Below are 138296 nucleotides of genomic sequence, written 5' to 3'. Positions count from 1 at the left end.
GGGTAAACCAAATTGTTTTCGACTATTTAAAATAAAAAATTTAACTTACAGTTCAAAGCTGAGATCAATGTTCTCTTCAACTAAAAAGTTGAATAAGGTAATCATCATCTTCTGGAAAGTGCTGCTCAGAATTTCCTCCAAAGTTTCAAATGAGATTTTCTGACTCTGCATCAAATTTTTAGCAAGCCAGTTAGTACACTTTGTAAGTATTTTAGTGCTGCTCGGTATCACAAGTTGTATCCTTAGGGTTTATGTGTCTTTCATCTGTTTTCAGTTTGAGTTGATATTTAGGGTGAACTGACCTCTTCCAAATAGTCGTTGTAGTGAAGGATGCAGTGCCGGTAGAATTTGAAAGCTGCCCTTGCATCCGTTTTATAGTCCCCTTTAAAGCCCTTGTACACTGCCTTTAATATCGGTTTGCCACTGATTGTGTTCTCGATGTTCATGAACTTCTGCTCTTCTTCTAGTCTCTTCCATATTGTTTTGTCCTCTGTCATACATTTTTGTCCAATCATGACGAAGGCATGATGGACAAAAAGTATTCTTTCTACTCTGGACAGCAGTACTGGGTGGTAGAACAACTGCTTGGGCTCAGTCCTGTAATTGCAGATTGAATTAATGACAGTTTTGGTTTCATGTTAGATTAGGTCTGAGAATGTGAAAAAAGAAAAAAAGAAAATCTTAGGTGGCGTTCGGTAACGTTTTCAAGCCATCTTTTTCATTTTATAAAATGAAAATGGCTTGAAAATGCGTTCGTTGGTCTGTTTTCAAAAATGCAGAAAATAATTTTTGAATTTTTATTTTATTTTTACTCATAAAACAAGAAAACGACAAATAGACGTTTTCACCTTTTCATTCTCATATTTTAGAAAACACGGAGATATATTTTCAAAAAAAAAAAAAAAAAAAAAGAACGTGCTCTCTTCTTCCATATTCTCACGTCGCTCTCTTCTTCTCAGGTCTTTCTCTCATCTCTAGTCGCTATCTTCTCTCGTTTTTGAAAATTGTTTTCGGAATAAGCTACCGGACACATTTTCGGATCTCAAAAATCCAATCTTATTTTCTCTTTTTTATTTTCAAAATTGGTTTTTGAAAAATCATTTTTAAAAACGTTACCGGACAAGCCCTTACTGATTGCTTGCCCTACTGACCAGATGCCTAAAGTGCTCGAACTCAAGCGGTTATGATAGGTCTGCTGGAAATATTGTCTCAATCAGTCTGTCAAGGGCTTCATTATACGTCTGTTTAGTTGCAGCGGAGGATTGGTCCAACTGTACGTATTTTAAAAATGCTTCAGAGTCTGCATTTATGATTATGCTGTCCAAGTTTAGCACTCCGAATTGATGTTGTTGCTTCTGCATATTGATGGAATTTTCAATCAAGTCCCTGCAAAATTTTAAACATGCTATATATGAACATCCTTATAAATATGAATGATTGACAGGTGGTAGTCAGCAATGTATGAACATCCTTATAAATATGAATGATTGACAGGTGGTAGTCAGCAATGTATGAGCATCCTTATTAATATGAATGCACAGTGCACACATTTCTGAACTCTAAACCCTCAATGAATTAATCCGAAGCTTTCTGTGCATGATTCAACTGTGGAAGTTTTTTGTGCATGATTCAACTTTGTAAGCAGGGTTTGGTGTATATGAATGTCCTTATTAATCTAAATGCACAGTACACATTTCTCATATCTGGAAATTTGAAATATTTGCAAGTCGTAGTCTATTATATATGAATATCCTAATCTGATTACTTAGCAGATACATTTCTATTTCCTAAACCCTCAATGAATGAATCACAAGTTTTTTGTTCATAATGCAACTGTGGTATGCAGAATTCGGTGTACTTCTTCTTCTAACTGTCTTTTTGGTGTTGCCAACTAAGTGATTGATTAAAATCTTACACTTTGAATTACTGATTGTTTTAAAAGTGTATTGGCTCAAGCAAGGTACCTGAGAATTGTTTGGACCCGATTTGCTGGCAATCCATTGTGGAATGGAAACCATTCTGTTGCGTGCTCTTGAATTTTCCTCCTTAATGAACTCCACTGCAAAAAATATGACTTAGATAGAAAAATTTGAAGAATTGATGGAAAGAGGGTTGTTAAAATTGATATGTTCTACCTGTGCCCGTCTGAACTCTCTCAGCTGCATCCATTTGGGGATATGGTCAGACATCTTCACTAGTTTTGATCACTGAGGGAGGTCGTCTGGGTTTTTGGATTTGACTCAGTTCGTATTGCAAAAAGCCCACTTCTTTTTGCTTTCAATACAAAAAGCCCACTTCTTTTTGTACCCTCAGGACAGTAGGACCAAAGACAACTTTTTGACCTTCAAAGCAAGTGAAAATTGGGGAATGTACTTTACCAATCATGAAACTCAGACGACCACCCACTGTACAGACATGAAAACCTAAACGGCTGCCCAGTGTTCAAATCCAAAAACCCAGACGACCTCCCTCAGTGATCAAAACTAGTGAAAATGTCTGATCATGTCCCCAAATGGATGCAGCTGAGAGAGTTCAGACGGGCACAGGTAGAACATATCAATTTTAACAACCTTCTTTCCATCAATTCTTCAAATTTTTCTATCTAAGTCATATTTTTTGCTGTAGAGTTCATTAAGGAGGGAAATTCAAGAGCACGCAACAGAATGATATCCATTCCGCAATGGATTGCTAGCAAATCGGGTCCAAACAATTCTCAGGTACCTTGCTTGAGCCAATACACTTTTAAAACAGTCGGTAATTCAAAGTGTAAGATTTTAATCAATCACTTAGTTGACAACACCAAAAAGACAGTTAAAAAAAGAAGTACACCGAATTCTGCATACCGCAGTTGCATTATGCACAAAAAACTTGTGATTCATTCATTGAGGGTTTAGGAAATAGAAATGTATCTGCTAAGTAATCAGATTAGGATATTCATATATAGCAGACTACGACTTGCAAATATTTCAAATTTCCAGATATGAGAAATGTGTACTGTGCATTTAGATTAATAAGGACATTCATATACACCAAACCCTGCTTACAAAGTTGAATCACGCACAAAAAGCTTCCACAGTTGAATCATGCACAGAAAGCTTCAGATTAATTCATTGAGGATATAGAGTTCAGAAATGCTTGAACTGTGCATTCAGATTAATAAGGACATTCTTATACACAAAACCCTGCTTATTCACATACAAAGTGAAATGCAACTCCATATTCTACAGAGTGAATTATATATTCATTCGATTACTTTTATGGGTAATGAAGCACAATAATGTTATCCTTGGGGAGCACTTCAGGAAGCACCGGCAGAACAATGTCAAGACCTGGTTAAACGAACCAGCACCAGGCTTTCTTATATTGCTTCTTCCTGTATATTGATGAATCTATTATTTGGTGAATTTAATTTGTTATTATTGTAACATCACCCGCTGAGAAAATCACAGCTCGCGGCAAAGCTGTGAAAATCTTTCCTAGGCCTACTGCTGGACCTCTCCTACCAGTTGTTCGTGACAGACATTGAAGTACGTATAACATGAAGGTCAGGGCTCTCCGTGGCTTCACTCTGGAAGAGTTGAAGGTTGGTTTCTATATCCTATTGGCAATCATGTAGCTATCTTTGACCTAATGTTGCATGTAGTTTTGGTTTTATATTGTTTCATAGCATTTTCATTGGACTGAATGAAAAGCTGCTTAATTGTGCTTGTGTTATATGTTGTCCACTTGCCTTTCTGGAGATTTTATGTTATAGAACTTACAGCTGCCAGAAATTTATGTCCTTCCTATTTCTTTCAATTTACTCTTGAAAGCGACGAGTCAGATTCTCTGTTTATTTGTGAAACATTTCCAGTTTAATTGTTGGGACAACTGCACAAAACTGCAGTCACAGACTCAATAAAAGGTTCCATTCTTTTCGTGGTTTATACTATCTTTTGTGATGGTTTTGACAAATTATTCATATATCAGGCTTGCTTTGATTCCAGGGGAACTTGCAGCAACGATCGGGATCTCGGTTGATCATCGCAGGAAGAACCATTCTCTCAAGAGGTTTCAAGCCAATGTTCTTGGCCTGAAGACGTACAAGCAGAAGTTGGTTAATTGTCTTCCCAAGGCGCAAGTTTAACGTAATCTTAAATGGTTGAAGTGGATTATTTCAATAATGAATGTTTGTGAAGTGCATCATAACTAAGTATATTTACAAGCTTTGTTTCAGGCTGGTGATTCTGCAGCAGAGGAGGTAGCAAATGCAACCCCGCTCCAACGTCCTCTCTTGGCAATTCAACAGGGGAAACGAGTCAGTCACTGAGCTTGTGAAGGTCACTGGAGATATGAAAAAAGTCAATGCATATGAGTGATATGACAAGCTTGGTATTGAGCGGGTCAGTGTCCGCCATGTTGGGGCCAGGGCAAGGAAGAAAAGAAGTAGAATGCTTGTGAACACGTGTTTTGCAAGGATTAATTGCTCATGGCTTGCCAGATCTTGCAGATTAGCTTTGACCTATTTTCTGGGACATATTCTGGATCGATCATATTTAGATTTTGTAATTTCAGGTCAGTATGCGGAGGTTAGAGATTTAATGGTTTTTTGTTTTATTGTTCAAGTTCTTATTGGTGATGAACTGCACTCCTTTGTAGTCTCAGCCTGTTATGAGTAATTTGGCTGTTTTGATTAAAATGCCAACGCAGTTTAACTCTTGCACTTAACATGAAATTGGATTACTAGAAGCATTTCCCTTAGATGAAAAGATTGCATAAAGCCTGTAAAAAAAGCTCTGAATAAGCAGTTGTGGCCTGAAAATCATTGTACATGGAACATTAAGGTGTTAAAGACGGGGGAACATGCACCAAAGTAAGGTCTAAGGATTCAAGCTAGCTAGCTTAACAGCGGACGTCCGCACTGTCGTAAAAGGAAGGAAAAAAAAAAAAAAAAACTAGCTAGCTTAACTATATTATATCATTCATGGTACAAATTAGGTCGAAGCATGCTTGCCTTTTGAGGCTCGGTTAGTTTCCTTCCAAAGCGAGGAGGAGCTGGACGCTTTGGTAGTCGTTTAACATCTACATCATGCACCACCTCAGCATTCATTTGCAATCAACCAATTAATTCAAGTCATGAAAGAAGTAACTAGCTGTGAAATGAAGCAAGCTAGGTAGTTAAGTACTTGCTAACAACAAATTAAGTAGATGTTATCAGGCTTGGCATTGATGGATCTAAGCATATCTGCTGGCCTCAATTCATCTCTGAAGAAGTTACTGGCGTAGAGCTCCTGGTCGCTGCATTCCCACCTTCTTCCACAGCCTTAAATTAACAATAATTTCGTAAACAAGTAATATTCATACTGAAAACCTGCGGTGCATGCATAAACATATTGATACATAAATGTGTAGTTAGTCGTGGACTGGCCAATCTCATTTAGTGGTATATTGAAGTTGGTGTACCGTTAGACAAAGTTAATGTATTGTTGCGTTAATGCAGGGAATGAATTCATGCATGGAATTTAAATAATGAGTGCTTGACTGCTTGCATCTTTGGCCGCATTCATATAAAGTGGAGGAACTAGTACACGTGCTGTGCCTGAACTGTATTGAGGCAAATACCAACTAATCAATCTCAATCATCATAACCCTTATCTCAAGGAACACACAATATTGCCCATTCACCACAACCCCATTGCTTTGGCTATCTGCTCTTTTATTTGATTGCCACATTATGCCTTCCTTTCCAATTTCTCCTCATCCCCACAAGAATCATCAACATCAACCATATATAGAATCAACAATAATTGAAGGAACCCTACTAGGAATCAAATCAATAATAGGAAGTATTATGATTAGGAGGCAGGGAGGGAAAGAGAGAAATTGGCTAACAGAGTAAAAGTAGTCAAGAACTGACTTGAAATCTGGAGTGTGTTTGAGTAAAAAATTAGCTCTCATATACTTCACTTTGTCCACCCAATCCTATAACGAACATCGGTTTAATTTTCATTTGGGTTATTTGGCATGCAGGCTTTTTTTCAGAGTACTTAGGACTGGAGAGTATGCTAGCAATTGTCTGCAAGACTTATGAGTTATGATGGTGTCAGAGCACTAGAATTGTATGACAATGAAGGTTGCATAAACTTAAATTCTGTTCTTCACGGGCTTGGTACTTCTATTGGGAGGAAATTGGAAGGTCGGTTTCTGGTCATTTGCCTTGAAAATTTAAGGTATGAGTATGACTCCTCTTTGCTGTCATTTGTCACTTTGTCAGGCAATCTGCAGAGGTATTGACTTAAGCACTCAGAAAGACTATTATTCTTTCTTCTGCAGACCATATGCTTGTGAGTTTGTACACAATGATAGACTATTGACTGCCTTTTTTTTTTTTTTTTTTTTTTTTCACTAAATAAACACACTGGTTCACAACAATCTGCTACTGAGATTGGAAATAGAAAATCCAAGTGTTACAAATATTGTTTCGACCCAAAAAAAAAAAAAGTGTTACAAATATTGGTAGTGATATAGCACACAGCAAACAGAAAGATGCAAGTGTTAGAAGTTCTTATAATGAGACAGAAAATGGCAGCCCAATGCAGCAAAGTTTTAATGGAAAGAAACAACTTTCTGGACAAGTTAACCCAAAAAAGGTCCACAAGACAGATTTGGAGAAACAAGTGCAGTTGTTAAGTTGGTTTGCTAAAGAAGTACTTGTTGCAAGTGCTAGCATTATAATATTATATCAAAAGATCCACAAGTTGAGGTGCATCATGTTCCTCTTGGCCATGATTGTTGGAAAGTATCGGTCTATGAAGTTTTTCATGACATAGCCTTGTATCGCCCAACAAGCGAGTTTAGTAAACTTTATGCGTCCACAGGAAGTATGATTGCATGGCCTTTCAAGTACATCAAAGTGAATAAGGCATTTTGGAGGTAATTGCTTCTATTTGCTTATGATGCATGAATTGTTGAATTAGAACTTTAGCTTCATGTGTTTTCCTTGAATGAAAATTAGATTTCATTGCTCTCTTTGTGTTTGTTTTTGTTATGTAGGTAAAAGTTGGCATCAAACATAATATGAAGATATTCAAAAGGCCACAGCATGGATCACTATAGATTTGTCTTTTGCAATTAACAAATACAATTCTAATCTAAGATGGTCTCTAATAATCTAGAATGTTTTATTTTTTAGCATGATAAACTGTTGGTTTAATTAAGTTGTTTTTATACGGTACTAGTGTTGTTGTCATATTCATTTATAGTTGGTAATGTGATAGTTGCAGTTTGTTATCTCTCTTTTTATCTCAATAAATTGTGTAGATTTATTTAGATTTTGAAATGGTATCACAAAATTTACAGGAAAAAAAATCAGTGCAAATATTACATGCGGTAAATATATCATATGACCACAATTACAGCGTACTTGCTAATCAATCATGGCATGCTTCTGATATCAATTACGGCGTGTTTTCCTATTTCAAAATTGAAATAAAAAATCTCTAAAACCCTTTTACAGCACTCATTTTTGTCTTTTACAGCGTGCTTTTGAGATCAATTACGGAGCACATATTTCATCATTTACCGCGTGCTTTTATATTTCAAAATCAAAATTAAGAAGTCTAAAACCGTTTAACGACACTCTTTTATGTCTTTCGGGGCATGCTGGGGGGGGGTGTCTTTTACAGCTTTCTGAAAAAACGCCGTAAAAGAGTTTTGCCATTCGGAATATGTGTCACGTCCCCTAGGTGAGTGGATCAAGTAGTGGTTACTTTCAAACTCCGGGTGAGTGGATCACGTCCCTTAGGTGTTCGTATCACTGGTTACAGTTACGGTTACTATCATATTTACATTGCTCTAGTGACATATGCAGTGCAACGATGCCAGTCGGCATCAAGTCACATGGTTACTTGGTTACCTTTCCTTCTCGATGCAATTGTGCATCTAGTTATGCTTTATTGTTTTTTCTTTATTATAGATGCGTTTGTGCATCTCGTTATGTTTTATTGCTTTCTTTCAATGTTTTGTGCATAGCTTCATATACTTCTCAGTTTCACTTAATATAGCTCATCGTCCTTCCTTAAAAAAAAAAAAAAATAAAAACCTCTCTAGTTCCGCCATTGATCTTGGTTTATCCATACCTAGGACGGAGGGAGGGGTTTGAATCGGTAACGCTTTGACTAGGATTATGGGCTTCGTTGAATTTTAGCTTGAGAGTGAAGGAAAGATGAGAGGATATTAGAGAACTACCAGACGCGAAGGTGACGGAAGATGGGAAAAATATATATTAGAAATAAAAAAGGACGGAAGATGGGAAAAATATATATTAGAAATAAAAAAGGAAAAGAAATATAGAAAAAGAAATAGAGGATTGTCGACGGAGTTTAAGTTATGTTAACGGTGGAATACTACAGAATAAAGGAAAAACTATAACTTAGAATTAAAAACTTCATACGTCACTTTGACTATCAGTATATGATGAATTGAGTTCAATTAAGTCAATAACTATTTTTTAGATAAAACATATTTTCTTCAGGTCTTTCTAAATGTACCCAGTAAATTTCTATGTAGACCCAGCAAATTTATTTGTTTATAAATATTTCTAATTAAACCACCTAAATTCCCATACTAACCTTTTCTTGTACCCAGCTAAAAAATTAATGATCATAATATTTATTCAATATATACAAAGTTCAGACGATAAGAAATTCTTTTAAATCACTTAAAAATCTAGTCTAATATTTCTCAGTCTTTGCACTCCCTCTCGTTGAAATTATATCAAGTCATTGTTACTGGTGGTGTCTGATTCCTTATTGAGCTTTCAATAAGCTGCAACTCGATCAATATATTTCCTAGCATAATGCTTCTTCAGTTTTCGCCTTCTATGATTTGTACCCCTGCATTTGCAAAACTCAAGTATTTCATGTAAGTTATAATCATCAGCTCCTAAATTTCATAAATAGCCCAAGTTGTGTAACAAATAAACTGTGCATTGCCGAATCATCAAGTTGAATTGGGTGTAGTAGGGATACATAATACAGGCATTTCATGCTACTTTTGCACCAGAAATAAAAATGCATAACTATACTCACCAGTACTGGTTATGCAATACAAATGCGTCAGTTGCCATTTTATTCCCGTCATCATTGCGGTTCCAGTGGTAAAGTGCATGTGTCCGGTTATGAATCTCCAGTGTCGAATGCCCATAGCTCGCTTCTCGGAATGCAGAATATTCTGGTTGTGGATCTCTAAACCTATGATAACCATGTAAACTTATTAGACAAGAATTAGAGTGCTATACGAGAACTTCATAGAGAGTGAGCAAGTAATCATGGTGACGTTTGCCTCATCTTTACTTATTAGAGCAAACATGAATTGTAATTAAAGAACTATAACTAGCTTACCTTCCAGCAAGACCTTCTTGGTTCCCTCCATCTCCAACAGTTATGTAGACAGGAGTCGACTTGTCTGGTATGGGGTACTGGTAACCACTTGTTACGTTGTAGTGTATATTTGAGATTCTATATATACTGCAAAGAATGGAAAGGAAAAAGGAACATGAATCTCATTCATTATAAAGATGAATAGATTATTTGACCCCAAAAAAGATTGTACATTGAGATGACTGGAAAATAAGGGTAAAGAAAGCATACTGATCTTTCATATGCATGGACATGGCCAGCAAACACTACATCAACTCTGTAATGAACAAACCGACTCTCACCTCATGCTTCTTCGATTGCCAAGAAATCTGATCGTAGCATGAAATAAATTAGATTAATTTGATTGACAATTTAACAATATAACAATATAGTTGAATTGGGTGTAGTTGGCCACCGCCGATGGATTCCTCAAGACTTCACTGCCAAACGTGGCCTTTGTTTCTTTGCTGGGTACAAGATAAGGGGCAGTTTGGGAAATTAGGTGGTTTAATTAAAAATATTTATAAACAAATAAATTTATTGGGTCTTCATAGAAATTTGCTGTGTACATTTAGAAAGACCATTTTCTTCTCTGACCCTCGCTAGAGGGTTTTCTCAGTGGCGGCTAGTTAGCGGCGGCCTTGTACTTGCGAGTGAGCGGAGGTTTTCACCTCTCTCTCGTCTTTTCCTCGGGGTTGACAGCAAGCTTGCTCGGTGTTTCCTCATGTTCATAAACTGTGGTCTCTTGCTTCTGGCTGTGTGCAGGGCCGGAGTTCGGGAGCCTATTTTGAAGTTGGATTGGTTCTAGATTAGTGATTCTCTAGTTGAGAGGATCGGAGAAGTTTTGATGCTTGGGGCGCCTTGGTCAAAGGCGTCTAGAGATGGTTGGCAATCTGCTATTGGTGATGGGGACTGATGGGATCTGGATCGTGCTTCTCCTTTAGACAAAAACGGTGATGACTCAGTGGACTGGTCGTGGAGTTCTCCTTGCGGAGGCTCTAACAAGGATGCTGTTGACATCGCTGTTGTTGGCCGGGACAAGGTTGGTCGCGATCTGGTGCAAGGTTTGGTCCTCGAAGGTTATAGGCCTGTAGCGGTGGTTGGACCGAGGTGGAGGCTGCCCGAGCTAGGTTTGTTCTAATTGGGTTGTGTGCGCTTTTACCAAGAATATGGCGGCTAGGGTTGCTCAAAGCTGGCTTTTTTGGGCTCATATAATTTTTGAGCTTGCATATTTTATTTTAGGCTTGGGCTCTTATCCTTTTTACGAAAAGATGATGGGCTTCTTGTTTTCTTTTTTTTTAGTGGGGAAGATTGACAAGATTTTTTTTTTTTTTTCGCTTAATAAAAAAAGGTGATTGTGCTAGGGGTGTACTAAGTAGTATGCTCGTGTGAGAGGTGTTCTAGAGTTGTGTGCTCTATTTTTTTTTTTTTTGAAGATAGAGTTGTGTGCTCTATGTAATGACTTCTTCTGACGGCCCTCTGGGCAAGTCATTATTGTGTTGCTTGCTGAAAATACTTGATGAGATTGACATTTTCACATTAGAAAAAAAAAGTGAAATACTAAATTTTTGCATTTAATACACATTTTGCTCATGTGGCGTTTTATTATCCTCTGGATATCTCATCAATAACTGATATTCAAAGTCAAGGATGACCAAGGCCAATAAATAGCCAAAAAGAGGATCCGGATCCCATTTATATATGCCCCAGGCTGTCTTTGAATATTTTACTGATTGTAGTTCAAGCTTTTGATCAGAGGATAGTAGTTCTTTTCTAGTTCCCTGGAGGCTGTTGATCAGGAGGAGGCAGCCACAAGTCAAAACAGATTTTGAAAAGGAAATGTGAAGAGTCTGTTGGTTAGAAGGAGACAGCGATAAGTCAAAAGAGATTTTGAAAATGTGAAGAGTGGACCTAGGCCCAAAAAAAAAAAAAAAAAAAACCTAGGCCATGTTAAGGCAACCAGGATAGGAATGGATTAGGATACATGATTGGATTGCATTTTAGATTAGATTAGATTTGTTTTACTCTTTTCACGTGTTTGGTATAAAACTATATATAAGAGGACAAGTACAAGAACAGGTTCGTTAATTATTTTTGTTAAGAACAAGAACAGGCCGGTTGTTCATTATCCCACTTCCTTCTTCCAGTAATTCAATCAAATGGGCCTCCTCCACAAGGTCCGCTGCGTCTCCGCCGTCGACAGCCACGACGCCATGGCCCTCTCTCAGCTCCATCGAGCTTCTGGATTCCCCGCCGCTGGTCAGCCACCAGGTGATGCTAAAACCCTAAAACTGACACACTCAACTCATTCCATTCCATTCCATGGGCTCTTTCAATTGGCTTTGGGGAGTAGCAAGAGGCTTCACCGCTCCAAAAAGCTGGACCTTCTCAGCTGCCGCTGATTGAATTAATCGGCAATGACGTGATCGATAATTTTCGCCTGAGGAAGAGGTTTGTTGGGATTGGTCGGAGATAGGAGGCTGGTTGGAGAAGGATATGGTGATTGTTTGTTAGAAGGAGACTTACACGTACAGCCACAAGTCAAAAGCAGGACATGTACGATTGTTGAAGGTGGGTTGTTCCAAGAACCACCATGGAAGATTGGAAGGTGGGTTTTTGAACCTGCGTGCAATTGAAGGTTGAAGTTTAGGTATTGGGCTGTGTGTTTGTGTGTCTATATATATAAATATGATCAGCCCTTCGTCTTCATCTATTCATTCCGGCTGCAGCTTCCGTTTCTAATCCTCTAGTCACCGCCGAACTCTGGATCCGGGAGACGATCGAGCAAATATCTCTCCGATTTCTAATCCTTACTTGAATTCGGCTAAACCTAGCTCGAATCCTTGGTGTCTTTTGTGAAATTGAGGTTGACTGATCCTCGAATACGGGTGAGAACATTTTTTACTTGGAAAGGTACGGTAGTGGAATATTTTGGATAGTATTCTTCTCGGCCGTGATTTGATCAGATTATTGGATCCTTTTCTGATTTCTTAGATAACACTGGGTAGTAATGTAATGAGCTAGCTAACACTAGGTATGTTGTTACTCATAATTTTGCTTTTCGTTAGTTTTCTTACAGTCTAATAAACAGTTTGTAGTACCCAAAGTCTCACATATAGTTGCTAAAAATGTTGGATAGAGAGGGTTACAAGTTGTTTAAGTACGGATGTGTAAAATTATCAAAATACCGCTATTGGGATCTCATATAAGTAGTGGAAAACAAATCTTGGAGACTCGATATGGATGCAGTGCAATGACAAGAATCCTCAAATGGGTCTTATTCTAAGAGGATTCTTGTCATTGCACTGCATCCATATCGAGTCTCCAAGATTTGCTTTCCACTGCTTATATGAGATCCCAGTAGCGGTATTTTGATAATTTTGCACATCCGTACTTAAACAACTTGTAATCCCTTTCTGTCCAACATTTTGCGTTCGTGATCCTCCTGCTCCATGCCTAGCAGAAAGTTCTGGAAAGTCGGTGTTATATTCCGCTGAGACGGAGGAGCTTCCAGGTATTTTTCTTTCCTTATTAGTCTTCCTAGTCCAATTTTTTGGTAAAAGTCTGTCCATTTTGCAATAATTATGTTCAACCAAGACAAAATACATAATCAATTGAAAAACACCAAGTCATTAAAATAACTCATTCCAGCAAAACATAACTATTGAAGTATTCTCTACTCAAAAAAAAAAAAAAAAAAAAAAACTATTGAAGTATTCACCCAACAAACAACCATGCAACATTTCAAAAGTCGATTTCTTCAAAAGAAAATTGCATGTTATAATGTAACAACTCCTTAGAGTAAACTAAGCACATTAAAGTGACATTTTTTTCCCAGATAAAAATAAATAAATAAATAAAGTGACATTGTGAGACTTTGGGTACTACAAACTGTGTATTAGACTGTTAGAAAACTAACGAAAAGTAAAATTATGAGTAGGCGCCTAAATAGTTGGCTTGGAGAGGGATGGGGACGGTAAATGGGTCTTATTTTAAGACCCATGCTCGAGTATCATCCGATACTGATGTCAATTGGAGAGCGAGGTTTTTTCCCAACTGACACTTTTTTGGCGCTCCAGAACTCCGGAGATTGGTCTGTAAACTACGTGCATTTTGTTGAAGGCAACCTTGGAGATAGTGACTGAGATATCCAAGAATTTAGCCGGAAAAAGTACAGGGCTTCTCTGTAAATGACAAGTTTCTTTATGTTTTAAAGAAAAATGTGCGAAAACAGGGATTTGAAGAAAACTGTGTGGGACTTCTCAATCTGTACAGGGTACTAGTGGACCATGGTTCTGATAATGCAATCAATGTGGTATGCACTTTACATTATTTTCATTGCCCTTTGAAAATCTCCTTATTAATTAAATATATCTGCTAATTTCTGTTTTGTCCTTTGCAGCCACATGTGGAAGTGGAAAGAGAAATTAGTAATAGATTTCCACAAATGTGGATTCATCTATTTTCATTTGTGTTCTTACATGGTGTTTTGGACGACAATTTGAACTACTTGCTGAATCGAAGGTAATATCCCTTAGATGGCATTATTATTAAATTTGCTTCTAGTTCTTATTGCTTGTGTAAGTCTGTATAACTACTTGTTAGATTTGTAAAATTTAATTATTTTTCCCCAGTTAAGAAAATGTGTGTAATTAATTATAATATGTATGATTGCAGACCTCCCATTTCTGAATATTGATGAAGAGATTGATGAAGAACGAGAATAATGCCTTGTGTGGGATTGTGATTGTACTACTTTTCTTTTAGTGTTAATGAAATATTTTATAAGAACAAGAATAATGATTTGTGTGGGATTGTGATTGCACTATCTTTCTTTAGGTCTTAATGAAGTATTTTATTTTGTTTTTTTGAAACTGACTTGTTAAAATTTGTTGTTGGTGTAATTATATTATTGAATGTGAACCAATTCTCACTACTACAAAATGGCTAATAGGACACCTTGTTAGTTTTCAATGTTAGTTTACTCGTACCATTTAACAAGTATTGTTATATTAATGTACCTAAGAAGCTCTAATAATGGAATGCCATCCAGAACCTCTAAACAAACCAAAATCTCAATAGAGAAAATGGATTAACTAACTTATTACTTTCGGAATAAACTTTGTGAAAGTCTTTAATTATGAGTTGGCAAAAGTATATAAGATACAGAGAATAGGAAAAGCAAATGCTGTACATGGCGTGGACATAACTCATTTGACTGGGACTTCCATAAAAAAAATATAAAAAATAAATAAACAAAACCTCATTTGATTGGGAGAGCTTTGAAAATATGACAAGAACGAGCAAATATTGACGTAACAAAACGATGAGAACCGACCAGATGAAATAACTGGATGGCCATAAAAGCTAATTTCTTCAAGGGGGGCAATCAAGTATGAGAATACTAGTGTGAAATTACAAACTGTGTGCTACTGCTCCAGCTCCCTGTAAGACCATACAAATATGTGTAAATGTGAAACAGTAATCTATATGATCAAACAATCAGTGAATTATGAATTGGACCTTGGCTCCAATTAGTTTGGTTAAAAGATTAGCACACAAGTATGTGATTCAAGTGAGTGCTTTTTTTATTTTTTATTTTTATTGAAGCGACTTGGCTCCACGATCATAATCCAAAGGGTCATCTTCTAGAGCAATGGTGAATGGGAGTAGGACATATCTAATCTTATTACCTCACTTGGTCTTGGACTTCTTAGCCATCATACCAGTTCCTGTCGTATATGTAATAAGAGAACACTGGAGAAGAACCATTTGCATAATCTGTACAGAGAGTCAGAGACAGTGGTTAAATTAAAAACGTACACAGCATGAGGATTGAGGAGGGCCACTATACATCGATCAACAGCTGGTCATAAATTAACGAAAATATTTGCTCTAAGGCGGATACTATTTCTCTCTGATCGGAGAGAGCTTCTCCGTTATGTCACGATACGATTTCAGTACTTCTGCAGTGAAACTCAAACCGAGAATGCAAAACGTCGTCGCCTACTCCAGCGCCTCAACTCGCATCGGAACCTCTGCAATATAATCATCGCAGCCTCCATCGGAATTTGTATGTGGACTCATTCATCTCCATGGTTTTGTACGATCACAGAGAGTTTGGTACTTTCTTTCCGATTGGCACCTCTCTTTGTTCTGCTCTTGAGCTATTGTCCGTCATGGAAGCTCTGTCCTCGGTTGTTGTATCCAGTTTTCATCCGTCAGTTTGAAAGTATAGTTGAATTAGTTGAATTTTGAAGAAGAAGAATTTTGCTATTTTCAAGAAGAATTAGATGCAAACATTTGAAGAAGAAGAATTGATTGAATGTTGAAAGAAGAAGTATATCATTTTTTTGAAGAAGAACTATTGGATTTTGAACGAGTAGAAGAATTGAATTTTTGAAGATGATGAATTGGTTGAATTTTGAAGAAGTATATGAATTAGTTGTATAGGTTTGAAGAAGAAGAAGAATTGAATGAAGTTGAAGAAGAAGATTTAGAGTCGTCCAGCTACAGATTTCTGCCTTTTCCAGTACATTTACCAAATCATATAAAGGAAATTAGGCATGCACTACACCCAAAAGTACTCTAGCTTCTTTGTTTCTAGTCAAAAAATAGATTTCAACCTCTTTGTTCTTGATAGAGCTGGCTGAGTTTACCCAATAACCAAGCCGACAACTTGACAAGTCTCATACAACACTCACAATTTTCATTGTTGAACAGTGACCTGATTTTGAAATTTTGAATCACAGATGAAAGATGAGATTCTTAATGATCAAATAGCGTAAGAGATAATAATAAATAAATAAATAAAGATAAAGGGCGACAGATTGGAAGGGATGGTTCTGGATATGATTTTGGTGTTGGATATGGTTTGCGGAGTTATGGAGGTAGAGCAGATGACAAGATTTTATCCACTGAGAAACAATGGAGCTACTGGAAACACTGGTGGTGAAAATGAAATTGTTACTGGCAGAAGTTTTGTTGGCCATGGCTTGAGGGAAGGCCTTGTGGACAATGTCAAGGAAGAAGATAATTCTTGGAATGTCAGAGTCAGTCGCTGGCCTTGTTTTCCTCTGTGCAATGAACTGCTGCTGTCCTTGGTGAAAAGATCTTGGCATCTCAGATATCTGAGAAATTCGTTGCATTATCAGGATTGAAGGATGACTCATTGAATTAACGAACTTTCATCTACGCATTGACGGCATTGTGCAAGGGATGTTTACAACTTACAAGGATTGCATCCTTTATTATACATGATAGATGTGTACTAATCAGAAACGGAACTGATTCAAGGGGTTATTGTTTACAAGATCAAGGCCGATATTGCACCCTGGCATGGGTGGGAGCTACACTCTACTTTGATAGAAGCTTATGAGTACAAGTAGCTCATAATCTTTCTTTTGTCATCTCATGAAAGGGATATGATCTTGGCTCTGTAATTTCTCTATTGATTAGGGTGAAGTTGATTTTCTAATTGGTTGCTGAGTCTTCAAGATTTCTTTCAAGCAAGTAGTTGCTCTGAGGCTGATGTCACTCCAAGAATAGTATTTTCTGGTCAAAAGAGGCATGCTATGTTCTGAGTATTTACTACCCTTGATTTGGGAGTTAATTACCCGTCCTTGTTCTGAAGAAGAGGCACCGGTTCCATCATTTGGTTATGGGGGTTTTACTTTTCACATTTGCTCCAACCATATGCTTGTACCCAAAGCCTGTGGTTGAGGGGGGATGTTAGGAGCATATTAGAGTATTTTGGTAATTTTGGTAGTAGAAAAGCTGATGTATAAGCCCATGTAAAACTGTAATTTGTAACCAGCTCAGTAACAATGCAATCCTCTCATTTTTCTCGATTTCTCTCTCTCCCTTAGTCCCTTTTTCTCATCTTCTTATTCCTTCGTCTCTGATTCATAGCCCAGCTTTCACTTCTTTACTTCCTCATCATTCTCAGTTTCACCTGCTGCTAAACACAAAAATGTGTTACTAGATACTAATGAGTATTTTGAAGTATTGGTAAGTTTTTCCTCAAGTATCAATGAATTTTAAGAGCAAGTGGAAACAGGATCAGGAGAAGCTACAGTTTAACTTAAGTGATAAGATGATAAATCTGTGTTATGGTTGTAGAAGTCATGCTCGCCGATTTGAATATTAGATCATACAAAAAGGTACTATAGGAGTTGGAACTTTCCAAGTTGTTTTCCAAGTGAAAAGAAAGAGAAAATATGGTACTGGTGACTCAGCTAATAGTTATAGAACACTGATATAATCTGCTGAATTAGACCAAGAGATCTTACCATATCTGCAGTTCAAATATTGCGATAGACCCGCATCTGTCACTCCAAATACAACATCGTTCATGGTTTGGTAAAATTTAAACAGCAACTAAATATGATTCTTGTCAGATGTTTGAAACAATCCCCATAAGTAGATGGATCTCTCCTCAACTACGTACTTTATAATGGCAGGACCAATTGTTATGGTTTCAGTTACTTCTGAAGTAGAAACCATGCTTAGATCAACCCCTAACGTCTTTGTTAATATCTTTTATGAGCATAGAGAGTAGAGAGTCAGCCAAACAGTGGCAGGTTATTCATTTTCACCCAAAAAAGGTCTTGACATGTACTTGCATATTTATCCATCATTATGAATTTGAACCTAGTTTGGTAGATCAATTGAATACTAAAACTATAAGGAAATATGTATGTGTGACTTCACTTGCTTGATGTGATCCAAACTAACCGTTCGATGGAAGAACCGCTTGGCAGTAAGCTCAACCCCAGGTGGACCTTTAATAGGCGTCTTGGTGTCTTTCAAAACCAGAATTGTGGCAAAAAATAGCACAAGATCAACAAGAGTGTTCCCTATCAATGTTACTGCTAACCAAATAGCCATCAACAACCACCAGAATACGCTCGAATCACTTGAAGAACTACCCTCATGTTTCCTCTTGGTTGGAACACTAGGCAATGCATCCGGGTCCAATGTTTTTGTGGTACTGCGTATCAAAAAAATAAAATGTTTTTGTGGTACAAGCTAGTAGATGTGACATGAGGGACGCGCCAGCCGCCATCAAGTAGTGAATCCGAATCACTGCAACAGCTTCTGCATCAGAGGTTTTGTTGACATTGAGGATTCCCACAGTAGCTTGGAAAGGTCAAGAGGGGTTGTAGTAAGGCGCGAAATGTAGTCTCTAACAAACTGGTCTGCATCCTCCATATCTGAATTCATGTTTGGAACAATAACATGGTCCTCCATATTTATTGAAACTTATATCCATATCTTTTTACCACATAATTTTTTATCCTTCACCGATTAAAAAAAAATATTATAAGAAAAGTCCCCCAAATTATAGATTGTACTTCAGAGTTCAGATTGGAATCTGAAAAAGTGATCTTCTGTACCTTAAAACCTACAGTCTACAGATTATACCTACAGATGTCTAATCAAGTCAAATCATTGAAATGGCATAAACTAAGATCCATGTACTGAAAGCAAATCCAGGAAAAAGAAAAAGAAACGCATTTAACCAAGCAAGAGAAAAGCAACTATTGTAGACCATTATGCTAGAGAAGCAAGGATGATCAGGAAAGTTTTGCTTCAAGCCGGCTTTAACAACTTCCAGATTGATTCTTGTCTTGCTGCCTATTGTTAAAACAATGTAACAGCTGAATTTCGGTGAACGAAACAAACTGCTGCCGAGCTTAGAATTAGGCTTTGGATCTTTATTAGAGAATAAGTATTCATCATGACATTGTCCAATTTTTTGTTTTTGATTACATGTAGGTCTCTTGTATTTTCCATCTTTTCTTCTCTTTACATCCATGGCTTCAACCATGCGATGTTTAAAATGTGGGGTTCTGATAAAGTTTGGAAATAAAAAGGCTCCTAGTAGCAGTAGTACCACCTTGCTTTCCTTGTTGGGAAAATATTAGGTTCTACCTAAGATTCTACTAAAATAATGGAAATCCAAAGCTTCATATACATATTCAATAGAGCTAGAATGGTTTATATTGACAAATCACCGCCTCCTTCAATGATTCTGAATGGCATTGCCTAATAGAAACCCGGTTCCATCTCATTTTTTTACCTAACATATATGCTATCCACGTTCACCTATTATTCTATAAACAAGATTCCATAAAGCTAAACAGCGATATTTCCCAAATTATATATTGTACTTCTTGAAATGTTAATGTCAAGGGGACAAACTAAGAACATGTATAGAACAATGAACAAAAGGTGCATTTGATCACAAAAGAAACACAAATAGAAATATGTTTACCATTTTTGCTAGAGAAGCGAGGATGCTTATACAAGATTTCCTTCAAGCCGGCGCTGATTACTTCAGGATTGATCCTGATGCTGCACCCCATTCTTATGACAATATAGCAGCTGAACTTCGGTGAGTGAAACAGACGCGCTGCCGGGCTTAGACGATCTTCCATCTCTGCCTCAAAGCTCAGTAGCAAGCTGCTTGTGTTCTCCATCTGGGTCTTTTCTTGTCTTTATATACATGGCTTTGGTCAGGTGATGGTTTCATATGTGGGGATATGGTTGGGAAATTTAGAGCGATCAGAGACTGTTAGGTTTGAACTAGGTGAAGGTGGTGATTCAACTAAAAGTTCTATAGTCCGGAGTTGGAAGGTGTTATATTAGTAGTGGGACTAGATTGGTTTCCTTATTGGGAAACTTCTTCTCTTAAAGAGCCTGATAGAACCAGACACCCTTTCTAACAACTAACAAGTGACCAAGACATCGACTTTCAGACGTGAATCGTGATAGTGATGGGTTATGAAACTAAGCCCAAGAAAGAAGACCCTAAGTTGCAATAAAACTGTAGATAATTTATTAATTAAAGTTGAGTCAGTACGGTACCATTGATTGGGGGTGTAGCTCATATGGTAGAGCGCTCGCTTCGCATGCGAGAGGCACGGGGTTCGATTCCCCGCACCTCCATTCATTTTGCGGGCTCTTTTTTTTTTTTTTTTTGCTTAAATTATTTTATCTTGCTCCACCATGCCTTCTGCCTTGGTTGTAAATTCTAACGAAAGATCGAGTACGATCGACTTTGGTTAGATCTACCTAGCTAGTTCTTTGAATTGGATCAACTTTAGTAGGTATCTGTAAAAGTACTCTAGATGGTGGTGCTCAATCGCTGGCGAGTGCAATAATAGCAGTCAAAAGTTGGCTTAGACACAAATATGTGCATCTTCCAATATTGAGGTTGTGCGTTTTCTACGAAATCTAGCTCTATATAAGAACACCCAGTTCTTGCTTGAATGATTAATTCTTGAGATGATCAAATGCCATGCCACTCTTAATTATTCTTCGATCTCCTTCTTTTCCTTCGTTCAAGAACAGATCGTGAGTAGAATACATGGCATCGTCAAGTAGGTACAGCACTTGGTAAGATTTCTTGCTCTCTCTTTCCAAGTCTTCTTGTCAATTTCTTTTGTTGGGCTTTCATGTTGATGCAAGGATGTAAAGGACATACATTTCTAGCGAGACATGAAGAAAGGGACAGCGAATGAGCATCATGCAAAATGGGCTCGAAGGCTCATAAAATGGGCCAGGTCACATTGAAAAGGGCTATGAAATAAGGCCCATACATATGTTTACCACCAACCAAGTCACCAAGAAAACCCGAAAGCAAGAGCGGAAGTGGGTAACACCATAATAGAATTACAAATGAGTGCGATTGTTTTCACTTATTCACTTTAGTAGCGTCACCCTAACTCTATAAACATGTCATAACATCTTGAATTAGAAAGGTCATGAATGTAGGTATTGTAGGGCACAAATTGGGTGGCCACTTCATGTTTCTGATGTACCTTTTATTTTAATTTTATTTTTTAACATAATTTTAAGATATTAGTACTGTACAATAGCTGATTTACAAATAAAACTAAAGGAAGAAATTACACATTAATGCATTATCAAGTGGTTAGTTTGTAGGGTTTGTATAGCTAATTAGCTATAGCTTGGATGTCACACTTTCGATGTGGTCCAAACTCCAAATTAAGTGCATGAACCTACCACTATTACGTACTATATATGAACATGGACTCTTCCCATCAATCTGTATATCTCCTTTTTCTATCTCATTGGTAATGGTTTAGCCAAACGACGATGATTTAGAGAGTGACAATCGTAACATAGTTAATTCATACATATGTGTTTGTTTTGTACCCGTATGTACATATCGGATCATTGTCGATCAATCATCAACTTAGTGTAATAGTGGACAGTTTGTCAAACTAAGTGACACGACTGCATTTGTTTCACAAAACGTCAAGTAGTTTGATGCTACGTCTCACCAAAATCCATGCTAATATAATTAGGGTTTCTAGCTAGCTTGATTTCATTAATACTTTTATGATACATTTATCTATCAATATACTGTTCTTTAGTATTGATAGACTGATTCCCATTAAAGTAAGTCTCTGATTAATTATTTGACGTTCTTTATTACTAAAATCAGTGATTTATAATTAAGAGAAACTCCAACATGACAATGAATCTATCTAAAGAAGTACGGTTAATATGTCTGGATGCATGTTGGATTAAACTCGCCGAGAATCTTCATTTTATGGTATTTTGTTTTGGTTGGAGAGCTAGATGATAAACTTTTAGATATATGGAGAGATTACCCATGATCTTTGATTAGATACATGGGGAAAGCAAATGTTGGGTGGAAGTGATTTTCGTCACTTTTCTCTTATGGGAGAGTTTATACGTGTCACGGATCTAACTAATTGATTAAAGTATATGTGGAACTGTGATTATAGTTTGAAACCGTGAATATATGGTGATGTTAATTGGTTTGCAGTTTATGGGAAAGTGATTTTTCATGAAAAGGAGTCTGTCTAGGTCCGTATTTGAGTATGAGGTCTTGAACGGAAAAACATAAAAAAAGCTGGACCAATATTTTAGACTCATTTGGCCTTCGGATAAATAATTTGATGGGGAACAAAAGCTGAAAAAGATCGTTATTCTTTCATTAAAACAAGCAAACTAGCAAATTAACGTCATGGATGTCATTTTACCAATTAACATTGCTTTTATAAAGAAAACAATACCGATCCAGGTTATTGAATATGATAATGACCTCTATCTTTTCATTTGATCGATGATATATACTAGTACTGATCGATGGTGACTACAACTGGTGGTGATCGAGTACTGTATTACAGTACTGTACTACTGTAGTGACCTCTGAGCTAGCTAGCATCCATTTCATATATGAGTCGTTATATATATAACTTTTACGGTTTGGTTGGTTCAGATTGTTATATAGACTCTAATTAAAATTGACTCTGGTGAGTTAGAGTATATTTAGGAATGCAAATCATTTTAGAGTTAAATTTCAGCCAAAATAGCTAAAACGTCATTTTGACTAATCACTTTATAAATACATCTTTTTGAGTGCTCTCTATTTTAACTAGTTTTGAATTTATATAATTTTTTAAATAAGATTAAATAGTTTAAATGTATTTATAAATTACATAAAATAACTTAAAATGAATTGTTTAAATTATAGAGAGTCTCATCTCGCTCTCTATATTTAGGAACGAGATAGCTAAAAGTTATAATGGAGAGCCACGAGTCACGAGCCACTTAGGAGTCTGATGCAGCTGTCAAAATAAATAAAATGTTAAACATCCTCTCCAAAATAGCTAGGAGCTAAAATATAAAATCTACTAAAGATGCTCTTAGTTATGGTAAATGATATATATGTGTGAGTATTTGCGCGCAGCTAGCAGATCAAAAAATCATTATAATCAAGTCAATCATTAGCGAGCACAATATGATTGGAACCCCCCCCCTGAAATTTATTGAATACTCGAGTTGTTTGTGTTTTCTTCGCGTAGATTTTCCAGAACATGCATACTCATTATTTGATTGCGATATTCGTGCATCTAACTGATAGATATACAACTGGTAATGTTGCGTTGTTTTCGTTAGAGAAGCATGTGGACAACTCCAAAAACCAAGGCCATGCACCCATGTCTCGCCACAAATGCATCGATCATGAATCTTCAGCTTGATGTCTCCCTTTAACCTCTCTGCTGGTTTGAATACTTCTCATTCTAACATCGTTGATTCGTAGTGTATATATGTATAATCAAACACTTCTATTGAAAGGCTTTTTGTTTTTGTGATGCTAAAATTAAAGCGCAAATTATTTTTCATTAAATAAGAACAAAAAAGAAGGACATAGTACTTAAACCGCGTTGAAAAGAAAGAACTTAAGATTGGACTAATACAATTGATTGAGTATAGCTGGTTTGAAGTACTTAAGGTTTCGATTTAGGTTTTAGGCCTCGTTTGGTTCACATAAAATAAGCATCAGGAAAGGAAAGTTGTTCATTTCCTGTGTTTGGGATGCAAAAGGAAAGGAAATACTTTCCTGAAGCAAAGGAAAATAGGGGGGGGATGGTTCATTCCATACTCCAAATGAATCACTTTCTCCATTCTTTCCTTCCATTTAATATTCACAACACATTATTTCATTATATTAATTACATACTTTTTAACAACTTTTCAGATAACTTTCCTTACAGTACCAAACATCGGAATTGAAAGTTCTTCGGAAATTTTATTTCTCTTTCCATGAGAAAGACAAATGAACCACTTTCCTTTATGAGAACCAAACGAGGCCTAATAGGGTATGGAGATAACATGGAATCTAGCCGTCTACAGTAGCGAATTTCTGCATAATCTGGAAAAGGGTATCAGTGTATCATTATAATGGTCGCTTAGAAAAGCAGAATATTATCTTATTGTGTGGAAATGTGTATTATGGAGATTTGCTGCAAACAATTTAACAATCATGTGTTTAGCAAGAGGGCCTCTGGCCTTATGTTCCCCACCATCTTGGAACTAGGCACATGCATGTTTATCAATTCTGCAATCAATTTTCTGTTAGCTAGTTAGCTATTTAGCTTTTCGATCAATCAATTCTTATGTACGAGATCGACCATTCTCATTTGCATTATTAATTTAAACAGTCAACTCCTCATGTTTTTTTTCCTTTAATTAATACTGTAGTCGGTAGAAATTTGCTTTTGTCACTGATTTTACCCTGGGCTTTGTGGACTAACATAGATCGTTGTTTGTATTAGTTTACAGTAATCTATAATCCTACATTTGTCATTTTTATAGTTAATTTATATTTATATTTATAGTCATTTCGAAACATATATATGTAACATGATAAAATACATGAGTTCTTATCAAATTATCACTTCAGTCGTTTCGATCTTTTTAGTCCTATGGTATATAGTACTTATATAAAAAAGTAAATTATTTTATGAGTTAAATATTGTTTACTCCATGAACTTTTAGGAAAAAAACAGTTCAATCAATTCCTTTTTAATTTCACACGTTTACTCCCCTATTTCTCAATTTTGGACTAATAGGTCCATCCGTTAACTTTCAATCCAAAAACTCTGTTAAATTGGTAACGTGGCAATCCTTCTATGTCAAAAAGTCTATTATACCCTTACTTTTTTTTAAAAGTTCTTTTTATTATATATATATATATATATATTTTTTTTTTTATCTCTTTTTCTTCTTCCTTCTTTTAGCTCTCTCTACTCCATATACCTCCCTCCATCTCCTCCGCAACCTTCCCCTTCCCCTTCAAGTCTGAGACTTGTCCAATCTCAACAACATGTCGTCCTCGTCAATTCCTACCCTCACCCTAATCTCTCTTGCTCCTCTCCGCACTTTCCCAAGCTCATGACACAATCTGCGTCGTCAGCGCTGACATCGGCGGGGCAGTCTGGTAAAGCCTGTTCCCCTCCGACACTCCCCTCGCCGCCACGACCTCCAACACTTCATGTACCCCCCTTTCTTACCTCTCTCTCTCTTTCTACCAAAACCCTATATAACTCTAGTAACTCATCCCCACAGATCTCTCCAATCTCCATCTCTGACCTCCCTCGTTCGGCCTAGGATCCGACCCCTCGACTCCATTTCAGCCAACACCGTTGCTGTCAAATCGATTTCATCAATTTCAAATTCTGGAGCTCCCAATTTTCAATTTCGATTTCATCGCTCCCCTCATTCTCTTCCTACTCATTTCCCCATCCAATTCTATACTCCTCTGTTTCTGCAATTCACTACTAAGCAACCTATCATCACTCAAACAAAATTAGCCTCACTGCCTCAAGCTCATAACAAGTTCTACAGAGAGAAAAAAAAAATAAAGAGCAACGTTCATCTTCCTCTCTCTCTCTTTTCTCCGACTAGTCAATTCACCGAGACCAATTTAATAGCTCAAAAAAGACAACCAACACTGCCTTCAAAATTCACCCGCCATGCTTAAGCTTCGAAACCCAAGATTAACAGTGGAGGGAGAAGAGGTCGGAGTACTTGAACTGGCGGAGCTGGGCAGCGAGGACGGAGTTGATGGTGTGGCAGCAGTTGGAGTAGATGGGGTGGCAAGTGTAGAGGGTGGCTTCTTCGTTGCGGTAGATGAAGAGCTTACAAGTCTTCTATGCCATAAGAGACTGAGGAAGACGATGAAGAGCACAACTCCGCCACCATCGAATTCACTGAGATGGGATCAGACCGAAAAAAAAAAAATTGGGAATTTGTTTATGGAGAGAGAGAGAAGAGAGGAAAAAGACATTTTTACCCTTGATTTAACATCAAATCTTAACGGATGCACCTATTGGTCCAAAATTGAGAGATGAAGGAGTAAACGTGTGAAATTAAAAGGGAGGGACTGAACTGTTTTTTTCCTGAAAGTTCAAGAAGTAAACATTATTCAACCCTTTTTTTATTTAGGTAATTGTAATTAAAAGAAGAAGCTTGCTAGCTCGATTCTTGTATATACAAGCTAGCTAATTGAGTAGTCGGTAGTGGATTTTCATATTCCTTTCCATTTTTATATGCATTCCCTTTCTTTCCTAAACCATATTATTCTAAATCAAGAAAGATCCCTTTCTCAAGAGAATGATCTTTTGGTTAAGTATAGAGTGAAAAATCTCTTTCGAGTCGATCGCACAATATCTCTGTAGCTGCAAGAACAAGCTAGCCTAGCCTTGTCATTCCTTTACTGAGTTTGTGTCGACAGCAAGTTTGATCGTAATCGTAGCCTTAAACCACAAAAAGAAGAAAAGGTAGTTGAATCCCTGTTTTGAGTGTTTCCAGATGGAGAAAGCTCGATGAATTACTACCATAAGCAGCTAAACCCTCTTAGTAGTAGTTACTTAATTCAGGAGAGTAGTGATTGAAGCAAAGAATGCAAAATTGCATCACCCTGACTTTAGTTTGAGTGGGTTGGTTGAGGGTGGTGTCGTTTTATTGGTACTCTGTCGTTTCTCTCATTTTTCTCTCATCTTATCATTACATGCAGAGTTTTGATTTAATTAACAGCAACATGTAATTTTATTACTAATTTGCAACAAATTCAAAGTTAAACGTAAAACCATGATTCTCCTCTCGATCATATTCTTACTGCTATGACTACTGTTCCCTCTTACACATAAAATTAGTCAAATCCATGACTCATTCACGACTTTACGCACTCCATGCCAATATTTAATTTTTCATTCTTGAGTATTCATATATATAAATAATTTTGTCGGTGAATTCTCAATGGGTGGCCATCTTTTTCTGTTTGACAAACTATGGGGACTCGTAGCGATATTAGCAATTAACAATGTTCTTTTTTGGAAAAAAGCAGTTAACAATGTTTAACCTTGATCATTCCTCATCGATCAGAATCTATTGAAATTTATATTCAATCTAATGGTCAATGATTGGCTACTAATTTAGATTATTAAACCAATGGATTACTAATTGTTTAGTACATATACAGTACTGCTCAGGACATTTTATTAATCTCGCCATGTTATCGAGATCAAATTGGTCTATCTGTAATCTTCTTTATAATCTAGACCATGTCCAAAACTCGAATACATCTTCGCTCAAGATAAAAAATTAATCTCTTTCTACTGAACTATCTGGGTCAAATTATCCGATAGTTTAATCATTCACATCCAAAGCACCCGTGGGTATATCAAATCTGATTCTCAAAGGGAACCATAAGTAGTATACTATTTTATTTTATTCAAGGGTGGACATTATTCTTAAGAATTAATCAAGATCGAATATCACTTTTTTTTTGCAAGAACTTTTTTGTTTTTTCGTCTTTTCATCTGCAAGGGTTTTTCCTTCATCACCGGGTAATCGATCACCTTTCTTGTCCCTTTATCCCTTTGTCTATAAATTGTATATATGCATCCTTTTTTCACAAGCTCTCCACGTTAAGGATTCTTTTTGTGGATTAGATTATAGAGCACTTTCATTTTTGTTGTGCTCAAAATGTAGTGCTTATACTTTAAGTTTTGGGGTTAACGTGCAATTCTTTTCCCCAAATTCTTGACCGATTTAATCCATTAATACTCCCTTTGAAAAGTTCTAAACGTGCTACTAATTCGAATCAGAACATCAATTCTTGGCATCAAATTGCTTTCAGCAAAGAGCAAGTAGAAAAGTTCTAATATATAATGGAGTTGACAACATATACATAGTCCATTCTCGTACAATCAACTGTTCATATTTAATTCTGTTTTCATAGTTACGTGAAGGGTCACTTATACAAAAGATATATATATAATATATATATATATATATATATATATATATATGGCTTCTCAAGTGCAGATATCTGTATTTTTTGCTTACGTACGGATTTCCAGTTTTTACCAACTGTTTTTTATCATACATTTACATCTTAACCGTTTAGTTTTTAGGTTCTAATGTATAGATCATCTCTGCAAAATTTCAGCCAATTTGATGATCATTAAGGCATTCAAAACTGCAATTTATAACAATGAACATGAACGGTTTCGGTTCAACAGATTAGGTTCGTTCATGTAAATTGCAATTTTGGATGCCTTAAAGATCATCAATTTGGCTGAAAATTTGTAGAGATGTTCTATATATTAAGACCTAAAAACTGAACGGTTAAGATGTAAATGTGTGATAAAAAACTGGGTAAAAACCAGAAATCTGTACCTTTTGTTTAGATACGGATATCCGCACTTGAGCAAGATATTATATATAAATATATAGTCTTTATTGGCTAAGGACGTCCTTACCTAAGATTAGGTACGGATTTCCAGTTTTTGACCACTTTTCGATCACATATCTTAACCGTTCAGTTTTTAGGTCCTAATGTATATATTATCGCTGCAAAATTTCAGCGCATTCAAAACTGCAATCTACAACAATGAACAAGAACGGTTTAGGTTCGACATATTCAGTTCGTTCGTGTGAATTGTAGTTTTGGATGCCTTAACGATCATCAATTTGGCTGAAAATTTGCATAAGTGATCTATACATTAGGACCTAAAAACTGAACAGTTAATATGTGAATATGTAATTGAAAAGTGGCCAAAAACTGACAATCCGTTCCATAAGCTTAGATAAAGATATCCTTACCCCTGAGAAAAATCCCACACACACATATACATATACGTGGTATATAATTTTTGGGTATCATTCTAATTTCATCAAATATCTGCTCAAAGTTTTCATCATAATTCATTAGTTTCAACATTATTGCATGCATTTATGATTGGAAAAAAATATATGAAGCACTTGGGTTGGGAAACAAAGCACACGTTAACCACCAAGTATATCTTGACCTAATACTTTCATGTGATTGAAGACAGGTTGAGGAATTCAAGCCGAGATAGACAAGGTTTTCTCATTGTTGTAATTATCATTATCTAAAGTTCTAAGCTCAAAAACAAAAAGTCATAAACTCAAAAGGTACGTGACAGGATCACGGATCAATCCTATATATTCAATTATTCATATTATAAACATCATGAAAAGAGAAAATATTTTAAATATCATGACATGAGTAGAAATCGATCACATCTATCTATGTCAATGCATCTATAGGACCGATGATCCTTTTTTTTTGTTAGGGAATCTCCTACCTCTTACATCTACCCCTATCACTAAAAGCCTTAATTTGATTTAGAAATTATTGTGTCTGGCTATGATGTTTGATCGAATATGATAAAACGTCAATCTAAAATTTTTGAGGTTTAGTGGTTCACCATTAAAACTAGTACTTTTAACTTTGCCAATTTATGAGTCAAAAGATTTAATTTGATTTAGGAATATGTCTAGTTATCATGTTTGGTCCAATATGTTACAGAATTGATGTAAGATTATTAGGATTTATTATCAAGAATTGGTGTTTTTAACTTCGCCAATTCACGCGTCAAAACTCTTATTTTTTGCCTACGTCTTTGGATGGTGTCTACGAGTTTAATAAGGCCTTAGTTTTAGTTCTTGTGCTCGCTGTTATCTTTTTATACTAACACGTTTACTTACTTGGAAGGAAAATGAATGATTACAGGGTAAAAACATTACTACATTTACTAACACATAAAGGAATCGGAATGATTCCGGGTAAAATAATTCCTGCGTTTACTAACACATGAAGGAATCAGAATGGATGTAGGTCTCACCTCCTTATTAGGAATCGATTCCTGAATACTCAGGAATTCGATTATGAAGGGGGGAGATAGGTTTAGGAATCATTCCTCCGGAATCAATACCGATTCTTTTCTTCTCTCATTCTACTTGTCTCCGATTCATGATTATTTTCCATTCCAAGTAAGTAAACGTGCCATAATTGTTATTGAACCTAGCTTGCATTATTTGTGTGTGTATGGTTTATAAATTATTTCCTGTTACACATTGTACAACGTCAAATGTATATGAGTTAATTAACAGGTAAACTCACTTTCACTACCAGGCCTACTACATTGTTCATATTAATAAATACATGCTACAAAATGTGGGGACCTTGACCAAACTTTGCTTGTTGCCATTGTTAATGAGCTAGACTCGCTAGTCGTCTCAATTTTATGGGGACAAATGTTGCCACACTAAACAAGTAGCTTAGCCTTATGAATAAAGTGAAACTCAATTTTTTCACAGAAAGGCTAATCCATTTGGTTGGATTAATTGATTAAAACCATTAAGCTTGATTAAATCGAATCACCAGGTAAAATGACAAAGAGAATGTGAGCAGCACTTTGACACTTAGCTTAAGAGCTAAGAGAATCAAACTCATGCATGCACCAGTGGTCCTCAACTTTAACTAATATTCAGATGTCACCCTTATTTTGCTTTATAGAATAGAACATGATCTCCCTCAAAATTTTAAGTGTTAAAAAATAAGTATAACTAACTATGATTTTGCAAATAATGGTTAAAAATATATTATCTCATAAATTTTTAAGTCTCATGAAAAACAAAAATCAATAATATATAGATTTTGAAAGTGTCATAAATTTAGGTGTCACCACATTATTCGTTTACGTTAGATTAGAGTGGATGATGATGTTCAAACATAGGTGTATTTTAGTGAGTGAGTGTAGGAAACTACTCATAGTCCAATTTCAAGTTACGTCCTATTATTTAGCAATGCTACAAGGATCCAGAGTGTTCGTAACAGTGTCTTTAAAAACAAATAAATAGATTAAGAAAACACTCAATACAGTTATACAACCAAACTTGAGACCGTAAACGTTTTCTTCTTAACGTTGTCCGGAGGAAAGTTCCATACAGACACACATTTCGTCTCTGTTTAACCTTCGAAGTAGTTTCCAAAAATCAGAAAGGAAAAAGAATAAAGTGAGATGAGAAAAACCAATTAGTTAAGGAACCAAGAAATACAAATAGAAAAGCTGAATAGGATCTCTGTGGTCTACGACTCAGTGGGACTGTGGGAGCTCATCAACTGGGAGGAAGTAGTAGCCAGCTAATATTGCTCAGGACACAGACCTTACAACAACCTCTTTTATTCTCTCACTACCGTCCCCACTCCACTCTCTTCTTTCTCTCTCAAAACCACCATCACCATACATACTTGATACTCCCACCGTATATATATTTACACTCTCTCCGTCATCTTCTCCTTCATCCACAATTATTAATACGCAGCATATATATAAATACACATCACCCCACTCTATCTTCAAAGCTCAAACCCCACCTTTCCTTCAATTCCCCTCTCTATTCTCAGCTAGCTGGCTGCAAGTAAAGCTCTCACCTAAAGCCTACTTCTAACTCTCCGGAACTTCCAATGGGATACGGCCGTCTCCAACCCTCCGACCCCGGAGGCTCCTCCCGCTCCATGGGCGACCAATCCCCGCCGCAACAATCACCGTCTCGTAAAAGCAAGAAAAAGCTCATCATACTCTCCATTCTCTCCATCACTCTCATCGCCGCAGCCGCTGTCTCCGCAGTCCTCCTCATCGCCGTCCGATCCAAGCCGGCCGCGAAGCAGTCCCTCCTCCACCGCCAGCCGACGCAAGCCATCTCTGACGCCTGCTCCAAGACTCGCTTCCCTTCTCTCTGCGTCAACTCCCTCCTCGACTTCCCGGGATCTCTGAACGCTTCGGAGACCGACCTCGTCCACATTTCCTTCAACATGACGCTGCAGCACCTCAGCAAAGCCCTCTACCTCTCCTCGGGGCTATCGTATCTCCAGATGGACCCACACGCCAAGTCCGCCTACCAGGACTGCCTCGAGCTCCTGGACGACTCTGTGGACGCGCTCACGCGCGCCCTGACTACCGTCGCGCCTGTGCCTGGACGCGACGGTAGCCTCGGGTCTAGCCAGGACGTGCTGACCTGGCTGAGCTCGGCGCTGACAAATCAGGACACGTGCGGGGAGGGCCTCGCCGACGTGAGCGGCCCGGTGAAAGAGGAGCTGGGCCAGAAGCTCAAGGACCTGTCGGAGCTGGTGAGTAACTGCCTGGCGATATTTACAGCGACTAGTAGTAACGACTTCTCGGGAGTGCCGATTCAGAACAGGAGATTGCTGATGGAGAGTGATATAATGGGAGGAGATAATGCCGATGTGTCGCGGGATTTCCCGAGATGGTTGGGTAAGAAGGAGAGGATGTTGCTGGCTTTGCCGGTGGCACAGGTACAGGCCGATATAATCGTCTCCAAGGACGGAAATGGGACCTACAAGACGATCGCCGAGGCGATCAAAAAGGCGCCGGAGTATAGTAAACGCCGGACAGTTATTTACGTCAGGGCAGGAAGGTAAATCCACTGGACCAATAAAATTGGGACTGTTTTTTTCCCTACACTTTCCTATTGCTTTGCTAATTGCTTTTTTGGCCTCCGACGGTGTTTATATTCGGTTTCTATCATTTCCCGGAAAAAAGACACTTTTTCTCACCGCTATGATCACCTCACGTGAGTAGAAATTTTCCGATACGGTTAATTGCAGTGAGGATACTCTAATTGTGCAATTAGTCCCAACGGTGTATCTAATATCAATACCGTTTGAGGCAAAAAGAGTTATCCGTGATTGCAATTAACTGTTACGAAAATAACTAGTATTAAGTTTTACGACGACACTCTTTTTCATGAACTTTAACATTTTTAATTTTGCAAAAAAAAGAAAAAAGAAAAAAAAAAAGGGTTTTGAAGTTAAAGTATGGGCGGTTGTCGGTGGATCATAGTGGGGAGGACCGTGAGCATTGACGTCGTTTTCTACCGGTTGCGTACGGTCATGTAAAGTACGTAACACATGTGCATGTGGTCAATATACTTATCTTACTGGCATGCGAATCATGGACTTGACCCGTTTTACTTTTCAGGTTTTTACTATTCCTTTTGAGGTCTAAAGAATAATTTGGATCGATTTTTCAGGTATGAAGAAGATAATCTGAAGGTAGGAAGGAAGAAATGGAACTTGATGTTCATCGGCGACGGCAAGGGTATAACCATAATCAGCGGTGGTAAAAGCGTTTCCGAAAAGCTAACCACATTCCGCACCGCATCCTTCGGTAAATTCTTCCTCCCATCTCAAAATTTCAACCCCTTTAATAAGTGGAATTTCTTTACCTTGTGATTTTTGAGTCGTAAGCAATATGTTTCGGGAAATTTCAATACCCTGAAATATGGTCTATGATGTTATAATGATGACTGAGCTATCTGTGTTTTTCTTGTGGTGGGTCATTTTGCGCATTATCATTGCACGTGGCATGTTAGTTTATCATGCAACTGGGTGATGTGTCATGTGTGTGCAACCTCACTATTTTTCTCTTCTCTTATGTTCTCTGAATTTGATTACCCTTCCCAAAATTACCAAGTGGTGGAATGTTCTCTTATTCTTCACCTAAACTCTCAATCTTTTCCAATTTGTCATTATGATTAATTAATCTCTCCTGCTAAAACTGATTTGGATATTAGATAGCAACGTAGTACTAATAATTTATAAATTATTGAAAGTGGGAAACTGTAATGGCCGATGGGTATATTAGTCAATTATTTATGTTTTTAGGTGATGGTGATTTTTATATTTTATTGGTATGTGTATGGTCCTATATATGATGGTGACAAAAGCTATGATTAATGGATTCTTTTGGGTTGGTGGTCCACAGCGGCTACCGGAGCAGGCTTCATTGCACGGGACATAACGTTTGAGAACTATGCCGGGCCGCAGAAGCACCAAGCCGTCGCCCTCCGCGTTGGGGCAGATCATGCCGTGGTCTACCGGTGCAACATAATCGGATACCAAGACACGTTTTATGTGCACTCCAACAGACAGTTCGTTCGGGAATGTGACATTTATGGTACTGTGGACTTCATATTTGGCAATGCAGCCGTGGTGTTTCAAAATTGTAGTATCTACGCCCGCAAGCCAATGCCCTCTCAGAAAAACACCATCACGGCTCAAAACAGGAAAGACCCGAATCAAAACACGGGGATGTCGATCCACGCTTGCCGGATCCTTGCAGCGTCGGATCTTGCCCCCGTAAAGGGTAGCTTTCCGACGTATTTGGGTCGCCCTTGGAAAATGTACTCTAGGGTTGTGTACATGTTATCATACATTGGGGATCATGTAGCTCCCCGAGGATGGCTCGAGTGGAATTCCAATTTTGCCCTAGATACTCTCTACTACGGTGAATACATGAACTATGGGCCGGGAGGGGCTGTAGGTCAACGTGTAAAATGGCCAGGGTATCGGGTCATTACGTCCACCGTTGAGGCCGACAAGTTCACCGTTGCACGGTTTATATATGGCTCATCATGGTTACCCTCCACCGGAGTGGCATTCTTGGGTGGTCTTTCGGTCTAAAGTCTAAACTAGTCTACTTAATCCGTCCTATATCCGTAATTAGGTGAAAGTTATATTTCCTTGATAAACTATAAGAATATAATTTTTCTACTTTGTTATATTTTTTTTGACAATATATAAGAATAAGTCGCATTGTTTTCCTTTCTTGTTCATTTTAGCTCAATGATGTTAAATGCTATACAAATTAAGAATTTACCTTTCTCCTCTAAAGTCTAAACTAATAATGCAGTGTAGTCAACTTCAAAGTTTGGCTCTGTCACTTGGATCTTGTGGTCGCCTCCGCTTTGTAGTTGTGCCCTTAAATTTGAAATGTTTGGCGTCGGTGGCCCGTGATGGTTGGAACTTGGAAGAAGTAGCTCCAGCATTAAACTGTATACAAGTAGAACAGTGACTCTCAATAGGAGAAAAAAATGGTGTACATTTTACATATTCACAACATGGATCCTTCATTTCACTACCATCAACAAAAATGATGTATAACGCTCGCAAGTCGTGAGAGAAATAGTGTATGCACAGGTTAGGTTAAGTGTAGGTTTTTTTTTAGACGTTTTAGACTCCGGCAACTTAAAACATGGCAAACCATTGTCCCAGTAGTTAGAGGTGTATCTAGCTACAATGGAGCAATGGAGGTGTAACTTGCCCCGGAAGAGCTATCGCGGCCTATGCCACACAAACTGGAATGTAATTTAGAAATTCACCTTAATTCACCTTCACTTCCTTGCTCACAAAATGAAGGACTGAGAATCAAGTCATGTTATAATCAACTCCTATTCTGATGAGCAGTTATGATTTTTTTGCCCGTGAAATATGACCTGTTGGAAAATTATAATTCCAATATTGTAAAAGTCATGGATTCGATTCTCACTAGCATATGTAAAGATGAGGTGAGCTAAGGATTAAAAAAAAAAAAAAAAAAAAACAACAACAACAACAGCTCATCTGATGAGGAAACCCACCTGTCGGAGAATACAAATCGTTGCACATAAAAGTTGGCAAAACTTTGTGAATGATATGATCAAACTTTTTGTTTTTGTCATTATGTTCTAGGGTCAAACCAAGTGCCTTGTTTGTTTGGTCTTTAGGCCTCTCCGATAAATGAAAGTTTGGGGAAAGATGAACCCCATCGAAGACCAAAGAGAATGGCCAGCTGTGGAATATCAATTCATAATGTCATGGTGTAGTCCACTCATGTTGAAAGTGATTTTGTATCATGCATCCATTTTTGTGCCTCCAAACACCAAATGCTCACATGGCTCATCCCAAGAGGATGTTCCATATCCAATTTGATCTTTTCCTGGTTCATTGAGTTTGGTTGCCAAGCATTGAATTAGATCTGCCACCCCCAACTCAAACCAGAATAGCATTTCTTTGGATTTGTCCTTGAAATGAAGTTTTAGGTTAGAGCCGTATACTCGCATCCAAAAACAAAAATCGACTTTGGAAGGTACTACCGGAGCTTAATCAGGTAACATGGAAGGCCAAACACATGCTCAGTCACAATCAGGTAGGTAATGTAGCACATCTCAGATTCACTCCGAAAAAAAATTCACTCCAAGTCCCTTCTCATTTACTGCTTTTGAAATCGTTTTCACCTGTTGCAGAAAGAGAAGCACTAAATCTGAAATTTCAAAGATCAAAAGCAGAAACCACGATTGGGAAGCTTGAGAGAGCATTAGCATAAATTAAAGAAGAGAATCAGGGACAAGTGTACAATCAAAGTATGTATTATGTATTACTGTCTGATTATTATTCCTCGATTCCAAGTACTACTACTACAGAATGAACGGGGATGTATGAAAGCTAAAAAAAGGGCAAACAAAATTAAAAGAGGAATTATTTAGGTGGTAGATACAAGATTCATCATCAGACAACAGAAATAAGAAACCTGCAAGCCATTAGAGATGGATAAAGAGCATATGGACAAAGGCATTATGCCTTGTATTCAGAATGTAGTCTTTTTAGTAAAGCTCATCAAGGTGTTGATCCATGATTGATGACACAGATTCGAGAAATGAAGCTTCACTTGTTCCTGGGAGTTGAGCTTCTTTTGCTTCTTGAATGATATGTTCAATAACAGATTCTCTCTTCAAAGTCTCCCTACACATGATGCTTCCGATGGCAAAGGGAGTGAGTCCTCTCTTTGCAGCTTTCTTTAGAAGCAAGGTGGCAATGCGGAGAGTGCGGGCACATTCAGGTGGTAGGTTCCATCCATGAAACTTCAAAAGTTCAATATCTTGTTCGGCATCTAATGATTTGATGTAGTTAAGAATGGCAGAGGAATAAGGTTGCTGAGCTTGAGGCCAATAAAGCCAATCAAATGTGCAATCTTCAAACTGCATTTACATACTGAGGTACAAGAGAGGTCATTCCTTAGCCCCAAAGTTTCAAATCTTTAAAATTCAAATGGTAAAAAAGAGGTCATGTGTACTGTGAAGTGTAATGAATGAAACAAATTTCAAACTCTAGTAAAGCATCAATAGGAGAAGAAGACTTACATTCTCAGGCAAACAATACCCATGATCAATGGGAATAAGCACAATCTCACTGTCTTTACTCTCTCTACTAATCAGTATGTTTCCGGCATGCCTGTCTGCATTTGCCAACCTCATGTCCAGCACAGAAATTTTATGTACCTCCTGCACTGGAAAAGAGCGAGGACCAATATCTTCACAACTTCCATTGTTTTTCATGTACATCTGAAGCGATCCAATCTTCATGTCCTTAGCAGCAGAATCATAACCTTCTGGATGATTAAATCCTTTGTGCAAGCACTTGACCATAACTGTGGGTGGCACCCCGGCAAAGCCCTTCTCCTCACTATAAAATGTACGAGGCCCAGTCCTTGGATGATCCAAAATGTATGCTGCAACTTCCCTCAATGCCCCTTCTCCAACCCTTGTACCCTTCTTCAAACCTTCACCATCCGCTGACAAGGGCAATCCCCGAGGGTTATTCATTGCCATCGGTTCCTCATCTATTGGCTTAAAAACAGAAACATACTTCAGACCAGAAGAGTCTTGCATGAAATAAGCTCCACCAGATCCCTCTGAAGAGCGAACTGGCTCACAGCCTCTCTCTAGCCCGTCCAAAGTAGAGTAAATCAGCTTTTTAACCCCTAATGAAAATTCAATCTTAGGATTTACAATTAGAGGTTCCAAAACGAGTTCTCTTCCAATTGCTTTCCTCCCTAAAACTTGACATCCCACAACTTCTCTGGCTAAAGCAGGCTTCTTCTCATTCGAATTTAAAGCCTCAATTGACACTACAAAATCCTTTTCTATAGGTTTAGCTCTAACCTTAGCAGATTTCCGGACCAGCAAATGAATAACAGCATCGTTACTTCTGCATATTTCATTAATGAGTCTCTGATCTTCAAGCTCTTGACCATCACATACGAGTTCCTCATCTTTGAGATCAACAGACCCTTTCCCTTTCTTAGCAATCTGCTGCTTCACATAACCAACATTTCTACTCCTCTCAACATGCAACTCAAACTCATTGCCACACACAGTCCTAACAGTAATAGCCTGGAGATCCGAAAGCCTAAGTACCAAGTGCAATAGGTTCCCATCAGTTACCCCATAGTCCCTTACCCGAGAATTGTTCCTAGCCAATTCCCTACCTTCAAAAACCAGCTTCTGTTTCTTCACAAAAAACCCTTTCGAGGCCTGGATTCTCAGTTTTACCGAGGCAATGGAATCTGACTCAGTCACACACATCGGAATCACAGACCCACCAACACTGAGGTATATCATAATGGAGTTACCCGATGACAGCCCATATCCACCGGCGAAATTGCAAGGGAAGTTCAAAGATTCTTCATATACGGGACTAAGAGCTACACTGGCAATAGACATTGTATTGGTCCTCTAAATTTAACACACTTGTAACTCAAATCCTGTCACAACTGTGAACTCTCAATCCCAAACCTACTCACACATTTAAACTCATATTCCCTCCAACTAATCAATGGGGCTAAACCAAAAAAAGCGCCAAGCCCCCACACCAATAAAAGCCGATGCTATATAACAATCTTCTTTCTCTTCTTCTTCTTCAAACTATATGTTCCTGTCAGCATTAAACGAAATAACCTCCCCAGCTACCTCGACCCTACAAATTCAAAAAATTTCCAATCAGATCGTTTCATCCCTGGATTGTTATATCTATATCCCAGAAATCCATCCCTTCTTTTTTTTTTCATTGTCTTATATATACTTTACCAAGAATAAATAAATAAACAAAATTATATCTACATATCTAACACATGCATCTAAGATCATCCTTCAGAAACCAGAGTACCAACAAAGAACCGGAGTAAACCGATAACAGTAATTTTGAAAGAAAAATTTATCCAAACAAATTAATCAGAGCCATTAAATCTGGAAATGATACAAGATGAATGAAGAAACAAGAACATGCATGGTTACCTCAAGAATCCGAAAATGTGAGCAGAGAAATTCAGACGACGCTGCGATCAAACAAGGTACCATAAATCCCATTCGTCAATCGTCATATTCCGATGGCTTTGTGTTCATACAAATTTTCAGGATGTTTTTTTTTTTTTTTTGTTTAATTTTTGAATACTGAGAGAGAATGTTGGAGAGAAACAGAGGAGTGAAAAGGAGAGCAGTGAGAGAATGTGAGGGAGTGTGAAGGGTGTATTTATATTTTATAGGGTTGGGACACGTAATCGTGTGACGGAATTTTGGGATTTGACGTGGGACGGAATTTTCGGGGTCGGGGGTGAGTAACGTGGTTGAATTTGTAACGGACGTTACGATTTGGGTGGGGATTTAGGAAATATTTTTAATTTTTAATTCAACCCCTCCCAGATTTCAATTCAACCCCTCTTGGTGTTTGGTTTGAGGGAAAAGAAAATTGGAGGAGATGGGTGAACAAGTTATGGGGAAGGTTGTGAGGGGGGTTTAAGTACACTAGTGTAAATTGAGTGATCAGATATATGGTCAGATAATGAAGTTTGGACATGAGTGTGATGTTTATGTTACTAGCTCAGTTATTAGTGTGTACTGTAAATTGAGAGGTGTGGAATTTGCTCGGAGAGTGTTTGATGAAAGTTTGGATAGGAATGTGGTGTGTTGGACTAGTCTTGTTAGTGGGTATTGTGGCAATGGGACAATGGGTTGGTTGATAGTTGATGATGCCCGTGACCTGTTCGATAAAATGCCTGAGAGAAATTATGTGTCTTACAGTGCAATGGTTTCGGGTTATGTTCGGAATGCTTGTTTCAACAAAGCTATTGATTTGTTTCTTGATTTCAAGCGTCGTCGTGCGAATGTGAGGTTGAAAGAGTCTCTTTTGGTTAGTGTTCTTAATGCCTGTGCTTCTGTGGGTGCATTCGAGGAAGGGAAGTGGATTCAGATGTATTTGGATGACCATGGTTTTGAGTATGGACTTGAGCTCGGTACGGCAGGAATAGATTTTTACGCAAAATGTGGATTCATTAAAGATGCTAAAGAGATATTTGATAAGATGCCGCGTAAAGATGTAACTACTTGGAGTGCTATGATCATGGGATATGCTACTAATGGTGAGAATGATACAGGGCCTGAACTTTTTGCTGAAATGGAAAAGAAGGGACCTAAACCAAATGCTGTGACATTTGTTGGAGTTCTCACTGCATGTAATCACAAAACTCTGGTAAATGAAGCATGGCGAGTATTGGGACGTATGAGTAAAATTTATAGCATTGCTCCAGATATTGAGCACTATGGGTGCATGGTTGATCTCTTGGCCTGTGCTGGGCGAGTGAAAGAGGCAGAGATATTGATAAGAAGTATGGCAATGGAACCAGACGGAGCTATATGGGGTCTTTACTTAACGGGTGTCTGATACATGGCCATTTTGAGTTAGCCGGTAAGGTTGGGAAGCTTCTCATTCAATTAGAGCCTCAACATAGTGGAAGGTATGTTCTTTTAGCGAACATGTATGCCAAAATGGAAAACTGGGAGGATGTGTTGAGGCTAAGGAAAATGATGAAGGATAGAGAGGTAGTTTCAATTTCTGCTTGGAGTTTCATCGAGATTGATGGTGTTGTGCATAAATTCTTAGCCAATGATAAGTCTCATTCTCATTCAAGAAGTATATACCAAACATTAAGTCAACTGAGGAAGGAACTCGAAAGTTTTTCCAATGCCAATGATTCTTTGCTATTGTAAACCAAGTGGAATCGGAAAGGTCAATCCAAAGCAAGCATGTCATCGCGGACTGCTTCTTATTCAATCACTATGTCCGTGGATTCTTCTGCTAATGGTAAACCTTTGTGTTTCTTTCTCTTCTATTTTCTTTTGTAATATCTGTACCTAGCACTAACATAGACGTTACTTTTTCCTCCTGTATAACAATCTGATTGGGGTTTGTATTCATACATGTATCTAGATCCTGGCGGAAGTAAGTTATTGCAAAGGAAACAGATAAGTGGACATCCTGTGCTATTGTGTGTCCTCGAGTCATAAGCTTCTCCAAGGGACTGAGAATTATATAAAGCTTCATCAGATTGTGGATGAAACTGTCAAGAAGCTTCAAGCTGAAGTATTTGGCTTACCTGTTAATATGCGCAGGGTTATATTTTGGCACTGTAAGGCTCGAAAAATGAATTATCCTCCTGCACACCAATTTGCATAGTCCTACCAGTGAAGATAAAAGTTTCTTGTCAAATTATCCCCCAATTTTATATGATTTTCCAATACCTATGATTCCATGAAAAGCCAATTGTATATGTGAGTCATATGTTCTCATATTTAATTCAAGGGCAATATTTACACCGTCAATCACTTTAGTTATTTTGTTAATTTTTTTCATTAAAAAAAATTATTTACCACAATATTAATAATATTTTCATCAAGCTAATCATGAAAAATTGAGAAATATCAAATATGTATTAGAATGATTGGGAGAAATGATTAAAGTAAGAAAAAATACTTCTTGGATGATTAAAGTGATTGATAGTGTAATAGTTGAGTGATTAAAATGATATATTTGAAACTTGAGTAATCAAAATGTCGAATGAGTTATAGTTGAGTGACCATTTGTAGAATTCTCTCTAATAATGTAATGTATAATATATATATATATATATATATATTTTTTTTTTTGAGAAAACTCGGATATAATAACTTGGGAACATGACAACGTGCACAACACATCAAACACGCCAATAAAACGTTGCCACGTGAAAAAGACTTTGAAGCCCCAAAAACCAGCTGAAGAAATGAGAATAAACCACTATTGTTCTAGCTAGACATCCACTGAATTCTACGAGGAAGAATAAACCCTGAGCTCTTATTATCTTTGTACAGTAACTTAAATTTGAACAACAGAAGTAAGATTTTAATTCGAACAGAAAAACGAGAGAACTGAAAGAGATGAACAAATTTCTCAAGCCACTGGTGTCCGCCAAGGCCCCAAAAAGAAGAGAAGATTACAACAACAAAGGTATAAGCACATGGTTTTCAGTTTTCACAGGTTTCTTTCTATGAATTCCCAAATTCTTTCTTCCATATAAACCCGATCACTAAGCTGCCGTGGCATGTGCCGTTCATCCGGGAAAATTAACAGTTCGTAAGTCTTCCTAGCTGCAATAAGTGCATTGACAAGCCTGGCAGTGTGTCTAAAATGCACATTTTCATCAATCATTCCGTGCACGAGTAACAATTTTCCTTTCATCTTGTGCACATGGTGCATCAATGAGCTATACTTGTAACTCTCTTCATTCTCAGAAGGAAGTCCCATATATTTCTCAGTATAGAATGTGTCATACCCATCCCACGCTGTAACGGGGGCACCGGACACTGCACATCGGAACACATCAGGATACCTGGCCAAAGTCATCGCTGAAAGATACCCACCATAGCTCCAACCATACAATCCAATGTGACCTGCTTCTGCTAGCCCTTTGTCTATAAGCCACTGGGCCCCAGTCAGTTGATCGTCAGCATCAACACGACCAGCATTGTGTTTTAAAGAGCCTTCAAACTTCAGTCCACGTCGAGCAGTTCCTCTGTTATCCAACTGTAAGCAAGGAAACAGTCAAAACATTGCCTTAAATCTATACCTAATATTCCAGAATAGTATTTCTCCAATTGGCTCCCAATGCAAATTGTTTTCCAAAATCTCCCTCTTCAAAGTTATGAGATTACACTGAAGTTCAGATAACTATTTTCATCATATTTTAAACCCCTTTCAAGCTATCAACCTGTCCTTACAACATTAGTGTACATTTCAACTTCCAAATCCTTTATAAAACATGCAAGTGCTTGGATTTTAAAAGGGGGATTTTCTTCATATGCAATTATAAGTTCTATTCTGAGACTACTAGTACATTATAAAAGTATTAGACTAAGAACTGGGAAAAACATAGAAAACCCATGGAATGTGCATGAAAGAAAACTGACCTTCCATACTAAGATGCCTTTGCTTCTTAGAAACTGTGCTCTCATGTCAACTGTACTTATCCAAGAATCAGAAATAAGCTGGACGCATGGTCCACCATACACGTAGATCATCGTTTTATAAGGTGGAGGTCCAAATTTTGCTGCATCAGGCTTGTATATAGCCCCATACAACGTTGACCCATCATTAGCCTGTAAATGAACCAACTCTGGTGGCTCAAGTTGAAGCCTTTTGAATCTTGGAATTGTGAATGGCTGCTCATATAAAGGCATAATGATGCTGCCATTGTGCAAGGAGCAGAGTAAAACCTTGGGAGGAAAATCTAGGGAGTCATGGATATCTACAAAATTCCTCATATGATGATCAAGCACGACAACATGCCTCCCCTTGTTGAGAGTCAACTTCACTGGAGCTTCCAAGGTTTGGCTTCCATCTGTGAATAGTTTAGTACAATAAAGGTGTGATTCTAAAGGCCCATCCAAAGTTCCAGTGAAATAAACAAGACCAGCAGCTTCATTTACACCAGCAATTTGCTCGACCATCCATTCTCCTTCTGTTATAGGACCTAAGCATGTCCCATTGGCATCATGCAGGTAAAGATGTTTGAATCCTGATTTCTCACTTGCCCAGATAAATCCCCCAGAAAATTTGGTTAGTCCTTTGTCTAGAGGCGTAAAACAGTCATGTAAGTTGATCCATTTGCGTTGCTCTTCTACCAATAGAACCTTTCTCTTCCCATTTTTAATGTCAAACTTAAGGATCTTTAGTCTGCTGTGCGACCTGTTCAAAACCTGAGCTATTAGAACATTTCCATGCATCCAATTTACTCTTGCCAGATATTCCTCCTCATTGTCTGGTTGATCTGTACCCCCACAGAGAAGCTCCATCCAAGTAACAGGACCTCCAGCAGAGGAAACTACTCCGAGGCGAACTTTGACATTTGAAGCTCCCACAAAGGGATAAGGGTGATCTTCTTGAGCTTCCAAACCAACAGAACTTTTACCTTGATGCATGATTCTGAAGAGAGGAATCTCAGAGGAATCAACTTCTGTGAATGCAATGAATTTGCTGTCTAGAGACCACCAGTATCCATTCTTGCGGTCCATTTCTTCCTGCAATCAGTAAAATGCTGTAAATGTAAGAATAATTTAACTGAATTCCCTGAAAAATAAATGTAGTATCATTTGATGAGTTTCTCACCTGCGCTATATATTCAGCAAGGCCATGAGTCTGCAATGCAGAAAACACCAGAGCCATATCAACAAGAGTTACAAACACGACAGAAAATCAACTATCTTAATCTACACAAGGTTGAGCTTTTAAAATCAAATGGATAGACATATTACTATTCAAAGCAGACCGCTAGCACATCTTTAGCATAAATTATTTGGTTAGGATAGATGGAACCGTTACATACAATCATGATAGAGATAAAACAATATGTTTATAGAAAGTCTAACGTGTAACGAATACTGATAATCCCAATGACTCAATTAGTACAGACCTACAGTTACTAACTATTAAAGAAGACTTACCAAAACACCTCCTCTCGCACCAGATGTAAGCTGTTTTGATTCATTGTACAACAAATTTAGAACATGCAACTCGCTGTCTTTTACATAACCAAGCATTGTACCATCTGGGGACAGATGGGGATCAATAATTGGTGAAGACGGTGTGCTTGGAATCTTGAGCTCCGGTTCTGAACAGGAAAGATCCTGGAAATAAATCTGTCCATAAAGAGAACACCATATCATTTCAAGTTCATGTATGTGCAAACAAAAAAACATTCAATCATTCTAAGGGATCGAGTTACAAACCCCAGCTGGCAATGGCACCATGATTGCTTTCCTAACCGAGCTTGTCTTCACCCACTCATACCTTGTCACTCCCAACCCGCGCTCCCTCAACCTCTCCCTCCTCAACTTCTCCTCCGCCGATATATTGCTCTCATCAAGCCCCCCATCCGGAGGACTGAAACACAGCTCTTCCACACAACTCTTGAGGTCAAATTTAAACACCTTCCTATTCAAACTCTGATCAGGACTAAACAGATACGTCACAATGCTATCATCACCGCTAAAACTAATCGATGCAGGAGCAACACATCCAGGCAGAGGCTGCTGCACAATCTCCTCAATAGGAAACACAATACAGTCATCCAGTTTCTGTGAAAAATTAGCGTCCGTGGCCGGCATTTCGCAACTTAACTTCAATTTCTTCTTCTTATTGTTCTCATCAGCTGATTGCATTACAAATAAAACTCCTATTGCTTTGAACAATTCACACTACACCAATCCAACCTAGCCGAAAACAAACAAACACTCGATTAACAACGCATATAACCGGTTCCGTGATTGCGAAAAGTTCAACAAACAACTGAATCCCTAACCTGTACTAGTAGGTCATAGAAAAAACATATGAATCCGAGTGAGTCGAAATTGAAAAGCATTACCAGGTGAGAAATCAATCCTTTTCGGATCTTTTATCAGAGTATAATCCACTGGATCGAATCAAACGTACTGCAACAAAAACCAGAACAAAAATTACATCAAATCAATCGCAATCAAGAAACGTACAAGAGAAGGAAAAAAGATGAGTGGAGTCGGTTTGGGAGGTGAACCTGGAAAAGAGGTGAAAATGATCGGCCATGAAAGCTCAGAGAGGAATCGGATTCTTCAGAATCAGTGTGAATCAAAATCTCGCTTAATTTTTGATTTTGACTATCTCTTCTTCTTCTTCTACCTGTTTTGTACTTTTGTTTGTTGGCTTCTACTAATCATCATCAATCATATACTTATTTTTTTTTTTTTATGGTTTTAATCGTAATAATTAGGAACAGATCTAATCGCGTGTGGTACACGCGCCGTGACTTTTTTTTGTTCCCTAATTTTTTTTATTTTTTAATCACGTCGAGAAAAACAATTTTGTTTTTCAATAATTAAAGTTCGAATACACGTAGTTGTATTGATATTGGCTTGATCATGATTTTAATGTTTGGTGATAGAAAGAAAGTGACGATGTGTATTCTGAAATTGTTTATCCGCATGCGTGTTGGGTACAGATTGGTTCACACTGAAAATCGTACTGTTGTTTAACTTTTATAAAGTAGATAGATAATAACGTGTGTTACCTGAATTACTAATGGTTGATTACCTTTTATCTTACTTAGAGACTAAAAGTGGATTGCACTGTTGCTTGAACCCTAAGTGGCAAATTGGTTAGAAAAGTAAGATCAAACACACAACACTTTGTGACATATACTTAGAAACATGACCATGTGGTGTCTTTTCTTCTTGGTCTAGCAACAACTACACTTTGTGACATAACCATAAGTAGTAATATGAACACTCAATCATGTGATGTCTGTTCTTTTTGGTTTAGCAACAACTAGGTATACTCGCTTGATCATGATCTTAACGTTTGTGTAATGAGGAAATAAAAAAGTAAGAGCATCTCCAACAGAATACTTATTTCAAAAAAAATTTGAAATTTAACTAGTTTTAGGCTAAGTTTGATCTACAACAGACTAGCTAAACAAAAGCTAAATTTAACTTTAGCTAAAAGACCTAACTATATTTAGCTAGAGAGGAGAGAGAATTTAACTAAAAGTTAAATTTAACTTGAGTTTTAGGTATTTGCTGGAGCATAACTCAATATTCAACTAGCTATATTTCAATTTTAGCCACTTTTAGCTATCCAGATAGCTATCACTGTTGGAGATGCTCTAACAATATGTTGAAACTATTTATTCTCATGCGTGTAAGTATGTTAGGCAAACATTATTTATCATTACAAATCATACAATTATTTAACTTTTATAAAGTACACAGATCTATGAGATATGTTGTCTCATTACTTTTTATTTTACTTAGACAATTAAAAGTGAATTGCACTATTGGTTGAAACCCAAATGACAAATTGGTTGGAAAAGTGGATCAGACACACAACGCGTTGTGATAGAGACCATATATGGTAACATGACCATTCAATCATGTGGTCTCTTTTCTTTTTGGTTATAAGTCTTATAATAACAAGCATGAAACAGATAACCTTTTACTTTTTCATCATCCCAAAAGATGAGGGGACCATGCGTCCATGCCCAATAAAAGCCCATTGAGGATCAGATAGTTGGTGTTATGGTTTGCCTTGATTTAGTTGCCCTCCCATGCTAACAGCTAACTGACCCCTTTTAAGGAGGTAACCTACCCTCTTGCTGGGCTATTCTGAAACAGTTGGAAACTCTAAGAGGTTTCTTGTGTTTTGCTCAACCATGCTTTTCTGTATGCACAGATAAGGACCTCCTGCCTTATCTCAGTTCTTATCTCAATGGTAGATGGTTTTGTCTAGGATTAATTTTAGTTTACCCCCCTGAGGTTAGGGGTCGTCATCATGTTAGTCCCTCGAGTTTCAATTTAATCAGTAACACCCTTATACTCTCCAAATTCATCAGCCGTGTCCAATTTCTACTATTCCGTCCAATTTTGACCGTTAAGTTTGACTTTTGAGGGCTAAAATGGTCATTTCAAGACAAAAAAAAATTAAAAAAAATAAAAACAAAAAAAATTTGTTTTTTTTTTTTTTTGCATTTTTTTGTCTTTTTTTTTTTTTCCATTTTTTTATTTTCTTGTTTTTATTTTCTTTTCTTAGCTTATTATTATTATTATTATTTTTTTTTTTTTTTTTTTTTTAATTTTGTCTTTAACTTATACACCACAAGTTATAATAGGTTTATAAAAACAAAAAAAAACTCTAGGTGGTCAAAAAGTCACTCGCTGGTCTACGATATTTATGATATATCTCCGATAAAGCAAAGAATTTTAGGATATATCTGTAAAATATAATAGGTTTATAAAGTGAAGAATTTTAGGATATATCCCCAATAAAGTGAAGAAATATCTATAAAATATGATTAAAAAAATAAATACATATATTTCTTCACTTTATTGGGGATATATCCTAAAATTCTTCACTTTATTGTGATATATCTCCGATAAAGCAAAAAATTTTATATTTTAAACCTATTATAGGGTTTAAACCTATTTTATATTTTAAACCTATTATATTTTAAACCTATATTTTAAACCTATTATAGGATATATTTTACACCTATTATATTTTATAGATTTATTTTACAAATATATCCTAAAATTTTTCACTTTATCGGAGATATATCACAAATATTGTAGACCAGCGAGTGACTTTTTAACCACCTAGAGTATTTTTGTTTTTGTTTTTATAAACCTATTATAGGGTTTATTTGTAACCAGCCAGCGAAAAATTTTAGGATATATTTGTAAAATATATCTATAAAATATAATAAGTCTATAAAGTGAAGAATAATAGGATATATCCCCAATAAAGTGAAGAAATATTTGTAAAATATAATTAAAAAAATAAATAAAGATATTTCTTCACTTTATTGGGGATATATCCTAAAATTCTTCGCTCGCTGGTCTACGATATTTGTGGAACATCTCCGATAAAGCGAAGAATTTTAGGATATATCCCCAATAAAATGATATCCTAAAATTCGTTGCTTTATTGGAGATATATCACAAATATCGTAGACCAGCGAGCTGCTTTTTGACCACCTAGAGTTTTTTTTTTGTTTTATAAACCTATTATAACTTGTGGTGTATAGGTTGAAGACAAAATTATTTAAAAAATAATAATAATAATAATAAGTGAAGAAAAAGAAAAAAAAATGAAAGAAAAAACAGAAAAAAATGCAAAAAAATAAAAACGAAAAAAAGAAAAAAAAATTCTTTTTTTTTTGTTTTTTTTTGGTCTTGAAATGACCATTTTAGCCCTCAAAAGTCAAACTTAACGGTCAAAATTGGACGGAATAGTAGAAATTGGACACGGGTGATGAATTTGGAGAGTACAAGGGTGTTACTGATTAAATTGAAACTCGAGGGACTAACATGATGACGACCCCTAACTTCAGGGGGGTAAACTGAAATTAATCCTTTTGTCTAATAACAAATTCAAAGGTATGGCATTGCTAGCAAACAATCTTCTAGCATTGCTTATCTTGGAAGAAGAAAACTTGGATATAGTCAAAGCAACTAGTGTCTGTGTCAAAGAATTGACTTACAGATATAAACTCAACTCTTATCACAGTACTGGTGTTACAAAACCCCATTGTATGAGGAAAAACAGAGATTGACTTGCATATATAATTTTACTCCCACTTGCACATATATGGACGCTATATATTCTTCTCTGTGCCTACAGTGGATTTCAAGAACCGGTTGGGATTTTGAAGATAGACTCAGGAACGCAAAGTTGTGGATAAGAGTGACTTTTCTTTGAGTTGTGCTTCATGGGTTCTTCATAAACTAAAGATATCATTGTTAATGTGAGTAGCTTCACTAGAATGTCGTCATTCGTTTCAATCATAATCTCGGCACATGAAACTGTTAATGACTCATCTTCATGGAATCCTCTCACATTGTTGAATCATCAACTTCAGAACTCATTACAAAGCTAGGGAAAGCTAGTGTTATGTCCCTGAAAAGCAGAAGAACATTAAAAATGTGGAGCAGAAACAGTACCATTAACTGCTACATAGAAGATAAAAAGAAGACAAATCGAGTTTTGCATCTAATGCTTGACAACTTCATTTAGAATAAATTGCTTACTTTAGATACGGTAGAGTCATATTTTTTAGGATCAAAGTTGGATGCTTCAAAACAAATTCCTTCCACTCTTGCTGATCAATCCTTCCATCACCTTTCTTATCTGCATCTTTAAACGTCTGGAAAAAAAAAAAGAGACGGAAAAACTTTAGAATATTCATCTTAACCAGCATGGAGAGTTGGGGTCACTGTATGTATAAATTTGCACCTTATCCACAATGGCTTCAACGACATCATTTGAAAGTAACAAATCTGATTCATGCAAAAGTGCCAGCACCATCTCCTTCAACTGTCAAAGAAATTACTACCATAAGTTGTGAAAGAAGAATCATGCAACTGATTTTGACGCCATACTTATGGTTGCTTAATTTCATAGAATGAATGTAAAAGCATTTAACAATTTAGAGGAATGACTGTCATAAGAGAAACCAAAATGTAAGAGAAGGAACAAAAAGAAAGAAGCTTAAAGAAAACTGACCTCCTCTTGTTCAATGAACCCTGTTTGTCTCAGATCATACAGTCTAAACGCAACTGTAAAAGGATTCCAGCCATAAATTAGCAGATAATATTAGATTTAGTAGGAAAGTCTCAACTTTCAGAGTTTATTCTTTCCACTTTCCAACAAAAGACATTGCAGTTTGACATAGAGAGGAAACTAAAACTGGAAAAACATGAGTATCATTACCCCATTGTAAGAAAAAAGTAAACTTACATGTAATTTTGTCTTCTACAGGTGCACTGGGGTGAAAGACACCCAATGATCGAACAAATTCTCCAAAATCAATAACCCCATTGCGCTTGATATCAAATAAGTCGAAAATCTACATGCAACACCTAAAGATTAACTTATGTAGACAGCAATAGCTAGTGGTGTTTATTTATTATCTAATATACACAAGTCCACAAGTAGAATATAACTCTCCCTCCTCTTATTTGCCTCATCATCAAACTCCCTGAAACATATTACTGATAATGCAGTTTAAAAACGTAGTAGGAGTGGACATTACATACCCTGTCTGCAAAAAGATTCTTCTTATTCTGGTTCCTGAAAAGCGCTAGTTGAAATTCTTCCTGTTCAAAAAGATGGACAAATGCAATATCAGTAACAGTACATAAAAAACTTCAGAACAGGTTGGAGCTAAATATGAGGTTGAAATTACTTCACATTTTAGCAAACCTACCTTGTGGATAAGCCCATCATCATATATAGAACTGCTCAATTTCTTAAAAAGCTCATACAAGGCTTCTACTTCACTTACTGTAACTGCAGCAAAGAAAAAACAATTCAAATTGTCATATTTCCATTTTGGCTAAACTAATACCATGATAAGTAATCAGGAACTAATACCGTGATAAGTAATCAGGAGTCAAGAGGTGTGGTCCATTTAATGTCTTCGCAGTTTGCAACATGGATAGGAACTGGATAAGCAATATCCAGCTGTAAAGAGCCAGGACCTCAGTTCTATGACTTCTATCTTAACTAATGATGCTCCTATATGAGTCTTATGACATGCTTCTCATTAAACTTATTTGCCATGTTCTTCTTACCTGAATTTACCCCCAAAGTCAACAGTTATGACCATAATACAACATGTTTAATTTTACAGTACATTTATGCATGATAGCTGGACTGAGAATTATAAGTTACATATCCAGATGCCTTGGCATGTACTGGTTTAGTTTACCACAATGATCTCTGAGTTGATCGCAGATTATCAGTTCATTACAACAAAATGGCAGATGAAGAAGGAAAAGAAATGCTACGACTAGTTATGGCTTCCTAAGCCATTTCATGACAACTATGATTATGGTGGAGATGAGCAGGTTGCAGTACAAGGATGATAAAGCATGCTTACAAGGTGTTTCAGCAGCAAGAACTGTAGGGTCCTCATAACCCGGAGTTTTTTCTGGCTTTGAAGAATAGCAGCCCATTAACACACCAACATAATTCACTCACAGAAATCCTGAAAAATCAGTAAGACCAATTGTGAGTGCCTTAGATCTCCATTTGTAGAAGCACAATCAAAGAAAGAAGGGGCATTCAGGTACGAATATTTTATCAGACACAGAAGGCACCGCAATTTCTGTAACATCCATCAAGCAACTTATTTGTAGTGCAGGTCGTCTTTCTTTTTTCTGTTTTTCAATTAATTGTGGGACCAAACAAGTCTTTGATATTTAAAGGAGTAAATACAAAGCTGTTGTGGAAATTTCGTAATTTTCCAACAATCCAATGATTTTCATATATTATTGAAACACCCTATACCAATAACCTTATGTTAGCTGATCTCACCTCCCCTATTAATTTCCAAATTATGTAAACTCATATAGTCATATTCAAGCAACTCAAAGCTATCAATACAAACACAAACGCACATATATGAATGTATAAAATGACAGACTTTTTTTCTTTTCCTATCCCATTTTGTTTGGGACCACAGACCTTAAAAAACCATATTCTGGGAAGCAAAATCTTAAATAACCATATTCAAAGCCATATAAACTTGATCATTTACTAAACAAGAAAAAGGTGAATTCATATAGAGCAACATATGGTTTTGAAGTTGATAAAAAAAAAAAATGGTTTTGAAGTTGATTCCATTAAATGAACACACAGTAAATCAGATAATGCAGAAAACTAAACCATAGAAAGCAAAACCACGGTCTTCAAATTTTCATAAACTTTCTGCGGAATCAAAACGAAACCAATGCAATTGTGAAACAAAAGCTAAAACCGAGCCAAACCCAGTTCCAGAAACAACACAAATGCCTCAAAGATCGAACCTTTCCAAAGAAAAAGAAACCAAAAAAACATAATCTTTGATTCAAGAACATAAAACACAACCCAAAATCTTCAATGAAGAAAGATGAGAGCTGGACCAGTGAATGAGAGCTGTGGTGTAAGATTCCCAAGATGGGTGGATATAATTACTGCAAAACGATGAGCCCTTTCTCTTTGTTTCTAGTCCAAATCTTTTTCTTTGAGAGTGTTTTTCAACTATTGTTTTCTCAGCTTCCTTTAATATGGCGTTGGACACGTCTCTGTCTCTTAAATTTCAAAGAAGAGGTTCTTTAGCTTTCAACGTTGGCTTAAAAGCCAACTGGGGCTACTCCCTTCTCTGCTTTAGTTTGACTTATATAATAAGCACTTTTGGGTAGTTTTCTGCTTTAGCCCACCCCTTTGTGTCGGCTCTGGCCGGGCTCTTTCTGATTTTAATAATAGTACCCAAAAAAAAAAATGTACTTGCTTATTAGATCTAAGTCCAAAATTCACACCCCTTATTAGATAGAGTCCGGTTGATTTTTTTTGTTAATCGCGGTCCTATGACTCAACTGCCACATTGGATTTCTTTCCATTTATATTTTGCTGACTCAACACTACCAATTTTCATTTTCGTGCATTCCGAATATACCCTTATTAAATATCTTAAAAGCTGAAAATACTAATTTTAAAGGCATTTATTGTATTCTTGATTAATTGCAATGTAATCAATATTTTGAAATTTATGGAAAAACGTAACATCAGCAATATTTTATTGTCCAATTGATTTCTTGTTTGAAATTGATAACTAAAACTTTATAATTGTTCCATAATTAGTGATATGCAATTATGATATTATCTAATCACAACCATTGACAAAAACACATTCATGATTCATGATGACGATATCCACTATTAAGATGTTAGAAGATTGCTGGATTGCAGAATGGATTACTGTGAAGAAGAAAGGGAAGACATGGAGTTGCCGCTATTTGACTTCACCGCTATTGCTGATGCCACTGATAACTTTTCAAGCAACAACAAACTGGGACAAGGTGGTTTTGGACCTGTGTACAAGGTAATGCAATTGTATGCAAATTGAAATGAGCTACCCTTATGATAAATTTCATGACTTTTATGAACAACGATCAATAGGGTACATTGATAGGAGGGAAAGAAATAGCTGTAAAGAGGCGATCCAAGGAATCTGGTCAAGGAATGAGGGAGTTCAAAAATGAAGTTATACTGATAGCCAAACTTCAGCACCGTAATCTTGTGAAGCTTCTGGGCTGTTGCATTCAAAATGATGAAAAAATGTTAATATATGAATACACGTCCAACAGGATCGAGCTTGGACTTCTTTATATTTGGTATGATCCTTTCCAAGCTCAACTACATGGATTTACAGTCATATCATCCTATATGATATGTCATAGAATTTGATTAGACATTTTTATTTCACATTTATATGCCTTATTTATAGGTAAGATGTCACAAGTTTAAAAAAAAATCAAGTTTCTCTATATCTCTATATCTAAGGTTCTCTCATTATCTCACATTTTCTCTTTCATACATTTTATCTTGTAATTAGGTATAAGTTCTATATATACATATTTGTACCTTTTGATTAGATTGAGAATATATTCTATGTTTTGTTTTCCTGTTTCGTATGCCTAGGTAGATTAAATCTCTACGATACAACTTCAAAAACCTACTATAGAGTTAATTCGATTCAAGTCCTTTTTGTTATATAAAAATTAGATCTAGTCCGCGCATATTTTCTTGTTAATTGCGGTCCATTTGCTTTTTTTAATAGTCCATTTTGCCCTTGGAACCAAATAAGGTAAATAATTTCAAATTCACTAAAATTAGTGAATTTGAAATTATTTACCTTATTTGGTTCCAAGGGCAAAATGGACTATTAAAAAAAGCAAATGGACCGCAATTAACAAGAAAATATGCGCGGACTAGATCTAATTTTTATATAACAAAAAGGACTTGAATCGAATTAACTCTTATTTTAATTCTTTTTTCATATTTCATTTTTGGAGAAATGTCAACAAGCATCTTATGTTCCGAAAAGAAGGAAAAGAAAAGGGTCATTCAAAGTTATTTGTGTTAGACAAGCATCTTATGTTCCGAAAAGAAGGAAAAGAAAAGGGTCATTCAAAGTTATTTGTGTTAGAGGGATGAGTTGCCCGTTAGCTAAGCTCTTGATAAAATATATTAAGAAAAAAAAATTAAACAATTTACGCACTTCTCCATGAAGACGAAAATATGATTAGTTTAATGGCACACCTAAACTAGTGTAGAAGAGTGAGATTTGAATTAAAAGAGGAGCAAAATCAAAGTTCATAATAAATAAGTATGTCTCATGGGTGTGTGTGTTTGGTGGGGTGGTAAGGCTTTGGTCTCATATATAAGAGGTCAAGAGTTCGAGCCCCATCAAGGGTGGGAATGGGGTGGGGTTTTTTTTTAAAACAAAAAAAAAAAAAAAAAAAAAAAGTATGTCTGACGTTTTTTCTAACGCCGATGCAGATACTTATTTTAGATCATAAACATGGTTCACCTTTAAAGAACATCTAGTAAAGAGCCGATAAACCCACTTCCATTGAATATTCCAACGAATATAGTTCTATCACAAGCTTTATCCACAATAATATTACACTAATCCAAAGGCGGCCTTCCGCCGATGCAAAAGCATGAATAGAGGAGAACTTAGATAATCAATCATTAGAGGAGATAGATCAACCTCTAACTAAATAAAAAAAAACGAGATAAATTAGAGAGAGAGAGAGAAAAAAAAAACGATCGAATATATGAAAATTCGGTAAAGATAAACAAATCATTCTATGTATATACTCTAAACTTTCTCCTTTTATTCTTGTCAAAATTTATTTCTTTTTAAAAGAGTGGAGTTTCCCTTTATAAAAAGTGATATACTATTTGTTCTACGTCATGCATGTACAAAGCCAGATTTTCTAGTTGGGAGACTTTGTTGAGAATTGACCTATAAAAATGGCATTTTCCACTAGCAAATAATATATTACTGGCAAAAATCAACAAAGAAGAACTTTGTGGTCACCCGAAAACATAAACAACGTGTATGTCATGAATCCAGAATGATCATAATTATATATGCTAACCAAATGCAAGCTGTTTTGATTGTAACATCCGGCATGACAGTACCCATCGTTAAACAAACATCACTCCTTTCCATAAAAAATGAAAGGAGCTGGGGTTTCATTTCCAGCCGTGCTCTAACTGTTTGATGCTAATCTTCTGTAGCACCACCATTATCCCATATTGCTGACATGCAATCATAGTGTTTGAGCTCAACACGTAGGGTCGGATATTTCAAATTATCAATATATCACAACTCACTAATATGTTATTGTTAACTCTCTTATCTTCTTAATAATAATTCACAAATTAGTTAATTATTGATTGTTATTCTTTAATACGTACCCAAGTAATCTCAAAATCACATTTATACTAGTTTACATTTGGCAATGTAAATCAAACTATAAGAGATATTATAATGTATGAGCTCAAGAATTTGAATCGTCATTCACGGTACAAAAATATTTGGAGATGTAAGTTATACGAGTACAAAAAAAGAAAGAAAAAAACAATGGTACTTGGAAGATTGAAAGGTGCTCCATCATATACTCTAAGACTTCAAATTTGTAAACTTATTAAACTGATGCTTCGTCTTTACTTATACTTCATCAAACATTACTTTAATATCTATGTCAAATTTTCCGTTAAAATAGAGATTTTATATTTGTTAAACATATAATTAACAACCAAGTAATCCACAATCGGTTTCTGGATCTCCACCTACAAAAAGAAGAAAATTACTGTCATTAAACTAAATAATATTGAATCGGGGTTTTTTTTTTTTTATGAGAATTATATCGAATCGGGTTTGGAAAATAAAAAAGGATAATTATAGATCCACGTGGAGCATGGTGGATGGGCAGTTGGATACGCTGAGTCACTGTTCGTGTGTCTCTGTAGGCACGACCGCACTGTAGCCCCACGTGTTTCTATATAATTCCAAAACTCCATGAACCTCACCAAGACGCCAACCTAGTCTCTTTCGGAGTTCTACTAAAGTGTTATGCATCTAGAAATAAAAGTTATAAACGAAGCACCATTGACTAACTTTAATTATTTGTGATCTAATAATTTAGCTCAGAGCAAATTCCATTTTCAGTGCAAGATCGTGTCTAAAGGAAATCCACAACTTGAAGTTTGTTCTAATCTTCTTACGTTCTGTCGTTGTTGTTATCTAATAATGTTATCTAAATCTGTGTTGTCTGAAATTTTTAACGATTTTTTTTTATTTTATTTTCAAAAATATCATCGTGATCTAGATATATAATGTTATCTAAGTCTGTGTCATATGAACTTTCTGACAAATAATACTTTGTTTTTATTTTATTTTTAAAAGAAATTGCTCGATTGCATGTCACCACAAATCACTCTTTTAACGTCTCACTCTTTCAATATTGGCTATACAATATTGGGAATTAGGTTCAAGAATATTCCAAATAGCTTCATAATTAAGCGTAATATAGCTTTGTAATTAACCTGCCTCATATATATAAGAGTGTTCTCAGGAGAAAAATCTCAATCGCATTATTACACCAAATTATTGAGTGCAAAACTTCTCAAAGATGCCTCAATTAATGTCACCAACTAGTTAGAAAAAATAAAATAAAAAAAGAATAAGCGCGCATTCACACATATATTGTCAATGATTATTGTTAATTCACGGTCCACACCAGTGGCCAATCAGGCCATGTACGTAAAGCCTGCATGGCATTATTGTCAATGATTCATCACTTAGGCCACGTTTGGCACACCTGATTGGAATGCATTGACATCGATGACCGACTTGGATTAGATTTTAAAATCTCAATCTTACTTGGTGTTTGGAGCAATAGTATGACAGTTGGATTAGAAATTGAATAACTAAAAATTAAAGAAAATAAGAAGCTCAGCTTGGCCAAATATTCTTTGAGAGCAACAATGAGATTATGGAAACAAAGTAACAAACAATTCCAGATCAAGGTAGAGATGAACAGCGAAGTCTTGAGGATTCCATCGGCGGCGGCGAACATTGATTCCGGTGTTCGGGAGTACATCGCAGTCCGGCAACGATAAGATTTATTGACAATCGAAGAAGTAGGAGGTGAGGAAGATAGAAGATGGAGATGAAGGCAAACGTGGTTGATGACGATTAGTCGTGGAACTGATCCATGATTGCACCATGGTTTGAAGGTCGAAGACAGATAGAGGCACGCGCGCGTGGCTTTCTTTTTCAATATCGTGGTTGATTGGTGGCTTGTATGGATAAGTTATATCTTACCTCTCCAACGGGACTTGTTATCAGAGTCTAATATTATTTTCTGATTGCAAGTTAACCAAGACTCCAAACATACTGACCAATCAGATTGGAAATATTTTTTCCCATCCACTCCTCATATCAAGCAAAACAAACGCGGCCTCAGTATATAAAAATTATGATTAAGCTGATGTGAACGATGAGGGGTCCCTCATTCGATCCCCATATTCTTAGTCAACTTCATTGATCAAATTCATTTGATCAGTCTCTTTCGGCCTCACCAATATTCCAGTTGTTGCGATTAGCACGTAGTGTTAATATATGCACATGTACATTTAACTAGTTTAATTAATTGTATGCGGGGCTGTTCCGATTTAAAAAGATAGAGGCGTTTGACGAATTTTGAATAAGCCTTTGAAACTTAATAAAGAGTGTAATTTGAGAGTATGATGTATGAAGAGAGAATCAGAGGATGGTTTTATTAACATCATATTAGGCAAAGATTAAAGTAGCATAGATGAAATACTTGCGGCATAGGTTTGCAAAGCTTAGGAAGACTATTCACATTGTCAAGATCCTTTTCATCAGCTTTCTTCTCTATTCCCTTTTTTTTTTTTTGAAAGGAGGGTGCAAGAGTGTTATTTATATGTTGAATTGAAAAAATCCGAGCTCTCCTAGAACCCAAGACAACTGCCTTAGTTGCCTTGGCCAAGGGATGGCCCTGATTGTATATATGAACAAAATAGTTGCGACGTTAAAATATGATATGAAATTAATTAAAAAAAATGGGTAGTAGGGCGTTGTGTCATGCAGTTGTTTGGAGTTTATCACTAGAGCCGTAGAGCATGATTTTGTGTCTTTTGCAGCTGACACTACTCTCAACTTACCCTTAAAATTAATAATATTAGTCCATTCCATCTCCATCAAAGATTTTAAATCTTTCCTATATGAGGAATATAAAGAATACCAAATTGAACTAAAGCTCCTCATTAAGAGACAAAATATTATAGTATAGTATCAGCTGGATGCCCTAGTGAAACTTTACATGGAAGATTTCATCTTGATCATCGATAAACTTCATTACAACGGTTGGAAACAGTAAGTTTCGTTTAAACACATGTTAACAACTTAACATTGACATGTTTTAGAATTAAAACAGGGGAAGGAAATAACCCTAAATTTTCCGACTGCTTTGCCACATCGAGAGTGCTTGAGAGCCAATCATTTTCGAGAATAAGGAACAAGGATGGTGGTGGACGAACCATACCCAGTTACCCACTTCCTCGTTGGCGGTTGATTACACGAAATGAAAATTTTCAAGTTAATTTGGGTACTAGTTTGTTGTAATTTGGTTTCTCTCTATTTTATTATTTGTTCAATCTCTTTCGAGCTCACCAATATTTCAGTAATTTAGAGTTTATCACTAAAGCCGTAGAGCATGATTTAGTGTTGACACTTGAGGCTTAACCTCAATATTTTATTAATTCCATCTCCATATAAAAGTTTACAAGTTTCGTATATGTGGAGCATGAAGAACAAAATGCTTTGAACTAAAATCTCCTCATTAGGAGACAAAACATTTAAATACAGTAAATTGATTCGTCATGCCTCCCGAAAGAGAGTTCTTCCCTCCGCCTCTTTTCTCTGCTGGTGGAGGCCGTGTACTTACGATCTGGTTGGATGACTTTGCCTCCTTCTATGGTCCAAACGGTGGTGATGAAGGCGGGCCTCCTCGTCGAAACCTACCTAATTTTCTCTCTCAAGCTTCTGATGGGGGGGGGGGTAAAGGTGATCTGGTGTTTGACCGGATCTATAGAGGTATGGTCGTGGGTGACACGAATGGCGGCGCTTGGTGTCTGAGGCCGTTAGAGATACTGGGTTTTTCGATTGATGATGGCGCTCTCTGGCATGGCTGGGATCAGTCGGTTCTTATGGAGGACAAAGGGACAGGTGGTGTTCTTGATTTTTCTTTGCCGGCAGAGGATGTCGGGCTGGAATTGAGTTTTGAGTATGGTGGTGGGACTCGTTATCCTCTGTTGGAATTTGGTCCATTCCTATTCGGGCTGCTTGCTGGTATGGATGGCGGCCTTGAGGAGGATGCTATCAATGGTGGTGGTAGCGCAGGCGACGTATTCCAGCGAGTAGTGTACGACGGCGGCGGTTGGAATGCATTCTCATCCAGGGTTTACCCTAGGTGTTTTGGTTGGGCCTGGTATCGGGCTGCTAGGGTTTTGTTTTGGGCCTGGGCAGTTACTTTGTCTTTAAATTTTAATTTAGTTTTGGGCCTTCATTCTTTTGTGAATGATGGACCTATTTTTTTCTTGCATTGAGCGGGAGAGATCGCAAAGAAAAGAGAGACCTCGTCGTCCCCATTGGGGTTTTTTAATCTTCTTTGGGGCTCTACTTTTCTTTGTTTTGGGCTTAATCCTAAAAGGTGGGTGTGTTAGGAGATTACTAGTTTGTTTGCTCTTTTAGTTAGGGGTGGTTTTGTAGTAGTTTCTACGGAACGGTTCTTTCTGTCGACCCCATAGGGGTGGATCATTTTTGTACTGCTTGCTGAATTACATAATGGAGTGACCTCTTTTACTCAAAAAGAAAAAACATTTAAATATAGTTTCAACTAGATACCCCAGTGATACTTCAATTCCAACGGCCTTTGCCACATCAAGAGAGCTTGAGAGTTGGTCATTCTCGAGAACAAGGAACAAGGTGGCGGATAAAGCATACCCACTTCCTTGTTGAAAGGCGCGGGATTTCACCATGACACGAAATTAAAAGTTTATAGTTGATTTGGATACCAATTTGTTATAATTTAGTTTTTCTCTATCTCATTATTATTATTATTATTATTAATATTATTTTCAACTATGCCTAATAACATAGAGTTTGTGATTCAAAATTCAAAACTCAGGCTTTCAACACTAGGTTCTAAGTTATGGAATTCCTGGCGATGCTTTAACTACGAAGCTCTAAGCTCGAAACACTCTGGAAGTGCAATAGGCATCTCTTACATTTGATTGGGTATGAAGCTTGTTGTTTTTTTTTTTTTTTTTGAAATAAGGGCTGGTGCGGCTGCCCTCAGGCCTTTATTGATGAAACTGATGAATACAAAGAGGGGGGGGACATAAAATCTTAAATCCCATTTTACAATACACCTCGAGAAGACATCCTAAATAATTAAAGGAGTCTTCACAACTACCATGTATTCGAACATGCACCAATTAGCAAAGAATGTCATGTTGACTACTCCATTTGCTTTACAATAATGGTGTCATATCCGAAAGTTAAAGCATTGTCATAGAACCAATAAAGTAGCTTTCCTAATACGCTGACGAGCAGAAATAAATTCGTCGACATGACGTTTTATCCTACCACCCAGGAGGTTGCACCCAATTCATGATTTGCCGCCTCGCTAGGGAAAACAAGGCATACTGAGTATGCAACCTGATACAGAGCCCACATGACCATACCAAGAGTTGGCAGGGATTTATTCTAGACAGAATACACCTAAACTTGAAACAATATATGAAAGCTAAATAAAACATAATAGCAGCCCACCAGTAGAGACCCAAAGGCTGAAGACAAGCCCACCATCCGGACCAGGCCCACAACCCGGGTGTCCCTTGAACGTCAACCAATCTCGGTCGAACTTGATGCACCGCCACAAATAATCGACCAGGTCGTTGAACCTCGGCTGGAACCCGTGGCCGGACAACAGCATTGTCGATCCTCGCCGCCGCCGAATCACACATACGACCAAGCAAGGTCGTCAAAACATTCCAGTAATGAAGCAGTGTATGAAACTTCTTGTTATCGAATTTTATTTTCATAACAATTCCGTCTCATGAGCGTGAGCTCTTTATTATGGCGGTCAGATTATTAAATTTGTTCCGACTATATATTCAATATGGATTGGGTCAACCGTAAACATATTCATCTATATATTGGGCTTACTCTGAATTTTCACACAGTTGGCCCAACATTTACAATTTCTTCTTTCCCTTCCACAGTTTAGATTTTAGAAAAACCCCCCTCAGATCACCAATACTTCCCCCTCTCTCTCTCTCTTCCCGCGCTCCGATCACCACCTCTTCATGGCGGTGGAGGTCCCGGAGGACGCCCCCGCCCCGGAAGTCGACGGCGACATCGCCGCAGACCTCGATATGCAAGTCTCAGACGACGACGACGACACCTCAGACGGCGAACGCGACTACGAGAACGGCACCTCAGGCGATGAGAACGACGACATCGAGATCACAGAGGCTGACGAGAACGACGACGACGACGGCTACGAGCTCATCCACGAAGTCGACAACGACGAGTCGTCGGAGGAAGAGGTGGAGTGCGATGAGACGTGGCTAGAGGAAGCTGAATTCGCCGGAGGGCGCAAGTCCCAAGAGTGTACTTTGATTTTGACACAAGGAATGTCAACTTCAAGTCTCGCAGTAAGCACTTACGACTTACTTAATTTAGTTAATTAAATAGATTATCAACTAATTAGTGTAGTTCTTTTATTAATAAAATAAAATGGAGGACCGGGTCCTCCGGGTGCGCAATTGACCACTAACATCGACTAATTCTCTATATAATTTATATAAATAAATAAAAACTAATTAGTGCAGTTAATTAATTAAGGGATAATTAACAGGTGATTGGCTTCTCTTACGTACGCAGCTAAACGGCGTTGTTTCCATGAAGGGTTGGGAAAGGTATGGTGTTTACCCACTGGTAGGTGAATTGCTGAACGTGAGAGAAGCTGGCTTCTTTGAGGTCATGTATAATCCGATTTTCAAGACGATTATGAAGGCTCTCGGACTTGAGCTAGATGAAGAATTTACCAGTACCGAATCTTTGAGATATGGCCGGGTCATTATTATGACTGCTGAACAGGTTTAACTAGTTGGGTTCATTCTTCATTCTTCATGGTTAGTTATTCGGTTTTAGTACGTTATACTTGTTTTGTTGCTTGATAGGATCATTATGGTAGTTACATCAAAGGGTTGTTGATCAATTTTCTTCACATGTTCTGGCCATCATTGCTCAAGCTTCCGTCATTTTTGGCCGAGCTTATAGCTCCTCTTACCATCAAGGTCCGTTGGTTGGTTTACTTGAATTATTGACTAGTGTATACATGCACTTGCTTAGCAACTAATTCGATATAAGTGGAAGAGATTTTTCTCAAGTATCATTGTGATATGCTCGCGCCTCTGCACAGGCGACAAAAGAGAGTGAGGAAGGGAAAGAAAAACGTGTATTCTATTCCCTGCAAGAGTATGAAGCTTGGAGGGAAAGTTTGAGGGGCAATGCGAGTGGCTGGGCCATTGAGAAGGTGTGTGTTTTCACCTTGTTCCAATACGTAGCAAACTGATGTACGTAAATGCTTCATATTGTTTTCACTTGCTCCAGTAAGTAACAAACCGCGCGCATCATATTGTTTTCACTTTCTTGTCTTTGCAGGATGTAGCATGTGTTTATGATGAAGGGAAGGATTATTTTGAAAATCTTTTAATGCAGAAGAAAGATTTTGTTTGGGTAGATGAACGTGATGATGAGGCAATTGAGCTTGCTTTCAGCAAGAAGTTTGAGGTGGGAAGTTTGCAGTCTGGTATGCATCTTGATCATGAGGAGAAACTTGTAACTTATAGCGACTTTGTTGACAAGGAGCTTATACCCTTTTCCATGCTTGCTGTTCTGCAACGCTCAATTCCGTCAATGGTTGATGGCTTGAAGCCTCATCAAAGAAAGGTTCTATTCAGCTCTTTTAAGAGGGACGACTTTATCAAGGAAGAAATAGTTGCCAACTTTGCTAATTATGTGGCTGAACACTCGGCTTGTCCTGTGTGCGAGCCCTCAGCGTACCACCATGATGAGCAGAGTCTTGACAGTACAATCATTGAAATGGCCCAGGCTTATGTTGGCAGCAACAACATTAATCTTCTTTTACCAAGAGGTCTATTTGGAAGCCGCCGATTGGTGAGATACCAAGATTTCATCATGCAATGCAACTTTATTTTGTGATTTTATGTCTACATTTGTTTTCTACTCCACATATATATAGGGAAGCAAAATCCATGGAAGCGTTCTTCATCTTTCTACTCGACTTTCTCCCATCACAAGGTTCCTATTTCCAAAGGATGATGACAGGCTTCTGGACTACTTGCATGAAGATGGCAAATCTATTGAGCCAACTTGGTATGCTTACATTCCCTGTCTGCAAATTAAAGATATCACATTTAGATTCACGCTTGGTGGATAACTGAGGTGACTGTTTTTGTTATACAGGTATTTACCAATTATCCCAACGGTTCTTGTTAATGGTAGCGAAGGTACTGGGCCTGCTGGGTGGATCTCTTACATCCCTAGTTATAACCCAAGAGACATTGTGGAAAACGTGAAGCGTTTGATTAGTGATGATAGAATGGTGCCCATGGATGATGGATCCTTGGTACAGAGGCTTTACCGGAACTACTGAGAAAACTGTTACAGATTCTGGCGTGTGCTACAGTACTTGTGGGATCATAAAGAAAGAAAATGAGTCAACACTCAGGATTTCGGAGCTGCCAATTGGTACTTGCATTAAAGATTATTTGGAATTTCTTGACTCTATCTCGGAAGTGAATGGAGAGGCCAAGGATCATTGGATTAAGGTAATACTGTAATACTTAGGTCTATCTTACCACATATACCTCAAAATGTGGTTCAGGTCTTCAGTTTCTAATGGAATTATGTATGTGCTGCAGGATTACGAAGATTTTTCCTACATAGATGTTGATATTCTCATCCACTTGTCTGATACTGTGAAGAGCTTGACAGAAGCCAGTGAAGAGGATCTGTGTAAGAAGTTTAAACTGACAAGTAGCAGAAGCATAAGTGAGATGCACCTGTTTGATCCAACAGGCGAGATTAAGAAATATGACACTCCAGAACAAAGTATGGGTTAACGTAGCTAGCTTTTGGTGGTTTAATTGATTCTTGGCGGTACAATATATTACTAGAGTTTCTGTTTGCTTTTTGATTTTTGCAGTTCTTGAGGAATTTTTTCATCTAAGACTCCAATTCTATGAGAAAAGAAAGGTGAGTTCACTTATGGTCATCAATAAGCAGATGTAAATTTGTAGAACTTTTTGAATAGGATACGGCTGTTAACTGCATCACTATTTTGCATGCAGACAGTACTATTGCTTATCCTTAGATCGGAGTTGTCAAATTTGGAAAACAAGGTTGCACTTATGCGTGGTGTCTTTGATGGAGGAGTGGTCGACTTCAATAAACTTAGCACTGATCCATACCTAAAAAGCATGCCAATTACTACGTTTGTCTACAGAGACAGTTATCAAGAAAAGTTGCAAGAATTATTGGCTGATATAGATACGATCAAACTGAAGATTAAAAAGTTGGAAGGTTCAACTCCGAGGACATTGTGGTTGGAGGAGCTTGCTGCTCTTGAACAGGAACTTAATGTATGTGTTTTTATTGTCTCAGTTTGTTGTTTTACTTTCTCACCTTTCATGTCTGATATGTTTTATCAATATATCAGAAGCTGGAGAAGCAGAAGCTGTTGGTGGAACTAGGGTAACATCTTCCAGTGGAAACAGGTAATTAATCTTGGATTATTTACATAACCTTTTCATTTAAAGTTTCAACACAACCATATTATAACGTTGATTCGATCATTACAGCATTGCTGCGAGTAATGATAAAGTAATAACAGTGAATGGTACAAGTACATACGTTGTGAAAATTCTGAAAAATCCTGTGCTCAGTATGAGTCTAGTTACATTCGAACTTATGATTACAAATGTATGAATCTAGCTATATGGAAAGCTGCATAATAGGGTTTTTCCTTTACTGAAATTGTGTCATGTTCAGCTGGTTAGTTAAATTAACTTGGTTTCACAGATACAGATGGATGTGGCACCAGTCATAGACTACGACAACAATCAGATGCCTGTGCCTGTGGTGGAGGAATTAACTTGCTAGCTAATAGGAAGTAGAATTAGCATGAACTTGCTGGACAATTTGACCTTTTTAGTTCAGATCTAATCCTGGATTCATGTGCGTTGTGTTAATATTCCTGTTGATATGTTCCGCCATGTTTTTCAGGTTCAATGTACTTGATACCTTACATATTAACAAGCTTCTGTGAACTCTAGTTACTAGTACCTCAACTGCGTGTGCGCGCGCATCATTCAGCTGTCATTTGATCAGATGAAATCAATCTGGTTGGTGTACATGATCGTTAAGGGTAGTCCACAATTTCTTTCATATGAGCTACCAAGTACAAGTTTAAGAGATACAGCTAGCTAGATTAAGTATAAGTTTAAGAGCTATAAGTAATTAAGGACCAACCATGTCTACTAATAACAAGTGTAATACTTGGTTTGACATAGCACTCACTAACATTAATACTGAAGAGAAAGAGGAGGAATTACCAATGGATGGAGTGAGTTGGAACACAAAGCTACCAATCAAGTCGACGAATAGGATGCCGGCGGAATGGCAATTGTACGCATTCAAAGGTGCGAGTGGCCAGGACCATTTCCCCAGACGTATCTTGATTTTGTCACTTCATATTGAATTACTACCACAACAACACGCACCTTCCACAAAGAAGGTGTATCATACTATCATCTCTTGTCATTAATTGTAATCATGTTCCCGCACACAACAAAGCCAACCTTTTGATTTCCTAGATCGACAAAGCTGTATGACTTTGAATGTGAAGGACCAAGGTCACCAAAGAAGGTATAGAACCAGGTAAAAAAACCAGAGAGTCGTGAGAGCTGAATATACTATACCTGCGAGACAATAGAGATTTCCGTTCACCTAAAAAAGCAAGGGGTCTGGTTTCCCCTTCAGGAAACTCCAATCATGCTTTCTCCAAAATGTAGACTTGGGTTCAAAACTATAGACATCTCCACTTGGCAGATATCGTCTTTCCCTATGTGGTAGTGGAGCCATGCCACCGGCGAAGAAGATTTGGGAGCCGGAGGTACAGCAACCCATACGCGAAGGGATTATCGCCCCCGCGCTATCGCAGCTGAAGGGAACTTCCTAGCTGGAGCAACTGAGATTCCTGCTGGGCTTTAATTTGGAGGTGCAATATACAGCTGCACTTGGTTATTTCTTCAGTATCGCTGCTAAACTCACAGGAGCATGCAAGTAACTTGGACAAAATTGATGGTGCGGAGAACGTAAGTTTGATATCCAGCATATCCTCATCGGAATCAAGCCGTCGACCCAAAAATAAGTTTAACTAGAAAAAGCCCCCGCGCGATGCTGCGGGTTTATTTTTTCCTTCTCTCAAATCTGGTCGTCATAGTCACAATTATAAGATAAGAAATGTTAAACTGAAAAAAAATGTAGGCCCGCGCAATGCCGCGTTTTTTCTCTTGCTAAGTTTTATACATCCATAGTTTGTGGAATATTTTACAGTTATATTACAAAAGTGGAAATATTAAATAGAATCTGGTATCTTAATCTAGTTACAAAAACAACTTCTCAAAAAAAAAAAAATCTAGTTACATAAACCAAAGCTGTTTTGCTATACAAAATTGGTTAGTGGCAACAAAAATAGCCTACATTTGTAGTTCAACCAACCTATTTACAGTAGGTCCTTTGAGGTGATTCCTCTACAACTAATGTTGGTTGTGACTGGTTGTTACTGTAAATCATAACAGTGGAGGGTTAATACATATTTTAATAAAAATCAGTAGAATTTCTAAGTGTAAACTCCAACATACATAAGAGAATATTTCAATATTTGAACTTGAGATGCAGATAAGGGCAACATATATATCTAGGCAAAATACTTACTTTTTTTTTTTTTATTTTTATTTAAATAATTCTTGTTAGGTTCTATTGTTTTAGATAAGATACTTATACTGGTTTATATTATGCAGAAAATGGCCGTTTGCTTATCAAGATTTCATCACTTGGGAAAGCTAAAAATGCCTTTGTAGAGATGCCGCTTGATCTCCTTTTGGATTTTCACAGTTAATTTCATCTCCCTGATTTTCAATCTGCAAATGAATAGATGTCTCCAGAATCTTTCCCTTTGCTTCATCTGGACTATGGTCCTTGCAACTTCTATCGTCTGAACTGTTTTCCAGACAATGAGAGAGAAGAAGCTGAGATTCACATAATGTTTTATGTAAATTAATCCCACCAAAACACTCAGATTGAAATAATAGCACATTTCATTACTTTCTAGAAACTCTCACTTTTGAATAAAAGAGTACAATGCAGTTCACCTGCATAATTTAAATATTTCAAAGGAACATTAGCTTTGAACACTTATTCAAACTTCTTTCTAATTACTCGAATAGCTTAGCAGGGCCTCTAAACAGATGACATGCACTCAATGACATAAGGACTCGTGAAAATCAAAAAGCTAATAGCAGATTAATTTCCCTAAATTTTTATGACTGGAATAAATGCACTGGAAAGATGATTGAGGCTAGCTAATCATTATCATTAATAGAGGCCACGATACCCCCTATGGTAGATAGAAATTGAGCCTACCAATAGTACTATTTGCTCAATATTGGTGCCACATAAAGTGGCATGTATCTTTTCTGCAACTCAATTTCAAAGAAGATTTATTAGTGCCAATCATCACTCAATTAAGTTCTATTGAGCAGAAGCTCACCCAGCAAAGAGCACCAAAAAAATTGTTATGTGATTGTGAACTCAAATACATCTTGAGCCTCATTAGTGGCTAAACCATTAGTCTAAACCCTTAATGTTTCTGCTTTCTTCAACTCTGAAAAAAGAAAGGGTAGAGAAAGACTTCAGGGTTTTTATATATTCTGACATCAACCCTTTATAGTGGACGTTTAAGGTCTGTAATCTAACTTTTTCATCTAGTTAGAATATATAAAGGGATGATGCAAGTAAGTTTTATTAGTCAAGAGGAAGAAAAGCAGCAACTGAAGATGGCATTCTTTTGAGTTAGTGGAGAGAAAGCCAGCTAAAGAGAGATAGTAGTTTTTTTTTTCCCCCCTTTTTCTTTTTTGTGTATTTACTGCATTACAGGCAAATTCAAATGACCACGACCAAAATTAATGTACCATATTGAACCAAATATCTGGCCAGACAGAAATTCATGCATATTCTTTAAGCGCTAGCTAAGTGACCATAACAGATTCTTTAACAGCAAAGGGAACAACAAAAATAGAAAATGTATGATCTTAATTAACAACAAATACAGAAGTGTCAGCAGACCTTAACTATAACTGAATCATTTTTTACAGGCAATGTATGATGTCCATCAACAACTTAAAACATAATATAATTTACACATGAAACAACAAAAAAGAACACCTATTCTTCATTCTTCACAAAAGGAATTTACCTATCATTGAAGATTTTGAATCACTACAAATTGAGTACATTATTTACAATATTCAAGGACACAGTTTGCCAAGATAGAAAAAAACACTATTAAAGGTCTAACATGCTTGCTAAAAGATATCAGAACAGAGATGAAACTATTTTATTTGAAGTATTACCTTGATTGATGCTTTCCTTGACTAAAAAACCGAATGTGGCTCAAACTTGATAAGTAAACAGGCCAACTTAATTGAAACACAGTCCCTTGAAATCAGAGAAATTAAACTGCATAAATAAGTATGGTTGATATCAATTCATGAATGTGTCAAGACTAATTAGTGAATATGTAAATTCATTGATTTTGAAGTGAGGTAAAAAGAATTGAAAAGGATGCAGTACAAATTTCAAGAACTGAAATATGAGGCTGACAATTTGAGTCTGGAGAATAAATGGGAGAGTTAACTTTACAGATTTCATTAGCCTAAGATTTCTCCAGGAAAAAAAAAAATTGAACTACTGACATTAGCAAATAAATGCCAACATTTATTCTGAATGCCAATCAAACTAAATTAAGCAACCTATGTTCAAAAACGCTTCATGCTTCATCCCTTTCCTTTAGACAAACCAATAAAAACAAATAACCAACCAAGAAAGGTAGAGCAGCACACACCTCAAACTGAGATTTTGGGGTCCAAAAAAGTATACCATGGCTGTTAGATTTACCTGACCACTTAGCATCTCATACAAAAGTATACCAATGCTCCACCAATCTGCATCTTTGTTGCCACAACAAAGATGCAGATTGGTGGAGCATTGGTATACACATGGCTCCTCAATGTGTAGAACCACTTAGCATCTTTGTTAGACAGCAGAATTTCAGGAGCCATGTATTCAGTGGTTCTACACATTGAACTCGATCGTCTGTACAGCCAAAAAGAGCAATGAACTTCACAGGCAGGTAAAAATGACAATATTAATTGTCAAAGGAACTTCAAGATAAGTGGCAATAAGGTATACAACATATCAAGAAGAAATGACAACTTGTTCTATGGCAGACATGTACAAAGACATTCTTTTTGTCTTTATTTGAAGGGTGGTTGGGTTATGACTAATGACAAATGCTGATCACGAACCCAAGTTTTTAGGGTTGGTGATGAAACTGAGAAGAGATTTGATGACGAACCCAAGTTTTTTGGTGGCCCCCTATTCTTCGTCTGCCTCAGACCAGTCCAGCGACGAAGAAGCCGATTTTTCTCTCTTTCTCACTTTCTGTCCAACCGAAGCAAGCATCAAAGAATCAAAGATAGAACAATAGAACAGATTAAAAGGGAAAAGCAGATGATTGATTATTACCTTTTATGGGTAGATCGTCGGTCAAAATCCAGAATCCGCTCACCCTGATGACGAACCCAAGTTTTTAGGGTCGGTGATGAAAGCTGAGAAGATTTGATACAAACCACCCAATAAAAACCTGCAAATTCAAATCCAATACATATCCCACATCAGAATAAGAGAACAATTCAAAATTGAAACAACAAAGTCAAGGTGCTGAGATGATGAGGTCAGAATTTCCCTCCGATCTCTCTCTCTATCTCTTCGTGCAAAGCAAAGAAACACACCTTATTTATCTCTCTCTCTCTCGATCGTTCTTGATAATTGATCTCTCTCTCAATTGTTTTGGCAGCAATTGAATGAGAAAGAAGGTTATGAAACTTCCCACCCAAAAATCCTGATTTTCGAGAAACTTCCAAAGCTCGACGTATTGAAGCCCAGCCCAACACCCCAGCAAAAAAGCCCAGCCCAACAACTGGCCATGAACTCAATTCCATCCCCTCATTTTTCTTCTCCATTTTCTAAAACCCTCTCAGAACCCCTTTGTCTGCAAATCTCCCAAATCCATGGCTCTCTCCAAACCCTCCTTCCTCACCCACCTCAAAACCCTAGCCAAACCGCCCCACCGCCACCTCCGCCGCCCCTCATTCCTCTCTCTGCGTTCCCTCTCCTTCGCCACCCCCGAAGACGCCGCCGCCGACCGCCGCCGCCGCAAGCGCCGCCTCCGCATCGAGCCCCCAATCTCCCCCCTCCACCGCTCCCAACAACAACAACAACCCCCAAAACCCCAAAACCCTAACCCTAACCCTAACTCCCCCAAGCTCCCGGAACCCGTCTCCGCTCTCTCCGGCAACCGCCTCAACCTCCACAACAAAATCCTCGCCCTCATCCGCCGCAACGACCTCGAAGAAGCCGCCCTCTACACCCGCCACTCCATCTACTCCAACTGCCGCCCCACCATCTACACCGTCAACTCCGTACTCGCCGCCCAGCTCCGCCAGTCCAAGTACTCCGACCTCCTCTCCCTCCACCGCTTCATCACCCAGGCCGGCGTCGCCCCCAACATCGTCACCCACAACCTCATCTTCCAGACCTATCTCGACTGCCGGAAGCCCGATACTGCTATGGAGCATTACAAGCAGCTCATCAACGACGCGCCGTTTAATCCTTCTCCGACGACCTACCGGATTCTGATCAAGGGGTTGGTGGACAATGGCAAGCTGGAGAGGGCCATGGAGCTCAAGGAGGAGATGGTTGATGTCAAGGGTTTCGAGCCGGACCCGGTTGTGTATCACTATCTGATGGTGGGGTGTGTGAGGAATTCGGATTCGGATGGGGTGTTTCGGCTTTACGAGGAGTTGAAGGAGAAGCTGGGAGGGGAGGTGGAGGATGGGGTTGTGATTGGGAGTCTGATGAAGGGGTATTTCATCAAGGAAATGGAGAAGGAGGCAATGGAGTGTTATGAACAGGCTTCGAAGGTGAAGATGAATGCGGTGGCGTATAACTCGGTGTTGGAGGCTTTGTGTGGGTATGGGAAGTTTGATGAGGCGTTGAAGTTGTTTGATAGGATGAGGGAGGAGCATTTCCCGCCGAGGAGGTTTACGGTGAATTTGGGGAGCTTTAATGTGATGGCGGACGGGTATTGTGCGCAGGGGAGGTTTAAGGAGGCGGTTGAGGTTTTTAGGAAGATGGGGGAGTATAGATGTGACCCGGATACGTTGTCGTTTAATAATTTGATTCAGCATTTGTGTAGCAATGGGATGCTGAGTGAGGCTGAGGAGGTTTATGGGGAGATGGGGGAGAAGGGGGTGAACCCGGATGAGTATACTTACTCGTTGTTGATGGATACTTGTTTTGAGGAGAATAGGCCTGATGATGCGGCTGAGTATTTTAGGAAAATGGTGGATGAGAAGTTGAGGCCGAATTTGGCTGTTTATAGTAGGTTGGCTGATGGGTTGGTTAAGGTGGGGAAGGTTGATGAGGCGAAATCGTTTTTTGATCTTATGGGGAAGAAGCTGAAGATGGATGTTGCGAGCTATCAGTTTATAATGAAGGCATTGAGTGATGCAGGGAAATTTGATGAGGTGCTTAATGTGGTGGATACATTGTTGGAGGACGAATGGATTGAATTGAATGAGGAGTTGCAGGAGTTCATCAAAGGGGAGCTGAGAAAGGATGGGAGAGAGGATGAATTGGGAAAGCTGATAGAGGAGAAGGAAAGGCTGAAGGCTGAGGCTAAGGCGAAGGAGATTGAGGAAGCAGAAGCAGCAAAGAGAAGTAGAAGTGCTGCTGTCTCCTCGTTACTTCCGTCTAGTTTGTTTGGGAAGAAAGAGACAGGGTCTACAGAGGCCACTGAAAAAGTAGGTGAAGCTGCCTCAGCTTCTGTGGAGGCTGCTCCAGCTGCTGACACGAACTCGGCAGAGCAAGCAGTCATAGGTGAAAGTTCAGATGAAGAATCCAAAAGCGAGGGTGCAAACGAGCAGGTAGTGGCTTGAGGGCAACATATCTGGTGAAAACAAGGCAGGGGAATGGTCGTATTTTATGTTATCTGCTTCCCTACCTAGTCGAATTTGTAATCAGATTTTAGAACTTATTGGATTACTTTTCTCTACAATCAGTGTGTTTATGGCCTGAACTCGGCAAATCATTCACTTCTGATGTTTCAGTCCTCCTTGTTTAAATTTCGAATCTCTGTACATGAAATGAGCTAGTTGTTTAACATGAGCTAAAAGAGCCATATACTTGAATGCCAATGGGATGCATGAATTTTAAGCTTTTTGATGAAGCTTAAATCACTACTTCGGCTCAATAATAATTTACACAAATCTTGCAGCTCAATTGCAAAGGTGTTCCGTCAATTTTGTTTTGAAGTTTGAATTACTACTTCGGCTGATGTGTTCAATCAATTTCTTTCGTAAACAGACATCATTTAGAGTTGAGACTCAATGTTAGCCATCACCTTTTGGTGGTTATACTTGTTTTAATGGCTACCTATCAGCTATTTCTTAATGCAAAAGTCTTCCTTAGCTTGATTTCTCTCATTCCTCCACTAAATAAAAGGAACAGAGATGTCAAAAGGCTTTGATTAAAAGATAAGAATGGCGCAGTGTTATTAGAATTTTGACTTGATTCAGCAGCATATTGATGCCTTGATGGCAATGATCCTTAGCATAGTGAAAAGGAAAGAAAGCCTGCTTATTATACAATTTATTAAGCTGAAAACTTCCAAACCTCGAGACTTCAGTCCATTACAACATACCAGAAACAAGCTGGCGCGGGTACAACGTACTAGCAACAAGTTGGCACAGGTACAACATAACAAGAACAAGTTGGCACAGGTACAACACACAACAGTGTCTCAAACAACAAAATGTAAACTTCCAAAATCATCTGTCTTAGCTACACAAGTTTGGTATGCACACTCCAGCATCTGGATTTTGCTGTTCCTTCCATATCCTCCCGGTAACTCTCAGCTTAAGCTCCTTCCTATCTCCTCCAGAGAAAAATAAAGCCATGTTTCGTTGAATAATGAGACCGTCATGGCTATCCCTTACCTTCCGGTGGCTATCACGGACACTTCTTGGGGTGCCCTCCCATATGAGTTTCCTGCCATTTGCTCCAACCTCGAGGCTGTAGCTGTAGTTCCGTGCCTCATTCTCATCACCCATAAAACGTAGAAAAGCCATATAAACAGGAGCCATGCCAAGCTGGAAGGCTTCAAAATGGAGGCAGAAGTATTGACCAAAACAATGGAAGACCTGACAGGGAATGCAGATGAAGTTCATAAGGTTCAGGTTTAAAGATATTGACAAAAGTATATGAATAGTAGACAGACAGTCCTAGACAAAAGCTCCTCAGTTCTAAAAGAGATTGTTTGAATGGTGGGATAGATTGCCGGTGACCATTTCCCCCAACAAATTACTCACCAGAAAAGGGATTTGAAAAATCAATTCCATGCAAGCCTTTCCATTAATAAGAAACTTAACATGCTAGCTTCTCAAACCAGTTTGACAAAGGTATCATCATCAACAACGACATGGGAAGGGTAAAGACGAAATAAACCACAGGATTTTGCATTAACTTGACACAACTATTTTGCCAAAAAACACAAAAATTTTGATTTCAATTTGACCTGATATGCATTTTAGAAGCAAAACAAAAAGTGACGGATTGATCACTAATTGATCAATTGGACAATAAGATGGTTCCCCACCATAGTGTTCTCCAAGTGACCGAAAGGTTTACATGCATTACAAAGAGAATACTGTATTCTAGCAATCTAGCTGGTCTCCAGTTTCTTGTCAGCTTATGTAGATGAACATCTACATACACGAATTACATTTTCACTATTAGGTACTTTTAACTTTACCCTTAAAATGTTTTGGTCAAACACCAATTTTAAGAAACATATGGAGTACGAATAAACTTGGAAGAGACGCATCCTTTGTTGCAAAAACCAATCAAGCGATATAGATGTCATATGAAACTTACTGTAAGCATCCAAGTGGCATTCTCTACTTCCCGGGGATTTGACTTTACATAGCGATGGTTGAATGTGCATCCTGTGTGCATGTCTACTTTGTGATCATCTCTAAGATGGGCAACCAGGAAAGGGATATCCCCAACAACAGAGCACTCCGATCCAGCATATGGGCAATTATAAGGTCTGAAATTGCACACTGATTCATGTTTTAGTTTGCTGTAGTAAGGAAATATCTCCGGGCATCCCAAGGAATAATACTTGCAGGGTAACTCCAGGGACTCAGCCACCTTCTCCAATGCTAAACACCTAATATCTCCAAGCTCCTGCCTACAAGTGGGGCAGCGATTGTGGACCCTTGTTTTACAGGTAGAACACAGTGTGTGTCCATTGTGACACTGCAAAGAGGAAAATTTGGTTTAAGAAAAAGGATCTATATTACATTAAGAATTACACCTAATGTAATTTTGGCTCTGATGAATAAGAAAAATCAACAGAATATCCACACTCCATAAAATGACAAAATAAAGAAAAACACTCCAAAAGATACACACCACATGCAAACGAGCATATGCATGTAAAGGAGGTCATGAAACGAAAAAGCTACCTACTCCAGTGAAATATCCTTTACTAAAATCCATGTTACTTCATCTGTTGGGAAACTAGAGGATTGCAACAACAAACTTGCATACTATGTTGTAAGATCATATAAAAGTGATTAACAGTATCCTAGTACATACAACCTGGTTCCCTTCAAGTAAAACCAGGACCTTCCAAAAGACATGTCTTGAAAACACCCTCCCTGCAGAGTCATCAAAGGCTTGCATTGGACAAAGTCACTAAATTGTACCTCTTTCCATCAGCACATTCCATGACTTCAAATACTATATAAACATTGCTCACATCATCTAAATCATACCTGGACCCAGAAAGATCCAGGAAAACTAGGTTAACAATGCTCTCCTTACAATGACAACCCAATCCCTAAAATCCACATTCGACTCAAATACGGGTTCCACAAGTCCACCAAAATCCTATTGACAAAACATATGGAAATCAATCAACTCATTCAAACCTCCAATTCAACATGACCACTCCAATCTAATCAAAAACACCCCCAAAACGCAAGCATTAGGTCAAACACACACCCTCACAAAAAAAAAAAAACCCAATTCAAAATCCACAAAATGCAACAATCCCAAAGCAAAATGCAGGAGAGAACAGAACAACAGAGATAAACAAACTACCTGATGAATCGGTGGGTACATGGAATTCGTACACACCGGACATTCCAGCAACTCATGAACGCTGGTGGCCGGAGCAATGGCGGTGGGCCCCGGAATTCCGGCGGTGTTAGTAACATTATTTCTGGGCTTGGAAGAAGAAAAATCATGGTGGTGTTGATGAGAAGGATGTTGTGGGTTGTGAAGGTGTTGATGGATCTCATCCTCATCAAGACCATCTGAGGATGAAACACACTCTATGCTCTCCAAGTCCATCCCTTTCCTCCCTAAACACCCCCAAAGACCTCAACTTTAATCAGAAACCCAATTCCAGAAACGATGAAATTCGGAATACCCAAGTGATCAGAATGTCATGAAATCAAAATTGAGATTCTGGGTATGTGAAATCCTTCTCTTTCTTAATCTGGGTTCGATTCAGAATTAAGAAAAAGGAGGGGAGGGGGAGGATTGGATTGATGGGGATTCCCAACCCCCCTCTTCTGTGAAAAGGAGGTTCTTTTCTTCTCTCCTTCTCTCTCTCTCTGAGGGACAGAGAAGGGAGAGGAGAGAGAGATAAGGATGGCCGTTGATGAGGGAAATCAAACAGGAGGAGGATTGAGATCTGACGGCTGTGGGCTTCTTATTGGTGTGTTTGTTTATTTAATGCGGTTTTTTTTGTTTGTTTGTTCTTTTTGAAAATAATAAGGTTTGGTACCCTTTGGTTTAAGGACATTTAGTTCCAAGGTTAAAACGTGCTTATGTTAAGGAACTTGAAGTGCAAGACCTTGGTCAACTGATACAAGACTCTGACCCGAATCGAGTCAAATCGTGATTGCCGGCAACAACTTAGAACACATTTACATTCTTTTGTTTTTGTTTTTATTGTGATGAGATTGCGAGCTATTTGGTTACGATAGAAAGTTGATGACACCTATTCATTTATTATTAGGACCAAGGCTCACGAGGGTATCTAACAAAGCCAAAATAACCCCTCGCTGCAGGCGCACAAACCCGAAGAATCTTCAAACATGCTGGCTAGCTTCATGCTAGGCACTCAACCAACCTTACCACACCACGTGGTTAAGAAGATCGATATTGAGGAAGTCAAACTGTTTGAAGATCGATTTTATAGAAAGGTAGATTTCAGTTCCTGAAAGGTTGGGGAGATTAGAGCATCGATGCCTGAGCATACGTATAGGCAAGCATATGACATTGTCTCGAAACATCGAAGCAATGAAACAATCATATACACTATACACTCGATCGAAGAAACAATCATTTTTGACAAAGATGACTATGAGAGATTTACTATAGACTGTATGATGACACTTACAGAGCGTACCCAGCTCTGGAGCCAAACCTTGTGACAGAGTTGTACACAACGAGCTTTATATGATTTATTAAATAAATGTTTGATATGTACAAGATTGCGATACAAATAAGTTTCCACATAAAGTTACATGCTAGCAACAACAGAAGAAAGCTCGGCTTCCCCTTTGGGCGTCTGATTGCAATCTGCGAGACAGAGTTAAGCATTATTAGCATTTTAACATCTGTAGAAAGTAATCTGAAAGCCGAATTCAGTTAACGAATATATGTGGATAAATTACATACCTGAACATCCTTCTCTTTATTTTTTGAAAGATACTGATCCAATGCACCCTTACCATAAAGGATCTTAGCTCCACAACCCTGGCCATCAGTTCCAACTGCCTCTTCATCAATTACAACTGCATCTATTATGTCATCACCAATTCTAACGTCAGGAATCTGCAAAAGAGTGAAGAATCCAACTAGTTATTATTTCCTGTTAGTAAGTTTTAACCAATTCTTTACTTGGTTCATTTGTAGTCTGCTTGGGGCAGTGATACCACAAAACCTCACTTTAAAAAAATTCATATGAACTACTCAGCATACCATTCTTCAAGAATGGTGTTGATCCTACATAGGACAACCTCTTCAAGTAATGTTCATTAACAAATCCTTAATAAGTATGTTGAAAGAACTGTAATATGACATTGAAAATCCTCTTTACAATTGAGGAATTAATTAGGTTCCACACACTCTAACTGAGATATCACATTCATTCTCTAAAAAAAATAACTGAGATATCACATTGGTTCCAATCACATCGCTTAACTGATACTTATGGATATAAACAAACCAACAAGCCACCGAGTTAATAGGTTCAAGTACTCGGCTTCTGAAACCAAGCACCCAATAAGTATGTAGGAAGAGTCTCATTCTAAATGCTGGTTTGCACAAAGTGCATGAGTGGTACTTTAATCCCTATGACGGCAAAATAGTACTTCAACACAATTCCCCTTTCCCCAGATTTCAAGATAATTGTGCTGAGAGGAAAATATTCAGTCCCAGCATTAAGTTATTCATCCCAATCCTTTCCAAGTTATTATAACATGTTGGGATTGCAACAAAAAAGAGAAGTGGCCTAACCTCATACATGGTACCCGTTAATATAGTTTCTAAAATTGCTCGTAATCCACGAGCCCCAGTGTTCTTTGATATTGCTTTCTTGGCAATTAGCCTCAAGGCACTTTCCGTGAAATGCAGTTGGACCTGACTCCTGAGAGAAATAAACCATAGATATAGGTACAAAAGAAGCATGCTTGCAAAGGAAGTGAGGAAACAAGGATTACATTCAACATGCACACAACCAACATGTTAAAAATGGCAATTTTTCACGGAAATAGCAGCCAAACAAGAATTGCTTACGTCATTCATTCGGAACATCATCTTGTATTGCTTCGCTAAGGCATTTTTGGATTGAGTCTCTTATTCAGATTAGGAATGCTGGGTGTAGTCGACCGGCATCAGTGTTCATAGAGAAAATGGTTGAGTATCCAAAGGAAAAACAAAATTCTGGCAAACTATGGGCAAAACCATAGCGAATTGAATACGTGCTTTGGGGAAACCCAATTCATGGGTTCAAGATAGACAAGTTTTTATACCAAACCATTGCAAGATCCCATAAAGCACAAGAGCATTCTGGTCATTAACCATTTCCTTTAAACAGGGGGAGTACATCAAATTTCTGGTTGCATCAAAGGTTATGTGAATATACTAAGGAGTCACAAACGAGAAAAGATGCTGTAAAGAAAAATATATCTATTAATGGCTGCAAAAGCAGCTACAACTGAAGTTTTATTGCGAGGCCAACATTGCAGGCAGCAATGTTATGACAAGCACAAATGTTCTCAAAGAAGAAAGCCCATGGTCCAAAAAAATCCATTTTGCTATATGGGTCAATTAGCGAGACTGTCTGAACTATAGAGCAAACGTAAACAATGATAAAACAAGTTCCTTCATGCAGCAGCAATAGCAGTGATAGTTCATAGTTTCTAGCTCCTCAATTCCACATCAAGACAAAAACAGAGCCCACTGTGAAACAAAGTAGAAGGATCGTTTAATCAAAGGTGGAGAATCCAAATTACAATACCTAAACTAGAAACCAGCAATAGAATGCAATCCAAATTACAATAGTTAAAACCCAAAAAAGAAACCAGCAATAGAATGCATGTAGCAATCCCTCTTCATTTCCGCTCTCGCTTCCTAGTTTTTTCAGGCCTCTGAGTCCCAAGCCATTTAAATCGCCACAATCATTCAGGTATCGAAACTAGAGTTTCATCATACAAAATGGCATCAAATGCATAATGCTGTTCCGCCACCTCCTCAAGACGGTACCGGTCGGTGCAGAACGGCTTCTCTTCTTTACGGCATTTAATCCAGATCAACTCCTTCTGGGTCCGCAGTTTGATCACCACTGTACCGTCTTCTGCAATGAAAATAGGATTCCAAAAAAGGCGGCTACAAAATGAATCGAACACGTCTGGTAAATCATGTAGGTTAAACCCAAAGAGTTTAACCCAAGATTCAGGCCGCCCATACTCTTTCATCACCCAAAATTCAGTATACTTGTTAGCGTCCTGAGGCATCACATCCTGAAACATCACACAAAGACATCCTCCTAAAAGAACCTGAGTTCTAATTTGCGTCATTTCCACGCCATCTTCATTACGGCTAAGAACAGGCAATGGCATTTCCCGAAACTCCTCATTTGCCAGATCAAAAGCATACACAGGTGGCTCGAAAATCCCAGGCTCACGGTTACTGACCCAATGAATCGCTCCATTTGAATAAGTCCCCAATTCTTCAGACCAGGGGCGGTACGGCGACAAGTAAGGAGCTTTAACAACTTTCCAACAGTTGGCTCTGACTGAGAACACTTGCACCTCCATAAAAGCACCCAAATTTGGTATGACCACAAGTTTGTAGTCGTCAGAGGCCGACACTTGACCAAAACCATAATATACACCGATCCCATTCTCTTCCTCTGTTAATTTTATCATCCCAATCTGAAAATTAGGACAAGGTATGTTGCGGAAGAATCCAGTTGATGGGTTCCACATTACCAGACTATTGTAATCATCAGAACATGGTTGGAATCGAGACACCCTAACATAGGGATGGAAATTGGCTAAAACTACCAAACCATTGCAAGAGCCCATTACTGGAATTTGGCTACACCGCTGGAATGGGGAGGTGAGATTTTTGATCGAAAATTTATCTTGCACGGATTGAAATCCGAAGGGTACCATAGTTCCGAGTGTACCTTTTGAAACGTTAACGATTAAGACATTTTGACGGAGGTGGGATGCTGCTAGTTGGAAATGGGAGTTGCCAAATTGGGGGTCGGAAATGATAAGAGAGCGCCAGCGTTTTGAGACACAAGTGAAGCGGATCAAGGACCTGACCGGCAAGCGGCAGAGAATGTTGAGCACAACATGTTCAGGGACATGTTGGAGCTCCTGCTGCTCCTTGTTCCTCAACATTGCCAACAACTTCAATCTTCTCAACCCAACTAAACTGAAACCCAAAATTGAAACAACAACAACAACAACAGTAGTTACACACACAGAAAAATTGCAGCACAATCTGAGACAAATGAAGAATCAAAAGTTACCCAGATGGAGATGGATTTTGTGGGTGCTCCAAGGTTTGTGAAGAGACTCAAGGCAAGAGGGAAGGGTTGAAATGAATTTATTTTAGGATTTGCACTAGTTCTCTGCTTGATACTAAAGCTAAAAGAATTAGAATTGAAACAAAGAGCTGATTTCTCAAACCAAAGGAGAAGAAGGCGAAAGAGGGGATTTGGGATTCCTGCTTATTAGAATTCCTTTCGATGTCATCACTGGCACTGCGATTTTGAGCCACCTGTCTATGCTTTTGAGTAAAACCATGGAGATCCTTGCAGTAATGGCAGTGCGGTAAATCCATAGAAAGGAAGGGTAATGGCAATGCAGTAAATCACATAAAATGACAGGGGCAAAAACGTCTGCAAACTATTCATATGGAAAACCCTTCCTGTCGTATATGTATACTATTATTAAGAGAAGAGAGTTTGTCAACCAAAACATAAAAATTTTACCGAAATATCCCTAAAATATTAAAAAACATTTGAACTGAAATATTTAAAAATTACAAAATGGTCAATTAAAAAAAAGGCTATTATAGGAAAACTTGTTGGGTGTAGTAAGAGATTTTATAAGTTTGCTGAGTGTACTTAGATATTTGCTAGGTATATTTAGAAAGACCCTAAAATTGGAGGTTTAAAAAGTGGAAATTTTCCTGCACCGGCTGTGTAGGTGACCAAACATTTTAACTCTTGATATTATTATTATTATTATTTTTCTGAAATGAGGTTTGGAATCCAACCTAATTGCGGGCTCAGTCTCACGCCTGATTTCATTTATTATATTAATAATAAAATTTTATAATGAGAGGACATAAAACCTGAACCCTATGCTACAGATTATAATAATTCTTTAAAATACATCCTTAATAATAGCCCCAGGATTCTCATTTAACTATATATATATCAAGTAAACCAACACTAGCAAGGTGCGGCAAGTGATCTACTATACAATTTGCTTCTCTAAATATGCGTCGAACCCTGACAGACTGAAAACCCGTTATGTATACTTTGCAATCTTCTAGAACCCGACCCACCTCGGACAAGTCCACCTCATCCTTGCTCAGGGCCGTAACTAATAGGATAGAGTCACTCTCAATGTCCATTTCTGTATAACCTACCAAGTTAAAGAGTAGCTCTACACGTTTCAACCTCCATATTCAGGGCCGAGTGAGCATGTCTAGAAGATGCGACTCCTACATCTACATCATTGCGAGGCCAACATTGCAGGCAGCAATGTTGTGACAAGCACACTCATGTTCTCAAACAAGAAAGCCCATGGTTCAAAAAAATCCATTACGCTATATATGTTATATGGGTCAATAAGCAAGAATGTCTAATTTATAGAACAAACGTAAACAATTTTTATTTCCTTCATGCAGCAGCAATAGCAGTAAAAGTTCGTTTCTGGCTCCTCAATTCCACATCAACACACAAAAACATAGCTCATTGTGAAACAAAGTAGAAGGATCGTTAATCAAAGGTGGAGAATCCAAATTACAATACCTAAAATAGAAACCAGCAATAGAATGCAATCCAAATTACAATAGTTAAAACCCAAAAAGAAACCAGCAATAGAATGCACGTAGCAATCCCTCTTCATCTCCGCTCTTGCTTCTTAGATTTTCAGGCCTCTGAGTCTCAAGCCACATGAATCACCATAATCCTCAGGTATCGAAACTAGAGTTTCATCATACAAAATGGCATCAAATCCATACTTATATCCCAGCACCTCTTCAAGACGGTACCGGATGGTGCAGACTGGCTTCTCTTCTTTGCGGCATTTAACCCAGATGAGCTCCGACCAGGAACGCAGTTTGATCACAACTGTACCGTCTTCTGCAATGAAAATAGGATCCCAAAAATGGCATTTATATAATGAATCAAACACATCTGGTAAATCATGTACATTAAACCCAAAGAGTTTAACCCAAGACTCAGGCATCCCATACTCTTTCATCACCCAAAATTCAGTATACTTTTTAGTGTCCTGAAACGTCACATCCTGAAACATCACACAAAGACATCCTCCTAAAAGAACTTGAGTTCTAATTTGCGTCATTTCCATGCCATCTTCATTACGGCTAAGAACAGGCAATGGCATTTCCCGAAACTCCTCATTTGCCAGATCAAAAGCATACACAGGTGGCTCGAAAATCCCAGGTTCACGGTTACTGACCCAATGAATTGCTCCATTTGAATAAGTCCCCAATTCTTCAGACCAGAGGCGGTATGACGACAAGTAACAAGCTTTAACAATTTTCCAACAGTTGGCTCTGACTGAGAACACATGTACTACCATAAAATCACCCAAACTTTGTATCACCACAAGTTTGTAGTCGTCGTCGGAGGCCGAGACTTGACCAAAACCATAATATACACGGCTCATTTCCCTCTCTTGCTTTGCTTCTCTCAATTTTACCATCCCCATCTGAAAATTTGGACAAGGTATCTCGCGGAAGAATCCAGTTGATGGGTTCCAGATCACCAAACGTTCAAAATAACGACAATATCGTTGGCCTAGAGGTAAAGAACTTAGTCCATTGCGATGGGAATTGCAGTAGCCTAAAACTAGCAAACCATTGCAAGAGCCTATTACTAGAATGTCGCTATACGACTCGGATGGCCTTGGCCAGTTGAGATTTCTGTTCAATAAGTTATCTTCTGATAAGGATAGAAATCGAGAGCGTAACATCTCAGGGGGTGTTGTACCTGCTGAAATCAAGACACTGTGACGGAGGTGAGATGCTGCTAGTTGGAAATGGGAGTTGCCAAATTGGGGGTCGGAAATGATAAGAGAGCGCCAGCGTTTTGAGACACAAGTGAAGCGGATCAAGGACTTGACCGGCAAGCGGCAGAGAATGTTGAGCACAACATGTTCGGGGAGATGTTGGAGCTCCTGCTCCTCCTTGTTCTTCAACATTGCCAACACCTTCAATCTTCTCAACCCAACTAAACTGAAACCCAAAATTGAAACAACAACAGAGTTAAAACTAAGAATCTTTAGAGAACAAGAAGCTTTAGAGGATGAATTCTCTCACCCTAATTCTAGACTAACAAGGAAAGTAATCAAATCAAAAATTACAATCCTGATTCTATACAATTAGTATAATTCTATTCCTAATAGTAATCCTAAAATATCTATGACTCACAACAAACAGTAGTTACACACAGAGAAACTTGTTGATGATAAAATTTTACGGTTTTCTTCAACCACGGATCAAAATTGCTGCACAATCTGAGACAAATGAAGAATCAAAACTTACCCAGATGGAGATGGAACGATAGAGATGGGAAAGAGTGAAAGACCTTCAAGGTTTGTGAAGAGACTGAAGAGGGACGGGTTGAAATGAAGATTCATTCGAGGCTTAAAGAGTGGAAGTGAACCACGTTTTTATGTTGATCTCTAACTCTTGATTTTTATTTTTTTTATTTTTTATCAGATAAACAATTTAAATGTTAGGATTAGTTTTTTTGTGAATCAAACTCACAACTTCCCACTTACAAATGGGAGACTATACCACTAGGCCAAATGATTCTGCGCCTCAACTTTTTTTTTTTGGTTACAAGCGGGGCCTAACGGGCCCAAACAAAAGCAGCAAAAAGAAATTTAAGTGTTAAAGAGCTCCTCCTAGCTCTAGAAACAGCAGAGATGTCATCAAGATATGCCTGAGCAGCATGGACAGGCGGGTTTTCAAAGATGATAGTGTCAAGCTCATGATTGATGCTATCCTTAGCCAATGAGTCAGCAGTCATATTGCATTCCCTGAAAATGGGCCTCAACTCTTGATATTGATAATTAACATTATTTTTTTAAATAATTAAAAAGTGTCTTTAATGTAATTTAACCGTCCATTCATATTGGTGTAAGTGCATGTCGGTACTCTGAATTCTCCTCATTTATAAAGCATCATCGCTCTTCGATTCGGGTTTGGGCTTGGATATTGATATTTCTGTTTAGGCCGCCAGTCCCCATTTTTTTTCTTTCTAAAAGAAACTCAAACTACTTCAAATCATGATGTCCCTAATTAATACTATAGGGTTTACACTATGGTTTCGTTATGGCTAGTTATTCTATATATCGACTGTGCAATTGAAGTAACAAATTTACAAATCTAATAGATTTCAGTTGTTGATATTTATAGGTATTTTTTTTTCTTTTAATAACACACAAATATATTTGATGTTATCTAAGCATTCATTTATATTAGCACAAGTACACGTCAGTGCACTAAATACTCTCTCATAATTAACATTCTTGAGCAAAACTGGTGCTTCTAAGGTTGTGAACCATGAAGAACTTGCAACTTGCACTAAATTTTGTTCCTATACGCAAAAATTGTAGCTTTTCTGGTGATCATAAGTTGCATCAATTCATCTCTGATTCAAAAGTTACCTCTTATCCAATTGATCAGTATTTGTTCAACCATGAGGAAAAACAGAGGTTCTACTTTATCAAGATCGTTGTATATTGCACATGGTAGGATAATGTATGGATATATAATCTTTTTTGCAGTTTATGGTTTGCAATGAAAGACAAATCATTGCTAACGAAAAGGATAAAAAAACAGTGTTTCAATGATAAATGAAATTTTGGTTTATTAAAAAGGGACTCAAGAACTCAAAGCAATGAAACAATCAAACTGTCTGAAGCTCGATTTTGTTGAATAAATATAGGTAAGCATATAACAGTCTGGAGACATCAAAGCGACGAAACATTCAAAATACACTATACACTTAATCTTGAGGTTTCCGGTGGCTGAAAGTTGAAGAAACAATCATTTTTGACAGAGATGACTATGCGAGGTGTACTATAGACTATCTGATGAGACTTACAGAGCGTATCCTAAACAGCTCTGAGCCAAACCTTGAGAAAAGTTGTACACAACGAGCTTTATATGATTTATTAAATAAATGTTTGATATGTACAAGATTGCGATACAAATAAGTTTCCACATAAAGTTACATGCTAGCAACAACAGATGAAAGCTCGGCTTCCCCTTCAGGCTCTACATCAGACCCTTCGGTGGTTGCAATCTGGAAGACAGAATAAAGCGATATTACCATTTTATCATCTGTAGTAAGCAATCTGAAAGCCAAATTTAGTTAAAAATTATATGTGGATAAGTTACATACCTGAGCATCCTTCTCTTTATGTTTTGAAAGATACTGATCCAATGCACCCTTACCATAAAGGATTTTAGCTCCACAACCCTGGCCATCAGTTCCAACGGCCTCTTCATCAATTACAACTGCATCTATTATGTCATCACCAGTTCTAACATCAGGAATCTGCAAAAGAATGAAGAATCCATTAGCTATTATTTCCTGTTTGGAACCAAATAAATAATTTACTTAGTTCATCTGTAGTCTGCTTCGGGCAGAACCACAAAACCTCACTTGGTTTGTAAATGAATTCATATGTTGGGAACAGAAAATTATATTATGCAATTTGATGCACATCATTTCCTAAATTACTCATTATACCATTCTTCAAGAATGGTGTCGATCCTACATAGGACCACCTCTTCAAGTAAATGTTCATTCACATATCCTCAGGAAGAATTTTGAAATGAACTCTAATATGACATTGTAAATCCTTTACAATTGAGGAAATTATTAGGTTCCAATCACTCCCTAACTGAGAAATCACATTGGTTCCAATCACATTGCTTTACTGATACTTGTGGTTACAACCAACAAGCCACTGAGTTAAAAAAACTTGGTTCAAGTACTTGGCTTCTGAAACCAAGCACCCAATTAATATGTAGGCTTCTTCTAAATGCTGATTTGCACAAAGTGAGCAAGACTCTAATCCTTAAGATGGGGCAAATCGCAAATTAGTACTTCAAGACATTTCCCCTTCCCCAGATTTCAAGATAATTGTGCTGAGAGAAAAATTAGTCCCAGCATTAAGGTATTCACCCCAATCCCTTCCAAGTTATTAACATGTTCAGATTGCAACAGAAAAGAGAAGTGGCCTTACCTCATACATAGCATCCATTAATATAGTTTCTAAAATTGCTCGTAATCCACGAGCCCCAGTGTTCTTTGATATTGCTTTCTTAGCAATTAGCCTCAAGGCAGTTTCCGTGAAATGCAGTTGGACCTGAGAGAAGTAAATCATAAATATAGGTACAACAGAAGCATGCTTGCAAAGGAAGTGAGGAAACAAAGATTGCATTCAACATGCACAAAAGCAACGTGTTAAAAATGGCGATTCTTCACGAAAATAGCAGCCAAACAAGAATTGCTTACGTCATTCATTCGGAACATCTTCTTGTATTGCTTCCCCAATGCATTTTTGGGCTCCGTTAGAACCTACAGAACATCTTTGCCAGTAAGAAACAAATGGAATGTACTTAATATATACAATAAATAGACTTTTCCCCCACACATCAACAAAATGTTTTCGTATCATACACATTTACTTTCAAAGGAAAGAAAAACTCAAATCACTGGACATATCAGTAATAATATGAATTGTTCAGAAGAACAGGTATGCATAAGGATAATCACACAAGTATGTTCATGCTGTCCCACATTGATTTCTAATACTTAATTTCCAATCAGCCATCACCCCATGAAGACTACAACAGCTGAGATAAAACCGTAGTGTATGACATTTGCCATACATAAGTGGCAGACCTGTTTCCACAGGAAGAAAAAGAATGCAATATTTACCTGAACTAATTGATCTTCAGTTAGTGCAGATAAGCTGACAAGGATAGGAAACCGTCCAACAAATTCAGGTATCAAACCGTATCGAATAAGGTCACTACTTTCAACCTGCCAAAAGAGACAGTTCTCAGAGTGTAAATTTCTAAAATGAAGCATGGTATTTCTGAAGAAGTAGAATCTTATCAAAATATGTAAATAGCTATACGTTGTTACTATTCAAGACTGATGGGGACTTACAATCTCCAATAAGGATGATGTAACCGCAGCATCTGTAACACCACCAGTTCTCATGTTTGCTCTAACTGGAGCACCAAACCCAATAGAGGAATCTTGGCGTCTGTAGGGAAGCAAAAGAGAAATGAGCACTTTAGATAGATAAGAAAGGTAACAAACGATAACATAATCGCAGTGTTGGGATGGGATAACCTTTCTGAGATGGTTTTCTCTAAGTCGATAAACGCACCCCCACATATGAAAAGAATATCCTTTGTGTCAATCTGTGAAGGTTGAAGAAACAGGAAAACAAAGTAAATAACAAGATGATGAACAGATTTCAAGTATAATATGATTATTGCTTGGCTAGCTTATGGTGATCAAGATATGACTGTATCCATGAGATAGTAAATAAGCACTTCTACTACAGTATGTAGGTTGATAAGACATATAACTTGTAACGCACTGCTTGTACCTGAATATTTTCACCCCTTGGATGCTTTCGAGCGCCCTTTTCTGGAACATTTACAACCTAGATCAGAAGGAACTCCTCATATCAGAAATACAAGCACTGAAATTATCCCCTATGGATTATATTCTTTTCAAATGAATACCAGTCAGCCATCTCCACATGCCAACTAGAACTAAAACCAAGAGATTAAGCAAACGTGCACTTACTGTCCCTTCCAACATCTTTAGTAATGCTTGTTGAACACCTTCTCCAGATACATCTCTGCTGATATTTAGGCTCTCAGCCTACAAAATAGGAGCTAATGTAGGCAGATATAAAGGAGTGGTAAACTGGATAGAGAGAGAGAGAGAGGTGGGGGATAGAGATAGAGATAGAGAGAGAGAGGGTGTAAATGAACCTTTTTGGTAATCTTGTCAACTTCATCAATATAAACAATTCCTTGTTGTGCAGCTGCCACATTGTAATCAGCAACCTGGCATAGAATACAGATAAAGATACATGATCTGAGTCCATAATAAGTATAGAAGTGTAGACTCCAAAGTATTTTCTTGATGATAAAACAGTAAGTCATTTTAAATCAAAACGGTAACAGAGGACAAAGGAGCTTTGATGCAAACAATTATCATATGAGAATTATGGCATAGACAATTCAAACAGCTTTACTTTTCTCACAGATTTTAATAAAAGGTAAATAGCATAGAAGGACGTAGTTACAAGAATAAATCGAAGGTACGAAAAATGCTTCCATAATAGACTGAACACATATAAAAAATTTAGCTAAGACGTGAATAGAATATGCTAGTGAATACATACCGAAAGAAGTTTGTATAAAATCGATTCCACATCTTCCCCCACATATCCTGCCTGCATGTGACGAAATGATTTCATGGCCATATCAGAATGACAGAAAAAATGCATATGGAATCGCTACTAACTCTGTTTTCATTGTCATATGCATAGCAGCAGAATTTGAGACAAAAACCATTTGAGAAAAACAGGCGTGTAATGTAAATTATTTCCTTAGGATCATGAAGGCCAGCATTGTGTGCAACAGAGTATACAGGCTGAATAATACTCTGCATAAATGACATTCAATTACAGAAAAATGATAAAAGAGGAGCAAAACTTTCCTGAGTTAATGTTGTTGCATCTGCAATGACAAAGGGAACATTCACAAATCGTGCCAAGGTTTTAGCAAGTAGTGTCTTCCCTGTCCTTGAAAGAGCATTAAAGAGAACAAGTGAGACATCGAAAGACAGAAACGTCCAACTCTATTATAACATACATGCAACTCAGACATAAGCTATCTCAAAGTTTTCATGAGACCTCACGGGAATTAAACCTTATGCATGGAAAAGCTCATAGATCATTCACCAGTCTAATGCATTTCAAAACTACTTGGAAAATTTAATTACCTGAGCCGGTTGGCCCCATTACAAGAATATTACTTTTCTCAAGCTCCACTCTATCGTCATTCATGGCATCCGCTTTGTTGTTACCTGAATCTCCTGCAGACCTAACATCCAACACAACATCATGTCAAATATTCAATCACGAAAACAAAACAAAACAAAAACAACACCAACTCTCAGCTTTCTGCTAACACAACAAGCTCCAATATACTCGAAAACAAAAACATAAATGCACAGAGAACACGAGAGCTAACCACTTCTGCTGAGACTCATGATATATCCTCTTATAATGATTGTAAACGGCAACAGACAGTACCTGCAAACACAATTCAACACTCAAAATTTAACAACAACTACAGAAAACATAAACTTCCGAAAACTCGAAAAACACATAACAAAAAAGTCTTGACCTTCTTAGCTCTCTCTTGCCCAATTACAAACTTATCAAGCCCCTTACAAATTTCCTTTGGAGTAGGAAAACTACTCCCCAGATTAGACCCACCCCAACAGCCATCCTTTGAATTCGAATCAAACCCTCCACCTCCACCACCGGCCGGACCACCACCACCACCGCCGCCGCCGCCGCCCTTCACCAAATTCGACCCCGGCCCGGCCCGAATCACAATCCCGTCACCGGACCAAACCTCCGGCGGGTCTCCATACGTCGACATAACACTACTACTGTTCAGTTTCTGCCCCAAAGTCCTATCACTGCTACTCCGGCCGTCTCTCTGGCCTCCCAGGTTTCCGGAAAACGACACCGGCTTGAAGGCCGTGAAGTGGTAGGGAGTGTTGACGAACAAGTCGTCGCCTTTGCTGCGGTAGTGAGAATTGGCGACGACGCGACCGGTGTGCATGTAATTGAAGAGGAAGTAGCTGAATTGCGAGACGGAGTCGCGGGAGGGTTTGGACCTGAGCGCCGCCGCGGCCATTGTTGTTGGGTTTTCCGGCGAAGAAAAAACGAAGCGGGAAAAGGGTTATCGGAGATTTGATGGGTTCATAGAAAATGGGTCCAAGATTGAAACTTGGAGTGGGGGTTTGGGGAAAGAGAGTGTGAATTGAAAAGGGTTGGTGTTAGATTTTGGGAATTTATCATGTATGGTCAGGAATTTTGATGATGGAGAAAATGGAAGAAACAAGAGTACAAAAGTGGAAGCTATAGATATTTGGGCAGAGATGGTAATAACTTACAAGAAAGAAAGAGGTGATACTTGTACGACCTGATGAAGAGAAAGAAGTGATATTTCAGAAGAGGGGCCTTAGGTTTTGTTGAATATCTCTATACCCATCACCTCTCTAATACTTTTTACTGCGTTACTCACATTACCCACTTGAAACACTAATTTACTCGACTCCATTCAAAATCTCATGTTTTACGGATGGTGAGATTATGCATGATAGTGTGAATAGAAATAGGATTTTGCATGGTTTGATACGTTGTGAGGTGTGAAACACTGTGGAATGCATTGGCATGGGAAAGTTGTTAAATTTTATTATCATTATTTTTTTATTTTTATGAAATTCTCTTGTATTATAAGCACGAATTTTAGAATATAGTTCAATTAATGGAACACCGAAATTCCGAACTACTGTTTTTTTCTTTTATTATTTTCTGACTTTAAAAGATTAAAAATATAAGAACATTAATTTACTCGACTTCATTCATAAAGATAATATTTCATATATAGTGACTTGGTGAGATTAAGCATGAAAATTTGAATAGAAATACGACTTTCCATGTTTTGACATGTTGTGAGATGTCGGGTATCCATATAATGGAATAAGTTGTTAAAGCTTGTTATTTTTTCTTGAAAGCATGACTGCCACGACATACTGAAACAATACAGCCATACAAAGCATGACATGAAAACAATGCCGAAAGTAGATCAAGGAAAGATACAGTCATACAGATATAACATAAGCGCTGTTTCATATTATTGCTTTCATGTATAGCCATATGAAACGGCCTTTAAAATTTATGCTCAACGAATGATGAGTTTATATAGAGATAACCAAGGAGCTGTTTCATATAGTCACGATGAATTGGTCTTTCTGTACAATGCAGCAAAATAGGCGAACATGTGCCTGCTGCCATGTGATGAAAATGACAATTATCAATTATGAACAGAAACTTGGGCCTCATAATTCTAACTAGGAGAAATTAGTACTCAGGTGACGAAACATGCAGACATTTACCAAAACTGTAGCCTAACAGATGTACAAAACCCTAGCTGCTACAAGTAAGCATCTACAACGAGATATTTTCTCCAACTGGCACTGTCAATCAATCTAGATCTTCAGCTTCGCCGTCTCATTTAATGAACTGCAAGATAAATGAAAACTATGAGAAGCCAATAATCATGAGACAGACATAACGTACACTGTGAAGCAAGATGTTTGATCATAACAACTCTGATTCATTCTTTCAAAATTCGAAGGGCACTCTTTTTTCATGAGAATATTACCATTTTGAAAAGCAAATTTCACACACAAACAATATCCACTCTGACTCCATAAACGACATTCTTTGCAGGTGGTCATTGATATCTATGAACGCTGGTCTTATTATATCTTACATACAATAAGAAGAATGTGAGGTTCAGATTAGAATCCATTACCTGATTCTTGACTTCAGAGTTTCAGCTTCACTTATAGCATCACTTGCCGCATACAGTGCCATCTTCTTCACCTGAAAACAGATAAATGAGTTCAATAAACAACTCTAGATATGCCAATGGCAAGTACCGAGAATATCCATTAGCATTTTCAATACAAATGCATAATAAAAGTACAGGTAAAATGCTGTAGGAACAAATCCAAAATAACATGTACCTCCAGTTTATCTTCCCTGGATCTATGGTTTTCTGGAAGCAAGCGAAACTCCTCTGTTAACCGAATGCATTCTTGAACGTTTTCAGGGGAAACAAAATCGAGGGCCACTTTAATGCACGACTGAAAACAAAAGGAGAACATTGTCAAACTTGACTAAATAAGTCGAGTGACTTTAGGTTTTAGAAGTGTTGTGGAATGTTATGATCCTAGTGGTTGAGAAAGAAGCCTCATGTTCCTTGACAACTTGATTTCTGACAAGATTGATTGGTTCTTAAGCTTAACTAACATTGTTCTCCAAGCACTTGTAATATAAGGGAAGCTGTGTAAACTACACATACTGATGGGAAGAAACCTCACCTGTCTATTTCTCACTTGATGTGGGCATCCAGCAGGAATGAAAACAGCCTCACCAAGGTGTTGCTCAAACGTCCAAGGTTCAACACCTGAAAATAGTTCACATTAATTATAATTCTGTTCAACAAGATGACAGGCTAAATATAAGCAGATTCGTATCTTACCAAACTCTTCCTTCAGCTTTTTTTTATGCTTCTCATCTAGATAAAGGGTCTGGTCATGAATAGGATGGGTAACCTGAAGCAAATGCAAGAGCAATACATCAGCTTAGATTGACTTGACTTAAAAGTTTTTGATAATGTTAATAGGAAATTCCACTCACAGATTTCACAGGAAGATTACTAATGTGGCGAAATTCTTTCTGATGCTTTAACAGGTATTCTGTTAACTTGGGTACATCTTGCCGACGGAAAATGTCCCAAACGGCGCCTCCATATGCAACGTCTGATTTATAATCACTTTGACTACTTCTAATTGAATCTGAACTCTCCATGCACTCTTTTCTGTTGATAAGATTTCCTGAAGTTTTTGGCTGCGAGGGATCGGTCCCAAGGACCAAATTCACGTCTTGTGTTACATTAGAAGGCTCAAAGTGTTTGTCATTACATGAAGTTCCTTCAATTATTTCATCTTCAGCTTCATATTTCTTCTGTAATCTGTCAATGATTTTACCCTGCCCTGGAGGGATCTTTACTTCAGTTGCATGAGTCAGCACATTAACCTAAAGTAAAAATACACAAACAGTAAGACTAAATGAGTTGAAGTAGCATAACAGCATAAAAAAATATGGGAACAACAAGAGGAAAAGATTGCTAACAAAAACAAATCCAAAATTGATAATGAAATGATGTGGAAGATGTGTACTGCATCAGAGATGTCACAATGCAGTTTCGTTACTGAATCTCCTCTACCAAGCTCCTCCATAGTACCATAAGCGATGTATGTCTTAGGACCCAAGTCTGGCTTCAAAGAAATAGGAAGCCTTGTTGCAAGATTTAGAACACCTGATTTGGGATGGGTATAGTCACTAAAGGGCAGCATGGCCATAAATTCAGCACCGTGCCTTGGCAAACACTCTTCAAAGAGATTTGATGGAGGCCAATCCTTCAGCTTCAACATCTCAGGCCACCCATTAGTGTATTTACGACCCTCTATATAGCCCTTAAAGAACTGAAAAATATTAATCTCAACCTGCAGCACCACAATGGAAGCGACTTAATATCATCTGGATGGCAGTCTAGTTATCAACTAAACAGCCAAGTATCAGGATTAAGAATGAAACATTTGATGATCAGTACCTTATATTAAGCAAATCGTCATCTTACAATAACAAATAGAAAACTAAAAACTAGGGCAGATAGGAAAGAGTGAATTGCACATTCAACCTGTTGAAATTGGACACATACCTCGCACCAATCAAGGCAATCAATGGCTTTGACCTTCGCTGCCTCCTCTTTCAGTACTTTTTTTGCCCCAATAAAAGCCCTCCACATTACCATTGGTTCCCAGCTAAGGCCAGTAGCCTTTTCAAGTACATTTCTAACTACAACTGGTTCCCCTCTCCTCCAGTGCAATTGAAAATGCTCAATGTCATCGTTTCCCAAATGTACAGAATCCGGGCAGTAAAGGAAGTTATCATGACAGTTCAGTCTATCAGCTGCATGCCTCACTTCGGAAGCTTTTACACCATTGCATGCAGAACTGATAGAATGACATGCAGAGCATCCTTGAGAAAAATCAACATCTGATGGTTGATAATGAACAGTGAGGTCCTCTGAGCTGAAAATTAGTTTTTCAACCCAGTCTGCTTCAAATATACGTCTGAGTTCAAGTAACTGGGTACCACAACCTCCCAGTGCTTTTGGTGGACAAGGAACCCTACCATCAGCCTCTGCTTTCCAACTAGGAAACTCAGAAGATATATCATTTGTGAACTCATTTACTGGTACGCTCTGTAATATATTTCCATTCACATTTTCAGGAACCTGGCCATCTGATACTGTACCTTTACTGTGTACTCCTTCACAAAACTGTTGACCAGAAGATTCTGCTTCACTGCCTCCAAGATGACATCTTTTCCTTAGTTCCCAACAACAAGTGACACAGAGATCATAAGAACAATCAGGATTGGGGCAGCTTCTGTGGAAATTGACAATGGATGTATTGCATTTGTCACTGTTGAATTTGTCCATGGTCACAAACTTGAATGAAAATTATAAATACATTCGACTGAAAATAGGTAGAAAAGAAATTAACAATCCTAAAATCTAAGAGATATGACCAGAGTCACTATTGTTAAAGATTCTGAGAGATGCACAGAGTAAAACCAAAGCTAGCACTAGTAATCATTCCCTGGGAGATCATACAAACATTGTGGATTGGCAATGCAAAACTGGAAGTACCACTATATACTTCTATGAGAACAGAGATATGGCAAGTGTTTCAAGTTTTCAACAATTACTTTTTTGAGGCAACAACAAAAATAGTTCGCCAAGCACATGCTATAGGACAAAATGAGATTTGCAATCCTGATAACTACAGCATCATCATTTTAATTTTACAGGAGTGAGTCATTGACTCTCCCTAATAATTTGAATAAAACCCATCCCAGAAATATGTGCAAGTAGTTAGGCCCAGTCGTACCCATTAGAGTATTGGACTCACAATGACATAAAAAAAAGCAAAGACAAAAAACTTATTCTACTTATCAACATACAAAGTCAATATATATACATGTGTCTATATACACACACACACACATATATACATACATACATACATACAACTAGTGATTGAATTATGATCATTAGGGAGAATTGAGGTGTACCAGTACACTCGATCATCATCCTCTAGTATAGACCTCGTGAGGTCCTCTTCTGTCAATTGTACACCTGTGAAACAAGAGGGAAAAAGTTGTCATTGAGCATTCTCACTTTGTAACCATCAGTCTAGCACAAAAACTGAACATCAAAAAGAAATATATCAGACTACTATACCACGTATACAGCTTTCTGCTTCTAATTCAGATCTCTGCTCCTGTTGAATATGCTTAAGGAGAGACAGAGTTTTGCACAGCAAGTAAAGCAACTTTTCCAATTTAATATTCGTATCTGTTTCTTCATGCCCAGCCTGAAAAGGAAGTAGACAGTTTGGCCCCCAACGAATAAAAATATCAATGCAGAACAGGAACAGAGTGACAGAAAATTAACATCATGCACAGACCATCACAACTAAATCCTCCTTGAGGCATATTCTGCAATTGCAGTTCCCACGACAATAAGGACAAGCAATCTCTATGTCCTCTTTTGTCTTCTCGGGGTACCTATTTCAGTTATTTGGAAATACACCATCAGAACCAAGTGGGACTCATTTATTTCAGCAATATGAATTAACATTCAAAAATTAATTGACAATCATGAACACAAATGTCCAACTTTTGTAGTTAACATGGCATCTACTTTGTGATAACCGATGAAAATACATGCTAGAACTTGGAAATGCTTTACTAATTATGTAAATGGAAATAACAAAATGAAGCACTTCAAGATTTCATTACCACTTTGCAAGGCAGTCATAGCAATAGCGTTTCTTTCTGCAATTTAAACAAATGACAACACCATTTCTGTCATTCCGTAAGCACTGGTGGCACCATAAACTTTCCTTTCTCTCCTAAAACAGAAAAAAATTAATAAAAAAATAAAACTTAGAATGGAGAAGATTTGACTTATTAACAGTCATACGAGTATAAATTTCCAATGGCAATAAAACAATGCATCAATGGAAGCATGCTTAGGATTTGGTATACACAGGATATTAGTACAAACTAAGTGGCTTTTTCAATAACTCCCTAACAAGAATAGCTTATCTTAATCGAGAAAAATGATTTAGGGTAACTCACCAATGTATCAGTAGATATTCCCTGCTTAAGGTCCCTGGGATGCGCCTGTAGGTTGCTAAACTTCCTGGGTCTCCCTCTAGGTCTCTTACAGACTTTTTGGTCAGTATGTTCTGAGTTCTTCAATTGCCGAGCACGGAAGTCACTGTGATTCATTTGTAGGTTGTTAAACATCCTGGGTCTCCCTCTAGGCCTCTTACCTCTAAGCCTCTTATGAAATTTTTTCTCAGTATCTTCTGAGTTCTTTAATTGCTGAGTACGGAATTCACTGTGATTCATTGGTTGGTTGTTGATCTTCCTGGGTCTCCCTCTAGGCCTCTTCTGTAATTTTTTCTCAGTATCTGCAGATTTCTTTAATTGCGCTGTAGGGAAACTCGGTTCCTCCTTCAAATAATTTTGATGCATCAGTACTGTGATCTTACTCAAAGCTTCAGGACGAATGATTCGTCTCTTCTTCTTAGGCCGGCCTAGCCTACTCTTTGAGCTCTCATCTCTACAATCAATTTTTCTAACATTTTCTCCTTCCCGACTCTGATCTTCTCCAACAGAAGTAATTGGTCTCTTGTTTGCAGCTCGACCAGTCCTTTTCTGTTGGACAACCTCATTTCCACCTGCATTACTGCCACAGGCTGCAGACATTCCCTTATCTTCCTCACCCACGTGGATAGGCCTCTCGTTCTCTAAACGCACCATAGGAGCATCGTTACCATCACCATCATTACCTACTACCATTTCATCAAACATTTCTAATTCCTGCTTTTCTTTAACCGCAAGATTTTTCTTTGTGGTCGACCCCTTTGGCCGACCACGCTTCTTCTTCACCTGAACACTTGCATTTCCAACTTCAATGGCCACAGAGGCTTCCATAGGCATTCCACCATCTTCCTTACCTTCAAGCATAGACCTCCCATTTCCCATACCACCCATGTTTTCACCTGGCATTTCCCTTATTTCAACACCAGAAAGATTTTTCTTCTTCGCTGCACCCTTTGGTCGACCACGCTTACCCTTTGGTCGACCACGCTTACCCTTTGGCCGAACAATGCATCCATCTTCCTTACCATTCAAAGCTTCCTTCTTATACATTTCCATATCTTTCTCACCTGAATGAACAGCCATCTCATTCTCCAAACCGTTCAGAAGAACTGTCCTATCAGAACCATCATTAGAAACCACACTTTTCCCAGGAATGTCCTGATTTTCCGTTTCCATGAGGTTAACCGTTGGCTGGACACCAGGCAACCAATTATCATCGTTGCTGCCAAGAACCGGAGTCTCATTCTCCAAACCCATGAAGAACACTATTGGTCCACCGGTGCAAGTTCTGCCAAAAACTTCGTTTGACATTGCATTAGTTCCATCAATTCCAGGAGTTACCTTCCTGGGTCGACCGCGCCTTTTCTTTGACTGCAGTACCTCATTTCCAACTTTGCGACCAGCAGACTCAATAGCTACCATTTTCCCACTCTGCCCAACTTGAAGCATTTCTTTCTCTGAACCAGTAGGCTGGCTCGGAACAGGTATCTCAATTCCCTCAGCAACAGCCCCCAAGTCTCCTGACATTCCATCATCTTCCACAACTGTACGATTTCTCTTGGACTTCAGACCCTTTGGTCGACTAACCTTTCTCTTTGGCCCAACACTCTCATTCCCAACCACTGCCTTACTTTCTTCACCCCCATCAGGCACACCCCCATTTCCATCACTTGCAAGAGCCTTCTGTTTATTCTTGGCACCCTTTGGTCGACCTAGCTTCCTCTTCGGTGTTACACTCTCTTCTCCACCTACATTGACACCAGTAATTCCACTCAACCCTACAATTCCCTCTTCAGCTCCAATATTCTTCTTCTTATTCTTTGATCCTTTCGGCCTCCCACGCTTACCTTTCGACCCTTGAGCACCACCTCCACTTCTATCTTCACCATTTCCCTCCTGACATTCCCTGATTTCACCTCCATTTCCAGATGCATTTACACTCAAACAGCCCTGAACTCCTTGACTATCAACATTACCAGAGGCCTCACCACCCCAAAACTGACCATTTCTATCAAACAGGCCTTGCATTCCTTCACCGCCAAGGCCTTCATTTCCCCACAAGTGAATGCCTCCACTACCATCCAGACCACCCAAACCTCCACCAAACTGAAATTTCTCACCAAACCCACCTTGAATTTCTTCAAGACCAAAACCTTGAACACCACCAAACCCACCACCAACCCCAGTCCCTCCACCATTTCCACCACCCCAGAAGCTCACACCTCCACCATCAAGCCCACCCAGGTCACTTCCACCACCACCACCACCCACTTCACCAAAAAGCTTGGCAATTTCATCACCAACACTCATTCCACCACCGCCATTTCCACCGCCAAACCACTCCTCACCACCAATACCCAGATCCCCACTCCCCAAAATTTCGTCACTTTTTCCCGCAACTCTCTTTCTTCTCTGCTCACCCATTTCAGCTGCCCCCTCATTTCCACCATTCCCAACCTCCCTTAAACCCTTCCCCTTCTCCATCCCCACTCAAAGCTCTCACCTTTCAAACATCAACAACAAAACCCACCCACGGAGACGAAACACTCACCGCTCAAACCTCCCTCATTTCTCTCAAATTGAAGCACAAAAACCAAAAAACAAACCTTTGGAGACAAACCACCCACCACTCAAACCTCCCTCATTTCTCAAATTCAAGCACAAATGAAAAACCGAAGTACCAACCTTTGGAGACGAAACAGTCACTCACTTGCTCTCACCCACCACCAAAACTTAAAGCTCCCACATTTCTCAAGCACAAAAGAACCCACCTTTGGAGACAAAACAGCTCTCCAGTTTCTCTAAGGACCAGTAAAATCAAGAACCCAACTTCGAAAAACGAAACGATCATTCATTACAGTTACCTAGTAATAATGCCCCAAAAATAATAGAGGGGGTTTTAATTGCAGAGACAGTAATTAATTTACTGGGCCTAAAGAGGAACAGTACTTATTGGTGATCAAGATTCAAGGGGCGCGGATTCCAAGGCGGTAATAATTGAAAACGGTGGGTCATTTCGACAGGCAGTGGTTAATTTCGGAGGGAGAGTGATGGTGAAGGGACAGCGCCCATGTGTGTGTGCTACATCGTACGGCGTCGTGGAGCTTTAAGAGAGAGACGAAGACTAGGAGAGAGAGACTCTGAGTGAGTTTCAAGGTCAAGGTTGTCTGTTGGGGAGTGATATAACATGTTGGACGACTAGGATTAGACATGTTTTCTGTGTGGTCGCATCAGTGGTTTAAGGTTGGAGTCATGTCAGATATGGCGTCACACAACTCTACATTGGTGTGTTATGATTGATCGAGCGGTCTAGGTCTAGAACAGAACTTCATATCTAATGCTTGAGTCTCAAATAATATAAGTTGCGGTCAGCAAGTTTGCGGGACATTCGGATTTGTGCGTCTGCAGTGGAAGATTAGTCTGATTTTGTGGGATATTTTCATGAACATCGATCCAAATGCTGATCGAATGAATGTGTTTTGGCAACTGAGTGGTCTACCTGACTTCCGTGCCTCAATAATAAAAGAAACAACTGGCGTCATGAAATCTCAACCGTTAGTTTCTGACGTCTTATTCTATTCGGCTATTTCTGGAATTAGAATCTTTGACCCAAAACGATGACTGTTACCGACTTTCAATACAATAAATATTTCACAGGATTACTAGCAACAATTGGTTCTATGGTCTAGTGGTCAGGACATTGGACTCTGAATCCAGTAACCCGAGTTCAAATCTCGGTAGAACCTTTAATTTTTGTTTTTAAATTCCTTTTTCTTTTCCTTCTCCATTTCTGAGTCTCAAAGTCTCAAACTAAATCTTGGGCAATTGGTGTACTGACCGAGTTATTTCCATTCTCCCTTCTTTTATAAATTCCGAGATAGATCGACAGAGCACAAAAAAGATTCCTATGAAATGCTTAAAAATCAGGCATCCTTCAAGTACATTAGGCGAACTTCAAATCAGGTAACTCACACATACAACATTGTTCAAATAGTGAAAAATAGACTTCTCAGTGAGCAAGGTTGTTCCAGATTCGCAAAAGTCGACACTGATTGAAATTTGTAGTTCTCAAAGTGTACATAATGCTCGCATGGACACAACTACGGGGTTTAACCGTTTAAGCTTAAATTAACGGCAACAAAGGTGTACATGTTCGATATGTCTTCCGATCAATATTTCCTCTGATGATTCGAACATATCTTGGGGGTAGTTATTGCAAACATGGACACTTCAACAGAAAGCAGCAATAGACATGAGATCAGGGCTTGCCCTTGTCTTCTTCCTTCATCTTCTTCTCCCATCTGCGCTTCTTGTACTGAAGCAACATATCAGGCATCTTCTCCATCAACCTGGCAGTGTTTTCCCGCTTCTCGGCAGCTATCCTATCAACTTTGTGCCCTTTCCTCTTGGTCCTCATCTCTTTCCTCTCTGGATCATATGGCCAATCCTGTCCTGCAAGGAGGACTTCCTTTCGAAGTCTAGCTCGTTGACGACCACTAATTCCAGATGGCTTCCAGGCTCCTAGATGCCAGTAACCCCATACACCCTTGGATAGCTCAGACTGGTATTTTACCAACTTCTCGCGCCATGGGTACTGGTACTCCCCAATTGCCTTTGCCACTGACTTTGCAGCTTGGCCAGCCATTGATTTACTTCCTACGGTTCTCTGCCAGACCACATAAGAAGAACAAGACTATAAATGTTAGCAAACGCTCAAGTAAAAAACACTGAAGAAAAGCAAAATGAAGCAGAAACAGAAACACATTCGACTACTTATGGATTGCGACACAGAATCACTTCAAATTCCTAAAGTTCAAAAAGATCAAAATTCGAAAACAAAATAATCATTTCATACTGGATAGAGCAAACCCTATAGCACACAAACAAACCCAAGATGAGATTTTGAGAATCATATCGCAATAGAATGATGAAATTTATCAGCAAGCCCCTTATAAGATCTAAGCTTTCTTGATAAAGGGATACACACTCTGAACTAAATTACACTCATATCTATCTTGAAGCTCTAAACATTCAAATCTAAAATACTTGAAATAAGAAAACCAAAGATAAGCAAAACCCCAAAACAACAATCTTTTCTCTGTTCATGACTTTAGGGTTTTAGGGGTTTACAGCAAAGCTTCAATATTTCAATGATTAGGGGTTTACAGCAAAGCTTCAATATTTCAATGATTAAGCTCTAAATAAACAAAACCCAAAATCCCTAATTATCTAAATTACAGTAAAGATAGCTGCTTTTGCCAATTACAAAACCTCAGCAAAAGAGTGATCTAAGTTTCAATTTGTAAATAGCAAAACAGTCTTTTAGGGTTTAATCAAACTTGCCTACATCTGCTACGAACAGAATTGAAGAAAGAGAAAGAGAGAAACTTACCGTCAACTGCCGCCGAATTGGAGAGAACGCAGCTCACCGTGACAATGGGATTGAGAAACTGATGAGGAAGACTGACTGACACTGGAGAATGATTAATGGGCTTGAAAGTTGAAACCAGGAAGGTTATGACTTTCGACTTTCTAGGTTGGCTGAAATAATTAATGGGCTTTCTAGGTGAGACTCAGTTTGAGTAGCAAATTGATTTTTTAAGTCTGGGATATCAGTTTTATTATTATAAAAAGATTCACAGGCAAAGTACAAGTGAGAAAACTTACTCATTTTCTTCGTACGGTTAGTTGAACATGCTTATTTTGTAAAAATCCAGTTCTTTTAACTCGGTATATCTATTTTCTTCTTAGTTTACCCTAACTCAATCTTATTCATACTAGTATCTAATCTTAAATAGATTAAATTTCAACATTTTTTGTCAATATATATGGGTCCTTAAGTTGGAAGAAAGAAGCAAATTATTTCACCTTGTAAAAGAAAACTACAAAGATTCAATGGTAGCGTTTGAATGGAATGGACGCATTAGTCCATTTATCCACAAAAGTCAGGAAAAAATTGAGGACCAAGTGACCTAAGAAGCTGAATCTAATTCCACTCTCACTCCACTCGTGAACGCATGTTTTTGCTTTCACATGACAGATGGAGTATCAGCCCAAAGATCAACTAGACAAATTTCTGAAGGCTGCCCCTTTTCAATCGTTTGTTGGTAGCCTGGTTTCTTCAATGTACTCGTCAGCTCGAGGTAAATCTATTCTGCGCCCCCATAATTTGATGCTGCAATATAAAGACCGTAGTTAAAACTTGATCACAAAGCAGGCAAATGAAACAACACGAGGCAGAATAATCAATTTACAATATAAATCCACTGTCCGGTGTAATGGTAAGTGTATATTATTATCTATAAAACCTGTACGAAATTCTAATGTCATACTTCAAAAGCACCAACAGAAATTATAAATATCACAGAATCCAAAGGACTTGGTATCACACAAGTGCCTCATCCAATACCGCACTTTACTGTGAATTAAGATATGTCACAGGTGTTACCTGAGTTGCCTGAGTTGCATAAGATGAACTATCAGCCAGGAACTTGAGGAACTCTTTTTTCTTTCTGTCAAAATTGAATTTTGCATTGTCCCATAATGCCTGTACTCTCTTCGTATCTTCAATCAATTTTTCTTTTCTCCATTTCGACTCATTGATTTGTCTTTCTGTTTCTAGATAGCTTTCGGGCAGGCCTGATGCCACTGAGAGCTTTGGAAACTTCACACCTATGTCTTCCCTAACATTAGATAGGTTCAAAAATTAAATTGAAGCAGCAAAGACAGGTAACATATAATTGAAAATCATAGGTAGTTAAAAATGTTTCTCCCTCCAATTTGTCAGCAGAGCTCCTCACCTGTTGCCAAGGGAAAACACACCAGTCCTCTGAATCATCCCACCATCTAAAGAAATGGCTCCATCAGTTATACAAGGAAGAGCAGATACCATATCTGCTCTTGTTTTATACACTTGCAAGCGAGAAAAGAGGCTATAAAGTAGAGTCTCTCTCAGGCCGTGTCCACTGGCTGTGAGACAAAATAAATTTGTGCTATCCACATTGATCATATTTACAGCATAGCCAAGAAATCCAGGTGGACACTCCCCATTCAGCAACCTTGGTTTTAGAATATCAAGCCTCCGTTGGGGGTCATTATGTACAAACTCACCAGCATATGGTCTGCAGAAGAAAGAGAAAAAGTTTTTGAGTGCATAAATCAATACCTGTGCAGATTGCCTGACAAATGACAGCATACAGGAGATATACCTTAAATTTTCAAGACAAATGACCAGAAACCGACCTTCCAATTTCCTCCCAATAGAAGTACCAAGCCCGTGAAGACCGGAATTCAGGTTTATGCAACCTTCGTTGTCATACAATTCTAGAGCTCTGACACCATCATAAGTCTTGCAGACAATTGCTAACATAGTCTCCAGTCCCAAGTACTCTGACAAAAGCCTGCGTGCAAAATAACCCAAATGAAAATTTTATTGAGGTTAGTTATAGGCTGGAGTTGGGGGTGGATTAGAAAATGTCCATGTCCAGGTGTACTCAGTGGAGTAAATTCCTCACTTCCCTTGAATTAATGTGTCGGTGAAAATTCCATATATTTTACTCAAACAGCCTCCAACTAAAATTTCATGGCAATAGTATGGCTCCTTAAAGCACGCCTCAATATTAAAAAAAAAAAAATTAAATAATATTAAGTGAAAAAATGCATAATTATTCACACGCGACAATGTTCTTATGCAGCCATTATGTGGGTTATGGCTAATGCACAGTTCCACTCTTGTAGAATTATTCAAAATAAAAGAAATTTGCTTTCTCACCTGCTAAGATTATCATCATCTACTTTCCCAAGCATCGCAACAATACCCACAATATCCTTGGTCAGGGGAAGATCCGCAGCCTGATTACCGTGACGAGCTTTCAGCTGCCATAAAATGCCTGCAGCTGACTTCTCGCACTGAAGAATCTTTTTAATTGTTTCCTCCTGACTATGGTTATCATTTGCAGTAGTAGTTGTGGTTGAGGAATGATAGTTGCCTAACATAACTGAAGAGGTAACTATTTAGTGGAAAATAATTTTGGAAACAAACATATAAGAGGGCATTACATGATTGCCAACAGTCAAGGATACTCAAATCTCTTAATCTCAGAGGCAGTTTAGGGTGACTTGGAATATGTGTCTCTCGTGTGTGTTTTGATAATTCTGGAAAGAAAGAAATAAAAAAAGTTTTACTTGTACATGTTGAAGCCTGATTTTATCTGCTCTCTCCATGAAGGTATTATGGCTAGTAGTTTCTATTGTTTCCTCTGTAACTAATTAGTGCTTGTTCAACTAGAGTTCACCTCTTAATGAACTGTAATTTTACCAGACAAAATCGGATGGCTGATATCTTAAACTTGGCAAATAAGTGAGCTAAATGTGATTCCTTTTCAAACAAAACAAACTTTAACAGTGTACTTCACATTTGAGATTATAAAATCCATGATATTCAGGTATAAATTTCGCTCCTCAGAAATCAAATACAATGTCTTGAGAACCTGCAGCTATACAGCCTGTTCGCATTAAGGACTCATGCATGGTCTTACAAAACTAGACTTGTGCAGTTACATCTTATATAAGAAGGAGAAGAACAAGACAAGTACCTTGCAGATCAAGAATAGATTCTTCTAATTTGTTTTTCTGAGACCTCAGAAGTTTCATGTCCTCCTCATGCTGTTTTACTTTCAACCCCATCTCATGCAAATCATCTTGAAGTCTCTGTATAGATTAGTTTACCGAATAGTTAGTCTTTTAGACTAGAAATGACCGTATCATCACTACATAAGAAAATACATTCGTACTTCTTTTATTTTTACCGATTCATTAACCCAATAGGAAATGTATAGCAAATGATCCAGTATATATTATCAACATGCATGGTAAAGAAATATATAAAAGGACCTCTGGAATAGTTTCTTGTACAACCTTAGTGTAGAAGATGATAGATTCTGCTTGCGCGAATCCTCCATTTTGCGTTTCATCCTTCAAGACTATGCTAGTTTCTTTTTTATCCACTTGCATCGGTGCTGATGGATCTTGAATAGGTAATGACTTGATTGGAAGCTGCAAAAGGATGACCAAATGACACAAATAAAAACCCGGGTGCATGTACATAAAAACCCGAAAAATTCACAGTCAGCCAAGCACAACTTAACTATAGCAATTACAACTTGGACACAAAATCGCACTGCAACAAATTCGTAATACTTCTTCCAAGAATTAAAATGCATAACTTCATCATCCTCCCAAAACCCTAGTCCAATTTCCAAACCTCACAATATGACCAATCCATAAAAATCAATCCTTGCATGTCAATCTTTCAATAATCAAACTTTCTACCATTTCTTTCGAAACTAAAACCGACTCGGAAATCAAATTCCAGAGCTCAAAAGAGGGAAAATTCACTGAAACCCAGTCACAGAACACCACGCAGAATTCAAAAATGACAGATTACAACAATTCAAGTTCATCTTGTACGAATTTCAACGCGCCAAAAACCAATGGCGACGAGATTAACAACATGCATTTGAATTATCAAGTTCCCAACGCTACGATTCTTTCGAATTCTTCCAAGAACAGAAACGGTGAGAAATTACATAAACCTAATCAATCTGTTCTCGCATTTTCCCAGGGTGAAGAGAAATTTGCGAGCGACGACTCACCTGGTTGTTGTTGTTGGGTTGGAACATCTTGATTCTTCTTCTTCTTCCGAGTTGACTCAGTGAGTCAGCTCTCGCTCTCTTTCTTCTTCAACTGAAATTTTAGCTATTAAGGGGAGGAGAGGAGAGAATCCTGAAATATCAATGTGAGAGGAGGACCAGGACCGTTGGATTGTACGGGGCTCCACGTTCATGAGTTGAAACGGATGATCGGAGGGCGTTGATTGCTTTAAATATTTTGCTTCCTTTTCTTTTTTACGAAATTTATTATTTTCATTTATGTCGAAATAAGTGCATAGGAAGCTCCATTCGTGAGGTTTGAAAATTGAGTAATGATTTAAAATTTTTTTTTTTTTTTTTTTTTTGGGTCTGTTGAGTTAGGATTAGGTTAGAACATTTTTCATAAACTAATACTTATCAGTAAATTATGCTACTTGTTCTAGATGATGTCTGGAATACATGCAACTATGATCAATGGACAACATTGCAGTCCGCCTTTCGTGTTGGAGCAGTAGGAAGCAAGATCATTCTGACCACATGTGATGCGAATTTTGTACGTTATTTAATTAGTGTCAGAAACGGTTATTAGAAGAACACATAACTTGAAACTCGTAACTAAATTATCCGTTACTTATATAGTGTCCTAAACAGTTATTTGAGGAAACATAAACTCAGGAAATTGTCCATTACTTATTTAGTGTTCTAAACAGTTATTAAGAAGAACACAAAACTTCAAACTCCGAAGTTGTCCGTCTAACTGCATTTAACAGTTATTAGAATAACTCAAAACATGGAGTTCAAAATTTATCCATTACTTATTTAGTGTCTTCATTTTCATGTCAACAATAGGGTATAAAAATTGGGTTAAGATTTAAGACTAAGCTAGAAGTTCGATCCTAACCTTAAAATTACTATATTACCAAAACTAGAAACATCTCTAGAGGCACATGGTAAATAAGACACTAGTTCCATCACTTCCATGTAACCCCAGGAAAGCGCCTTTAGCAAGAAAGAAAAGCAGCCAGGAGCATAATGCAATGGCAATTTTGTAACTGGTTGTCCAACTATTTTAGTAGCTTAACAGACTAGTGATTAACATTATGAATGAAACTGCAAAAGCCTCCACATTCTCAACATTGCACAGAACAAATCATTAGGAAGGAAAAGTCTGAGCCATCCTTCCTTTTTTAAACAAAAGGGTCCATTTACACTAGCTGAAGTAAATGTTACATCACTGTGCATCGAGGCTGAAGAGTGAAGTACCAGTCAATCATTCTGTAAGCTGGATCAAACTAGCAGTTAAATTAAATACTGATACTAGTTGAAACTTGCTAGCTACCAAGACTGAGCAAAGGGAGTAATCTATGCCTAGCTGACCATTACCAGTATAATGCTTATGAACTTTGAGAGCTGCTAGCTTTTACGAGCTCTCTCCCTTCTTTCATCGGACTTGGAGAATCTTTTTGGGTAGAGCGAATGTTCTCCAACAGCTTGTGCCCCTTCTTCTTTGACTTCTTGAATTTCCTTAATGATCTCCGATGGATTTTGGTCACTTTTTCCATACAACAATTGATCATCGTCAACTTTGACTTCTTCTCCTTGATCAGCTGCTCAACTTCAACAAAATTTGTTGATGTCGAAAGTGCCAGACTTTCTGCTACCGGAAAACATATTTCTGGCTCCCTGAAGGGCAATCACCAAACTAGGTCACAAATGCATTTGAAGAAACAACTTGGAATATTACAATGAAAACTTATCAGAATGCTCTAACTTTTCATGATTAGATGACTTGAGGAGTTGCTTATGGTTTTGCTGGCACCAAAATTTAGTGGATTTTTAAGTGAGTATATGTGATGGAAAGTTACAACCCAAAAGCAACCACACCTCCTAAAGCCTAAAGACATGACAAAACTGAAAAGAATTACCAACAAAAACCAGAAGAAAGAAAGAAAGAAAGAGGGCAAAAGAGAGAGGTACCCGATTCCAAAAGAGACTACTCCACTCTGTTTCAAAATTCCTCCATCCAGAGAAATAGCACCATGCTTAATACAAGCACGAGCAGCCAACATATCTTCCCTGGTTTTATACACTTGGAGCTCGCCGAAAAGACAGTATAATACTGTCTCCCTGAGACCATGGCCTGCAGATGTCACCGTCTGTAAATGATGGCTATCCAGATCAACCATATTGACTGCATATCCTAAGAAACCATCAGGAGCCATTCCACCTGGCAAGACAGGATCTGGCAATGCCAGTTTCTTTTGAGGGTCACTGCCGTTGATATCACCAGTGTAAGGCCTGCAATACAAATTTAAAAATTACTCTTTTATTATACAACATTCCTCATCCCCCTAGAACAATTGCAATTAGGAAGCCTTTTATATTACCTTATGTCTTCCAGACATATAACAAAAGATCGACCATGTGTAGGTCTCTGAAGTAGAGCTGGTTCACAGAGCGCATGCATAGAATCAACTTCCCCATAATCACTCTGTACAAACTTCTCAAGAGCTCCAGCTGCTTCAAAGGATCTACAGACAATAGCAAGCATCTGATCTTTACCCAAGTATTCAGCCAATATCCTGCATACAGATGAATGACAAGGAGGAGTAAGTAGTAAGTACTATGTCTTAATTTGATAGAGGGAAAGCGAAAAAAGATCAAAGGGAGCACCAACCTGCTTAGATTACTAGTACCAACTGTACCAAGTAGGGCAACCAAACCAATCACATCTCCCATGAAATGATGGTTTACCTCTTCAAATGAAACTTCCCTAGATAGAGTACAGACAAAAGCAGCTGCAGTGTTACTCATCCTTTCTATGCGGTTTATCGATTCCTCTTTGTGAGGTTCAATAGACCCTGGGGAGGAATTACCAAAATACGTACAGAAGCATTTTAGTCAAATACTTGATTAGCTGATTCATTGTAAATTTACAATCTCAGCATGAGTTTATACCAAAAGAAAAAGAAGAAATAAATTAGCACAGGAAATATTAGAGCTCAACTACATTGAAAAGATTATTTGATTCAAGCATTTGATACCAAAAAGTTGACAAAGCTGGCAAAGAGAAAACAAAGGTAGAGAAAACGCTGCATTTATTTTGTGGAGACAAATCTCCATCAACTAGGACAGCTATCCGTACGCCTATACCTAAACCAAAGAAGGAAACATGAATAAAAATCTAACAAGTAACTCAACCTTGCAAATCAATGAGCTCTTTCTTCACTTTAGCCTTCTCTTGCTTTAGAAGGTCCAATTTTTCTTCCATATCTCCAATGCGTATTCCATGTTTGTGGATGACATTCTGCAGTTCCTGCAGAGAGAAGCAGCAACATCAAGGAGAAAGATATGATTAAGGTAAGATTTTCCAACCTGTTTGAATGCTTGATTAATGCAATAAGGACAGTAACAAGTTGGAGTATCATAATGGAGAACCAGATACATTAAAAGAGGCTTGTAAGATCTATTTTATGCTAAGTCCAAATATTTGACAGGATTATCTATAAGCAATGTATAGCTGCTTTTGTTTGCGTATACTTCCAAATATTCACAATTGATACCTTAAAGTTTTCTAATTGCAGAAGGCAAGAAGAATCTGGAAGAAGCGATGTGTTTCCATTAGTACATGGGGATTGAAACTCTTGATGCTCCACTTTTGGAACCTGATCACAAATTACCATCATTTTTTGATGTGGTCAATGAAAAGAATAAACTTCAGTTACCTACAATAAACTTAAAGCACCATTTGTTTCTTCACAATAAATACCATTAAGTTTCCTAGTTGCTGCTGTGACTCTCGGAGTGGTGACTCTCGGAGTGGAGAAACCTCCCACGGAATTGGAGTCTCATCATGCTTCTCTGTTTTTATGAGAGAATGATCATATTTCTCTTTTGGAGCTTGTACTACAGGAACCTGAATGTAAATATTAGTAACTACCACTGTAATTTATAAATGTGATAAATAATGATAAGTCTCTGTAAAAGCTGGCCCAACCTTCACATTCAAATGCAGTTCTGGATGAGATGAATGAGCAGCTACAAAGTTAAAACTCTCTTCAACTTCAGGAATAAAAATAGCCGGAACAGTACAGCGGCCATGCTTGAATGTGTATCGAAGGGATTCCTCCATGAATGATGAACCGGCCTTTATTGTAAGCATATGTAATTGGCCACTTTTCTCGTCATGATGAATAGTATCATCAACAACACCATCAGAGTTGACAATTTCAAAAACCATATTTTCCATTTGAGTTCCAGCCACACAAACGTCAGGCACCTAACATCATGTCCAATACTTTAGAAAGAGTACAAATACCTTCATAACTTAAAACCCTGAAACAGATAAATAAAGGCCTTACCAACCTTTGATGAAATTCTCAACACCCTTTTCTCAGTTTGAGACTGAAGATTCAGTAAAACATCATTGTTGGAGTAGACAGAAATTGATACTGCAACCAAGGGAAGATGGAAAGACATCATTAGATATGCATATTCATTAATTCATAAAAATCATAACATCTACCTGGTTGAGTACTATCAGTCAAATATCATTTTCAGGGCCCAAACTGAATCTTCACATTGATTTTCAACTTCAATACTAACTATAAACAGTAGCAGAAATTTAACATTTTCATCAGAATTCTAAACATATCTAAGAACTGAGTTTCATGACAATGAAAGTCACAGACAAAATGTTGATGATGAGCTATTCTCATCTGCAGTCAGCTTCATCTCAAAGCATCGAAATTATTAGACTCCGCAATGCTCAGGCTATCAGATATAATCCAGTATGGAGGCAGTCTTTATAGAGAAGCAACCCAACCATTACAGCCTATATATTAACAAGTGTTTACAGCACATTCTGTCTAGAGGTAAAATTACTGATCCAAAAACCAGTATAGTTTGACTTGCAAGAATGAGCCAGGACATATTTGAGGAAAGAGAAATTAAGGACTGTACTTGTCAGCCTTTTCAATCATTTATTGTTATACATCTGTAATGAATGTTGACTACCAAATGCTGACTATTACCACAATGCCATAAAACAATATTCCTCCAGTTCACATTTTTATTAATGCATGCTGTCAAGTAAAAGTACATACCACTTTTCCCATAACCTGCGGTTACTTTCAAGAGGCCACCAAGGTCAATGCATCCATGATGATCAGCCTGCATTGAAAAAGGTATGAAAGAAATAAAGATTTGGTTTAGTTCCGACTCTATAACAATGGAATGCATGAAAATATAAGTGCCAGCGTATATTGCAAGCAATTAGGTGGCATCATTATCATTGCTTGTGGGGAGTGAAGCCAATACAGAACATGAAGACCAAGAGGGGAAAAAAAAAATCAGCAATTAAGAAAGAATCTTACCGTACGTGCTGTACCTAGTCGATCTTGAATAGAAAATCCCTCCACATTCAATTGAACTTCAGTGCCTTCTATTACATGATTGCCATATTGATCAAACATCTGGGAAAGAAATCCATAATTAAATGTTAGCAAGCACAACCAAATCATGATTAAATATAGTTTTTACTGTTGTTTACTGAATATTTTGTAGCTTGAATTTTTTTAATAAATTGGCCTCAAATTAGCCATGAAAACCATAGAATTTCTCTGCACCTCTAAAATAAACTCCTGAATAGTATAATCTGGAAGCACTTGGTTTTCAAAAATAGGAGGAATAGCCTTAACAATCTGTAGAGGTCCAGGATTAACTGAAACAATAAAATCAAAAGCAAAACTTAGAAAGGCTTAGAGGTTAATGATAAACATAAATTGTGATGCTCATTTCTTTGCATATACAAGTATTTTTAGAGTAAATACCTTCACATGGAACCGAAACTGAAAATTTGTCATCTTCTGTACATACAAATAAAGTAGCTCCATATGTAGGACGAAGTTTGTCTAACTCACTGCTCTCCATCAGCATATCCTGCAAATTGGGAAGAAACAAGGAAAGAAAGAAAGAAAAAAGTGAGTAAATTAAAGGCTTCTCCACATAAAATATACACTGTATAAATGAATCCAAATCTACATGCATAAATACCTTTACTGTCAAAGTATGGGTTGAAAGTTCTTTTTTGAATTTCTCTACATGGAAAAGCACACCCTCATTTGTCTGAACTTTCACCGTGACTTCCAGAGTAGTTGGAAATGGAATTCTATTGTCATATACATCGTAACATGCTATAGAGAGAGGTGAAAATACTGAACCAGCTCTGTTTGACAAGATAATTGATATGAGTATATATGAATCTTTCTTGTAAGAGAGAAACAAATTTACGTAAAATTTGTATGATAAAATCTCTGTTAAAGACAAAAAAGGCAAACTATTGAGGATACATCATACTACTACAAAATGCATGCTCAAAGGTCAATACAGAAAATACTAACTAGAATATACAATTGCAATAAGTTATTTTCATGTCTGCCCAGATACCATGGGGAAAAACACCTTACCTCACTCGGTACAGTGGAGGCTGATCACCGCTTAGAAGGACCCACTTTCCGACCTTGGAAGATGGCTTGATTCGTACTTTTCTCTCAGCACTCTTACAATCTGACTCATTCTTGTAAACAAATAGACAGATTACGTGATCAGAAATAAATTATGAATATATGAAGAACATAAATAAAATGGAAATTGTTAAATATTACTTACAAGACGAAATGAGAATGTATAGATACCAGCACTTCGAAAGAAACCAGGCAGCTTGCGTTTAACTGGAAAAACATATAACCCCTGAATTCCCTTAAGTGACTTGGGTCCTACGCACACCGAAAAAATATGACGAACATTTTGAAGTTCTTCAGCATCGTCTCTGAAGTTAACTTCCATAGACATTTCTAAATTACTTTTGACGATGCACTTCTGATCCAGGCTTTTTGAAGAACTGGAACAGACATAATTGCCGGGTCGTACAATGGCCACAATTTCTTCTGGAGGAGCTTTTCCAGCTCGAGCATCCACAGGTAATGCCTGAAAGGAAATAATCTAAAAAATAAATACACCATAAATCTAATCTCAGGAATAGATATAATCTTTGGTCAACTAAATTGATCAGTTTTCAGCTTTCATCACTCAGCCCCATCTTAGACCATATTTCAATTTTATATTCAACCCAATCATTTCTTACTATTACTATTTATGTCGCCTTTGGCCTTTAGATATCCTTTTACTGTTGACCTGATTCAAATTAAGTCAAGTATAAACAAAGAAAATGAAAAGAAATATACTAACCCCATCAACCTCCAACTCTTGACATTGTTCTGCATCAAGAAGTTCAATTGTAGAAGGAGATCTTTGGCGTCGTCTCTCTATATGGTTTTCCCACTCGGTTCTTTCAACAGCTATGCACTGCAGTCAATGGCTCAGAATTTAGCACAACAGTCAGCTAATTCCCCCAAAGATTACAATCTTTTCATTTGCCAACAGTACAAAAGAAGAAGATGTGAAGATGCAAGGTATTAAAATAAAATAAACAGCTAACCTTTCCAGCATCAATCACACTGAGTGGTATAGACAAGGATTCACCCATATCCAAATTAGTATCGCCATCATTGACTGAAAGGAAGCAACCCTTTTCATCTGACAGACTTGAAGGCCTTTCAAAATAATTGTACAACAGATGCATACCAGTCACGCCAAAGAAAAAAAAAAAAAAAAAGATAAATTGAGCAGGAAAGGCACAAGAAACCACACCTGCATATAATTCGAGCCTCACCTGTTTAGAAATAAAACAAAATGGCAAAAAAAAAATTGTCAGGACTTAAAATTGATATAATTCCACTTTTAAAGAAATCAGACTGATCTAATTATCCGTAAGATGCATGTCATAACAAATTATGGAATGTCTATCCATCTGATTCGCATTTCCATACAAACTTCACATGACGATACAAATTAGACTCAAGTTTCATGCCTTCCTATGTTAGGAAGAAGATTACTTACCACCAGATTCATCTTGGAGACCTTCAAGCAAAAAGTATTCAATTGTGGCATAAACATTGTTTTTTTGAACCCCAACACATGCTCCCTTAAAAATTTTAATTCTTTGACCACGCTTCCAGGTCCTTCCATTCCTCGTTATAGATTTATGCAACCTTGCAACTAGAATATAAAGAGACAGAATATATGATTAACAAGAATGAGAGTAAATTAAATTTAAGGTCCGAAGAACTCGGTAAGTAACTGATGTAACAAAGGATACAAATTTGATATTATTATTAAGAAAAACCAAGCTTCTTATCTGTCTACACCTACCTTCAGATGAAATACGAAGTGCCTTTTTGTTTGCAGGATTGACAACGAAGACAGGTTGGTCTTCACCACAGTCAGCTTCATCATCATCATATCGAGCATGCATCTGAACTATCCAATCCTCATAGTCCTTCTTTAGTTGAGAAAGATTTAGCAGATTTCCATCCTTATAAATTTGAACTTTGATGTCTAGAGAAATATAAATTTATTCAAACAAGGCAAGATGATAATGTTTCCATATTTATTGCAAAAAGAAAAATAGGAAACAAAAAGGATTATACCATTCTCATTCTCAAGAGGCTTATTGCCGAAATTCCTCAATGCGGTTGTGACAGGACTATGGTGTGCTAGATCAGTCTGTGGTTAACAAAGAAATAGATCAGAATTTTGATATACAGACTGAACCAGCCAACCAAGATAGAGAAACATATTGTATTCATCTCCTAGCTCCCAGAGTTTAGATATATTAGGATGTCCACAGACATAAAACCACCCAGATGTCTTTTGTGGAAGTTTGTATTGATATGAAGTGGCCTTAACCTCTCACCCATGGTGATCACTAATCACCATCACAGATGGAAGCAGGTACAAGAAATCACATATTTACTTATCGAAGGAAATGACAGTTGCTGAAAGTGCTACCAAGTCACCCAGCACTAAAGAGATGAATAGTAATAAGTGTATAGCCTTTAATCAATGGCTAATTAGTAATAAGTCTTTATAAACTAAACCAGCTAACAGAGAAACTATCTAAAAGCTGTTAGTTACCAGGACTAAAGAAGAGTAACTAAGAGAATGGGAGAAGGCGAGATATCAAAAAGACTCAACTAACTTGGTAAAAAAGAATTTTTCACAACATTTTATGATAAGGGCACATACAAGCCTGAAATTGCATTTTCACACATGCAAACTCAAATTGATAGCATATTGTACCTTCGATGATGTTGGATTGAAACCAGCATCAGTCTCTGCAACCAGAATAGTGTCCGTTTATGAATACAGAGAAAATGGAAAATGCTAAAAAGATACTTGAGAAGCAAACATCGGCAAGCTCTCATGAACATGAATGCCCTACCTATAAAGCATTTAACTCTCATGCAACATCTTTTCAACAATTGTGCCATATCTCCTCTTTTTTGCTTGAGATCCATGAAAGGTAGCAAACCCTGAGGTACCCCAAATAAAAGAGAAATCATTATAGCAAATAGCAATTCCCTGAATCATGAACCATTCTTACAAAGTACGTGTTGAAAAAGAATAAACAATTAGAAGAGTAGTCTGCTATGGATGTGAATGTTGTCAACATTTTTCATTTAAATCCGTTAGAGTTACTATATCTATCCAAACATTTAGTACATGAAGGCAACACTATTGGCACCATACGCGTGTAACAGAGATAATGAAAGCATAAAATATAACTTCAGCTCAAACTGAGAGTTATCATCTCTTTCTGATTATTAAACTACCCCATTCTGATGTATATCTAGAGAATAACCAATAAGAATATAACTAGAGGAAATCTGATTACTTACCCAACGAGCATCAGGAAGCAGGCGGCCAAGCCTCCGAATAGAGACACGACTAAAGGTCTCAAAATTTTCTGTGATCCTGCATTCCTCCAGGATTCTGTCAATGTTCTCTTTTCCCTGTGACAAACATTTTCATAAATTTTCACAGTAGTAAAAAACTGCTTTTCTACTAGAAGGCAAAAGATGCAAATGCAATGCGATTGGGGTCTAGGATGAGAAACCTATGGATGAAGATATAGTGTGTGTCAGTTCAAAGAGAAAATGTATCAAGTAGGAAATAGAATTGATGTTGAACTGAGTGGGTAAAACAGATTATACAATCATTAGTGTTTCAATCTATTACCAAAGTGGCTTAAGATAGATCGAATATTGAACGAATTCACACACACACACATTCAGCAATATAAATAAATACCATCTTTTGCAACGTAAATAAATAACATCTCCATACCTTAACAATAGGGAAATAAACGCATTTCAGGCGAGCATTAGCTTTGGTATATTTTGAATCTACATTCATTTAGAACGTCATATTATTAACAGCTCAAAGTTAAATCACAGTGTCTAAATAAACAATAAAAACAAAGTACAAACTCTTCATAATTGGATAATCTTTTCATTATATAGATATATAAGTTATTAATGAAGAAAGTTGGTCACTTACCTGGAGATTTACATTTTCTCATATTATCTTGCTTCCAGGAGAACTGAAGCTGTAAAACAAAATCAGGACCATTGCAGGAATGCAAGTTGGTAATTGCAATTTCACCGCCCTGAATCTCAGCCAAATCAACGCCATTGACCTGTAATATAAAAGAAAAACTTCCTTGAAATTATAAAGACGCAATGCTGCAATTAACTTATACCTTTTAGGTAAGACCATTAAAATTATCTATGCAACAACAGATGGATATATGAATGACCTCAAAGAGAATACTGTTATTAGATATTTATGATCATACTTGAATCAATAATTAATGAAGACAAAAGAATGTGAAAGAAGATGTAATCTTTGCACAAAAACTCCATCTAAATTTTAAACTGATGGCTGTTGGAGTACTTGAAGCATAAATGCAAATAAAAATTACTTGCAGAAGTATGCATCAATTGAAAATATATATATATATATATATATATATGATATACCTCAAACTTGACTGGCATTATGGTCTTCCCTGATTTTGTATCTTCATCATACTGCAGATAAATCACGTAATGCATGATAATTAGCATGGGATATTGTAGTAGAACTCAGCAGATAATAATGATTAATGAATAAACAAGAAAACCAAGAAATATCTCCAGTAGAACTCATAAGCATTTGATCAAAAGTTCTATGAAAATATTGAAACCCATAGGTTTTTGATTCTTTGGAGTACAACATCAAAGCCATTACTAAATACAAAAATGAAGGATTTGAACAAAAAGAAGATATGAAATAGATCAGGGCAGGGAAAAGGCCGCCATATCCATATGATCCATTATCAAAATCTTTTATCTTTTTTTCATGCAACCAACTAAGCGAGTATGTGCATAGCCTCTTGCACACCTTGTGGCCTAGTGGTGTCTGGCTGTTTTAAATGTGCAGTGTGCACTATGCAATTACCTAAAGTGTTGGCACCAGCTAGTCTAGTTTCAAGTCACTAGATAAAAAATCTGAAGATACGCTATTCAGAAAAATCAAACCTGAATATATGGAAAATATATATCCTTCAGCTTGCAACGGAGTTCAGATGTGTCCAATTTTGATTTAGGTTCAAAGATTTCAACCTGTCAAGTAGGTCAAGATTAAACTTCAATGAATAAAATACAAAGTTCAAAATTATCATAAGCTACAACTGACATTGGATGCATAAACTCCTTAAAAAGGTAAAAGAAAAATGTAGTGGCCAATTTCACATAAAGTCGAAAAACACGTATAAGCATAATTGAAATGGACAACAAGATGATGCATGGTGCAACCTTAGTAAAGCTTCTGTGCGGTGTTCTGCTTATCTCATCCTCTTGAGGATCCCTCATGCTACCACCAGTCTAGATAAAAGGTACAGTTACTGTCAGATTGAGAAATTAACAGAAGCACAAGTGAATTCTATCACAAAAGAGAGAATTAGTCCCAAGTGTTTCTAAACGGAAAATAGATGACGGAGCAGTTTTTTACGTTCCAATCAGACCGACTGAGTAAAGCATCTCTATCAAGATTCAAGGTATAAACTTTCTTTGAATCCTTTGTCTTAGAAGAAACTAATGCACGCCTGCAACATGATTGAGAAATTCTCAAGGGTCCAACTCATACAACTGCAAAAGAAACTCAGATTGAGGAGAGTTTTCAGAGAAGTCATACCTCCCCAACTCCATGGAGGCTATAGGTCCACCATATCCAAACATTCCAAAATACGGCTGCATACACACACACAAAAAAAAAAAAACAACAACAACAACACTTCACAAACTAAAATAGTACTGATGAATAGGGGGTAATGACATGCAACTTGTACATAAGATTTAATAAAACCTTAATGTGCGCGCGCGCACACATCAAGATTCCATGATCATCATATAACAGTAGTAATTACCTTTAAGTACGGGGGTTTACCCCCTATTGCCTGTTCCTTATACGATCGGTGAAGTGAAGCACCCATCTTTCCCCTAAATAGAATACAGACCTTATTCTTAGCATAGAAATGAATCCTAAACCTCACATTTATTACCAATTAGTGTGTGGAACTTATATACATAAACATTTAGGCTAAATTCTTGGGTGATTCATGTAAGAGTATCTATCAGATGTAGAAAAAGTAAGACACTACATAGCCACTCTGACAACCCATACAGTATATAGAGGAAACTTCAAGTGGGAGTGAGTTCCGACAGCAAGAGGGTATCTATCTTAGCTCATTTTCTTGACTTTCTTTCCTTTGGAATTTTATTGTTAGATGAAAATTTACCAAGAGATTTCTAGCAAAATGTTTTTCACCATTCTACACAAACTGTTGTCTTGCACTATTGTAGAACAACAAAGGTACAAATAAAATGCAACCAAAAATCCTCACGAAATATGAATTAAAAAGAAAAGGCAGAAACTGTTTTTTTTTCTTTTCATTAAGAAAGGATGATGGAATACCACTTCACTATAGAGTTTTCGTCACTTCCATCCATCCCTGGGCCAGTGTCAAAAATTGAGATCATATCATCATCAACATTCACACTGCAAATAATGGGGTGGAAGGTGAAACAAAAATTAATAAGAATCATAGAAGTATAACAAATTATTTTATGGAGTCAGAGAATCAAAATAAACACAATAACAGAGTAACATATAACATTCAAACAAAGTATCCATCAACTGGAAAGATGAATATATATGTTCTGATATTATGTTGCAAGACGAGCTAGACCACTTTAGCTTAATAATTGGAAAGTAATTTCAGACTATCAGTGAAAGGATCAGATGACATGTACTGTGGACTTCTAGGTTGTTAAAATGAAGCAATGGATGAGATACTGATTTAAATACATTGACAGAAAGAAAAGAAAAAGAAAAAACAATAACAATAACCTCTTTAACTGTATAATATACAATTTCCTTACCTTATATGTTTAACATCTCTCCTTTCATTTGACCATACAGCTTGCAGAGAATTATCCTGATAATAAATTTTGCAGCATAATGAGCCAATTTAATCAAAATGAAACTAGACACACAAATTGTAACCAAATAAAGAAATACACAGGTGAATAACAAGATCCATTTCCTCGTATATATGTCAAAAAACTTACAATCAAATCTGCCAGAGCAGTCTCAAATGTATACTCTTGCGGTAGTTCCTTCAGTATCTCAGTATCAGGTGTCAGATCCCACATGTTCTGAAAATTAGTCAAGTTCACAGTGACTTAGTGGCATCCTTACTTCAAATTTTCAAACAAAAGCCTTATGAATGTGCCCAAAATATCTCAAATTCTTATATTTTGTTTATGTAGATATTAAAACAAAAGTGCAAAAGATGTAACTAACCTCAAAAGTAGTAGCGCTCTCCCGCAGACCATCCTAAATCATAAAGAAAACAGGAAAATATCACATATTTTCTTTTTGTATTCATCCATAAGCAAACACATCAAATTATTTCAACCACAACAGTACACTCCACTAGTTACGAACAGATTAGATAACAAGACCCCCTCTTAGATTAGAAAAACAATAATGTTGGATCACTTGATTATAGGTTTCAAATTTCTCATGTCTCTGAAGAAACCAATGCTTCCATCCTCCAAAATTTCCACACAAAAAAAAAAATAATAATAATAATAATAAATAAAAATCTTTAACATAGGTTGAAATCTTGCATCTCATCTTACTTGAAGCCTCAGAATGTGACACTTTTGTGTGTTGAAGTTCTTGAAATTCACTGCATTTTGTATCTTCATATCATCAGCATCTACAAGAAGAAAGCTACCACCTTTCCAGTTAATCTCCCGTTTCCGCTTCAGTGAGCCTGATTGTTTCCAAGTGCGGATGTATTCCTTTTCCACCCTTTGAATGAAATCTCTGAATGGCATTTTTGGCTCAGGATTTTGCAATTTCAAACGGACGCTTGTGCCATTTGGTAATAGGATCTGGAAATTATATTCCTTATCCATCTTACCACGACTTCAAACGTGTCTGCTCCTCTTTTTAGTCTGGTACAGAGTTGCTGCATCCATTTTCAGTAAGCATTTAAAATCTTACAAACGGTTACACAATAGAGCTAAGAGATTTGTAAATACTACACACATAATTCTACACATTACTGTCTTTTGTCTATGTAGACAAGTGTAAATACTACATTATCTAAAGTAACACTGGAATAAAAAGGAAAGAGAAAGTTGCATGTTTTGCCAGAAAAATCCGAAATGGAAGGTAAGAGACTTGCATTTATTTCAAAGCCAAAGATAGTTTCGTCGTACGTAAGTCCGACTCAAACCCTTAGTGACACTTCACCAGTTTATCCAATTAAAAACGCAAAGATACAGAACAAGCACAAGTAACAAAACCAACTTTCAAAGAACAAGTTCAAGGAACAAAGTGCTAATCTGTTCAATAGCCAATAAAGCGTCAAAATTTCTACCTTTTTGGCCAAAATTAAATAAAGAAACTTCATTTAGACAAATCACACCATCCACAAATTACACAACAGTAACCTAAAACAGACAAAATCCCAATCCAACTAGACAAAGAACCCCACATTATTACATGAACACAACTCAAACCCAAATGCAATCCAAAGTTAGAAATGGGTGACTCACTTGCTCTGCCCGTCAAACCAGTGCTCAAAACAGATGAGAGAAATCACTTCTTCTGCGAGAAAAAACAGAACAGAGTTAGAACCCCTCCAAAAGCTTTTCCCTTTCTTCAATAACAAAGCAATATGACCTAAACGCTCATCATAAAAATCAAAACTTTGATACATTTCTAGGCCTAATGAACAAACCCACAAAAACCCCTACACTAATTTCAGTGTGTGATGAACCAAAAGTGTCAAACAAACGTTGAATAAAAACTCATAAAGGTTGAATCTTTCTTGCCTTAGACAATGTTGGAGCCGATAAAGGTTTGAACTTGAGGGTTTTCAGAGAGCAAAATGAAGGTTTTGAATTTCAGAGGAGAGTGAGACTGGGATTTGGGGAAGAAGAGTTTAGTGTGCGGAGAACGAAACCTTTTTGACTTCTTTAGTGAAGTAGTGGAGGACTCTCTGTGCCAAAATGCGCCGGGGGTGGACACGTCAGCGGCAGTAGTTTTGGACTGGTGTGGCGCACGATACGCGCCTCGGCTCACGATAGTGGCTTTGAATGAGGAAATGCTAAGTTGCGCTGGGGGAGTTAGTGTGCGAAACTTGCTATACAAGGACATTTTTGGTGGGACCCGCAGGATCAGTGAGAAACATTTTTTCCCGAAACGACGACGCGTGCCGAGGGGCTTTTGTGTCGGAGGTGGGACCCGGCTTTGTTAGGACCTAAAGTTTCTTGGTGATTAAGTCATTTAGACTTATCACGTTTGTTTCCATTAGGCACCTCGCCCGCGCGCGATGCTGTGGATTTGTATTTTTTATCTTAACTAAATATATAAAATGTTAACTAAATATATTATTATTTTGTATATTATGAAAGCTGATATTTTAATTTGGCTTTAATATAAACATATTTCAAAAATGGAAGTGTTGAGTATGAGCTGGTATTTTAACCAAACTTCTGTGTTTACATTTTTTAAAAGAAATTGATATTCTAACAAAAGATATTCTTTACATACAAATTAAGAAAGTGGTTAAATCTCACCAAAATATCATACATTTCAAGTTGGAACTAATCATCCTCTGATGTATCACTTATTGGTTCATATGGTGTTGAAGACCCTTCATTTGCTTTTGGATACAAACATCATAATATGAGCAGCAGCATATGAAACTTAGTAGTGAAGCTTTTAAAAATCTGTATAACAACTTACTGATTTGTGATAAACGTAAAAAGTTCTAAATTAAAATTTAAGAATTACTCAAGACACCTATTTATATAATACTATGTTTATTGATTTTTTCTATTTCTATTTGAAAAATCAACGTAAATCAAGGCTCAGGTTATTTCATATTTGACAAACCTAAGCCAAATATAAAGAGTACGGATAAAGGATTGTTTCTAAAATTATCAAGAGAGCTTTTCTCTGCAACTCTAGGCGTCTCCGTCAAGAACAGATGACCTGTACGAAGGCACGCCCTCGTGGCAAAGTCGTCGGACGGGCCGGATTTGACCGAATGTTTGGTGGTAGTTGGATGGCCAGTCAGTATGAAGGCAGTGTGGTGGCTTTGCTGTTTGGTTCGTGCGGAGGTCCGGTTGGTGGTGGGTTCGATGGTTATTGAGCAGGCTGGTGTCGATCTCCCTAAGGGCGGGGCGCCGACAGCCGAAGGGTGGTCGCCTAGTGGTGATGAGAGGGTGGAGCTACAGACGGGATCTGACTGGTTCAGATCGGATCGGACTCTGATCCGATTTGGGTTGTTTGTACCTATCCGGTGGAGGGGAATGGTTGGAAAAGGCGGTGGTGCTTGCTGTCGTGCTAGTGAGGACGGAGGGATAGGGAGAGGGCCAGTGTTTGCTCAGAGCGGCGGGGATACCACTGATGGAGTGACAGCGGGGACTCTCTTTGTGAGTAGGAGGCATGGTGACACAAGCGGTCTTCATGCTGGACTGGGGCGTGAAGCTTTTTGGGCCTGGGCTTAGGCTCACGTCCGAAAGTGTTTTTATGATATTTTTTATCTAATGTTTTATTACTTTTTATGTTTAATTAGCTATGGCTTTCTACCGGCAATAAATTCCTATCTCTTGTGGATAAGGCAAAGTGGGCTTGGTCCCGGTATGCACACTCAGTGAGTCTTGTCTGGCCTAGCAAGGCGGCGAGCCATTTACTGGATCAAATGGACACAACCTCCTAGTGGCAGGATGAAATTAAGAGTCGCCGGATTTGTTTCTGTGCGGCAACATAGTGGGAAAGTTGTGCTATTTCTAATGATGTTTCTTCGTGATAAAGTTATCTTTCCAGTATGTCACCACTATGTCAAAGCAAATAGAGTAATCATTCGTGCACTATTTGCTAATTGGTGCTTGTTAGAATACATCGATTTTGTGGAGAGTCTTGGTATTATTTCAGGACGTTCTCCTTATACTTATTGTAATCAGGGGTTCAGGCTTGACGTCCCCCCCCCCCTTGTATTCTGCAATTTCATTAATCAAGGCTTGAGGGCGGCCGCACCAGCCCCCTTTCAAAAAAAAAATAAAGAGTACGAATAAAAAGTCTGTATAATCCTACTAAGCTAAAACTATGGATTCAAGAACAAATAAATTTAAGATCACAATCATCTTTCACTTCTATTTGCAATAATTCAATTTTTTTCTTTTGTTGAAAAATAATATTTGCTATAATCCAATTGAGCTAATATTTGTGTTTTTTACTTTTTTTTTAATAAAAAAATAATAATATATATATATATTGGGGACAAATGTGTCAAAGACTAAAGAAAAGAAAATGGGGGGCAAATTCAGAAAATCACTGTTTTCCTATTCATTGAACAATAAAAATCTCATTTTACTTTTGTATATGTATAATGTCCTGACTGACTTTTAGGTCTGTAGTATAGGTTTGATTTAGTCTTTAACAAATTCACCACGATAGTGGGTCATGTAATCGTGGTTGTTATTTGATCTCATTCCTGTTTTGTAAGGCTGTTATATAGCCTCAAGTTTCTTATTCAATAAGATACTGAAGCTTTAAGCTCTCATATTGTGTGATTTGTGAGATTAGGGTTTCAGGTTACCAACAAGTGGTATCAGAGCTCCACCACTTACGGGGCCTGATCTAGAGTGAAAGAAATAGCAGATTTCTTAGGATGAGAGAGCCAAAAAAAGGGAGAGGTGAGAGAATGGCTTCAAGTTCAGAGGGCAGCTTTGTGCAGCCTGCCATACCAAAATTTGATGGCCACTACGATCACTAGGCCATGTTGATGGAAAACTTTATGAGGTCAAATGAGTATTGGTCATTGATCAAGGATGGAATCACAGTACCAGAGAATGAGGCAGCATTGACAGAAGGCAATTGAGGATCAAAAGCTCAAGGATCTCAAAGTGAAGAACTATCTTTTCCAATCCATTGATCGTACGATAACGGAAACAATTCTCAACAGAGACACAGCCAAGAACATTTGGTACTCCATGAAACAGAAGTTCCAAGGGTCAACCAGAGTCAAGCTTGCTCAGCTTCAAGCCTTGAAGAGAGAGTTTGAAGTCTTACAGATGAAGGAAGGTGAGAAGGTGAATGAATACTTCTCCAGGACTCTTGCAATTGCTAACAAAATGAAGATATACATGGGGAAAAAATGGAGCAGGTGGTGATTATCAAAAAGATATTGAGATCTATGACCTCAAAGTTTGATTATGTGGTGTGCTCTATTGAAGAATGCAACAACTTGGAGACTTTGACAATAGATGAGTTGCAGAATAGTCTATTGGTGCACTAACAAATGATGAATGGACATAGGAATGAAGAACAAGCCCTAAAGGTCTATCACGAAGAGAGATTTGGTACTAGAGGCAGAGGTAAATGTGTGTTTCGAGGAAGAGGAAGAAGGCAGGGGGAGGCAGACTTTCAATAAGGCAATTGTCGAATGCTACAAGTGCCACAAACTAGGACACTTCCAATATGAGTACCCTAGTTGGGAAAAGGGTGCACATTATGCTGAGCTCGATGAAGATCAACAAATGCTGATAATGTCCTATGTTGAACTTCATGAAGCAAGAAGAGAGGAAGTGCGGTTCCTCGACTTAGGATGCAGCAACCACATGTGTGGTAAGGAAGCATGGTTCTTCAACTTGGATGAGTCATTTCGACACATTGTGAAGCTTGGTAACAACATGAAGATGGCAGTAATAGGAAGAGGGTGCATCAGGCTACGAGTCAACGGGATGACACAAAGAACTTGGCTATTTTGATTCAACACAATATGTGCAAAATATACCACCCCGTGAGAGGACTGATCATGTAGACGTCCATGTCTGCTAATCGAATGTTTATCTTACTGCAATGGTGCAAACTAAAGTTCAAACCGATGCATCAGTGCAAACACAAGCTCGAGTTCAAGTATGTTATCAAACTGCATCTAAGGATTTAACACAACTATGGCACCGGAGACTAGGGCACCTGAGTTACAAAGGCCTGAGGACTCTGTCATACAAGAAGTTGGTAAAGGGTCTATCACCTCTCAAGTATTCTTCAAAAGTGTGCACCAATTTTATGATAGGCAAACAGCACCGTGACTTCATCCCAAAGAAAAGCCTATGGAGAGCTTCATAGAGATTACAATTGGTCCATGCTGACATCTGCAGGCCTATTACACCTGAGTCCAATAGCCATAAGAGGTACCTAATTACTTTCATTGATGATTATAGCAGAAAAGTATGGTCTTATTTCTCGCATACCAAGTTAGAAGCCTTTATCACCTTCAAAAACTTCAAGAGTTTAGTTGAAAAAGAAACTGGAAGCTTTATTTGTTGCCTTCGTACTGATAGGGGTGGAGAGTTCACCTCTTAAGAATTTAACAGGTTTTGCAGTGCTAATGGTATTGGTCGACAACTCACTGCAACATACACCCCACAACAAAATGGGGTGGTAGAGAGGAAAAACTGAATCATCATGAATATGGTGTGGTGCATATTGTCAAAGAAGCAAGTCCCAAAGGAATTCTGGCTGAAGGCTGTCAATTGGACGGTCCATATTCTCAATCGATGTCTTACTTTGGCTATGAAAGACATGACACTTGAGGAAGTTTGGTCTGGACTCAAACCTTTTGTGGAACATTTTAGGGTGTTCTGCTATATAGGGAATGTGCACGTTCCTGACAACAAGAGACAAAAGCTATAGGTGTGTCCTTTTAGGCTTAAGTGATGAATCAAAGGCCTATCACTTATATGATCTAGTGTTGAAAGATAGTGATAAGCAGGGATATGGTGTTCGAGGAAGATGAGAAGTGGAATTGGAATGCATCTATTGGTGGAACCAAAAACAATGTTCTTAAGTGGGAAGATGAGGATGATATGGAAGGGAGTGAGCAGAAAGATAGTGAAGACAGTGAGCAAAATGGAGAAGAGATTGAAGAAGGTGACAATGAAGTGGGCAATGCAGTCGGAAGTGATGTTGCTCGATCATCACCAAATGATTCAACAGGAGATCTTTCACCTAATCCAGAGTAATATTGGATGGAAGACTATGTAAGTGGTGAGGGGTTGTCCGAGAAGGAAGGGAACTTAGTAATGTTTACAGTGGCATGTGATCCTACATCCATTGAAGATGTTGTCAAGAGTGTGAAATGGAGGTAGGCTATGGATTTCGAGATCAACGCCATCGAGAGAAATGGAACCTGGGAGTTGTGCACTTTACCAAAGGGAACAAAGACAATAGGAGTGAAGTGGCTGTACAAAACCAAACTGAACGAGAAAGGGGAGGTTGACAAGTTTAAAGCCCAGATTGTAGCCAAGGGCTACACTCAGCAGTTCAGAATTGATTATACCGAAGTGTTTGCTCCTGTTGCTCATTGGGATACCATTCGGATGGTTTTAGCTCTTGCAGCTCACAAGGGATGGAATGTGTACCAGCTCGACGTAAAGAGTGTTTTTCTGCATGGTGAACTAAAAGAGGCAGTATACATTGATCAACCACAAGGCTATAAAGTGAAAGGGGCTGAAGACAAAGTATACAGGCTGAAGAAAGCACTTTACTAACTCAAACAAGCTCCTCGAACTTGGTTCAGCAAGATAGAGTCCTACTTTGTTGAAGAGTGATTCGAGCGTTGTCCTTGTGAGCAAACCTTGTCTGTAAAGTCGGAAGAAGGTCGAAAGTTCCTGGTGGTGAGCTTGTATGTAGATGATCTTATTTTCACAAGGAATGATGAGGCCATGTTTGGAAGATTCAAAGAGTCCATGAAACAGCAGTTTGACATGTCAGATCTTGGTAAAATGAGGTACTTCCTCTGTGTGGAAGTGGTGCAAAGCTCGGAGGGAAATTTCATAAGTCAGAAGAAGTACGCTAAGGAAGTTCTAGAGAAGTTTGGCATGGAGCAATGCAATTCAGTGAAGAATCTGATTGTGCTTGGGTTCAAGCTCATAAAAGATGAAGAAGGCACCTGTGTTGATGCTACAGCTTACAAGCAAATGGTGGGCAGTCTAATGTACGTATTTGACTGCCACCAGGCTAGACTTAATGTATATGGTAAGTTTAATTAGTCGGTTTATGGAGAGACCTACTGCCATGCACCAACAAGCTGTGAAGAGAGTTTTTAGATACTTGAAAAGCACCATAGAGCTGGGGATTCTTTATAAGAGAGGTGGAGAAGGAAGTTTACTGGCCTACTCAGATAGCGATTATGCTGGAGACCTTGAAGATCGAAAAAGCACATCGGGTTATGTATTTCTGCTGAGTTCAGGTGCAGTGGCTTGGTCCTCGAATAAGTGACTAGTGGTCACTCTCTCTACCACATAATCTGAGTTCATCGTTGTAGCCTTTTGTGCTTGTCAAAGTGTATGGATGCAAAGAATTCTCGAAAGGCTTGGACACAAACAAAGTAAGTGCACTACTATACTTTTGTGATAATAACCCAGCCATTAAACTCTCAAAGAACCCAGTCATTCATGGTAGGAGTAAACACATCGATATTCGATTCTACTTTATTCGTGATTTATCTAAGGATGGAGTCATTGAGTTAGTGCATTGTGGTACAAAGGATCAAGTTGCTAATATAATGACTAATTAAGCCATTAAAGTTGGAAGTGTTCTTGAAGATGAGAGAGCTGCTTGGTATATGTGTGGCACCTGGGAGTAAACTGACTACAAGTTGCAGTACAGTTTAAGGGTGGATGACAGGATCCGCCCCATATTTCACCCTGAAATCCGAAGTGGCCCTGCGGGGCCCACCTTAAAAGAAATTCTACCAAAAAATTTGGCGGAACTTCCTCTAAAAGTGGACTACCCAAAACCTGTAGAAAGACATTTGCACTTCTAAAATAATCCACCCTTATTCTTCTGGAGCCACCCTGCTCCCTAAATCACAACATCTCCCATTTCACAAAACAATTCTGAACTTAAGAATATTAACCTCAAGAGTTATCAGAGCAAACTAATGCAAAGGGCATACAAGAGGATATAATACAAGATAAATAATCGATACTTTTATAGTGCGGAAACTATGACAACTATGCCTCAACCCCATGTATGCTCGACCTCAAGCTAATCTGGCCTGCAAACTGGGCATTTGAAACCGAATGGCTCAGGGGAAAAGCATTTGAAAACCGTTATAGTGAATGGACGAAAAATAAGTAATTTCGAATGAACAAGTGAAACTTAATGCTTTCCTAAGTTATTCTCTAAAACCTCGCATGCAGTAAAAATCTTGAAAACACTCTTAATCATCCTCTTTACTGAAATCTCAATCACATAAAATAAATAGAACATCTCAAAATCTCTTTAAAATCTCAAATCCCTCAAATACATAATGATATTTCAAACATCTCGTTAAATTACTCATATCTCAAATCATATCTTAAAATAGACGATGACTAAAGGGGAGTGCCGATTAGTCATCTCATGCCACCTGGAGGGGACTGCCGACCAGTGACCCATCAGAGGGGACTGCCGACCGAACGATGAGGTGATGGTTAGAGAGGACTGCCGACTAACCATAGGTAATTAGAGGGGACTGCCGACTAACTACCTCATGTCATCTGGAAAGAACTGCCGACCAGATGACGCATCAGAGGGGACTGCTGACCGGAATATTGTGGAGGGGACTGCCGACCAGAATATTGTCTGGAGGGGACTGCCGACCAGGCAAAGCATGCATGCGCTGACTTATTTACCTCCTCAATAAACTGGATTCATTCTCTTTAAAACAATTGCTTTCGGAAAGAACCTGATATTAATTCAATAATTCAACAATAAATCCCCGAAAACATAACTAAAAAAAAAAATCTCGCTAACTCGAAGGCTCATAAAACTCAATATCTCAATAATACAATTATGCCCAAATACTTGATAAATCATTCATGCTCGAAAATTCTTAATTCTCATAATATTTCCTCAATCAATCACTTTCCGAAAACCATTTCTCAATACTTCTCATAACTCAAAAATCAATAAATGCTTCTGAAAAAGAAAACTCAATATAAATTCCGTAAATCCTCAATAATCACAGGAAGCATAACTTAAGAATATCTCGATAACTCAAAGCCAAAACTCAATATCCCAATAAATCCTCATATAAACAGATATTCAGAAACAAGAATTCTCATAATATTTTCTTAATCAATCACTTCCTGAAAATCACTTCTCAACTCACTAATCCATTAATAAATAGCTCGAAAATCTATTGAAAGCCCTCGGGAAGGAAATTCACTAATAATCTCGTAATTCATAAAGAATAAATAAATTTCAAGAAAATTAAGCTCATAAAATCATAAAATCTCAATAATTCCAATCATAAATTAAATCTCAACTAAAATAATAATAATAATAATAATAATAATAATAATATACTGCATGCACAATTAATTTAAAATAAATGTTCACTCACCGATTTATGTTACGACATCCGTTCAACAACTTCCTCCTCAAGTTGAATCTACACGTCGTCCTGAACAATTTGATATTATAAATAATTGTTTCTCAAGAACCGAGACTTAATTTATGATAATTAGAAATCAAAATTCTAAACGTCTCCTTTGAACTCAACTCCTTCAATTCACATCAGATTTCATCCAAACTTCACTAATAACATCTATACATTGATTTACAAATTCTAAGGCAAATTCAAGAGAAATCCGACGGTCGGATTCTCATATATTGATAATTGAAATTCTAAATTTTCAGAAATTCATAATCGATTCAAAACTCCTCCAATCTTCACCAAACTTCATATACAACCTCTACAACAATTATAGGATTTTATAGGCTGAACATTGAAATCAGAAAGTAGCCCTACGCCCCTCCACCCGCCACCTACAGTGGCGGCGTGTGGGGGTTCACGCACCACCAGCCACCACCTCTGATGGCTACCAAATTTCATGTACAACACCATCTCAACATTTCCAACAACTTTCTTAACTGTAGCAAAGTCAGAAAATACCTCTAAGTAGCCGAACAATTAAGCAATCCCAAGTATAGTGAAATTTTCCAATTATGCTTTCTTCCTCCACGCTTCGAATCGCTGTAAGAGATTTGGAGAGCATGAAGAGTGGCTCAATGCGCTTCTAATGGACCTGAGTTTGTTTTCAGAGGTGGCCGGAAATCGGCGTTTACCATTTTGCTACAGTAAAAAATGTTGGCTTCGATCTCCACATTTCCGGCCAAATCGCTGTAAACAACTCCTACATACGTGTTAATGAGGAGGAGACGAGTTTATCGATGCCAGCAGCTCGCCATTTGGTGGCCTGGAGGTGGAGATACGCTGGAGAGGGAGAGAGTTGCAGAGGAGAGAGAGGGAGAAAACCATGGTAGGAAGGAGAGAGGAGGAAAAAAAAAAGAAATTATCATGAACAATAATTTTGGTATTTCGCTTATAACTTTCGCATGCGAACTTCGATTTTTACGTACCACATATGCACGCACTCGGTTTAACGTCCTATACAACTTTCATGCAGGAAATTTTCCTAAATTTTGACTCAAACAAAAAGTCAATTTTTAGGGCCACTAAAAGTATCGAAATAAAATAAAAAGTGAAAATAGTTGTCGTTTACCGTCCAAATGACTAGTAAACGGGTAAATTAAGATACGGGACGGTACAGAGGACTTGTTAGGACTTAAAGTTTCTCGGTGATTAAGTCATTTAGACTTATCACGTTTGTTTGCTTTCTATTAATAATGTCCTGACTTTTAGGATTGTAGTATAGGTTTGATTTAGTCTTTAACAAATTCACCACGATAGTGGGTCATGTAATTGTGGTTGTTATTTGATCTCATTCCTGTTTTGTAAGGCTGTTATATAGCCTCAAGTTTATGATAGCTTTGAGCTCTCATATTGTGTGATTTGTGAGATTAGGGTTTCAGGTTACCAACAGGCTTTGGGAACTGATATGGGCCGGGTCAAGATTAGATGGGTTCTATATTGGGATTTCATTGCCAAATTATTGGCCCGAGAAAGGTCTTTGGTCCGGCCTCGTTTTCTCTCTTTGAATCATTTTCCAATGATGTTTTAAATCATAAGTCCTATTAGAGATGGGTTTGTGATTTTAGTGGTTAACTTGTTAAAACTCAAAAATGTTTTGGTCCAATTCGAGAAATCACCTATCTAGGGTTGAAAGAAAAGAATGGATGTGGAATAGTGTCAAATTTCTTGTATCGTAAAATATTGTGAAGAGAAATATTAATACGTAATTTCAAAAAACAAAAAATATGTTCTCGAAAACAAAAGGGATGGTTTCAGTTTTTGAGATTTCGATGAATCACAGTGAGAATGGGTTTGTATTGTTTTATGGTACGTTATTGCTTATAGGTTGTTCCCCCATTGTATGATGGTTCCAGTTTTGATAATATATATAGAAATAACGGCCTACTCCAAGTTTAAATTGTCGCTCTCATTTCAAAAGAGAAGGTGCAATGACTCATGAGGATCAGATCATTGTCTCCGCGCTCGGTTTTCACTTTAGTATGGTCACATGCTTGGAGTTGCTTGTTCAAGTGGAAAACAAGAAGCCTCAAAAGTCAATATTCAAAGCATTATATTTGTTGTACCAAATCTTAATTATATTTAAAGGAATGTAAAACCTAATTAATTATAACAGTGAGTTGTTGTTGGCATTTCTTAGTTTCTGGTAGCTGATCGAACACAATCAATCATATATCATTCCCTCAACATATATACCATAAATAGGTAGCTAGATACATAGTTTTGCTTCTAATCTACATTAATACTCGTAGTCAAATTGATCCATGTAACAAATCATTGCATCCTGTATATATGTCCCTAAACCACCACTGTGTACATTTGAGTACAAAACTTGGAGGAAAATGGAGGTCCAACCCTTCTGCATGTGTTTGTGAAACTTTTGCATGAACCCTAGCAATGGTCCCAAACAATATTGTATAGATGAGTGTGATATATGGTGCAGTAACATAAATAAACATCAATATGATGAAAGGTGCTTGTCACCAACCCAAATTTAATCCTCATGAAAAAGCTAGCAGGCCACAACAGAAAGGGATGAGACTATGAGAGAACTCTCAGTCTTCCTAATGAAGCTAGCTAGCCCCTCTTGAATCTTTGCTTTAACCTCCCTTTAAATGCAAGCAATGGGATCATCTACCTTAGTTAAAAAAATTTATGTGTTTTTTAAGTCTCAACTATCTAGACCCAAAAGTGAGTGTCTAATATAACTTCCCAGCTCAGCAAGGAACTGAAGAAGTTTAATCGAAGGGTTTATATATGTTTTGTGGTGGAAACCATACTGCCCCCACTGCAGGTTTCTTTCATAAAACAAGACAAATGAGTCAATGGACTTGCCTGACCATTAATAGAAAGAGAGGTTAAGGCAGCGCTTGTCAAAATCTCTATGTTTCACATGCCCATGCATGAGACCACATGCACCTTGTGCATTCCTTCGTCGTATGGTCGTTTTTAGATTAATCCTCAACTTACCGAATATGAAAACTTACCTCACTCAACTAAATAATACTAATTTGTGAATACGTTGTAATTAACATGTATTTGAGGTATAAAGGATAACAAGTTCTGGACCCTTAGAGAAATACGAGGCAAAAATGTATAAACTAAGGTGGGATACTTGATTGGGAAGGTTAAGAATTGGGTGAAACTGATTAAACATTGATGGGGACTTGGTTAGAATGATTATTTAAGTGGACCGCAGTGGGAAGATAGTAAGATACAAGAAAGGACAGGCCAACATATATGCACTATGCTATGCAACTTGGATCTAATTAGATGTGACCGAATTAAGTCGCGTGAGACAACAATGAATTCTTCCTTAAAACAAAAACTAAAACAGTAAAATGTAAAGCCTTTCATAATCAGTTAATCACAAGCTTACTGGTCTATAAACAAATATTGTTATTTCCTTTCATTAACCGTGTAAGAAAAGCCAAAATAATATATAAAATGTTAGAACAAAACTAGCTCGTTTCATAATAAAAATCATTACAGAGAAACAAATATAAAATAATTAAAAATTTAAGACAATGAATTTAATGAATTGTCCACGATGAATTAAGACAAAGATAACAATCAACTAGGCAAGAGAAGTGATACAAAATATACGACCTTCTTCATCTAATACATCACACCTAAACATTCAAATTTTCTCTGACCGAAATGGAGCATACGATCAATCATCAATTCACCATCAACAGCCACAACACACGGGCATCTTATGATCCATAAAGAAATGAGTGTTTCAATCTCTGATAATATTTAAATTAATTAGCAAAATCCTTTGCTTAATCTGCCTTTTATTTTCTAATTACTCTTTCGTAGGGTTAAGGGTATCGAAGCTGTCCAATAGGGTAGCCCCAGCTGCAAGAATCACTACGGTTGTAGCTAGATCGATTCACACGTGAAATAGTTAAATAGCAACGGCGATTTGAGCGGACTTGCAGTTATTATTACCCTCACCACACTACTCTCTCTCTCTCTCTCTCTCTCTCTCTCTTCTACCACTACTACTACACCCTTCGTATTCTTCGGGAACTCTCATCTCTCTCTCTCTCTCTCTGGCAATGCCTGTCTCTCTGTAGACACATATATCTTCTTTCTCTTTCCACTCTCTCTTAGATCTTCGTTAGTGTCGCTAAACTGATCAGTGATCGTCGACGGTGTGCTCGAAGGTGTGACGTCTATCTTTTATGATCAAGATCCATTTTCCTTAGTATATTTCTTTCCCATTCTGGATATATATGAAGTTAATTTCTAGCATTTCATCGTGTTTTTTGATGGCAGGAAGCGTAATTTTCACCTTGCGGAATGGCTGTTCTGAGGGAAATGGGGTGAAGCAGATCGATCGATCTTTTGGCCGGAGATTATATCGATGGGAAAGAAAGGAAGCAGCTGGTTCTCGACAGTTAAGAAAGTTTTCAAACATTCTTCTAAGGACTCGCCGGACAAAAAGGTTAATAATGTCCAAATTCAATTTCCAAACAATTAATTTTCAGTTTCAAAAATTCTTTGCTAAATTTTAATAATGACGGAGAAGCAAACTAACTTGGCCTCTGATTACTCTTTTAGCTTCAAGTGCCGCTAGGCTATTAACTGAGTTCTAGGCTTCTAGCTCAAAAAGACTGATCTTCGAAGATTATTGTGATTTATGTTTGCATGTGTGTCAAATGTGTTCTTATATAAGAATTTGTATGATCATTGCGAATAGATATATATATCATACTTACATTAGACGAGATCGAACTCTTGACTGAAGTTAAGCCGAACTTACTTTCTCACCTCAGATTCTTCACCACTTGATCTAGCTAACTGCTAGCTTGTTTATATGATCATTCCTACTAGTTACTAAGATGTCACCTAAACAATCAGTTAGCTAGCACATGCTTAAACATTTAGCTTTGGATGGAGAATCAATCAGAGTGATCTTCTATTGTTGCCTTGCTGGGAGGGGATATGGTTTTTGCCTAAGCTAGTGGAACCACATTAAAGATGAGCTAGCACTACCCATTAGTACTGGGCCACTGCCTTTGTTTAGGACCATGAGCCTAAAAAAAGGTGTCATTCATGGTCCCCTATCAACATGCATATATGTCACCATACACTTCTATTCACTATCGATGTAGCAAAGACACCTAGCTGCCATGGTCATGACTTATAATTGTCATGCCACCTAAGATGTCACATCATCCCAACCAAAATATCATCCTTTTAGTGCTAATTTTTCTCATAAATGTTGTCAATTAACGTGGTTTAATTTGTTTTGTTAAGAAGGAGATTGCGGAGAAATGGCAGCAACATGATGCTCCGGAGGTGGTGTCGTTTGAACATTTTCCGGCAGAGAGTTCTCCGGACAGAACCAATGATGAGAGCATTGCATCTACTCCTGCAAACCATGAAGACAGAGACCATGCCATTGCTGTGGCAATGGCGACAGCTGCTGCCGCAGATGCAGCAGTAGCAGCAGCTCAAGCGGCGGCTAAAGTTGTTAGATTGGCTGGTTATGGACGTCAGTTCTACTCTGTGGAAGAAAGGGCTGCAACCCTCATACAGTCATTTTACAGAGGCTACCTAGTAATATACAAATACTCCTCTTTCCCTTAATTAAATTTGAATATGTACACACAAAATTTAGTTAAGGTATCACGAATATGTGTCAGATCCAGCTTCACAGTCTGCAACATATATGACATGAAATAAATAAGGTCATTTAGGAGAGGTGTACTTTATGGTTCTCTCTTCTTATTTTGACTATTAATTAATTGTGGAAAAATCTTATTCACGTTGATATCTATGAAGTATTTATCATGTCATATAGGCATTTTGTAGTGTTTGTTGTCGGGTTTGAGTCATGTCTGGATTTGACACTCCTAGGCCAAGGTCTTTCTTAACTTGAAGCTATTAAGGTACTTGCAACAGTATGAATAACCAAGTGTAATCTATATTTTTGTAGGCTCGACGAGCTCTACGGGCGTTGAAGGGATTGGTGAGGTTACAAGCATTGGTGAGAGGCCATAACGTTCGGAAGCAAGCACAGATGACAATGCGATGCATGCAGGCACTAGTTCGTGTACAAGCAAGAGTTCGAGCTCGACGACTCCAATTGACCAATGACAAGCAGCAGATTCGTAAACATGTGGACAATGATACTGATGATGAAGAAGAAAGATTAAGAGCATTGGTAGAGCTGGAAGAAGAGCATAAGCTGAGAAGTCCTGTGAAGAAGCATGAAATGCAAACTAGGCACCACAGAAATGAAAGCTATTCCAAGGAAAATGCCTCGAAGAGACATGATGATGTGGTCCAAAGGGAGAGAGCTCTTGCTTACGCTTATAGCTACCAGGTCAGTATAGCTCTCTCTCATTTCTAGTAATGGTAGCCATTTGTACACACTTTATTGACCATATTAGCTTGCCATCTTATGTGATCGATCGTTGATGTGTTAAGGTCAATTTGATTGGTAAAACATGATGAATAACATATTAGTTCTTACATAAGCTAGCAAGTTAGCTACGTGGTCGGTTTAAGTGTGTACAAACAAATAATGTTGAAGTTTAAGATTGTACATTTGTCGTACCATTTTTGGGTGAACAAAGTTTACTTCTGTTAAGACTAGCTAGCTAGTTAATTTAATCCCCTTTTCACTTGACAATTACAGCAACAACAACAGCTTCTACAATCCTTTCCTCATGGTAGTGATTTTGGGCACCAAACCAATCAAAGTGATAAGGGCCAATGGGGATGGAATTGGCTCGAGGGTTGGATGTCATCGCAACCCCACAATGCCCGCCACTCGGGAGCACGAGAGACCACTTATATGACACCGGCCACTACCAAAACCACCGACGACAACCTTTCCGAGAGGACAGTAGAAATGGACTCCATTGCATATCCAAGCTTGCGTAGTCAACTCAATCAAGAGATGACCAACTCTAACCAGTACTCAGCTCGACAAAGCCAACCAAGCCCGGACAATGTACCTAGCTACATGGCACCAACCAAGTCTGCCAAGGCCAAGGTACGAGGTCAGGGCTGGGTCAAGCAGCGAAGCCCTCCCACTCCCCAATGGAACCCCTCTACAAAGAAAGGCTCCGTAGTCGGTTCGGGTTGCGATTCGTCAAGTTCGGGTGGAGGACCCGCAAGCTACTTGATCCCAAAGAGCCCAAGCCCAAAGAGTAACGGGATACGCGGGCAGGCTAAATCGTCATTGGGCTTTAGCCCTGATTCTCCCCATGGCGAAGATTGGGCCCTGCCTCTTGCTGTTCATGGTTGGAGACATGATTTCGGTTAGTTGTGCTTTGATCCATATGTGTGGTACCACGGTTAAATTTATTTTCTTACAAGAAAAAAGAGAAAAAAAAAAGAGGTTTGTTAATATGCTCTTTTATTGTTTTATTTAAGCTGTGTTATGGACTTTTGTGAGGTATACAATATGCAATAAATTATGTATCTTGCTGTGAAAAATTATACAAAAATGGTGGTCAATAGTCCATTATGTATCATAATGTATGCGAGATATGAATCAATATATGACCATGATATTTTTTTGCAAATTCATGATACTGCAAAAACACGGCAATCAAATTCTGCACTCCAATGACTAAACTTTAAACTCGATATCGAATTTATGCATATGTACCCTTCTGAACATGTGCATAACA

The 138296-nt window shown here is 37.9% G+C and overlaps 17 protein-coding genes, 4 long non-coding RNA genes, 2 other non-coding genes and 2 pseudogenes across 41 annotated transcripts in view; 10 read left to right on the top strand and 15 right to left on the bottom strand.

The window, feature by feature from the left end:
- The first annotated feature begins 3431 nt into the window (after positions 1-3431).
- Positions 3432-4648, top strand: LOC112183339. The gene is made up of 3 exons (XR_002929840.2): positions 3432-3583; positions 3987-4127; positions 4217-4648. It is a non-coding gene; the product is annotated as an uncharacterized LOC112183339 (long non-coding RNA).
- Positions 4649-8715: 4067 nt separating this feature from the next.
- Positions 8716-9705, bottom strand: LOC112172571 (bifunctional purple acid phosphatase 26). The gene is made up of 4 exons (XM_024309968.2): positions 9701-9705; positions 9381-9506; positions 9069-9230; positions 8716-8873 (listed from the first exon to the last, which is right to left on the bottom strand). Exons 1-4 carry the CDS (start codon positions 9703-9705, stop codon positions 8798-8800), a joined length of 369 nt encoding a protein of 122 aa, XP_024165736.1. The 3' UTR covers positions 8716-8797.
- Positions 9706-12669: 2964 nt separating this feature from the next.
- Positions 12670-14223, top strand: LOC112183343. Its single transcript, XR_002929843.2, has 4 exons — positions 12670-12912; positions 13339-13713; positions 13801-13922; positions 14076-14223. It is a non-coding gene; the product is annotated as an uncharacterized LOC112183343 (long non-coding RNA).
- A 3389-nt stretch (positions 14224-17612) lies between these two features.
- LOC112172563 lies at positions 17613-19882 on the bottom strand (annotated as a pseudogene).
- A 396-nt stretch (positions 19883-20278) lies between these two features.
- TRNAA-CGC lies at positions 20279-20351 on the top strand. The gene has a single exon. It is a non-coding gene; the product is annotated as a tRNA-Ala (tRNA).
- Positions 20352-31355: 11004 nt separating this feature from the next.
- LOC112183323 (probable pectinesterase/pectinesterase inhibitor 34) lies at positions 31356-34691 on the top strand. The gene is made up of 3 exons (XM_024321670.2): positions 31356-32498; positions 33114-33250; positions 33848-34691. The coding sequence occupies exons 1-3, from the start codon at positions 31528-31530 to the stop codon at positions 34543-34545; spliced, it is 1806 nt and encodes a 601-aa protein (XP_024177438.1). The 5' UTR covers positions 31356-31527; the 3' UTR covers positions 34546-34691.
- Positions 34692-36251: 1560 nt separating this feature from the next.
- On the bottom strand, positions 36252-39190 carry LOC112183308 (phosphatidylinositol 4-kinase gamma 3). 2 transcript variants are annotated; one of them, XM_024321652.2, is made up of 3 exons: positions 38973-39186; positions 37041-38655; positions 36252-36878 (listed from the first exon to the last, which is right to left on the bottom strand). In XM_024321652.2, exons 2-3 carry the CDS (start codon positions 38400-38402, stop codon positions 36504-36506), a joined length of 1737 nt encoding a protein of 578 aa, XP_024177420.1. In that variant the 5' UTR covers positions 38403-38655; positions 38973-39186; the 3' UTR covers positions 36252-36503. The 2 variants fall into 2 exon arrangements, with proteins under 2 accessions (XP_024177420.1, XP_040368436.1); XM_040512502.1 differs by having other exon boundaries at positions 36751-36891; positions 38973-39190.
- Positions 38945-41306, top strand: LOC112172553 (annotated as a pseudogene).
- A 509-nt stretch (positions 41307-41815) lies between these two features.
- LOC112183299 (dipeptidyl aminopeptidase 4) lies at positions 41816-45730 on the bottom strand. Of its 2 annotated transcripts, none has more exons than XM_040512501.1 (7): positions 45578-45730; positions 45347-45476; positions 44775-45257; positions 44490-44684; positions 44155-44184; positions 42957-44066; positions 41816-42573 (listed from the first exon to the last, which is right to left on the bottom strand). In XM_040512501.1, exons 3-7 carry the CDS (start codon positions 45204-45206, stop codon positions 42022-42024), a joined length of 2319 nt encoding a protein of 772 aa, XP_040368435.1. In that variant the 5' UTR covers positions 45207-45257; positions 45347-45476; positions 45578-45730; the 3' UTR covers positions 41816-42021. The 2 variants fall into 2 exon arrangements, with proteins under 2 accessions (XP_040368435.1, XP_024177410.1); XM_024321642.2 differs by having other exon boundaries at positions 45410-45476.
- Positions 45731-48862: 3132 nt separating this feature from the next.
- On the bottom strand, positions 48863-52690 carry LOC112195565 (calcineurin B-like protein 4). Of its 5 annotated transcripts, none has more exons than XM_040512443.1 (9): positions 52444-52683; positions 51455-51562; positions 50780-50862; positions 50610-50669; positions 50311-50419; positions 50077-50129; positions 49807-49887; positions 49602-49717; positions 48863-49470 (listed from the first exon to the last, which is right to left on the bottom strand). In XM_040512443.1, the coding sequence occupies exons 2-9, from the start codon at positions 51528-51530 to the stop codon at positions 49407-49409; spliced, it is 642 nt and encodes a 213-aa protein (XP_040368377.1). In that variant the 5' UTR covers positions 51531-51562; positions 52444-52683; the 3' UTR covers positions 48863-49406. The 5 variants fall into 5 exon arrangements, with proteins under 5 accessions (XP_040368377.1, XP_040368375.1, XP_024191672.1 ...); XM_040512441.1 differs by having other exon boundaries at positions 51455-51565; positions 52495-52683; XM_024335904.2 differs by having other exon boundaries at positions 52479-52682.
- Positions 52691-61707: 9017 nt separating this feature from the next.
- Positions 61708-64223, top strand: LOC112180127 (DNA topoisomerase 2). Its single transcript, XM_024318639.2, has 7 exons — positions 61708-62160; positions 62390-62605; positions 62689-62805; positions 62931-63044; positions 63173-63688; positions 63774-63907; positions 63998-64223. Exons 1-7 carry the CDS (start codon positions 61810-61812, stop codon positions 64185-64187), a joined length of 1638 nt encoding a protein of 545 aa, XP_024174407.1. The 5' UTR covers positions 61708-61809; the 3' UTR covers positions 64188-64223.
- LOC112180143 (DNA topoisomerase 2-like) lies at positions 64156-67231 on the top strand. The gene is made up of 6 exons (XM_040512500.1): positions 64156-64362; positions 64456-64645; positions 64740-64789; positions 64885-65175; positions 65253-65310; positions 65615-67231. The coding sequence occupies exons 2-5, from the start codon at positions 64591-64593 to the stop codon at positions 65289-65291; spliced, it is 435 nt and encodes a 144-aa protein (XP_040368434.1). The 5' UTR covers positions 64156-64362; positions 64456-64590; the 3' UTR covers positions 65292-65310; positions 65615-67231.
- A 324-nt stretch (positions 67232-67555) lies between these two features.
- LOC112184600 lies at positions 67556-70806 on the bottom strand. Of its 9 annotated transcripts, none has more exons than XR_005804443.1 (7): positions 70669-70801; positions 70403-70520; positions 70233-70318; positions 69773-69970; positions 69229-69334; positions 67922-67968; positions 67556-67816 (listed from the first exon to the last, which is right to left on the bottom strand). It is a non-coding gene; the product is annotated as an uncharacterized LOC112184600 (long non-coding RNA). The 9 variants fall into 9 exon arrangements; XR_005804442.1 differs by having other exon boundaries at positions 67556-67845; positions 67939-67968; XR_005804447.1 differs by having other exon boundaries at positions 69229-69313.
- A 100-nt stretch (positions 70807-70906) lies between these two features.
- On the top strand, positions 70907-73153 carry LOC112183276 (pentatricopeptide repeat-containing protein At3g49240, mitochondrial). The gene has a single exon (XM_024321624.2). It carries the CDS (start codon positions 70948-70950, stop codon positions 72874-72876), a length of 1929 nt encoding a protein of 642 aa, XP_024177392.1. The 5' UTR covers positions 70907-70947; the 3' UTR covers positions 72877-73153.
- Positions 73154-73552: 399 nt separating this feature from the next.
- LOC112183290 (E3 ubiquitin-protein ligase SINAT5) lies at positions 73553-76684 on the bottom strand. The gene is made up of 3 exons (XM_024321631.2): positions 76109-76684; positions 74873-75259; positions 73553-74139 (listed from the first exon to the last, which is right to left on the bottom strand). Exons 1-3 carry the CDS (start codon positions 76358-76360, stop codon positions 73777-73779), a joined length of 1002 nt encoding a protein of 333 aa, XP_024177399.1. The 5' UTR covers positions 76361-76684; the 3' UTR covers positions 73553-73776.
- A 969-nt stretch (positions 76685-77653) lies between these two features.
- LOC112183207 (CLP protease regulatory subunit CLPX1, mitochondrial) lies at positions 77654-91086 on the bottom strand. 2 transcript variants are annotated; one of them, XM_024321620.2, is made up of 15 exons: positions 90263-91081; positions 90107-90168; positions 89856-89956; positions 89571-89650; positions 89254-89304; positions 88838-88912; positions 88647-88724; positions 88444-88500; positions 88182-88252; positions 87993-88092; positions 87759-87863; positions 87333-87395; positions 87061-87183; positions 86211-86366; positions 85713-86111 (listed from the first exon to the last, which is right to left on the bottom strand). In XM_024321620.2, the coding sequence occupies exons 1-15, from the start codon at positions 90782-90784 to the stop codon at positions 86037-86039; spliced, it is 1719 nt and encodes a 572-aa protein (XP_024177388.1). In that variant the 5' UTR covers positions 90785-91081; the 3' UTR covers positions 85713-86036. The 2 variants fall into 2 exon arrangements, with proteins under 2 accessions (XP_024177387.2, XP_024177388.1); XM_024321619.2 differs by lacking the exons at positions 85713-86111; positions 86211-86366; positions 87061-87183 and adding exons at positions 77654-77854; positions 78539-78661 and having other exon boundaries at positions 90263-91086.
- LOC112183259 (F-box/kelch-repeat protein At3g23880) lies at positions 79194-81304 on the bottom strand. The gene is made up of 2 exons (XM_024321623.2): positions 81066-81304; positions 79194-80968 (listed from the first exon to the last, which is right to left on the bottom strand). Exon 2 carries the CDS (start codon positions 80932-80934, stop codon positions 79702-79704), a length of 1233 nt encoding a protein of 410 aa, XP_024177391.1. The 5' UTR covers positions 80935-80968; positions 81066-81304; the 3' UTR covers positions 79194-79701.
- On the bottom strand, positions 82463-84479 carry LOC112183243 (F-box protein CPR1). The gene is made up of 2 exons (XM_024321622.2): positions 84341-84479; positions 82463-84031 (listed from the first exon to the last, which is right to left on the bottom strand). The coding sequence occupies exons 1-2, from the start codon at positions 84433-84435 to the stop codon at positions 82693-82695; spliced, it is 1434 nt and encodes a 477-aa protein (XP_024177390.1). The 5' UTR covers positions 84436-84479; the 3' UTR covers positions 82463-82692.
- A 741-nt stretch (positions 91087-91827) lies between the features above and the next one.
- On the bottom strand, positions 91828-100342 carry LOC112183165. 2 transcript variants are annotated; one of them, XM_024321616.2, is made up of 13 exons: positions 96937-100332; positions 96595-96707; positions 96261-96360; positions 96035-96167; positions 95866-95929; positions 94445-95213; positions 93903-94229; positions 93361-93759; positions 93203-93275; positions 93042-93127; positions 92685-92804; positions 92471-92541; positions 91828-92175 (listed from the first exon to the last, which is right to left on the bottom strand). In XM_024321616.2, the coding sequence occupies exons 1-13, from the start codon at positions 99451-99453 to the stop codon at positions 92142-92144; spliced, it is 4806 nt and encodes a 1601-aa protein (XP_024177384.1). In that variant the 5' UTR covers positions 99454-100332; the 3' UTR covers positions 91828-92141. The 2 variants fall into 2 exon arrangements, with proteins under 2 accessions (XP_024177384.1, XP_024177385.1); XM_024321617.2 differs by lacking the exons at positions 91828-92175; positions 92471-92541; positions 92685-92804; positions 93042-93127; positions 93203-93275 and having other exon boundaries at positions 93606-93759; positions 93856-94229; positions 96937-100342.
- Positions 100343-100643: 301 nt separating this feature from the next.
- TRNAQ-CUG lies at positions 100644-100715 on the top strand. Its single transcript has one exon. It is a non-coding gene; the product is annotated as a tRNA-Gln (tRNA).
- Positions 100716-100869: 154 nt separating this feature from the next.
- Positions 100870-102519, bottom strand: LOC112195507. Its single transcript, XM_024335901.2, has 2 exons — positions 102362-102519; positions 100870-101635 (listed from the first exon to the last, which is right to left on the bottom strand). Exon 2 carries the CDS (start codon positions 101612-101614, stop codon positions 101228-101230), a length of 387 nt encoding a protein of 128 aa, XP_024191669.1. The 5' UTR covers positions 101615-101635; positions 102362-102519; the 3' UTR covers positions 100870-101227.
- Positions 102520-102810: 291 nt separating this feature from the next.
- LOC112197230 (protein DEFECTIVE IN MERISTEM SILENCING 3) lies at positions 102811-106778 on the bottom strand. The gene is made up of 8 exons (XM_024337850.2): positions 106623-106778; positions 105886-106023; positions 105564-105678; positions 104741-104966; positions 104178-104369; positions 103770-104090; positions 103418-103652; positions 102811-103144 (listed from the first exon to the last, which is right to left on the bottom strand). The coding sequence occupies exons 1-8, from the start codon at positions 106647-106649 to the stop codon at positions 103103-103105; spliced, it is 1296 nt and encodes a 431-aa protein (XP_024193618.1). The 5' UTR covers positions 106650-106778; the 3' UTR covers positions 102811-103102.
- Positions 106779-107673: 895 nt separating this feature from the next.
- Positions 107674-122086, bottom strand: LOC112183112 (structural maintenance of chromosomes flexible hinge domain-containing protein GMI1). Of its 2 annotated transcripts, XM_024321612.2 has the most exons (40): positions 121976-122086; positions 121697-121748; positions 120770-121104; positions 120429-120461; positions 120194-120280; positions 120005-120060; positions 119538-119621; positions 118990-119062; positions 118758-118813; positions 118575-118668; positions 118379-118447; positions 118103-118186; positions 117563-117613; positions 117081-117219; positions 116868-116926; positions 116420-116533; positions 115963-116053; positions 115821-115855; positions 115169-115244; positions 114891-115076; positions 114579-114737; positions 114330-114351; positions 114118-114232; positions 113868-113984; positions 113289-113606; positions 113087-113196; positions 112674-112845; positions 112451-112559; positions 112247-112341; positions 111995-112093; positions 111725-111791; positions 110985-111070; positions 110617-110898; positions 110389-110535; positions 110183-110284; positions 109821-109935; positions 109297-109480; positions 109007-109201; positions 108597-108917; positions 107674-108302 (listed from the first exon to the last, which is right to left on the bottom strand). In XM_024321612.2, exons 3-40 carry the CDS (start codon positions 121049-121051, stop codon positions 108014-108016), a joined length of 4773 nt encoding a protein of 1590 aa, XP_024177380.1. In that variant the 5' UTR covers positions 121052-121104; positions 121697-121748; positions 121976-122086; the 3' UTR covers positions 107674-108013. The 2 variants fall into 2 exon arrangements, with proteins under 2 accessions (XP_024177380.1, XP_040368432.1); XM_040512498.1 differs by lacking the exons at positions 118575-118668; positions 119538-119621; positions 120005-120060; ... (3 more) ...; positions 121697-121748; positions 121976-122086 and having other exon boundaries at positions 107675-108302; positions 118990-119014.
- A 12488-nt stretch (positions 122087-134574) lies between these two features.
- On the top strand, positions 134575-138084 carry LOC112183075 (protein IQ-DOMAIN 1). 2 transcript variants are annotated; one of them, XM_024321610.2, is made up of 5 exons: positions 134575-134810; positions 134923-135091; positions 135907-136209; positions 136589-136978; positions 137294-138084. In XM_024321610.2, exons 2-5 carry the CDS (start codon positions 135011-135013, stop codon positions 137924-137926), a joined length of 1407 nt encoding a protein of 468 aa, XP_024177378.1. In that variant the 5' UTR covers positions 134575-134810; positions 134923-135010; the 3' UTR covers positions 137927-138084. The 2 variants fall into 2 exon arrangements, with proteins under 2 accessions (XP_024177378.1, XP_024177379.1); XM_024321611.2 differs by having other exon boundaries at positions 134577-134810; positions 135910-136209.
- LOC112188903 overlaps positions 137930-138296 on the bottom strand; it is a 1825-nt gene continuing 1458 nt past the window's right edge. Inside the window, exon 3 of the long non-coding RNA XR_005804437.1 lies at positions 137930-138296. This exon is cut by the window's right edge and continues 247 nt beyond it. This is a non-coding gene — a long non-coding RNA (uncharacterized LOC112188903).

This window comes from Rosa chinensis, chromosome 1 (assembly GCF_002994745.2).
Source record: "Rosa chinensis cultivar Old Blush chromosome 1, RchiOBHm-V2, whole genome shotgun sequence".
Classification (NCBI taxonomy): domain Eukaryota; kingdom Viridiplantae; phylum Streptophyta; class Magnoliopsida; order Rosales; family Rosaceae; genus Rosa; species Rosa chinensis.
The sequence above is the reverse complement of the archived record's forward strand: the minus strand, read 5'-3'. Positions and strand labels throughout refer to the sequence as shown.

Bases quoted from the DNA above. Each gene is read 5' to 3' on its own strand.
- LOC112172571 (XM_024309968.2), bottom strand. The intron at 9,231-9,380 runs GTAAGCTAGTTA...TGGTTATCATAG, and splicing joins CAAGAAGGTCTTGCTGGAAG to GTTTAGAGATCCACAACCAG. The intron at 8,874-9,068 runs GTGAGTATAGTT...TTGCAAATGCAG, and splicing joins GTATTGCATAACCAGTACTG to GGGTACAAATCATAGAAGGC.
- LOC112183323 (XM_024321670.2), top strand. From the start codon at position 31,528: ATGGGATACGGCCGTCTCCAACCCTCCGACCCCGGAGGCTCCTCCCGC. The intron at 32,499-33,113 runs GTAAATCCACTG...TCGATTTTTCAG, and splicing joins ATTTACGTCAGGGCAGGAAG to GTATGAAGAAGATAATCTGA. The intron at 33,251-33,847 runs GTAAATTCTTCC...GGTGGTCCACAG, and splicing joins ATTCCGCACCGCATCCTTCG to CGGCTACCGGAGCAGGCTTC.
- LOC112183308 (XM_024321652.2), bottom strand. From the start codon at position 38,402: ATGTCTATTGCCAGTGTAGCTCTTAGTCCCGTATATGAAGAATCTTTG. The intron at 36,879-37,040 runs GTAAGTCTTCTT...ATGTAAATGCAG, and splicing joins GGTATTGTTTGCCTGAGAAT to TTTGAAGATTGCACATTTGA.
- LOC112183299 (XM_040512501.1), bottom strand. From the start codon at position 45,206: ATGCAATCAGCTGATGAGAACAATAAGAAGAAGAAATTGAAGTTAAGT. The intron at 44,067-44,154 runs GTGAGAAACTCA...TACTGATTGCAG, and splicing joins TTGCTGAATATATAGCGCAG to GAAGAAATGGACCGCAAGAA. The intron at 42,574-42,956 runs GTCAGTTTTCTT...CCTTGCTTACAG, and splicing joins AAGGCATCTTAGTATGGAAG to TTGGATAACAGAGGAACTGC.
- LOC112195565 (XM_040512443.1), bottom strand. From the start codon at position 51,530: ATGGGCTGCTATTCTTCAAAGCCAGAAAAAACTCCGGGTTATGAGGAC. The intron at 50,863-51,454 runs GTAAGCATGCTT...TCTTTGCTGCAG, and splicing joins TCTTGCTGCTGAAACACCTT to TTACAGTAAGTGAAGTAGAA. The intron at 49,888-50,076 runs GTCAGTTTTCTT...TTTCTTTGACAG, and splicing joins GGTTCATTGAACAAGAGGAG to TTGAAGGAGATGGTGCTGGC.
- LOC112180127 (XM_024318639.2), top strand. From the start codon at position 61,810: ATGGCGGTGGAGGTCCCGGAGGACGCCCCCGCCCCGGAAGTCGACGGC. The intron at 63,045-63,172 runs GTGTGTGTTTTC...TTGTCTTTGCAG, and splicing joins GTGGCTGGGCCATTGAGAAG to GATGTAGCATGTGTTTATGA. The intron at 63,689-63,773 runs GTGAGATACCAA...ACATATATATAG, and splicing joins TATTTGGAAGCCGCCGATTG to GGAAGCAAAATCCATGGAAG.
- LOC112180143 (XM_040512500.1), top strand. From the start codon at position 64,591: ATGCACCTGTTTGATCCAACAGGCGAGATTAAGAAATATGACACTCCA. The intron at 64,646-64,739 runs GTATGGGTTAAC...TGATTTTTGCAG, and splicing joins ATATGACACTCCAGAACAAA to TTCTTGAGGAATTTTTTCAT. The intron at 65,176-65,252 runs GTATGTGTTTTT...TCAATATATCAG, and splicing joins CTCTTGAACAGGAACTTAAT to AAGCTGGAGAAGCAGAAGCT.
- LOC112183276 (XM_024321624.2), top strand. From the start codon at position 70,948: ATGGCTCTCTCCAAACCCTCCTTCCTCACCCACCTCAAAACCCTAGCC.
- LOC112183290 (XM_024321631.2), bottom strand. From the start codon at position 76,360: ATGGACTTGGAGAGCATAGAGTGTGTTTCATCCTCAGATGGTCTTGAT. The intron at 75,260-76,108 runs GTAGTTTGTTTA...TCCTCTTTGCAG, and splicing joins TGTACCCACCGATTCATCAG to TGTCACAATGGACACACACT. The intron at 74,140-74,872 runs GTAAGTTTCATA...ATTCCCTGTCAG, and splicing joins ATGCCACTTGGATGCTTACA to GTCTTCCATTGTTTTGGTCA.
- LOC112183259 (XM_024321623.2), bottom strand. From the start codon at position 80,934: ATGTTGAGGAACAAGGAGCAGCAGGAGCTCCAACATGTCCCTGAACAT.
- LOC112183243 (XM_024321622.2), bottom strand. From the start codon at position 84,435: ATGAATCTTCATTTCAACCCGTCCCTCTTCAGTCTCTTCACAAACCTT. The intron at 84,032-84,340 runs GTAAGTTTTGAT...TTTGGGTTTCAG, and splicing joins ATCGTTCCATCTCCATCTGG to TTTAGTTGGGTTGAGAAGAT.
- LOC112183207 (XM_024321620.2), bottom strand. From the start codon at position 90,784: ATGGCCGCGGCGGCGCTCAGGTCCAAACCCTCCCGCGACTCCGTCTCG. The intron at 88,093-88,181 runs GTTATCCCATCC...GCTTCCCTACAG, and splicing joins GAGAAAACCATCTCAGAAAG to ACGCCAAGATTCCTCTATTG. The intron at 86,112-86,210 runs GTATGTAACTTA...TCTGTCTTCCAG, and splicing joins ATAAAGAGAAGGATGCTCAG to ATTGCAACCACCGAAGGGTC.
- LOC112183165 (XM_024321616.2), bottom strand. From the start codon at position 99,453: ATGGAGAAGGGGAAGGGTTTAAGGGAGGTTGGGAATGGTGGAAATGAG. The intron at 93,760-93,902 runs GTACACATCTTC...TTTTTACTTTAG, and splicing joins ATTGTGACATCTCTGATGCA to GTTAATGTGCTGACTCATGC. The intron at 92,805-93,041 runs GTGAGGTTTCTT...TTTTGTTTTCAG, and splicing joins ATCAAGTGAGAAATAGACAG to TCGTGCATTAAAGTGGCCCT.
- LOC112195507 (XM_024335901.2), bottom strand. From the start codon at position 101,614: ATGGCTGGCCAAGCTGCAAAGTCAGTGGCAAAGGCAATTGGGGAGTAC.
- LOC112197230 (XM_024337850.2), bottom strand. From the start codon at position 106,649: ATGTTCCAACCCAACAACAACAACCAG. The intron at 104,967-105,563 runs GTACTTGTCTTG...TTACCTCTTCAG, and splicing joins ATCTATTCTTGATCTGCAAG to TTATGTTAGGCAACTATCAT. The intron at 103,653-103,769 runs GTGAGGAGCTCT...ATCTAATGTTAG, and splicing joins GTGTTTTCCCTTGGCAACAG to GGAAGACATAGGTGTGAAGT.
- LOC112183112 (XM_024321612.2), bottom strand. From the start codon at position 121,051: ATGGATAAGGAATATAATTTCCAGATCCTATTACCAAATGGCACAAGC. The intron at 112,560-112,673 runs GTATTTATGCAT...CCCAATTTGCAG, and splicing joins CCCATACTTTGACAGTAAAG to GATATGCTGATGGAGAGCAG. The intron at 108,918-109,006 runs GTAATATAAAAG...TTTGTATTGCAG, and splicing joins ATATGTCTGGAAGACATAAG to GCCTTACACTGGTGATATCA.
- LOC112183075 (XM_024321610.2), top strand. From the start codon at position 135,011: ATGGGAAAGAAAGGAAGCAGCTGGTTCTCGACAGTTAAGAAAGTTTTC. The intron at 136,210-136,588 runs GTAATATACAAA...ATATTTTTGTAG, and splicing joins CATTTTACAGAGGCTACCTA to GCTCGACGAGCTCTACGGGC. The intron at 136,979-137,293 runs GTCAGTATAGCT...TGACAATTACAG, and splicing joins CTTACGCTTATAGCTACCAG to CAACAACAACAGCTTCTACA.